Here is a 113,873-nt window from a genome sequence, read left to right as displayed (position 1 = left end):
AAACAATAATCCAGTATGAACAGAATGAAAAAAACAGTACCTCTAAACTGCTTTAAAAGGTTACAAACTTTGTTTCAGTCAGCCCCCGAGAAGACTCAGCAAAGAGCTGCTTCGTGCATAGGAGCCATTCTTGAGCTATGAGGTCATACTTCACACTATTTTCCCGAAACACTGATGCCTAAGCATATATGTTAGCTTTAAAGCCTGAAAGCTAGAGAAAAGCTAGGCGGATTGAAACAGGAAATAGGAAGCTACTCTGACTAAATGTGAACTGGCCAATTGGAGAAGTGGAAAGAAAGAAGTGGAAAGAAAGAATGCAACCTCTAACCCTTCAGTGGGTTTGGCTTGTAAACAAAAGGGGATGACAAACCGAAAGTAGGAGTCAAATTACAGTTTGCCTCTTCAGGAGAGTTTTTTCTTTTACTATAGTTTTAGATCATGTTTTAGAGCATGTACACTACTGCTCAAGCATAACACTATTACCATTCCCTTTTAATGAAGAATGTCTATTGAAACTATTGCACCACTCCTCACAGTAGCCGCTGCTGCTGACAGTAAACCACGTGTTCTGCGGTAAAAGCCAAACAACTGGGTTTAAATGTGACCTTGCACAGCAGGATTGTTTCTCATGCCGCATATTTGAATCTGGCGGGAGCCTTGTTAGTTTAAATATACTCTGCAACAATAGTCCAGGAAATGGGCTGCTATAGACACCAGCTAATCAAACATAATAAGAATAGTTTCAAATTACATCATTTAGTAAATGATTTAGATTGTCAAGTGCGTGATCTTTTGTTATTCGACTTCTGTCCCCTTGGTAAGGCCAACACAACGGATGTTTTCCCATGTATAGGTCCATCTCACTGCTTTAACAATACATAAACATACACTCACTTGACATGCAGTGCCTCTTGCCACCAGCCTGGGTTTACTGACGTTGGTGCTGTGTGACTGGAGGTGGGTCCCAGAGGGAGGAGAGGGTGGTCTGGGTAGAGAGGGCATTGGCTGGTCCCTGCGCTCATTGATGAATTTAAAAATATCTGTTGGTAAATATTTCAATTAATAGCCTATTAAAAACATCCCAAACAATAATACCATTTAACAAAGTACTTACAGTCAGAGATGCTATGATCTATGGGGACAAAAACAAACCAGTTAGTACAAGGTAAAGAGACAGTAAACAGACTAAATGTGTGCATGTGGACCTGTAAGCTGCTGGTCAGGAGGAGGAGCGGGTCTGGGCAGGGGTAATGCGTCTGCCTCCCAGGATAATTCATGTAAAGGATCTATAGAAAACAGGAGCATATTAAAAGCTAAAACTGCAAAAATTATGAGTAGACCACTCTGCCTCTCAAATGCAAATAGGTCAGCCTTTGTATTTAGTGTAAATAGGATTTTTTTTTTTCTCTCTCTCTCTTAGGCCTATTTATAATATATAGACTACAAACAGCCAGGATAAAAGATTTTGAAGAGATGTCACAATTGTGAAAAGCAGAACAACATAGACCTGTAGCCTATTTTAAGTAAAGCCAAACTTGAATGAACCTACCAGATGAACTGTTGAAAATATCCATGCCTTTCATCCCTTTTCATCTCAGACTTCGGCGATTCCGCGAAGGTTTTGAACCAAAGAGTCGATATTGTTGAGGAAAGAGGAACGACGAGGTACGACCACTGGTTTGACAGCTTTAACATGTGAACAAATGAAGAGATCGTGCTCCACTGTGACAGGCTGCGGACGGATGGAAATCCCCGCAGCGCCACGCCCCTCCCGGACTGTGAAAACCCCGCACTAACCAACCAGATAAGGTACAAAGTATTTTATACAGGTTTGTGTCTGTAATAGGCACTCAACGTGGATTCGAGCGCAGTGACCCCTGCTGTTGGCAACAAGGTAAGTTAGAATTAAACGGGCGTTTAAAGGAAATGAAAAGTGAAACTAAAATGGGCTGAACTTCAGGTAGGACCCCACGCAATCATCCAATTAAAAAGGTAACCTGAGGAACTCAAAACGACCTCACAAACACATACAAAGACACATTTAAATCACACTTATTTTAATATAAACATGGATGTTCAAAATTTAATATGGAACGACATTAAATCCTTTGGATTCCGGATTTACAGCACATAAAAACAAGACTGTGGTTCTTCAGAACAGCCCTGAACGCCTGTCATGTCCATCTTTCATAGAGCATGACAGTTTAAAAATAATCCCTCTTCAAATTGTAGGGCCTAAGACTTTCAAATTGTCTATTGCTTGTTGGACAGTTATTAGTAGCCTAATCATTGTGAAATCTTCCCAAAGTCAGGACATGTGTGACTGATAAAGTAAATGGCAATATTAATATCTGCACAGATAATAACAAGGGTGTTATTTTTGTTCAAGTTTTGAACATGAACATTTATTTAAAATAGAAGGTAGTATTCACTGTCTGATGGTGTTAGAGAACTTAGTTTGTCTTGGCTCCGGACATTTCCAGTTTCTTCCAGTGCAGCTCACCATATGTGTGTGGAATGAAAAATATTCACAATTAATCTACATAAAGAATGGTTGCCCTTTGCCTCTTTCGTCCAAATATATAAAAAAAGTGGTCTAACAGAAATCTTTGCCCTCTCGACCGCCATCCCAACACCACACCATCTCTCCTTTGAAATCATACAAACAACACTACATCACATTTTACTTCACTTGAACTGCAAAAAGAGAGGGCTGGATGAGAACAGAAATAAAAATGTATCAAGTCTACACAGATTATGATTCTCCATGAATCAACACAGAAGTCACTGGAAACAGCTGATCTGCTTTTTAATATTGGTGTCCATGACTGCTATCAGCAACTACCCTCTTTGCCTCGTATAAGTCCTCTTCACTCCCAGTACTCTTGTCACAGGAGGCAGATCAAGTTGTAGTGATGCTTTAATCATTCTTCTTCTCTCCATCTGATTTGTTGGCAATTGCTGTGGCGTCAGAGGATGTTACCTCTGCTGCGGTGTTGTTCTGGGAATGGTCCACTCCACTAGTGCCAAATTCATTTACTCTGTTGGGATCCACGCGATAGATCCAGCGCTGATACAAGTAAATGAAAAAGACAACATCTGCAGAAGGAGAAACATAAGAATCAAGATAAACAATGAAACAATGATATACAAGACAAGTAAAAAAAAAGTTTTGTTCCAGTTGTAATGTTTCAATTATGACCTTTAGTCCTTATGAATTCAAATATCAAATGAAATGAAAGGGTTTCACACCATTTAATATGAAATTGTATAATTCTGTCATAATACTGACCACTTGTGTCTCCATTGTGCTAAAACTGACAAATTAACCTCTACAAAAAGGAAAAAAAAGAAGTTGAGTATTACCGTCTCTGAGGCATCCTATCCTGTACATCATGGGCATCTTGATGACAAAGGCAAACAGGTCATCAATGAAGGTATTGAGGGCTTTGTATGTGAGCATCCTCCATGGGAGGTGTGCCACAGACTTCATTTTGTAGTTGATGAAAAGCTGTGGTGTCATGGTGATAAAACCTAGGACAACAAACTCTGTCAATAGCAGCTAGTTTCCACAGCAGGCGATACACTGGAAATATCTGAGCTGATGAGGTCTATTCATTCACAAAGCATACAGCACAGAATTTAATTTTCAAATATGGTTTAAGTATGGATCTGATTGTAAAGCAAATTATCAACAGCACTTACCAAACGTTAACAAGAATCCATAGAGCATACTGAGTACCCAGGAGTACCAGCCTTTGTGCTCTACATACAATAAACTGTAAACAGCATAGCAGCCGAACAGGGGATAAAGGAACCAGGACAAGTATTTAAACGCCATCTAGGAAAAGAGAATAAATTACTTGATTACATAGATCAAAAAGGGAGAAAGCAAAAGACTCATGAACTTACGTCATCATAGATCTTGGTCGAAGACTCCACATATGTAGACTTGTCTGTGAAGACCAATTTTGGAATCACCCCAGCGATTTTGTTTTCTCTGTCCAACTGTTTAAAAAAAATGTTTGGATGAGTTTTTAAATTTGGATGACACATGACAAATGTGCTCCATTATTTTAAAATGTCTGAAATGCCACTTACTTTGACATCCATGACCTTGGTAATTTTCCATAGGTCAATGAGAAGGCCAATAAAGACGCTCACTTGAACAACAAAGTTGGTTTCATTGTCCAGGATGTACAGCAGTACCACTAGTGACTGGAAAACGCCAAAGATAATGGACCGTACAGACAAGCCTTCCAACGACTGTCGACTGTTCCAAAACTGGATATCTGAAAGTTTAAAAAAAATATATATTAAAGAGTCCCATTGGAATAATGATGACGATGATACAACAGACCCAGAGAGCTTACCATTTTTAAAGGCTAAAAATTCAAAAATGCTGTGTACAATTGACACTACAATGGTCAGTCCAAGGAGATATGGGTTGGTCTCCAGAAGGGCCACCTTCATAAGAAGTTAAAATACATTACAAGTGATAAAATATCAAATCCTTCAATTGCACTTCTGTATTATAGAATAAAAAATAAAACCTTGACAGAGTCTTGATCTTCATCAGACTGCTCATATGTGTCCTCAGGTAGAAAGTTCCAAGGCGAACGAGCATTCTGGGCAGCATACAGCTGCCACCTCCACAGAGAGAGGGGACAGAAGGTCAGACGAAGGGGAAGCTTCGTCAGAGTTTCATTGATGGGATAGTAGTCCTTTTGGAGATTCCAGTAGTCATTAAAGTAAACTATAGGGTAATAGTCGCCACTGACAGCATCAAACTTAACATCTGAAAAGTACAAGTGTATACAAGTTAGTTATTCTGTAGACATAAATTAGACATAGTATATCTATGTATTTCAGTCCTTACGTTGATCTAGAGGAGGAGGAACAGAGCCTTTGACCCAAGCGGTGTGATCATCTACCATGTTAATAGTGAGATTGGGGTGCCAATGGGAAATTATCTCTACTGGCCCATGGCTCTCTGCCCGCTAAAAAACAACAATCTTAAATTACATTTAATACATTTTCAGGAATTTATAATACACATAACAATGATAATATCCATTGTGATTAACAAAGAAATATATACCTTAATCATCTCAGGATCTGCCTCTGTTTCCCCCGTAAGCAAGTTCTTTGTCTTTAGAAACTTTCTTCGTTTGAACTTATTTAGCACTACAGAAGTACAAGTGGGTTAGATGTGTGACAGTACATGCAATCCTGATTTATTCAGTACAGTTGAATACTGTATGCAGATGCATAATTATACATATAAATGCTTACTTCTTGATGCATGAACTGTTGCTAGTCTGCGATACTGTCCCTTGCGTTTTGGGTCTGGATTGAACCCACTTTTAGTGAAGTATACATGTATGTAGAGAGAGCCATTCAGCTGTACTTTCTGCCAAAAAGAGAAATGTCAGACAGTGCTTCTGAAAGAGTGGAAAGGGCACTAGATTCACAGGTAATGAATGATACAATAGCCTTGTTTTCAAAACATTTTCTAGAATGGTGCTTGGTATGAAAGCAAAAAACTGTCATCTGAAAAGTAGTGTGAACAAAAAATAAAGGCTATTCTCCATGCTCAGACAAAATGGCTATTGTTGAAAAAATGAATTGCGTATAATTGGCACTGGTTCAGTAAATGTGTGCAGTCCTGTAATACATATACCAGGCCTGAGTGTGGTGCTGCGACACTGCTAAAGAAAGTCACCAAAACAGAAGAGGAGATCTCTTGTGACATGTGCAGCAAAGTTGTAAATGGTAAATTTGAGTGTACAGAGCATGGATGTAAAATCTACAGAACAAATGAAGAGAGAGGACTTCTGTAATGTCATTAACCAAAAAAAAAAAAAAAAGACATGGATAGGCCTTAGTTGCAAACACACTGTAATCTTGGCACTCTCTGAAGGATTGTTTACAGATACCTGAAATGCCTGCTCTATGCAGATACATGCATTAGAGGAAATATCTCTGTACCTCTGGGATGTCCATCTCCTTATATTGCTGATAGCAGCCATCTCCATCCTCTCCTGTGGTCCAGTCTCCATAGACCAGATCCCTGTGGAACCAGAACAGGGCATCTGTGTTGTTGAAGTCAGAGAAAACCTCCTCTTGGGAAACATAAACATACATGTCCTGCAGTGAAGTGAAGAAAGAGACAGGAAAATATTAGGTTATATATTATAGTTACATTATCAGTGTACAACAAAAGTTAACATGTGAAATACCATAAGAGTGTCCTTGGCAAAGAGGTTTCTGCTGGGAACTCTGGGAGCCCCGGCTGGAGTGTTGGGATCAGGAGTTGATGGCCCTCGTCGAAACCAACTACTAATGGCCCATATTATAAAGATTCTGCAGAGATAAAGAGATTGTGTCATAAACAAGGCACAGGAGCACAACCAGCTAATTGTCTAACATTAATGGACCATTAAGAACCAACTTAATTCACTTAATACCCTGTTGGTGATTTTCTAAAGTAGACAGTCTGCATGTATAACACTAGATTTAGTAGTAGCTTCTTGCATAACCAACCAATAAAATTGTTCATGTATTTGCATGCAGTAGCAATATCTCATATTCCAAGAAATTTAGATATCTCACATATGTATTTAAATCTATTTGTTCCAAGCTCTCACAAACCCTTTGGCACAATACTCATATGCACAATATTTATAACAGCTTTTTCAGATGGAGAAGTGAAGCAGGGGTGGTGTACCTATAGGAGTGTAACATGGTGTGTCTTACCTAAAGAGGACTCCTTTTATGACCTGCCATGCGTTTGGAGCTTGCTGTGGCTGCTGTTGCTGTGGGTCTTGTGCATTTCCAGTTGCCTGCACAGTCTGGCCATCTGTTGTTGTTGCACTGCCATTGGTACTAACCTAAAAGAAAATGATAATCACAGAAATATTGTAAGATAACAAGATTGACAATATTAAATAAAGACTAAAACAGAGTTGCGCTGTTCTTTTAATTGGTTTCAATAAGTATTTGCTTAATATAAATTTTTGTTTCAACAATATGGCCATCTGCATGCCCACAAAAACAGAGCTCATTTCTATTCTGGTAACACAATGGGGAAGCACAGGCCAAGTCATGGGACTCATTCACTATCTAAACATCTAATCTCCTCTCTTGTCACCAATACAAGGGGACCATAAAGTGGGCTCAGAAACAAACACATCACAACCATGCTCCATGTTCTGTTAACGCAGTAACTGCCGAGTCATTTCACAAGTTCACAAAACCTTGTCTAATTGGTGTTGTCAAATTTAATTATGTTATATATTTGAATGGTGAAAAGTGGAGTCTTAGTAAAATGCAGACAGCGTGAAAATGATGTAGGGCCTCTACTCTTGGTTACACGTTTTCAATCAAGATAATGATTTACAGTTTTTATGAACTAAAACGAGATTAAGAATTAACTACAATTTAGTTTGTAATATTGCCCACCTGGATGTAAACAATATGTTAAGAAAGAGCGTATTCATTTGAAGATAATTAAAGACTACTCTTTGAAAAGAGAAGACTAGTCCATCTAAACAGGTTTAACCAGGCTGCTGTTATGGGTAATAAGTACACTGTCACAAGAAACAGAACAGTTTATGAATCCAACATTTCCTCAAATCACACACAGTTAAGAGTTAAACATTCTGCAAATATGTTGTAGTTGCTTGAGATGATAATTACTGTCACTAATGAATTATCAAAACGAATCAAAAGGCTGATTCACTTACTGTTGTTATAAACTCCACGAAGACGTTGTCACTTCAATAAATGAAGCGTTCAAAAGACCCAAAAGATGACAATAACTCAGTAGTACTTGTTTTAAGTAAACATAATGATATATTAGGTATGACACTGCTTGATACTGGCCTCGTTTAAGCCTAAGGCCTTGGTAGCTTACTGACAACCAGCACACATAAACCAGCTACAACCATAACACCGACCACGAACAATAGAGATGAAATAAAGTTAAGTGTATAAGGTCTTTATATACACATCTAGATGACAACTTCATTGCCTACATCCGCCGGTAGCCCCAAGTATATGTCCACATCGTTGAGGGAAGCAGCGGGTCGTGGTGAAGAAAGCCCTTAAGAATATCGACACCTCGCAAATTCCGTATTGTCTATGTACATTTCCCCTAAACAACAAGGTGCAGGTGCGAGTTATGGCTGTATAAGCGCATATAGTCACAGGATAATCATTCACATTACCTCGCCGTTGGTCACGGCAGCCTTGGTCAGCTCTGTCTCCTGCGTCGCCATCTTTCCTTGTCCCTGTCGCGCACACACTACACAGCCTTGCCAAACTGCGCGAGATTTCGCGAGAGGAATACGTAAGCATGACGTGTTTTTATTTTATAAATTTTACTTATCATTCTGTTTTAGACAAATGTTTAGACAATAAGGGTACAGACAGCCAAAACTCTGCATAGATTACACTCCCATGGAATAAAGCAAACAAATATTACCCATCTCAAGTCCCACCACTGCTCCAAGTTTCTGTATAGTCAGTGTTGTGTGGTTGTATACAGAAAATCTTAATTCTTCACTTAAAAAACAACACCAATCCCAACTTAAATACACATTTTAATATTTTACCGTTCATTCATGTATGAAGTGCATGCAGTTTAGTTCAAAAAAGAAATTGTGCCAAAAAAAAGTCTTGGAATTTATATAGACTAATGTAGTTACTTGACACACAAACTGAGTGTATACAGTTGACAATTCAGCACAGACAGTGTTACATTTCATCCAAACCATAATCTTCTTCAGGAAAGTCTCCCACAGTCACAAACAATGGCTTTACAAATGCGCCATATTTGTTTGGACATTCAAAGTAACGTTTTCCATCCACACTGAAAAAACAAACCAAAAGTAAATTAATATAATAATGAAAATGTAAGCATTGAAGATAAATCCTCCTTTACCTCCCATCATTTTTCCCCAAGGGTTCATCATACTTTACACCCACCCAATAGCCAGGCTTGAAATCTGTCAGGCCTGTAAACAAAGAATAATATAAACAGTTAATTATGTCTTACTGATATATCGACTATAGAGACAATATGAGCTGATAGAGGGCCAGTGCAGACAACACAATGTTTGAAAATTTGGATAAACATAGTAAGGAGGAATATGAAGTGGTCAGTATTTCAAACCCACATACAATCAATATCTGAAAATCCTATATTGGTCAGAATTAGTGGTGAGTACCGTGGCCCACAAGAGTATGAAATTATGAATACTTATGTCAACAGACTTAGCACATTACATTACAATGTAAAATGTTATTCATGGGTTTTGTTGTGAGTAATGTTAATTTCTTATAGCAGTTTTGTGTGTTCATGTGTTGTGCTCAGAGTAAAGTACACAGGTATCTATAAGATAAGGCTTTCATCACTCACTAGTGTGACGTCAAACACACTTACCAACAAACATTACTGAGCCAAGCTTAGTAGGCTGCCCAGGAACTTGCACCCTACACCGACTGCCAATGGTAATAGCCTCTGCTGCAGTTTTTTGTTCCTCTTCCCGAGCTGCGAGTTCAGCTTTCTTTTTGGTCATTTCTTCTTCATTGTAGCGCCCAACACGCTGTTTCTTCATAAAAGACCTTGCTGTGTCTGAAGAGAATTGAAAGTATTTTTCATGTTTTAATGCATTCAGAAACACCCCTTGACTATTAAAAGACACTGATGAATTGACACAAATATTTTTATGCATCTAGCGTACCTCCTCGTTTGTCATACTTTTCATCTGGAAGTTCGAACTTTTCTACTTTGGAAACATCACTGAACTCCCCCAGAAGTCCACCACTTCTGTCAATAACCTGTGAAAGAATCATGGTGAATGCATCCGGTTTAAATTTTGGCCATAAAATTATCCTTATCATCACAATAATGGTGTCAGTGTGACCATCATTACATTTAAAAAGTCCTATATCAAGCTAAATTTACTCTTGTGAGCTTTAAGTCAAATGGTGTTACCTCATCATCAATCATACCTGGAGTTGTATGTTGTTTCATTCACACGTTTGAGTAATCCTTTATTATTAGTCTAGCTACAGCTCCAAAGCTCAAAATGCTCTGTTCCACTTTGTGATGTTATGAAGAGGTAGCTTCCAATTCAACAGCTCCCTTTTACCTTTTGCTCAGTAGAAATTGGCAATTCCAGGGCTGAAATCATCTAAATGATTCTAGTGGAGGTGTATGGTAATTAAGAACACAGTTGAGTGTTTTTGGTTTAAGAGATAAAGTATGCAGGGTTTATGTGTTAAACATGTCTGAATGAAAACAGAACTCAGGAAATGTTTTTGATGAGAAAACATCACATATATCATTAAATAGCATAATTTGACCCTTTAATTGAAATGAGAAGTGAATTAAATCAGTGTAAATTCTCTGAGTTTTTTTAAACTAAGAAAAGGTAAAAAGATTGTCAAGTTAGGAGAACTGTAAATATAGGAGTCAGATGCTAAAGCTTACGTGTATCCTGCAGTCATCATCCACGGGAAATGAACCCAGCAATGCTTCATTATCTTCAAGTTTCTGCAAAAATTGGTCACTAACATTAAACAACTCCAACTCCATGCAAGTGGCAGAGGCACCCACAATCATTTCCAGCTTTCCCTGAAAAATACAAAAGAGCAGTCAGATAAACGAAGTAACGAATGGCAATGATTAAGAGCATGTTACCTTTAATTCAGCTATTGTTATGCCTCTGTTAAATCTTCCTTTCGACTCAAAAGTTGAAATAGTGCTTGTGAGTCGCACATTTACAATAGGGTTGGTAATTATGGTCACACCACTGTCCATCGCGAAGGTGCAAGTACAGCTTGATTTCTGAAAGTGACAAAACATGTTCAGTCAAACACGAAACCCAGTGCTTAAAGCTAATACGTGTGAATTCAAAAATATACTACTAATGCTAGACCACAACATTGTCTTTTTACCTATACAGTACACGGTTAGGTTTGAAGATGCCATAGCATGATTAAAAGAATATACCTGTCTTGTAGTTATTTAGCTTGTTATAATAAACGAACTCGCACGCTGTTGATGCTATGTAGCGCTTCACAACATGCAGTCACGTTGGGCTCATTCTACGTTTAAAGGTATACTTACTGACTTACAAATGTACGGATCTATCGATCGTTTTGCCCCTATAAAGTAACTAATGCACTTCCACCAGTCAAATGCGAATCAGGTCAATGAAAAATCCTTGGCAGCTAGTACTGAAAAATGTCGCAAACGCGCCTTGCCCAGATATCCAAAAACAAAACCTCCAATTCCTGCTACGCCCAGATCTGGAACTTTCTACCCGCCCTCTAGCGGCAAACTGCCAATCAAATGCCTACATTGGCAAAATCAACCAATAATGTGCGAGTGTTGAAGAAGATGGGCGGAAACCTTTGTGACTGACACATATGTAAACCAATCAGAATAATGTATAAACCGTAATACAACACATCTAGGATTAGAAAATCCATTATCCTTGCAGGTATTTGGCCTGACAAGGATCACTGCTAATGTGTGTGTGTTGTGTTTATTAGTCGGGATAGGTGTTTAAGTTAGATTAAAATATGTTTTTATTAATTATATGTATTCTTCTATATGTAGGATGTGAATGTTGTGGCAGCTAAATTTCCCATTGTGGGCATTTACCCATCTAAAATTACTTTGTCCACATATTAAGATTACATTGTCCGCATATTTTTTAACTTTTGAATTTCAACAGGACAAAAGTTTTTAGTAATGTCTCACCAATTGACATAATTAAGTTTCTTAGTGGAACGGAACCATAGACTCCTGAGGGATTACAAATACCGTTTTGTATAACTGCAGTTTTTTTGTTTTGTTTGTTTGTATTAACTCTAGTTGTAGTGTTTCTCTCCCACCTACAGATGATATAGTAGCTGCCACAATGACGGACTTGGGATCGATGGGCCAGTCTGATATTCGTCTTTCAGAGGTCTATTGTGGAAGTATCTGTATGCAGACGAATTGTACACTATTGCAACAAGTCAATGGAAATAAAAATCTTAAAACAGATCATGATATGATAGGGGCGTTGCAAGACTCAGCTCGAGTGCAGACTCTGCGGTTTGGTCCAGTGGCAGCCTGGGCGAGGGAGGGGAGAGAGGCGGAGGAACTACTGCAGGAAAAAAGTTAAAAGTAAAATGGCTTCCTTGTCTTTGGACTCTGAGGAACAATCACCAAAGACCAAAGACGAACATACGCCAGCACATGTCAAAGAAGAAGAAGATTTCGGCCGATCGGGTGCATCGGAAAAACAAAGTTTACAAAAGTCGGAGTTGAGCTTTTCCACTGACCAAGTATCGTGTCTGTGCGAGGCCCTTCTGCAGGCGGGTAATGTGGATCGCCTGTGGAGATTTCTCTCCACGATTCATCCTTCGTCCGAGCTGCTACGTGGCAATGAGACCCTTCTCAAGGCCCAGGCTCTGGTGGCTTTCCACCGCGAAGAGTTCAAGGAGCTTTACGCCATTCTGGAAAGCCATGACTTCCACCCGTCTAACCATGGGTTCCTGCAGGACCTGTACCTGAAAGCTCGCTATAAAGAAGCTGAGCGGTCCCGGGGCCGCAGCCTGGGTGCTGTGGATAAGTATCGTCTCAGAAAGAAGTTTCCCTTGCCTAAAACAATATGGGATGGAGAGGAGACCGTGTACCTTCTTAAAGAGAAGTCCCGCAATGCACTAAAAGAATGCTACAAAAGCAACAGGTATCCGAGTCCAGACGAGAAGAAAAACCTGGCCAAAGTTACAGGATTATCTCTCAAACAAGTGAGCAACTGGTTCAAAAACCGTAGACAGAGGGATAGGACCCCGTCTGGGACACACAGCAAAAGGTAGGATCATGCGGCATCAGATTTCCTAGATTCTAGATATCCAGTTGTAAATATAACGTGATATCGTGTCTGACGAGCACTTGCAGAACAACTCCCCTCAGAAAAAGTCGATCTAATGCGTGGAAGACAACTGTAATTTGTGTTGTCAACTGTGCCACACACAGGTCCGCTGGAGCATGTTGCTTTGTTGTGAAATGTGAGCTTCAGGGCCAGGAAACTGGTCGCAGCTCACAGCCTTTTGGCTTATAGCAGGAAATGCTATTTGAAAAATACAATTACCAGAGCAACTACATGTGGTCTTCTCCTAAAATTGGACAGCTTGAATGAAGGCTACATCAATTGTATGTCATTACCCACAACAAATAGGCCTATATGTCAAAAGTTAAGTTAGTTACGAGTCTGGTCAGAACCAATGAACAGCCCAATCCATATAAATAAAATGCATTTTTTGCAGTAAAAATATAGCTTCTGATATACAATGAATTAATTATCATGCCATTTCCTTTTAGTGAGTCTGACGGTAACCACAGCACAGAGGATGAAGCAAGTGCCATGGATGACGTCCCAGAACAGTTAGAGGAGCCTTCATCTATCATCTCTTTTTCTGCTGTTTCTGGTAACACGGGAGGACCGCTCATTCTGAATGGATCCAGTGGGTTTCTCTCTGCACCTCAGCCTATTCTACTAAATGGCAACTCCCTTATTTCTGGTGCTGGAGGTGGAGTCCTCATCAATGGCCTAAACCTTGGAGACTGTCAAACTGTAACACTAAGTCCTGTTGCAGGCAACTCTTCTTTGATATTAGATGGTTCTCAGGTAATGACAAAACCAAATGTACAGCCACAACATGCACTAACAGTAACAAAACAGGAGGATGAGCCCAATGCAGACAACAAGCCTGTCATTGTTGCCACAAATACAACACATGCCTCAAACTCGCCATCAGTTATTTCTATGCCAATCAAGACAGACAGAGACACTTTGGATTTCATCAGCATTCCTAAAGAAAGGCAGACCAAACCTAATATACTGCGTCACCATACTGACTCGTCATCTTTTTTACAATCTTCACCTTTTTCATCTACTATAAACAGTGCACCAAAGTTACTGTTGACACAAACAACCAAAAATCAGGAACTGATCACTCTTCCAGCATCTATAGCATCTGCAAGAACAGTCATTTCTTCATCTCTCTGCAGTCAGGAGGGCAACTTTGTTGTTTTTGCCACTACCAGCTCCCCAATAACTGCCTCTAGCTCAGTAGTTTCATCAACTCCTTCCACCCCTCAGGTCCTCTCTCTCCCCCAGGTAGTTCCTTCTATTCAAGGCATACCTGTCTCCCAGTTGGTCCAACACTCTTCAGCAACTCAGGGGTCCCAGTGTCCTCAGTTGGTCCCTGTGTCTCCACTTTCACCCCCAAATTCACTGTTGCAAAGCACAATAACTACAGACCACAGACTTGTACATCAGCATGAGGCTGCATCAACACTGCCTGAAGTTGGTATAACCACAGTGTCCATTTCACAACATGCTACAAATCAGCTTTCACAACAATTAACTAGTCACTTGGTGGACCAGAATGGTCCAGTTGCTACAGTTGGAAAAATACAAGTGCCACAACTCCTTTCCATTGCTTCGCCAACACAAGTGTTTCCTGCACCTAAAGGGACTCATGCACAGTTGGTTTCTGTTTCACTGCCACAGCTGGTCCCAGTTTCATCCATCCAAACGTCGAACACAATCTCATTTCCACAGGTGGTGCCTGCCACCCCATCACTGACCGTGCCTTCTGCTGGACCACCTGTACAGATTCTGGCATCTGGCCCCACTGCTTCTAACCTAGCACAAGCCCCCCTCAGGATCAACACCATCAGCCCTATTCAGACTGTAGCTTCTCCAGCAAGTGTGGGTCCCAGTGTGCAGCTGTTGAATTCTGGGATCATTCAACTCCCTGCAACTCCACCAGGTACTTTATACTTTTTGTTATATTATTAATGTAGTCACTGATGGATAATTGTACATTTCTCTTGTAGGCAACCTGCTCCTCAGTGGAAGTCCATTCTTAAGTGTCCAGCAAGGCAAGCTAATATTGACAATTCCAGCAGGAATTCAACTCACAGGTTTGTCCTCAAAACCAGAGGTTTCCCCTGTTTCCAGTAATGGGCCTTCAGCTGCTTCACAGCCTTTAAGTATGCAAAGTTTAACTAGCAGTTTTACAACATCTGCCTTTACTACAAGTCAGACACCAATCCACTCTACTATGGCATTAGAGCACCCACTTTCCTCCACCTCCCAGAGCGCCCTCACTCCAGAGAGTATGCTAACCCTTAGTCCCACATATAGTGGGTTGACATCAAATGCACAACTGTCTCATTCTGCCTGGAGTCCAGGATCAAATTTGTCTCAGCTGTTTGATGTACGTGGTAAAAGCGATCTCCATGTTGACCCGTCTTTGTTAGCAGGCCTGCCTGGAGGGGAATCCCTGCTTTTGGGGAGCCCTTCTCCTGAGCAGGGAATGGATACCAGGTCACCACTTGGTAACTCAGAGGACATTGAAGGCGAGTCCAAAATTCTTACACAGCTACAATCTGTGCCTGTTGATGATGATGATTTGGGTCTGTAGACCTTACTACATCAACAACAAAAATACCGTTAGTGCCTGTAGTGTCGACCTTTCTGGTAACAGCATTATAATGCACTACTCACTCAAAACCTCAGTGGCACTTTTAAGTTCTGAACTCAAATTGGCAACCAAAATGTAAAAATGACAGGATATTATGTACCTGTATGCATTTCTGGTGTGCATTAACCATTTTAATATCAAAATGGGGAGAGCATAAATTTTTCCCACTCCTGGATAATTATTTATGTTACTTGGGTGATCAATAGTTTGACCACCACATTGCTATTTTCTGTAAAGTCAATGCAAGATTTTGGTACTACATAGGATATAATTACTTAAATAATCTTTGATGATTAAAATCCTTTAGGAAACACAATGTTGCATTACAATTTGATGTTTGCAGTCTTGTTGCCTTAAGTGCCTTAAATTGTATTATAGGTTTTTAACCTGTAATACAATAATATAAATCTATTTTAGCCCAACATTTATAAATGTAGCTGTTTATCTTATTTGTATATTTTGCACATTGCATTTTTAGTGTTTACACTAAACTTCACATGGTTACAAAGGGCATATTTTATACTGTGTGTATGTTTTGTTTGCCAAAGCAGATTTTTTTTTTTTTTTTACCAGTCCAGAGCTGCCAATCGCAGTAGATGTTAATATTACAATTTTATTGTAAAGAACTGTATGTATGTTCAGAACTACAGACCTTTAACTTCAGTTTCTTCATGTAGTTCACATCAGTCTAAATTAGTATCAGTACAGTGCACTAATAAATTATAGATTAGTACAATAAGCAAAAATGCTATAATAAAAATGTTCACTAAACATTCAAGTTTTCAAATAACCTGGGGAGTCACAAACTGTGCTTTATAGCTTCAGCTAATAATGCTAATGAAATCTCCTTATTCAATATGACTGTGTGCTTGTTGTATCTTGGCACAGTTCATATCTGGTCAATAATGGTACAAAATTATACATTTTTAAAACTTTACAATATATTGTTTTTACAAGCTTGTTTGTATTTGTGTATTGTGTACTTGTTTTTGAAGCATATGTCAATCAATTATGGTCTTACTGTCAAATGAGAAGGTCTGCATCATGGTCAGTGTGAATTGGAAGTTTTCCTCTTCATGACACATAAAGGGAAATGTATCCTGTGAACTGTGAATGTCGTGCTAGGGTGTCGAGATGTAATGTACTGTACATTTCTTGCCAAAAAAAAGACAATGTGTTTGTAAGCACATGTTATGCACATTTTATCCAGTTTGTTCTTGCCAAAACTCCAGTTTTAACCAAAGATAATGTTTGAACTTTTTTATTTTACTTTTGATAGTTTGAAATGCATTTTTTTATATACATGTTTAATTCATTATTCAAATTATATTTTTTATATTACATATTGTAATAATAAACTACATACACCAACTACTAGTGTAGAGAATGTAAATTCGTTTTATATGTAGTCTTGATAGAAGTTCTAACGAGATCTCATATGGGCTAATGAAAAACTCATGTCGCCCTCTTGTGGTTAACCAACGACACAATTCTTCCCATTACAGGCATGTTCAACATTTCTGCTTGAGGAGTGAAGTACTTCAGATCTTTTTACACAATGATTAACATATTGAAATAATCAAACATGATCAGTCAATTACAGGTTTTTATTTTTCTTTATTGCTTAATTTAATTTTGGGGGGCTGAAGTCCATAATGCAATAAGCATAAGGGTATACCCTGAGTAATAGCTCGCTTGTCATTGGAGGAAATACATTATTTTCAAGGATGAAATTGTATAAAACATTTAGAAAAATGTAATGCCTGTAACAAGAATATTTATGCTTATGCAAAGTCACATCATTCAAACTGACAGGAGAAACGGTCTACTGTCTTTGGTTAGGTTTAGCATTTAATCATTTTACTAATACAATCCCAAGTATTCTGCCAGGAAGACGGCAAGAATCTTTGTTAAGTTTTCCACAGTGGGCCGATGCATATTCTCCTCTGTGTCATCCAGTGTATGCCAAAACTGAGGGAAAGGTGTTGCAATGACATGTAGCACAGGAACCCCTGGGTACAAAAAGATAAACTGTATACATTAGGCGCAGGAAATAATCATGTTGATAATTTGATATAAACACTATAACCAACCTCTGAGAAGAAAAGGGATGTGGTCGTCTTGAACAGGCCCCAGATACAGGTCTTTCCTGAAGTAAGCTTGTTCAGAAGAATGTGAAGCTAGCAGACCCTGTCGATGGAGTCTCTTTTCTTTAAAAGATTGTACCATTAGAATGTAAAATAGTTTCTTATTCATTCTAAAGCCTAATATTTACCTGCTGTAATAAGTCGATCAAACCAACGTGCAGTGTTATCAAAGTGATTTACAATGAGGGGATTAGGGGCTCCGAGCAGATCCAGAAGCACAAAAAGATCCTATAAGAACAGAAGTAGTTTTAACAAAAAATGGCTCCTAGATACGGTATATAACTTTTTTTATGTTAAAGATTTAGTTTATGTCAAATTCTTTAACCAGCATAGTTATATATTCTAAGTTGCATATTTTTTATCATTATGTTTTTGTTAATTTTTGGTCAGTTGTTTAGCCTAACAATTAGTCCACGGGGTCCTTACGGGTCAAAGTGGGCTAGTAGAGTTAGACCAGTAAGCACTCTGGTGGGCCTGGATTTAACAAGTTAGGCAGGAGAGGCAACTGAAATCATGTAACCTTGTTGTGTGCCAGCCAACTTGGAAATTAACTGCATTTCTGAATGGATATTGATTGTGTACTGCATAAACTGCATGCACATGGTGCCTCAAAGTGATTATTTGACTTTATTTTGCTCATACTTACACTAGTTTGTATTCTTTGGCAAATAGTCTCTACACAATATAATGAATGAATGAAGACAACTATTTTAACACAGCTGTAAATAAATGTACGTTCAGTCATTCTTTGAGTTAATTGTCAGATACATTTGGATGAAAGCAGACCATTTCCTTACCACAGCCTGAAGCATTGTGGTGTGTGCAGAGCCCCTGGGGTGAGGTGTGGTGGCCATTCGTTCAGCCATGTACCGAGAGCCATAAAGCGAATCAGTATCAGTCCATTCTTCAAATGATTCTTCACCATCAAAAAACACCAGCTGAAGGGTTAGTAGGTGTTTCTGTGGTAGGAAAATAAACTATTATTAAAACTTTTGTTCAACAATTCAACAAGAAAAATAAGCAGAGCCTGGATAATGACAAAACAACTGAAGAAAATCATATTTTGCTTTCATATTATAAAATCTGTCTCAAAAATTTGCCCACACACCTGCTGTTTAAATATTTTTAGTTGTGCATCTAGCAATGTTGCAAGCTCCAGGATCATAGCACAAGGCACTGCTGAATCGCTGGCACCCAGAAATACTCTTTTTGGATCTCGTGGGTCTAAAGGAAGGGATTTAGAGTCATAGTGGCAGGCTAAAAGTAGTCTCCGAGGTGCCGCAGGATCCAGTGTAGCCACAATGTTTGTGAAGGTCACCCGGCCATGTGGAGTTGGAGACTGGAAAGAGTCTAAATCAATGCTCCAGCCTGCCAACAGTGAAGACAGTGTAGAGGCAATATGCTGGAAAGAGATCATTGAATGAGGTTAATACAAGGAGTAACTAGTACTTCTAGAAATAAAACATAGTCAAATGTACTGTACGCCTGTACAAACCTGCTGCACTGCCAAACTGCCTGGGGTCCCAGGAAGTCTCTCTATAAGAATGGGCCTCAAATGGGTCTCCCATAAACGGTTTCCATCGACTTGAGAGGCCAAGTGCCGAATATGAGAAGTGGAGCACTTACTTGGCTTATGAGACAACTGCAGAACAGAATATGACAAAAAACAAAGGGATCACTAGGCACGCGTAAATCAATAAATCATTAATATGTGAGAAGGTTGAGAACTGAGAAGTAACAGCTGTTACAAAGCATGTGGATGTTCCCTAAAAACTGCAAGAGCTCAAAAGGAATAAAAGAAAAACATATGTGTACTTACTCTGTCATTTGTCCAGTCTGTTTCTGGAAATCGGTTCGCAAAGTTCCCATCGATGGAGTCGTTGGATAAGAATACCCCTAGCACCATGGCCAGCACCAAGACCCCGATTAGACAGAGCAAGATAACTCGGACACGGGGCATCCACACGCGGTCACAGCCGGGCAAAGAGGCACTGCTATAATCCTGCGGCGGAGGCTTGTACCGTCGGCTGTGCCGGGACATGACTTGACTTATGACAGCTTGGCTGTGTGCTAAAAGCTACGTGTCCAGTGCGTCGTGTTGTGAATAGCAGGAAGTTAACAGATAGGCCAAAAAGAAGAGCTTTACAGTCCCTCTCCAAGTCTTCACTATAACTAATAACATTTACGTTACCTGCAGAGGTCTGTTAATCATGGGAAGATTAGCTAATAAAGTCATTTTGAATCGTCCTCCTGTAGGGTGCCCTACACACCTTACTATAGTTATAAATACAGATAAAACATGTGGATAGCTAAACTCAAAAGGACCCATAAAAGCGTCAGTATTCAGCATCTAATTAGTTGAATGCACACGTTAGGAGAACCCATGGATGTAAACTTCCATGAGAACTACACGGAATCGTGCTTCTTCGCTTTTATGTTGAGCTGTTTTTGAGATTTACTGCGACCTACAGCCGCGGAGTCCAAACGACAGTCGAGATGTTACAAAATCCAGAAGTCAAGTTATCTCCGTATATTGTGTGACAGGATAAATACAATTCAGTCACGAGTAATTAAAGTCTACAAAAACAAACACCAGTGACCCACTTTTCACCATCTCACTGGATCCCGCCGTCAGGACCTCGCGATTCCCCGCCACATTTTGGTTGACGTAAAAAGCGGAAATGGACGTCATCTCTGGTCACACCTTATTGGTCCACCAAGACAAACTCCCGCATTTTCTTATCACCGATTGGTCAACGGAGACGTCAATTACCGTTTCACAACACATTCCCAGACGTACAAATAGCCTGTTAGCGGCATTTTTAGGTCCAGTCGCGCTTTATTTCAGCGGGTTGTCGAGGTCTGTGGCGGTAACGCTGCTTCTTCTGCTAATAACTTGGATTTTGTATCTTTGGTGGTGCTGCATCACACTTGGACAGCATGCATGTCATCAAAAGAGGTCTGTGTTCTTTAGCATTGAGTAGCATCTGCGTTTCCTGCTTGTACTGCAACTCTTAAGATAGTACTTATTGCCGTGCTAACATAGAAATGTGTAAATACTCACTTAAGATTCACCTAAATAGAAAGACCAGTTGTATTTCGACTCCTTTTAAAATGACTGTTGGAACCACGGAGATTTTGTTAGCACTGAAGCTAAGCTGTTGTGGCGTTTGTAATTTACACAAAGTCCTCCTTGGTCTCAGTTGGCGCCAAACGCTTTGTGGCGTTTTCCCTTTCCCGTCAGAAAACTTAAAGGATCTGACGTTTGTGACTTTGATTAATGTTATTGCTAAATACTTGTCCTAATTTATTAACAGGTTTTACTTACATTTTTGGTTAAATTTGTTTTTACGGCACCCCTGCCTATTGCCCAGTGTAGGGCTATTTATTATATTCAGATGTACTGTATGATTGTATGATTAATGTAAAATGTCTATCTATTAAAATATAATTTACGGGATTATTGTTGTAATCGCGTTGGCAATATTTTGTGTTTTTCAGATGGACGCCAGGAGCGCGTCATGTTTGATAAAATCACCTCTCGAATCCAAAAGCTCTGTTACGGGCTCAACGCGGAGTTTGTGGACCCCGCACAAATCACAATGAAGGTGATCCAAGGTCTGTACAGTGGAGTGACCACTGTGGAGTTGGACACACTCGCTGCGGAGATTGCTGCCACACTAACCACTAAGCACCCCGATTATGCCCTTCTGGCTGCACGCATTGCTGTTTCCAACCTCCATAAAGAGACCAAGAAGGTGTTCAGTGACGTCATGGAGGATCTGTTCAACTATGTCAACCCTTTAAACAAGCGCCACTCCCCCATGATCTCCCAAGAGACCCTAGATATTGTCCTTGCAAACAAAGACCGCCTCAACTCTGCTATAATCTATGATAGGGATTTTTCTTATAATTTCTTTGGCTTTAAGACCCTAGAGCGCTCCTACCTGCTGAAAATCAATGGCAAGGTGGCTGAGCGTCCACAGCACATGCTCATGAGAGTAGCTGTTGGAATCCACAAAACTGATATTGATGCAGCCATTGAGACCTACAACCTGCTGTCTGAGAAGTGGTTCACTCATGCCTCTCCCACTCTGTTCAATGCAGGCACCAACAGACCACAGCTCTCTAGTTGCTTCCTGCTGGCCATGAAGGATGACAGCATTGATGGCATTTATGATACACTCAAACAATGCGCTCTCATCTCCAAATCTGCAGGAGGGATTGGTGTAGCAGTTAGCTGCATTAGATCAACAGGAAGCTACATTGCTGGAACAAATGGTAATTCAAATGGCCTTGTGCCAATGCTGAGGGTGTACAACAACACGGCGCGCTACGTGGACCAAGGTGGCAATAAACGACCTGGTGCCTTTGCCATGTACCTTGAGCCATGGCACTTTGACGTGTTTGACTTCCTTGAGTTAAAGAAGAACACTGGTAAAGAGGAGCAGAGGGCACGAGACCTCTTCTATGCCCTATGGATCCCTGATTTGTTCATGAAGAGGGTGGAAAACAACCAGGACTGGTCTTTGATGTGCCCCAGTGAGTGCCCTGGGCTGGATGAGTGTTGGGGGGAGGAGTTTGAGAAGCTGTACACTCGCTACGAGCAGGAAGGCAGAGTGAAACGGGTGGTCAAGGCTCAGCAGGTGTGGTATGCCATCATAGAGTCTCAGACTGAAACAGGAACTCCTTACATGTTGTACAAAGATGCCTGTAACAGGAAGAGTAATCAGCAGAATTTGGGCACTATCAAATGCAGTAACTTGTGCACTGAGATTGTGGAGTATACAAGCAAAGATGAGGTAGCCGTCTGTAACTTGGCTTCTATTGCTCTTAACATGTATGTTACTCCAGAACGGACCTTTGACTTCAAAAAGCTTGCCTCTGTCACTAAAGTAATTGTAAGAAACCTCAACAAGATCATTGACATTAACTACTACCCAGTCCCTGAAGCCGAGAACTCGAACAAGCGCCACAGGCCAATCGGAATTGGAGTGCAGGGTCTCGCAGATGCCTTCATTCTCATGCGTTATCCATTTGAAAGTCCTGAAGCCCAGCTGCTGAACATCCAGATCTTTGAGACAATATACTACGCCGCCCTGGAGGCAAGCTGCGAGTTAGCAGAAAAAGACGGGCCTTATGAGACATACCCAGGTTCTCCAGTGAGTAAGGGCATTCTGCAATACGACATGTGGGAGAAGGTGCCGACTGCGCTCTGGGACTGGAAGCTGCTTAAGGAGAAGATTACTAAACATGGTGTGAGGAACAGCCTGTTGTTGGCCCCCATGCCTACTGCTTCCACAGCACAAATACTAGGCAACAATGAGTCCATCGAAGCCTACACCAGCAACATCTACACACGCAGAGTCCTCTCCGGAGAGTTTCAGATTGTAAACCCACATCTGCTCAAGGACCTGACTGAACGGGGACTGTGGAATGAGGAAATGAAGAATAAGCTCATTGCTCAAAATGGATCCATACAGGTAAGCTTTTGATAAACAATCATCATTTGTAACCATGTGTAGCTTTGAGTTTTAATGCCAACACTTTCTCCACAATAGGACATTTCTGAAATCCCAGATGATTTAAAACAGCTGTATAAAACAGTTTGGGAAATATCACAGAAGACTATACTCAAGATGGCTGCAGACCGCGGTGCCTACATTGACCAGAGCCAGTCTCTAAATATTCATATTGCAGAGCCAAACTATGGCAAATTGACCAGCATGCACTTTTATGGCTGGAAGCAGGTGAGGAAAGAATATGATGCAAAGTAAAATGAAAAAAGTTAAATGGCAGCCAAAGTAATCTATTGTGTTCCAGGGTCTAAAAACTGGGATGTATTATCTGCGAACCAAGCCAGCAGCCAACCCCATCCAGTTCACTCTCAACAAAGAGAAGCTGAAGGAAATGCAGACTGCCAAACCATCCGAGCAGGAGCTGAAGGAGCTCAACAAAGCGGCCATGGTATGTTCACTGGAGAACAAGGACGAGTGCCTCATGTGCGGGTCATAGACTTGCAGTCCACTATTCACTGTCATTTGTCATTACTGTAGCACTAAGAATAATTTTAATACTTACTAATGTACAAAATGCATCTTACCATTGAAATGAATAAATCTATTTTTAAGCTTGGGTAAAAGTTCTTTTCATCCTTCTGTTAATTGAAGTTGTATGGTAATATTCATATTAATGAATATAAATCTTGTCAAACAATGTGGGGGGGGGGAAACCGGTGAAAGAATACAAAAAGCAGTGTTCAAAAGTTAATTTTATAAAATAAAAAGCAGATTTACAGTTTAAATGTACACTTATTACAACCCAAATAAATTGTCATTGCATCTGAAAATGCAGTCAACATTTATAGAGCTCAGCAAGACAGTACCCTCTTCACAAATTTGCAACATTGGCCAACAGGTTAAAATAAATTATCAATATTTACTAGCTATTAACATCCTACTTGTACAATACCATTAACCACAATGCAATGATTGGTTTAATGAGTCATTGTGTATGCTATAAATATCTTAAAATTACAACAATGTATTTGAGCCCCTTTAAACAAATTACATGAAAAAGTAAGACTTAAGTCACAACTGAGGTGTGGGGATAAGACTGAACTACTGTTTCGGAGATGTGGAGCTGTATGTCCAGCTTTTTCTTAAAGCACTTGTTCCCTATTCAACCAAAACACAGTCACATTTGTATTATGTATTGACAGCTTATCTCAAGGAACCTGAGAGTTGGGGAAGTTTGAATAAAACAGTTCCAGTCAGACCAGGGAGTTGTGGTGCTCCACAAGTACAGGACAAGGCAAAATTCAGTACAATTATTTAGTGATATTTACGGAAGTACAGCTGTGAAATAGATTTTTGCACCAACTGCAAAAATATCCAGTCACCACCAGCAAATGGAAAAAACAAGTATTAAAAATAGATTTTATACACATTATAATTAGGCAAGCTAGGAGTATAAATAGTTCTGTTTAGGCGTACAAATTGGTATGATAAAAGCTTCAGTGTTGATGGGTTTCGTGTAAAAATGTTATACCAGTTTCAATTGATGTGTATGAAAATACAGCATTTTCTTACTCCGTACCATGGCTTGATTTCACATCATTGGACCGCTCTCATCCATGTAAACAAAAACAGAATGCCATGGGCTAATAAGAAATTTACAATAAGTTTTCATTTATTCTCATATTAACTCTTCCATGTCTCACACAGTTACACAAAAGAAAGGTGCACAATCACTTGTGCAGTAATGCTTCTGAGTATTTTAAAGTACTCTCAGTCTCACATAAACAATAAGGGACCATTTTGACAGTATTGGTTGTTTCCAGTCATTCCAGTCGTACCAGTCACATTTTATCTGCAGTATGCCGTTGTAGAGCATTGAAACCCTCTAGTGCATTATGGGATATGTGGTTTGTAGTCTCTTTTTTTGGCTGATTTGCTCCAACAGTATTAGGCCTCTCCAGGAAAAGTAATGTCTATAGTCATAATCTTATTGGTGTCCTTGTCCTTGTGGCATAGCTTTATATCACAAGAGTTGAGTCTCTTTTTATAAAATAATGCGGCTCAGACAACTGGGACATGGTCTATATGAGGGGCTTTAAGGCAGTCCAGTCAAATCTGAGGTTGTGACAACTTTGCCACCAAGTGTGCAAGAAACCATGGGGAAAAAGTGGGACAGAAACATTTTGCCATGTCCCATACATACACTTTTTCCTGTGCAGCAGTTCACTCCCTTTGTGAGTCCGTTTCATGTCCTACAGTGTGCCCTTCATGCTCACTTTCCACCTTATTGAGGTTGGTAAAAAGCAAGCTGAATTTCCGCAGTTGCTCACTGGCCGTGTGACTTTCCTCTTGCAAACGCTGGTTGTTTTCTCTCAGATTTGCCATCTCTGCTAGCAGGACAACTTTATCCTGCTTCTCCTGCAGCACAAGGTTAATGGAAAATTGTTATGATAAACTATTATTGAGAACTTTCAGTTTAAGACAAACTTACTCTTTCCAGATCATTGTTAAGTTGTTTCAACATCACTTCCAGGTGGAAGAGTCGTCCAGACAAATCATTTGGCGTCTCCTCTCTGGTGATAGAGAATTAATTTAATTAACTGAGATGTCATATTTCTGTAAACGTCATCCCTGTCGGACTCATAGCATTTGGATCAGTTCATTCTAAAAGTTGGTCCAGTTGACTTAAAGTAACCTTGTTTTGCTAGAGTAAGTAGACTTACCCACTGAAAGTTGGAGTTGTCCGTGGAGTCTGAGGAGTCTGAAATGGGACCGGACTGCTAGCCGGTCTCAAATCCGGACCAACCAAAGGTTCATTTAATGAAAAGAGAGACACGGCTCTTTGTGCTGCCACAAACAGAGAGACTTCAGTTTTATAATATTTAAATTTGAGGGATTCTCACTGGTGAGGCACAGTGAACATGTGGTATACACTTACCTTCATAGGCTTTAGCAGCATTCACCAAACTGGACCACTCTAGCCCACAGGCTGTGTCAGGCAAAGGCATCAGGCCAGGGTCTAGCCTTCTCAGAGGGGGAACCTTGTCTCTCACTTCAGTGAGTGATAGCTCTGACGCTGACAGTGGGACTGCACACAAATATTAGTAGAAATATAAGAGCCACTTTATGCACCTCAATCTCTGTACTGTAAACATACCCTTCTTGTTCTGATGTTGGCTGGAGTGGCTGTTGGAGGAGGCTTGTCTGCGTGTGGGCAGGGTACAGGTGAAGAGCATGTCAGTGGGTGCGTTCTGATTCTCGGAGTTGGCAAAAGAGGCATCTCTGCGTCCACTGCACAGTGACTCATCGGAGAAGGTACGCTGCAATGTACATCTGGGAGACTGAAAGACAGGAGACCAGTGACTTCATATGTTAATGTTTGAAATGACAGTTGGATCGTGTATTATTGTCATTCTCACCGTTTCTCTCTCTGGAGCTTCTCCAGGGTTATCCATTATAATGAGTTTCTTCAAGTCATCTTCTATTGTACTCTTATATGTTCGTCTTGGAGATCGCAAATCCCTCAATGACGCACGCAGTCGCGGCTGACCAAATACATTCTTCGAGTTTGTGTCAACTTGTCTGGAGACAGAGAAAAGTCAATGTTATGTGTTTTTACATCAGTATGTAGTACAGACAAAATATAGGTCTCAGTTTACTTCTTTTCAGAAGTGGAGTCCTCCATCTGCCAGGTTGCAGGCCTACTTTTCCCATATGAAGACTTTGGAGCAGAGGTAGACAAAGGGGTGGAACTGTATTGAGCTGAAGTCGGTGTTGTGGTAGCAGCTCGCACAGGACGAGTTTTCTCTGCTGCTGGAGTCTTGTAGCCCTGAGGAGTGTAGGCCCTGTGTGGAAAACCAAATTTTTCATATTAACTTCACCAACAGCATATTGACAAGAACATCTGCTTGATGCTGATACAGAGATCCTATTACAAATAAATGTATGTATTTATTTATTTTTTTAATTTAACCTTTATTTAACCAGGAAAAAATCTCATTGAGATTAAGAATCCCTTTTTCAAGAGCGTCCTGGCCAAAAGGCCACAAAACTACAGTTTCAAAACATATAAAAACATACATAAAATACATTCAGTATAACAGAACAATTAACACAAATTCAAAGATAGTTAAAACAATTACACCCTGAGGATTCCAGATCTCTGTTTTTTAAAATCTGTTTAAAAGATTCTAAGGAGACCAGCTCCTTTAACTTCAAATAATTTTGTAAAAAGTTCCATGCCGAAGGAGCATAAAACTGAAAAGCTTTCTTGCCAAACTCAGACTTCACTCTGGGAACTGACAACAAAAACACCTCCTGTGAGTGCAGGCTGTAAGCCCCAGAACGTTTCTGAACTACATGCTTTTGCAGATAAGACGGGAGCAGACCAAGAAAACATTTATAGACCATCAGATACAAGTGTTTGAGCCTCAGTGTGGCTAGGGAAGTCCAGCCCACACGTGCATAAAGTACACAATGGTGTGTGAGCGCTCTGAGACCAGTGATAAACCTCAGGGCTCCATGGTAAGCTATGTCCAGAGCTCGTAGACTCTGAGCAGAAGCATTCAGATAAGCCACATCACCATAGTCCAACGCCGACATAAATGAGGCTTCTACAAGCCTCTTCCTAGCCTCAAAAGAAAGACAGGGCCTAATCCTAAAAAAGAAGCCTAATTTCACTCAGTTTTTGAGTTAATTGCTGTAAGTGAAATGCGAATGAAAGTGAGCTGTCAATCCAAAGACTTAGATACTTGTACCTTTCCACTTTCTCAATTTGAGCACCTTGTGAAGTAGAGATTCGAGGAAGATCTGAGAGGAGTGTTTTGACATTTGAAAATAGCATTGATTTTGTTTTGTCAGCATTTAAGGTAAGCTTTAAGTCTTGGAGTTTCCTTTGAAATATGTCAAAAGCAATCTGTAACTGCTGAAGGGCATCAAGTGGAGTAGATTCCACACTGTACATTACGGTATCGTCATCATAAAAATGAAAGTAACAATTTGGAATGTTTTGACTGATATTATTTATGTACAAAATGAAAAGTAAGGGACCCAAAACTGACCCCTGCGGTACACCCGGTGGATACTGAGAGTGTCTGATGAGGAGCCATCTACCTGAACAGTTGTATGGCAGAATTAATCTAAGACTTTGGGCATACGAAAATTTAAGTAATTCATAGTCATGTTTATTATGGATTGTGAGATGATTCTCGTAAGGGACAAAACTTGTAAATGTAGAGTAAAGTATTTAGGTGCAGCAGCAGAGGATCTATTTGGATCATCAGTAGTAGGATTAAGTGATTTTAATCTATAATGTATCCGATGTCAGTACATAAGGATTATACATTATGTGACTGATGTGTTTTTGATTTCTTTTTTCTGGGCTGGATATAGCCGTAATTACAGTGTCATAAATTCTGAATTATGAGTTTACCTTGGTTTATATATGTCCCTTTTCTCAGTGCTCGAGCCTGGAGGTGGAAAGGTCCTTGTGCGATAGCCTTTGGGTGATGACTCCCTCCTCTTGCTCTCCCCCATGCCACTGCCCCGTCCCACTGAAAGCTCTTGGGCGGCATTGTAGGTGGCTGAGCTGTGCATAGCTTTATGTGGATGGCTGTTGGGCATGCTCCCGTGTAGACTGTTATTGTAGTGTGTGGAGGCGTCGATGCCGCTGTCATTGGAGCCACCCTTGTTTAAGTCTGGGTCAGTCTCAGACGGGTCACCTCCTCTCTCTCCAGCTCCATCAAACCAGCGCTCATCACTGTGATTACTGGAGGCGTTACTTGACAGTGTGTTACTGCTGGAGTGGCTGGAGTATTGAATCTCTCCCTGCAAAGATGACACAATTTAAGCAAACTCATCTTTAAACATCTATTTAACATGGATATGGCGAGAAGAAGAGAAGGCTATACTGACCTTAGAGTGTCTGTTTGGAGAGTCTTTCACAGCAGCATCCTGCCTCAGTCTTCTCTGCCCCGCACCAGGCTGACCACGGGACGAAGAGGAGGGGACGTGCCAAAGAGGCTCTATACACAAAACACAGACACACAGGATTAACGCAAATTACACCAAACCTCCACAGTTGGCAAAGAGGATTAAATACTTATGGCACATTTTAACTCTGGCGTCCCCCACCAACAAACACACAATTACACTCAACTATCTCTACATGTAATCACTCAGAGCAAAATCCATGAACTGAACCTGTTTTGCAGCGCTCCATGGTGCTGTCCTGGCTAGTGAAGCCAGATTCACTAGAGTTGATGTCCACACTAAAATGGGGCTCAAAAGGCAGAGCACGAGGTACTGTTCCAAATCTGATAAGAAAAAATGCTCACATAAGTCACACAAACTATATAAAGTACAAATATGATGAGAATATGTCTTGATGAATAAAACATTTTCTGCAGGTGGAACTAAATCATATTGGCTGCCAGATTGTCAGGAAGAGCCACCCACACAACAGATCTTATTCCAGAGCTGACAGTCTTTCAAAATCAAAATCTTTAGACCAAGGAAAGATTTAAAATATTTAAATTTTGCCCTGGCAACATCTTCCTCCAAAATGCCATACTGCAATATTCAACTTCTTAAAATGTACATTATGCTTGTATGTGTTACAGGCAAAAAGAAAGACAAAATGAATATGTAAAGTAAAAGTTCAAGTAAATGGTGTTTATAATGTGAATGGCTAGCGGTAGTAATGCACACCCACCTGTCAGGAGAAGGTTTGTAGCGTACAAATGGTCCAGGTGTGATTCCTGGGTGTGCCAGAGAGGAGAGGCCAGAAGAGGGCGAAGAAAAACTGGCTGAAGGATTTCTGTAGGGTAGCATCCGGTCGCCTCCAACAGGTGACAGGCAGTAGTGGTTTTCTGGATAGCTTACTGGCCTTGAGAGGCAAAACCAGACCAAGATTTGCCAGATTTACCACATTTATACATATTTGAAAGGTGAGTATGGTACATTAAGACTATAAAAATGCCAGTGTATTTCCAGTTAGTAAATAAATTATAGCTCAGTATACTTAATTACCTCTTAAGATTGGTGTGCTGAGGCTCCCTATATGGGATGGGTATCGCCTTGTGTTGTCGTGGTAACGGTGGAGGTGGGGGGCCCATGGGCATCCAGCGCTGTGGATTGGGTGTGCTTTGGAAACCTGTGGGAATGGGTGGGCTGTCCCACCGCCACATGGGCCGAGGGGAGGGTCGGTACCCAGCTGCCAGGGGCTCAGGTTCTGGTTTTTGTTCCATGGTCTTTATCTCATACTCTTCAGTGCAGCCCCTGACAAAACAAGCAGTTCATTATAAATTAAAGAATGATGTTTTTACGATATTATTCTTTTGAACTTCAGTTTCAGACAAATATCTATGACATTTATACATTGTATGCTTAAATGCATCAAATGTATTATGCTCTCATAATGTACATTTTATTTTATATTTCACAGCTCACAAACTGATATATCCACACGTTCTTCTCCTAAACCTTATTCATCTATAGTATATTCATTATGTTCAATAACAAATATAGTAGACACAGATCAACTGAACATGTTGGAGCTCAAAGGGGAAAAAGTAAAAAAAAGAAACATTTACAACAGTATTTCCCCTTTGTATTCTATGACGTAATTATATCATATATTCATTCTCATCAATTATGAAGTGCAAACAGCAGATACAGCTCATAATCTTATCAAATGTAAGATGGGGATACAGACTGTAATATGAGAATAAAAGAATTGTGCTGCACATTGTGGCACAAGGCAAACAAACTGAAGTGGGCAAAAGAGACAAACCAGATGGCTGACAGGAACAGTTGCTGCCCAGGCAGACAAAAACGGGAAATGCAATGTTAATAAGAAAGATTGTAGAAATTTTCCATCAACCATAGCAACAAATAATTTCTGAATAAAATGCTGTTTGCAAAAAAGCTAAATAAAATAGCTTGATAGTACACAAGACATGCATAGTTAACTACAATACCATTTTGCAAATAAAAATCTATAGATTCTGCTACTTGCACCTGACAAGTGGAAAACACAAGCAGAGATGTCCAGCCTGAAGTCGGTATTTAAAATGGACAAAATGACAGACAAGATGAATCCCATATTCTCTGGTGCAGTATTATCCATTGCAATTGCCCACAACTGAAGCAGCATGCATAGGAAACACACTAACAACTCTTTCACTCTTCCACCCACATCTTTCAGTCTTGTGGTGCTGAGACACATCCTCCTCACAGAGCACTCCTCTTCCTAACTATATGCTCCAACCTTCCTCTCCATCTTATTCCTCATTTTTACAATTTTTCTGTGTATTTTTGTGTAAAGCAATATTCCGATGCAATGTGCTTGCCTATCACACAAAGCCAAATAAGTCAAGGAGAGAATGTAGAGAACAACAGCATTCATGTTAGTTCCCAATATTTTTGATTATTGTCTCTGTCAAAATGTTTCAAAATGTGGCGGCATTACTAAACACAAAACATTATTGTTGGCTGTTGAATGGACTTTGAGTTTTATTTGGCAAGTTTGTAAACCTAATCCCTAACAAATAATGATAAGGTATAACATTTAAAAATTTTCTGTTTGGATCATTCCTTCAAAAACAGTTGTAGTTATTAGGCTTCGCCTCCATCTGAATTATGTCCTCATTAAATTCTTGAATATGATAAGGCTAAACTGACATCATTGTTTGAAAAATGCTCCTCAGCAATTCGACTGAGAGGCACTGAGCGGCAGAACTATGAGCAGCACAAAATAAACAAAATGTTTTAGTTTTTTTTTTGTCCATAGAGGAGATTTTTTTTTTTCAACTGACACTGATGTTATTTAAGGAGAGAAAGGTTCAGTTCAACTGAGCCTGATCCCAAAGTCTGTTTCAGTGAGAAATGTGCATGTAGTCTGCAGTGTCACTGTTGTTTAGTTAATTACTGACTGGTTTTCTTTGCCTAGAAATCCAAAATGAAATCTTCCCTCACCTCAAATTAAGATCTCACCTTTATTAATTAGCTTCACTAACTGATTCTTCTGAAATCCTTGATCAGTCTCTGGTGATAATTTTTTTTTTTTTTTTTTCCAATAATCACATGATGTCAATCAACTGAGAGATTCATAAGTGACCAGACTCACATCTTAGTAAAATACTGGGGAAGTGTGCATTTTGGATCCCAGGCAATGGTTTTCTATTACTGTTACTACTTAGATGTCGGGCACAAAGTAAATATTTAGCAGTTTAGAGTTGTAGACTTACATTTGTTATCAGACTGTAGCAGCTCTTTCACATTTTAGATGTGTTTCGAAATTTCACAGAAGAAAATGTCATTACTCATTTGCATTTGCCATTCACTAATAAGTTTCCAAAGGTTATATAACATTTGCACAGCCTCTGTATAAGAATTACAAGTAGCTTCTCTACTGTAACCCCATGGTGTAGTCTGCATTTGATAATCAAAAGCATTTTGCAATTATCAAACTATTGTTATATTAAAGTAACAAAAGAACTTAACTCACCTGCGAGGCTTTCCTTCTTCATAAGGTGGGATAATGACCACTTTGACAGTGACCGAAGTCCTGAGGAGGTCAATCATCTGCTCATGGGATAGTGTCACAGCTGCAACTTTGCAAATCTCCACTAAGCGACTGCCTTGCCTCAGTCCTGCCTGCCAGGCAAAGCCATATTCCTCCACCTGTGTACCAAACAGAGTGCTCCTTTACACTGTAATTTATGAATTGAATCAAATGATATAATCATGATAGACCATACCTCAGCTACTGTCCCATCCAGACGCACATGGAAGCCCAGCTGGCCTAATCCATTTCTTCTCAATGTCATGTCAACAGTTTCACATCCCACAGTAAGAGACTACTCAAAAACAGGCAAAGGAATTTAGATTAGGTTTAAAAATGCATAATTATTTTAATATATTCTAAGCAAATTCAGGTTATATTATTTTATTTTTTTGATTTGACAATTGATGATAGGACCCAACCTTTAAGCGTTGCACAATTTCCCTGATATCCTGCGTGCATCCTTCTGGGACTCGCACAGAGATGTGGTCTCCTCTGCCATAGAAAATCTTCAGAGAAAGTCTCTCTGGTGTCCAGCCAATTACATCGGCACAGAAACAGTTGAAAACCACTTCTTTAGTGGAGCAGTCGATTAGAAGCACATATTCTGCGGATACACCCAAGGCACAAGGCAGCTCTGCCCCCCCTCCACTAAAGTCCTGAGCCTGGACCCTCCAAGCCACTGCTCCAGCAGCCCCCAGCTCAGCACCCTCTCGGGCTTTCGAGCGCTCACGTTTTTTAGATGCCAGAGAAATAAGGTTATTCAGCTTTCCCACCGAGTCCAGTGGTGTGCTGCTGACATAGTTTTCTGCTAGGTCACGAAGGTATTCCTGGCGTGTTCGTTGCCATAGTGTGAAACTTCTCCGATTTATGGGCAGCATTCTCTGCATTGATAACTTTGGCTAATAAGAAGTTGCGAAAGGTTTCTGGATCACGAAACATAATGCCACTTGGAACAGGTGGCCCAAAAGGAGGCACATCCTTCATTCTTGTCACAGCAACACTGAAAGAATAAAAGTAGACCTCAATGAGAAATGTTCAAAATAATAGCTAATACACATTATCTGTCATTAGGGACTACCTGTAGCAGGTGTTTTCAGAGCAGGGATTATGCACTCGGACGATGACAAAGACATGTTGGAAATGAGAGCGTATGTTCTGAGGGGTGAATGGCAAAGCTCCGGGTTCTTGGAAGATTATAGTTACTATGTCATTGCCTATGTGTCTTTTTCTCAGGAGCTGAAATAAGAGAAAACACAAAATAATTAGGACTCATTATATAATTAAGGGTGTCTTCAAAGCTCGATGACAGATCTTGTGACTGAAAAGTCTGTCAAGTAAAAGATCCAGACATTCGCTACGAGACTGTTATTTTAACAACAGCTCTGAGTGGGCTCCTGTGCTCAGGCTGTATGATGTGAGGCCTGCCAATGCTCTTCATCTGCAGCGGGAAGTGTGAAAAAAACAGTTATGTAATCTGCTCCACTGTGGACTGACACAAACCTACTGCAAATAGTTGAAAACTTTTTCTTCCACATCAGAGCTGATGTAAAATTTTGAGTTCTTAAAATATTAGATTTTCAAGTTATTTAGGATTTTGCACACTAGAAAAAGACAGGCGAACAAACTATTCACATAACAATGCTGCCACCTAGAGGCTATAGTTACTACTACTTGTGGGTGTTACAACATCTTTAAAACGTGTACTGTTATTTGATAAATTATTGCTACGTTATGCAGATACATATGCCTAGGTTTTGCCTCAAATGAGACATTCACTAAAATGCAGTTTTCGTAAACATACAAACTGTAACTGTAACATAAGTCATGCTGACAGGATGTGTTGTCTAATATGAACAATTGAATACAACATGAAAAGCTGATTTATACCTGCTGTGGGTTGTTGGGCATGTATGGTAGCATTGTAGAAACGTGAAACATGATCTCATAGCCTTGATAGGAAGTGTACAGGGAGTGAGTACCGGTGGAGTCAGCTAGAAAGATGACATAAATATATTATTACCTAATTTCACACAGGTTGTAAATAGTTTGTGTACTAGTTACTCATACTTTTTGTGTCAAGCTGTGCAGCATATTTGGTAAATCCTTTGAGTAGCACCTGCTCCCCCAGCAGCTCCAGGAATACAGCAAAGGCAGGAGATGCCTCCTCATTGTTGTACATCTCCTCTTCTGTGCTCTGGCCAGCACGGCACAACAGCACACCAACCTTGTGTTTTTGACTCAACTAAAAATATTAGAAACATAATGTACAACATATTATCAACACCATATATATAGTATAGTACATACATATACAATAGTGCTTGTACTTTTAAAATGGTCTGCTGCTGTTGTTGTTGTTATTGTTGTTGTGATTATTGTTATTACTATTGTTATTATTTTATACAAACCATCACTACCTAATGCAACCCAGTGTGTCAAATATGGGTGAATAACTCACCCCTTGTTCGTCGAGTTTAAGGAGCTGCTCCGTGGCTTTGGGTGTGCCCAGGGAAAGTCTTAAACAGGACACACTGAGCTCTGGGACCACCTGCTCCAGGACCTCCTTCAGGGGCAGACCCCTCACAGTGCCATGTCGTGAAGTTGATGCGACTGCATCTTCTAAAATAGACCCTCGTAAAGTGACCAACTGTAGAAGAGTATACAACAACATTACTCGCTTTTCTTTAAACTTAAAACAATAAAAAATAATCATAATAATGAGATACATGATCACATGAATCCTGATCAAATGAAAACATGATGGTAGTCCAGCTGTTGTTAGATCTGACAGTTCACTAAATACCACAGTCAGGGTGCTTGTCAAAATTGTGAAAAAGCTCTTGACATAGTCAAACAAATTTCATTGTCTGTGTTCTCACACTACACGGCACAGGCATTGGCTTCAGTAAAAATGACATGGTGCTGATGGCAAAGGCCATAGAAAAGCTCAGTTGATAGAGCATTCGCCCACTGATCTGAAGGTTGGTGGTTCGAATCCACCTCTCGACATAAAAAAAAAAACATCACAGGTTGAGCGGTCAGATCCACTGACCCACAGGTTGGCTGGTGTGATTCCAGCTCCCACAGACGAATGCTGCTGTTGTGTCCTTGGGCAAGACACTTAACCCACCTTGCCCACAGTGTCTGCGTAAAGCGCTTTGAGTGCCTTGAAGGTGGAAAAGCGCTATAGAAAAATGTGACCATTTACCAAAAGAGTGTGCCACAAAGGAGCCAAACCTGAGTGATACAAGAGAAGCTTTTCTGCACACTTCAGTCAAGAACAGCACACTCAGCTGGGTGTGCTTGCGTAACAGAACTGAGGCCGTCCACCTTGCTGTGTCAGCACTGTTGCACACAATTAAATGACTTATGGTAGATATTTGAGAGACAACTTCAAATGGAAGGGAATAAAATCCTAGCTCAATGTGGGAATAGTAGGCCCTGTGTGTGCTATCTGAGCTCTGTGTACTTAGACAGTGGAGAGGCTCCATTGTTGAACTAAAGCTAAGTTGATGAGGCTAGGCAGCTATGTAATCTACCTTAAATAACCTGGCACCAGTCACAGAATAGCCTATCACACAACAATAAAAGCAACGTTTTTCTTTCCAATCATATGCTTCACAACAATAAAAACAACTTTTATTTAACCATATGCTTCGTTATATGTTTAGTATATATTGCACCGAAGGTAATCCAAATTGATGATGCCTCTTTGCTTATAATTAGAGCTGGGTGAGATGGCAATAAAAACTAAATCTAAAGTGATTTCTGTGGCAATATGCTTTTTTGGTAGTGTCATAATTCACAAAATTCCTGTTCCTGCTCAAATACAGACATTTTCCCACTCACACTTCCTATTGGTCACCATCTGTAAGGCTCTGAGTAAGTGATGGCTGGATTTAAACAATTACTATTACTAATGCATTTTGAAGATACAGGTGACTTAATTTACCTCTTCATGTAAAGGTACTAGGTGTACATTAATCTTAATAAAATAAAACGTTATCTGGGTCCCAGAAAATGTATATAATACAGTATACTATACTGTATATACTATATCACCCACCCTTAGTTAAAATCATGTAAAAAGCAGATAGAAATTAGATTTTTGTTTTAAATCACCTTGAATATTCAGTGCTCTTGGCCAGAAAAATTGTAAGATGATACTTAACGTGCACAAATGCAGAAATTATCATTATATTTATGCATATTTTTATAATGTATACAAATACCTCACTAGTCCTGATGATTAAGCGGTACTGATACTGGTCTTTGAGATCTTTGGTGTCGTCCAGTTTCTCTCGGCGGATGCTCACCGCCACAGGGCCCAACTTATCATCAGTACCAAAATAGTTGGAATGCTCTGGGGAAAAGCAAAAATACATGTCATTATATAGTGTGTATGTTCAATTGTACATTCTTGAGTTTTTTATGATTTCTGGATGATGAATGATCAGTGACAGTGGTATATTAAATGAAAAAGGTGACAAAGTTGTCAGAAGCACTGATGTTGTGCATTTCCTTGCTGTTGTCCTTGCTGCTGTCTTAGGAAGAGGAATCTGGACAGACAAGTATTCCCCCACAGTTAACTAAAGATCAAACCAGTCTATGCTTATGAAGTTACAAAGCACTCTGTAGCATCTTTTAATGTCCTTAGACAAAATATGTCAGCCAAATGTCTGCGGACAAAGCAAAGAAACTTTTGGAATGATAACCTTTATCACAGTGGCTCCAGGCCTCTTTCATGCATACTCTCAGACTGCCACTGCTTCTGGCACCATTCACCATGAAATAATCAAAACCAAAATGGTTTTATGTACATTTTTTAAGAGTGTGGGCAGCTAATGCACACTACACCGTTTTTCACCTTTTGATGTCATGCAACGTCATGCTAGCTTTATGCAGTGAATGAGGAGAAAATAGCCTGTAAACTGTGAACTTACCTTTTCCATGGAAATAGTCTCTGTAGTACCGGGCCCCCAAGTCTACATGTTCAATGCAGTACTGTTTCAGTGTTTCAAGTCTAGTTACTTGCTGTTCAATAGGCACTTCCAGCACTGAGACACTGGCATTACTCCTCCTAAGCCAGCCTCTCGTGGCCTCTCCACTGGCTTCTCCTCCTCGGTCGGAAGAGGAGCTCAGAAAGCTGATGTTACGCTCCCAGTAGTCCCCTGTCTCATTAAGAAAATGGGGACAGGACAATAGCATTTGGCTTGGGCTGTGTGCTCCAGTGGGCCCATCCACAGGATCCAGCCCCAAAGATGATCCATATGTTCCAGGGTCAACACTTAGTGGAAGATCCTCAATGCTAGAATAAATGGGCTCATTGTTAACAGGGGCTGATGATTTAGGGACAGACAAGGATGCTGATGCAGCAGAGGCTCCTGTTGCGGTGTTCCTTCTCTGTGCCACATAGCCACGTTGAGCTGCGACCTCATGAAGGTCAAACAAAATGCTCTGGGCGTCAAAGTGAACGAGACTCTTTGGACAAACCCATGGCCTGTAGGAGGAGTCCAAAGCAACTCGTCCATCATCTGTCTCTCCTCTTCCACCGTCAAGCTCTCCTCGGCTTGAGCTCCGAAGTTTACGAAACAGTGACGAGGTTCCAAGTGATGACTCTGTTCCACCACTTTTCTTCCTAACTCTTTCTGCCCCATCCTTCCTTCCTGTCACTCGGTCATCCACACTCGGGACAGGTGAGGAGGAGGGGGGTAGGGGTGCACTAGGTGGAGAGTCTGGGGCACTCAGGAGCTCTCGGAGGTGAACGGGGGCAGAGCTGCGCTGGTCAGGCCTCTCCTGGTGAAACTGGTTGAGCATGTCAAAGAAACTCTGCTCAGGAATGCCTTGGATATCGATGGAAGAAGTGCTGCCATATTCTCTGAACAGGGCCCCCATGCTACCTCGCCCTTCCACCTGAAACAAACCAGTGGAGAGGGTGATTTATAAATTGCACAAATACATTCTCTATAGCCACACTCTGTTTAATGCTCTAATGTAATTTTGCTGTTACTTATAACAATGAAAATAAGTTTTTGAATCTTGACTTACCTCATTCTCATCTTGTTCACTGAGTGTGATCTCACTGTTGGAGCGCTGTCTCAGAGGGGGAAAAACACGCAGGCTTAGTGGGGAACCCCTATCCATGGCAAACCCTCCACTTCTGAACTCCACGTCTTTTGAGCGTCGCCTTGGTAACCGGGCAACTCCTCCCCGCACAAGTCCAACCTCTGATGAAAGAACTGACGACGTAACAGAAGTGGAGCTGTCGTCTCCATGGTGGTCGACTCCACTTTGACCATTTTCCAGCAGTGACTCCCTAGACTGAGCACGTCGGGGTGGCCATTCAGCAATACGGGCACGCACTCCCATTTTCGGCACAGAGACGCGTGGCTGGAGGGAGGGGTCAGTGGCGTTAAGAGCAGAGTGGCCATTGGGCGTGTGACGAAAGGGAGTGTGCGCCCCTCCGCCTCCATCCAGAAGGTCCGAGGAGGTGCACGTGACTCCTCTGTCTCTGTAGCTGTTCATAGCACGCCAGGAGAGCTCAGGGCAGGACAAGCACTGCGTCCAAAGGGGGCCAGCAGCCCATATTAGATGGGCTTCTGGGAGAGAAGACGAGCAGGGGCCCCAGATGCACGCCGCGGATGTAACAACAGTCCTTGGCTTGTAGAATCATGCCTTCACGTGACAGGGACTTCAGGGGTCCATCAAAGACCAGTAGAACAGTCAGCCCTTTTCTTCTTATTCAAACTATATGACTACAGAACTGAAAGCACAGGAGAGAAATGGCTATTAGTTTTCTGAACACATTTCCTTCCTCCAACAGTCTAAATGTGTTAAATCATGATAAAAGCAAGTGAAGTGAAAGAGTGGTGATGGAGGAGATAAGGAGAGGTGAAATGATGTGACAGGGGATTTCTTCAGTTGAAGATAATCTCCTGTGCGCTGACGAGCCTAATATGACACACTGTAATGCAGCACACAGTGAAAATACACAGAGCTCTGAACACTTGCAATCAAAATCAGGAATAAAAATGTGATAATCCATTTCCACCAGTAACAGTCCCAGGGACCACCAGGGGGCACTTATCCAAGATTCATAGAATTATATACATAAGACAAATTGCACTGGTTTAAAAATTAGCATGATTTCACAACTAACCCACTCAAATCAGAAAACTATACAGTAAATAAAAACCCACGTACATGTATTAAAGTAGATGTATCATGCCTTTGTTTTGTAGGCCCACATGCACAACCAGACCAAAGACTTCAGTTCTGACAAAGTCCTTCCTCATCCGGAACACTGTCCTGTGATCCACTCTCAGGACCAATCCCAGATGATCCGGACCCAGCTGCGGAGGCTGCAGAAAGGATGCATTGTGAGTCTGAGGTGCTGATGAGAGAGCCAATGGAGCGCGCTTCAAAGTCACTGCATAGTGCTGCTTAGTAGTACAGCCCTGAGCCCCTGTCAAACTATACATGACAGAAAGAAGGCAAAGCTAAAATAAACTTTTTGTTTAGTTTTTTCTAATTCATCAAAAAAAAAAAAAAAAACATTTTTGAAGAGACACTTCACACCCCATCTGAGTGTACTTTCAAATGGATGTGAACATGTAAGTTGGTATAACAGGATGACAGCAATGAATTGGAAAACGTTTTATTAAATGTAGCCAAGTAGTAATCACAGTGACTTAAGTGACGCATTCTGTATAGACACACATCACAAGGTAAAATTATGAGCCGTGCCTTTTAATTACTCAGAGGGAATCTTATCTGGGGGTGTACCACCTCTCGTTTTCCTCATTCAAGCTTTTCTTCCCGCGCTCGCTACGACTTGCAACACAGCATAATGCCAGCCCTTCCCAATCACCACAAACACACAGCAAACTGCCTAATTACACCAGGACAGAGCTGGTAATGACAGAGTCAGGAGAGGATAAGACTTCCCGAGGAATGACTGTACTTGTCAAAATGGAGCTTATGGGTCACACCAGCACAGGAAACGGGACCAGCATGCTGCAAGGAGTCTCAGCAATAATCACTACATATTCATTGATTAGTTAAATAAAGTCATACCTTGATTGAGGTTTAGCTGCACCTGAGATGGTCTAGCACAGGCCAAAGGTCTAGACTCTCTGTTTCACACTGTGGAAGAAGTGCATAAAATGCAAATTCTGAAGTGCAGATATTTCATAGACACTTTCTAGAACTGATCAGCAGCTCCATCACTGAACTGTGAAGGCTGCCATTACTATTCTACTGCTGCTGGTTGCTTGTACGTTATTCACAGAACCATAAAAGGAAGATTCCTCATAGTTTTAAAAACTCTTTAGTATTCATTCATTATCAGTTGTGACAACGACATAAAGACCTGCAGTAGTAAACAAGGGCGTGTGCAGAGCAGATGTTATAGGCTTCACGCACACTGGGTCAGCGGTACAGACGTGTCTATTGTTGTGGAGCTGGAGCAAAGACGCCCTAGGGCAGTCAGTGGCCTGAGCAAACACACCCTGCATTAACACTCTATGCCTTACATGAGAAACAGGGGTCTGCCCACAGGAGGCGTAGGGGCAACTCAAGAATATCCGCACGAGCAAAAATATGCCAGGAGAGAATGTGAACCAGAGTGTGCGTGTGTGCATTCTGGTGGATTATTGACAGATATTGAAAGGTGAACTGGGGGCTGTCTTTAGGACAAGGCTGATTACAGTCTAACAAATACAATTTTAATCAATACGATGATTAGACATCCGCGTATTCTTCCACTGACCACACTGTGTCCAGGTCTCTGACCTGAGGGGATCAATGAGGATTTGAGCGTTTTCCATTAAAGTGACCATCTGCTGTATCAGCTAGATTTGAGGCAGGAGTTTTATTCTGCTGTGCTGGGAATTTAATTAGATTGCAAGTGAAAACTTTGCAACTTTTGCAGCAGTACAGGCTCTGCTTAAGAGATTACTGTAAACTGTGTCCCTACAGCTAGTCAGAGCGCCTGTATTGTGTTAACAGAATTTAGAAGAGGATCCATCCCAACACAAGTTACTGGGAGAAAAAAATAACTATATGTATCAAAGCAAAAGTATGAAGTAATTAAAACAGAAAATGCCAGATTTCTCAAAAAGGTATCCACTGAAGCAGTGTGTAAAGTAAATAGACACAACAATGATTGCACAGGTAAAATTGATTAAGGACTGACTCCTCAAACACATTTGCGAGAAAAGGGTTATATTAAGCATGACACTGTGAGAGTTTTAGTAGCATATGACTCCTGAATTATGATACAATATCATAAAGAGCTCTTTGGAGGAGTGAACCCCCTGCACAGGGGTGGGCTGCCCCCTTCACTCACACAGACTGCCAAACTTGATTTCTTTCAGATCCATCTCTCCATATACACACCCATTCACTGTAAATGGCAGCTCCTCTGAATGAAATGATTCAACAAAAACTCACATTTGTGTGGATGCAAATGTTTGCGATTACACTAAAATAAACACAAGTACTGCATTTAAATGGTAAGCAAATTTAAGACGTTTAATCTTCCCATCTTAAATCCTCAGAATAATGCATCGTTTGAAAACTGAGCAAAATGAAATTATGTAGAAAATTGCACCACCACATATGGTTAATAGACCAAAGCTCTTAGAAATGCTCCTGAGCTGTGGATGGCTATGCTGCTGCAGGTTCCCATAGAAACGGGAAAGTGCGCCAACAAAAGACACAGAATGTAGGCGGTGGGCCACAGTCAATCAGGACCCAGCACCTGAGAGCAGCGCTGTAAATAATACCAAACAAGGCACATCGCAGCAGCATCCTCTTATTGTGCAAACACACTGCAGCACAGTGCACAGACTCTCTCCTCTTAAACGGCATTATACTGGAATATCCTGTACAGCTGTTAATTCTATAATTATATTTAGTCTTTGCCTTCTTTCTATCATATGAGAAACTTATACAGTTAATAGCCGTCCAACAAAAGATGAACTGGGGTTATCTGGAATCAGGTGACTGTATACAAAAGATGTGTCATACACTTTCACTTGTTATGACAGTTTATTATCAGATTAAATATCTGCAAAGTCCTCCCTGTGTCGGCACCTTCTCATAAGAGTATTTTTATTTGGTCTTGATGAGCCCAAGTCTTTGCGGTGACAGGTGGCTCATTTAGTCCCTCACTAATCATCAAGTCCTTGAATGAAAGGTCCAGCTAATGGAGCAATGCTAATGTATTTATCTTATTGGTTTTAACTTTAAAACTAATCCTGGTTTATCATTATTGTACTGTTTCATTATTCTTTCAAAGTTTTACACTTTTTTGTGAATGTTAAATGAGATTAAATGCAAACTGAGGGGACACGTATGAAGTAAAATTGGATAGTAATGTCTGGTTGGCACATAAAGACAGGTTAACTTTATTAATTATTAGCCATATTGAGGTGTGCATTTAATAAAATATAATTCAACTAATCAAATCTGATTTGCTTTGGGGACTTTAACAAACAGGTCTACAAACACATTTGGAGCAGATTTCAGACTTGAGGGGAAAAAATGGTGCTGGATTGGAATGCACTCATATTTTGTGATCATATTATAACTTAAAACTATTTGTCATAATATTAATAAATATCTAACTGAAAAAAAAACATTATAATTATTGTCATTGTTGTTATTACAAATAGTTTTGCCCTTTAGCCTGGCCCCATCCATAGCATACATAAGGGTTAGTAAATTGACACAGTAAGGAAAGACATTGGCATCTACGCAAGCCAGAGCTTCCTGTAACTTTATCTGGACAATGACAGACTAACAAGTCTAAATGATGAGGTCTTAAGTGAGCGGCTGCAGCAGGAGAGGAGCACCAAAGAGTTGGAGACAGGCCATGGCTCTGTTCAACACATTACAGGCAACTATAAATAGAACAGGAAGGATTAGCCCAAGACTTTATTGATCCAGTGCTATAAGGAAAGCCCTGTCTAAACAATGGTAATGATCGGTAACAAAAATATACAGTTTGACACTAAAGGCCAAGTTAAATACAAATGTTCATTCTGTTCAGACTCCCCTCAGAAGTGATCAGCTTTAACAAGTACAAAACGGTCAAGTACATTTATCAGTGCATGTTACTGCAATTATTTAAACATATAAAACATTCAAATGAGGCAAAGCAAATAGGATAAATATTACAGATAAAGTTGGGATCTGTCATCATTTGAGGATACAATCTTTTAGAATGTATGGTGTGCTGTTCAATTGTTAATTAAAAAATGTTATAATATATGTAATGTAAAATAAAATAATGTAATATAATAAAAAAATATAATTTTTTTTCTGTATTGGCAGCCTTAAAAATATAATATAAAATGTTATTGCCTGGTCCAACACTGGGGGGCAGGTCCTTCGCTGGTGCTTGGAGACATTACATCTTTAAAAGCAGATGATAGATAGTAGTCTGCGTGAACTTTGTTTTGAACTTGTCCCATAAATGTGAAGTGACATCTCTCTATCTCTCCTCTGAACACTACACAGTACTCTCACAATGCCTCTGGAGCAATGGGGTCAACACACAAAGAGGGGCCTCAGCTCTTACCAAACCCATCTCACATGCACTTGGTCTTATACATTTTTTTTTCCACTTTTCATGTTTCAATAGTGCTATTGAAAACCAACTCCCAGAGGATTGGTTTTGTTTTCCATGACAAACTTTGCAATGAACTCCAAACTGACATCCGATGAGCCATGGATAGTGTCGTAAACTCAAGATTTCAAATAAAGAGGAATAAAGTTATGGTGGTTCTTGTCTGATGTTGGGCAGCTGCCTGGGCCTAGCATGTGGTGTTTGGCTCAGATCAGACAGATACTGAGATACAGCAGTCAAATCAAAACAGAAGCTTTCCGGGCGGCGCCTCTAATGTTGGTGAAATCCTGAAATCTCCTGGGGATTTTTTTCAGGCCAGTTGCATCAAGTCACTAAACAAAAACATGTTCCTACTAAAAGAGGAACACTGAAAAGATAAAGCGAATCATTTGTGACTTTCAGTATAAAATGTATTGATGAAAGACCTTTATGTGCCCTGCAAGATCTTAGACAATTAAATGTGTTCTCCAATACAAAGAAAAACTAACAAGTGAGACTAAGCAAGCAAAGGCTGTGCAATTAATTACATTTTAAATTGTGATTTAAATTATTCTATTCAAGTACAAACATTTTGTAAAATGTTTGCTCCAAAGTGTCACAAAAAAATTACTTTAACAACTACAATCAACAGGTTCACTGAAAGTATAAATGTAATCATTTCACTTAATTGTGATTGAAATAATGAGCCATTATAATTGTGATTCATGAATCATGAGTATAATTTTTGCCACAATCAAGCAGCTCTACACAGGCCTTACTTGAGGCCAGGTAGAAATGTAGCATGTGCTGTCACAAGCTCTTAGGTTCAAAGTGTAGTTGGAAGATGCCCTCAGCATGAGGGAGGGTAGAGGGGTGTGGAGGGGTGTGGAGGGGTGTGGAGGGCGGTGTACGCCGCTCACTCCTGTCACATGTTCATCACAGAGCCACAAGAGTCAGGACTTGAGCCTGAGGCAAGAACTGAAGGCAGCAACAGAAATAAAGAGCAAGTTCAAAATGGTACATAAATCAGGCACAATATCACAAGACTATGTATTGCTTTGTCAGACATTTTATTACTGTGTAGTATGTAATTTAATATTATTTATTAAATAAACATCACAAGGTCATTGTTTTGACTCATTGTGAGTCCTTTTGCCTCACTGCCCATGTATAGAAGGTATATCTATCATATATTTGTATTTGCTTAGTCCTGGCACAACTAATTAAATACAATACATTTTAGCAACCGAGTCAGTGACACGCAAAGACAAGTTCCAAGTAAATTTCAGAAATGTAGAAAAAATAAAATAACATTTTTAATGACAGCAATCTCCAGGGTTATCCAGGGCTTATGCCACTTCCATCCACCACTGGGACGACAGAGAAGCTGGAGATTCGGAGGAAATTAGAAACACATCCACCACTCCCTGGTTCCTCCCTCAGTCACGGCTCAGCCAACCACTACTCCGAGCTTGTAAAGTCTGAGCTACCCACATCGTATATTTAGACTTACCAGCCCAGAGCTGGTAGAAAAGCACTGGACCAGACTCAAAGTGAAGAAAAAGTGCACAGTGAATGTATGTCAACATCACATTTTCAAATCCTGGTCTTGGTCAGGTGAAGGGAGATACAGTATAAGATTCACTTTGAGCCTGACAAAATGAGGTGTGAACTACTCAGAAGAGAGAAAGACTAAAGTAGAGGCACGTGAAGTATGAGACGCTTTGGGAAACCTTAAAATATTAACTCCAGTATTTCCACAGCAGTTTGCTGACTGTCTGCTTTGCCTTGCTCCACCTTGGCCTAAAGTATTTTATATATACGATAAGATGATAACAATAACAGTGGACCGAAGTAAACAACAAGAGTAAGTGGCCTTAGACATCAGAGAAAGCCAATGTAATCACACTGGTTTTCATTTTAATCTCAGCAAAACCAGACTGTTAATCTTTAAATTTGACTCATGGCTCAGTGTGTAAAACTACATATATCATCATTCAAAGTACGTACAGGCATACTCCAAAAAAATAAGGCCCAGCAATTTCACTCACATTAATAGATCCAAATAGTTCAACACCACAAAGTCCAAATAAAGGTGCATGAAGTTGAAAACTTGGCAAACAGGAAATACTACTTCATGCAGAAGCCTGTACAATAGTAATGACTGTGCACGCAGGCCATTAGTTTCACTGAGTCACACACCTGCAGCAGACAGAGCACGCTCACAGTGTGGGTCACACAACACAACAGAGAACATGGGGTCTGAGAACCTCATTGCTGTTTACAATAAACATACACCCAACAAGAAATAATGGTTATATAAAATAATGAGCATCAAGATATTGGGCAGCAAAAAGGCAATCACCAGAATATGGCGACCAGATCTAGTACTTAAGGTACTACCTAGTTGAATGTTGAATGGGTAGAAGAATGTTATGTTTTGAATAATATGGAGAAAGTGACTGTATCTGTTAGGCTGGAAGGGGATAAACTCAGTATGATCTGTAAATGATAAGTACAATACATTAGACAATATAGATCAAACTATAGATAATTTTTTTGCAAATTTTTCTTTTCTTTGCTTTGTTGGGAGTGCTGTGAATGTAAGTGCAAAGTAATAATATATAAACATATATAATGTATAATAATATATAAAAAAAAAAAAAAATACTATAAACACCCTGGTGAGACATCAGTGGATGATGATGCCACAATGCTTGTTTTTTTACTTTATGTTATAATACGTTGTATGGATACAACTGTTGTATTGAAGATAGACATTTTGGAATCAATGGTGTTACAATAAATGTTATTCTGTAAAAGTGTGTCATTTAAAATTTGAATTACAAATAAAAGGTTATTTATTCAATAAACATACACCATCTTTAGTTGGCTGGTTTCAGTTCATCACGTTAGTGTGTGTGCTTGCGTGTGCTTGTGCGTGCGTGTGCGTGTACACAATGTGATGTGGTGGAGCTTAAGTGAAACGATAGTGTTTTTTAGATTAGAGCCCGACCGATATATCGGTTGGCCGATATTATCGGCTGATATGGGCAACTTTAGGCATTTCAGCTATCGGCCGATATGCTTGCTGATAGGGGCCGATATTTCACGTGGGCATGTTATACCTCGTTATAAAGCTTAGACTCTCTACATTCTGTTCATTTAATCCAATTTACAGACAGATAAATGTCCTAATATGTGGCTCCACATCAGTATTTATCTACGGAGTCATTTGTCTGTGTGTGTCCGTACTGTCCCTGAACACACCACAGAGTCAGGTCACTCACGTGTGTTTGTTTACACCTGCAGACACAGATCCAAACACTGAGATTATATTCTTTTTACGGACAATCGGTTTGAGTCTGGATTAAAAGGACATTTATTAGTGCAGATTTGTGATGTGAGGAGGAGCCTGTATGAGCGGTGAGTGTTGGAAATATGTCGACTCTGAAGCTAGTTTTTGTCATTTGTTATGTGTTAGCTGCTGTAGCTCCCGCACATAAACAGACTGTTTTCTATTGGTCTGTTCTAAAGTGACTATATTGGCCGTATATTTGCTACTGGACCTGCACTGATATGTAAATGAGCTGTGAATAGACGTGTGAATTATGACATTTGCGCATATAATTAATTACCGCGGCGCGCACGTATTTACGGCTAAAGGCTAATAGCGCTACTTTCTTTACTAGTTATGGGTCCGTCGCGAACGAAATGACTCTTAGAACCGGCTCTTTGAAGCGAACGACGGGAGCCTGATCCTTATTGGGAGCCGTGTTTTCTCTTTCTCTCACTTTTTTTATCTTCACGCAGCGTGCAGATTCGTGGTTTGACAGCGGCAGCGGCTAAAAACGAAACTTTGAGAAATTTGCGTGTACGTAGGATTAAAAAAAAAAAAAAAAAAAAAAACGAGCATATTTGACTGTAGTTTAGCATAAAATAAATCCCGGTTTAGTCCTTTTTCAGTCCTGGTTTAGACCTGGTTCAGTCCTGATTCAGTCCTGCTTTAGACGTGCTTTAGTCCTGCTTGCAACAAAACAATCTGAAGAGCCACTTGGGAGCCAAAAGAACCAGCAGCTTTTAGTGAGCCGAGCCAAAAGAGCCGGTTCTCTAAAAAGAACTGGAATACCCATCACTAGTGTCTAGAATGTGATGCAAAAATGCCATTAAGTCAACCTACTGTCTGTAAATATGATGTAAAGAGGCAGAATAACAATAAATGTTGCCTAAATAAACCCAATTTAAAATCCACCAGAGCCAAACCTAAGTTTTTTAAACAATTCAACATTTACAGTGAATTTTTACATCACTAAATATATCGGTGATTATATCGGCTATCGGCAGCTCCAACTTCCATTATATTGGTTTCATATCGGCCACAGCAAAATCCATATCGGTCGGGCTCTACTTTAGATCTGAAGTTGAGGTGTTTCTTATGCTCCAGGAGGAGTAAAACAGGTGCAGATGAACAATGTAAGAACACCAATGGGCAGCTGCATGCAAAAAATCTGCTCTCAACTTCCATGTTATAAATCTTTACACATTTATCAGCCATCATTTTTCACACGCACAGACAACACATAAACACTTAATAGCGAGAGCGCATATGCACACACTCACACAACACAAACAGACAAGGTTGTAATTGCCATTGCATGTCACACCACTTGAGTTTACAGAAGTCACTCATGTTTGTTCCTATGAAACTGCCATTTGATTTGCAGCAGATGGAAAAGGTCACAGAAGGCAGTTGTTGACTGGTTTACACACGCTCACTTTCAAACAGGCTGCAGCAACCTGCACCTTAAGTGACTGATACAGGATTACAAGCGGTAATCACGGACCAGGCAGCTGTGCATATAACCACCAACTACAGTGCGTACCCTTTTACAGAGCTATAGCAGTGTAGCATTTAGCACAGAGGCAATATAGACAAAAATGGTCATTGAATAAAGCACAGAAATGTGTATTGAGCACCAATTTGCTGTTAAATACCCATTTCTGCAGCTCATAAGAAGATCTCATTAGATTGAACAGTAGTGTCCCATTGTGTGTGCCCATGTTTAGCAGGCAGCTATGTGGCATGGACATTAGAAGTGTCTGCGTCACTCACAGCGCAGATGGTTCAAAGTGCAGAGGACTGCGGAGCCATCTGTTTACCTGGCCTGGCCCTGCCTCGTGTCCCTGTAGCTCTGCTCATGGACAGGGCTCACATTTAAATAAGTTTGCATTCACCAGCATCACTGAGGACCAAAGCATGCACCTGCAGATTAAAAAGATATTGTGTATTTGGGGGAAAAAATTATAAATCAATGACCAATAAAACAGCTCCCTATTAAAAAAAAAATGTATAGAGCAAGAACAAAAACAAGAAAAAATGCTGGCCAGATCCATTTGTGTATAGGGAGAAACAAAAAAATGCTACAAGTACATAATGACAGACAACAATTTAGTGTGGACTATTTTTTTGCAGGCAGGTAAAGTGCTCGACACACACACTGCTTTACATTATGGTGTTTGGAAAATCAAGATTATTGCGATTATATCACAATAATTATGAAAGTTGGAGACAGTTTAAAATGTTATGGATATGAATAATGATCATTTGAATATTATGAATAGGTTCCATATTTAAACACCTGTTAATTAGTGTAAGTGAAAACGACACTGAGTTCGAAGAAAACATCTTGAATAAGCATCCTTTATTTCTGCAAATTCTGGTCATTTATATTGATTACTTTTTTCGCTGATTATCACAATTATATAAAATGTCCTATGAACGATTATTGTCTACCATTGTTAATAAACAATATTGTTGTTTATTGTCCCATCCCTAGTTCAAATAATAAGTCACTAAGTAATTGTGAGTAATCAGTATTATAAAGAATACAAGCTGCCTGCCAGGAGATTCCACTGTTGTTTGCAAAAATAAACACATACAGGCTGCACAAGTTGATACCTGGTGAGCAGTTTAAGAGTCGCCATCATAGGTGATTTTACCAGCTCTACACCGGAGACCTTGACTTGATCTCATCTCAGACAGTTCTATCATTCACTGTAGAAATCAACCATTGTTAATAAACCTCATTGTCTGTTCTCCTCTTAATGGGTGGTGGGGGTGGGGACTTCCCACAGCCAACGTTTGTGAAGACAAACAATGTCAGGAGATACAGAGGCTGAATAAAACCAGTTTGCTGAACGACAAGGTCAAACAAGATAGTCCTGATAAGAGTAAAACAGAAAAGAGGTGTGATTCATTTGGTCAAAGGAGCTTTAAAATGCAGAAATAACACTGACCCCAATTGTAAAATGACTATACACTGCTCAGGGGAAGAGGGGGAGCAGACGTAAAGCTAGAGAGACAGCACCACTACCAACAATACACCCCCACCTCTGAGTCAGCCATGCCCTATTTGCCCCTACATTACATCAACAAGCTACAGTCAAACTGTGGGAAGCATACAAGAATTGTTGGTGAAGTAAAAGGCTTGCAAATGTAACAAAAACATTATTATAGTCACCCACCAAAAATGACTGCAAAAGTGTGGTCTAGAAACATTAAAACGACTGCATAGTGAGAGCTTTGTTCTTTTGCTAGTGGTGTTAATGGTCTATCCAAGTTAGCCATGCATGTGAGGAGGGCCCGCACATGAAGAATGCGAGGAACGTAGCACCAGGAGCCTGTTTTATTAAGAGACAGAGTGTTTGGGACTGACTGCTGATGCCGCCTATAAGCTAAAGACGACAGAGGAGCTCAAAGTGGAGGCAAGCTGGACCCCTGGGGCAGAGGCCAGATATCCACAGCATAGGAGCAGTCTGAGAGGGGTGGATAAACAGGCCTGCAGGCGCTCCAGGCTGCAGCCTACCAGGGAGCCCACTGCAGACATAAGCTGGGCTACTCCTCATAGCTCTGATCAGGAAACTCCCACAAATTAAACAGAAATATCAACAAAAACAAAGAAATCTGGAGAATAAGACAGCTGCGTAGAACCATCAGACTGAACTACTGGGGGATTAAAAACATTAAGCTCACTGTTTTGGCAAAGACTCAGGATGGTGTGGTAAGTGGGTTAAGACGCACCCCATCTCTAATCGTTCCCCCGCTCCCCTCTTCTGCCTTCAGCTGCCAAACCCAGCTGAGGAATGGGATTTCCACGACAGAAAGTTCAATAGAAAAGAGCAGAAAAGACATCAGAGCACATCAGAATCGTTAGGACAACACAATGTATCGCAAATAGATCAAAGTTTAAATTTGGACTGTAATCTAAAGGCTGCAATTATTTATGTAATAGAATGAGCTGAGCAAAACTTCATGAGTTGTATTCTGACTTCCTACATTGTACTTCAATGCTCAAAAAACTCTGTTAAAAAATGTCACAATGCGATTTTTAAACAATAAAAAATTCTTCCATATTGAACAGTCAATGGACATTTGTTGTTTTAGACAATTACTGCCGTTTACAATGAGCAAAACATAAAACAATAATCTATGTAAGTAATAGTTTAATACTACATACCAGAAAAAGCACACTATGTCTTCTTTAAGGAAAAGTAAAGCCTGTAGTTAAAACCTCTTGGAACATGTAATTGCAATGTAAGCCTATGTGATTAGAGCCCGACCGATATGGATTTTGCTGTGGCCGATATGAAACCAATATAATGGGAGTTGGCGCTGCCGATAGCCGACATAATCGCCGATATATTTAGTGATGTAAAAATTCACTGTAAATGTTGAATTGTTTAAAAACTAAGGTTTGGCTTTGGTGGATTTTAAATTGGGTTTAATTAGGCAACATTTATTGTTATTCTGCCTCTTTACATCATATTTACAGACAGTAGGTTGGCTTAATGGCATTTTTGCATCACATTCTAGACACTAGTGATGGGTATTCCAGTTCTTTTTAGAGAACCGGCTCTTTTGGCTTGGCTCACTAAAAGCTGCTGGTTCTTTTGACTCCCAAGCGGCTCTTCAGGACTGAATCAGGACTGAACCAGGTCTAAACCATGACTAAAACAGATCTAGACCACGTGTAAAACAGGACTAAACCAAAACTGAACCAGGAGTGTCGGGACTCGGTCTGTATCTCGTGCCCAAGAATAGTCCTGGTTTATTTATTTTATGCTAAACTACAGCCGAATATGCACGTTTTTTTTTATCCTATGCACACGCAAATTTCTCAAAGTTTCGTTTGTAGCCGCTGCCGCTGTCAAACTACCACGAGTCTGCACGTAGCATAAAGAGAAAAAAAGTGAGAGAAAGAGAAAACACGACTCCCAATAAGGATCAGGCTCCCGTCGTTCGCTTCAAAGAGCCGGCTCTAAGAGCCATTTTGTTCGTGACCGACCCATCACTAGTAAAGAAACTAGCGCTATTAGCCTTTAGCCGTAAATGCTGCGCGCCGCATACGTGCAAATTTCATCATTCACACGTCTATTCACAGCTCATTTACATATCAGTGCAGGTCCAGTAGCAAATATAAGGCCAATGTAGTCAATTTACAATAGGCCAATAGAAAACAGACTGTTTATGTGCGGGAGCTACAGCAGCTAACCCATAACAAATGACCAAAACTAGTTTCAAAGTCGACATATTTCCAACACTCACCGCTCACACAGGCTCCTCCCACATCACAAGTCTGCACTAATAAATGTGCTTTTAATCCAGACTCAAACCGATTGTCCGTAAAAAGAATATAATCTCAGTGTTTGGATGTATGCCTGCGCGTGTAAACAAACACACGTGAGTGACTGACTCTGGGGGTGTGTTCAGGGACAGTACGCACACACACAGACAAATGACTCCGCAGATAAATACTGATGTGGAGCCACATATCAGGACATTTATTTGTCTGTAAATTGGATTAAATGAACAGAATGTAGAGAGTCTAAGATTTTTAACGACGTATCACATGCCCACGTGAAATATCGGCCCCTATCAGCAAGCATATCGGCCGATATGCCACCAGGCGCCAATATCGGCCTATAATATCGATCAACCGATATATCGGCTCTATATGTGATAGCTGTGTATTTCAGTCCTAGCTCACAGACGCGTTTAAAATTGAACTGTATCCTGGTTTGAAAAGGTAAACAGCTAATCTAATGAAAATATCACGATCATTATTAAAGTTTCTGACTAAATGTTTATGGATATTAATAATTATAATTTAAACATTTTCATAAATAAGTAAGTTTTTTTTAAACAACGGTTATAATAATGTACTTTGTTATAACTGAAAACAACAATGGTCCAGCAGAGAACTTTATGTTTAAGGTTGGTCTGGACATCCATGCCAATTAACTCGACTATATAAAATGTCCCACAAACGATTGTCGACCCTTTTTATAAGGATTAACGATATTATTGTTTATTGTCCCATCCTCTCTCTCCCTGGTTCTTTTGTACAGTCTTTGCATGTACGGACACCAATGCACCAGGCCCTCACCCACTTCTAACACAATGTCACAGGCCAATAGTGCTGTAACATGAGGCGCGATGAAACTGTAGCAGTGAGTGGAGCAGACCCTGGAGAGAGCAGCCACTGAGCAGGGAGAGCAAACACAGTACAGTAGGTCCATTGAGACTCCAATAAAACAGAGCAGCAAAAGCACTATACAAACCGACTATGTGAGAAAGAAGGAAGAATGCTCGTTGAGTGAGGGGAACAGGGCCAGAGCAAATAACACCAGTTGCACAGTCGTTTTCAAAAGGCCACTGCCAACTTAGCGCTCTGTACCCGAATGCACCAAGATCATGTGGAGTTCAGTCAAGGCTTGCACTATTTTGAGGTTTGCCTTTAATTCTTCAAAATCAAGATTCAGTTTACAGTCTGTGTCCAAACACGTCCAGGAGGATTAACGGTGTAATAACATATTGACAGATGAAAACTGCAAAATGAATTCAAGAATTAAATCTTTTTTCAGTGTGTTTGTAGAGCTCTAAACTACGGGTTGTTTTATACAAAGGACAATTTATTATCAAAATAAACATACTTTGCTAATAGCAGTTTCAATTCAATTTCAGTCCATTTTGCAGCCTCTGCTAACTGAGACATTTTATAACTATCAAAGGTTTGGCTACTATCTTGAGGAGTTGTTGGTAAGAAGTCAAGGCATTTGAGTGGCACTGCAATTTTGTCCGATACAGCAGCAGCAGTTCAGTGACAGTGAACTCTACAAAGGACAAACCTGAGCCACATGAGGGCAGCTGGTGAGCACAGGTGAACAGCCTATTCACCAGACGTTATAAAGAGGGGTTTGTCTTCACTCAAAGAGGATTACAGGAGCAAGGTGTGGTTGCTTTAGCCAATAGATGCATTGTACCCCATGAGAAGAGCCATTTAGAATGTTCAATAGAGACACAGGATCTGACTGGCAGTGACCTTTATGTCCAGGGGTCAAATTCACACAGTTTTTCTTTCTGGAAATAGAATATGGGTCACATTTTACATGCACTTGTTGATTTACAGGTCACATGATCAGTGACACAGTGCTTTACTCGTGTAGTAATATCGGCCTCTCAAAACTATCTCAAGCATGTGGCTTGACACCGGCAAGCATTCTGTGGAGGAATTTGGCCCGTAAAAACAACTGAAGAGGTGTGTCTGTTGGAGTCAAATTCAGCTTCACAGGGACTGAAACAATACAATCATGTCACTTCACCTCTATGTTGTTTTTTTTAATTACACAGTGCTTTCACAATAAGCTGCACTTGGGACACATTTAGTCTCACTTCCTTTTGACTCATCAGCCAATATGTTTCCAAACTAAAATATTTGATTAATAAGTAAAGAGGAATTAGACACCACAGAAAAAAAAAAAGTTTCAGTGTTACTTCAGAGGCTGAGCTCAATGTCTCTAAAAACATTTTTCTCTTTCAGAATTCAAAAGCAGTTTCTCTCTGTTGTGAATAATTTTGACCAAATTCATCAGAGTGTTAACTCCTATTTCGTTAGGACAATCGTTTCCACACTGTGATATGCCATCTATATTTAATTATTTGGTTTGCCAGGTGGTGTTGCACAATTTTGGGGAAAAAAATCTGTGTTTTTTGTGATGCATTAGATGTTTGATGTATGTTTAGAAAGTAGGATTCTGTTCACATTGTCAATGACTCCAGGAGCATAAACAGAAGACTGAAATATGAACTGACAACACTAATACAAGAATCTGACAATTAATAGCATAGTTGTAGAAGTCTAAATAACAAGATATTTTCTATAAGACTGGATTTTTTTGTTCTTTGTGGAGACATTATATCATCTACATAATTGCAGGCTTTGTGTACATTTGTGTATACATTGCGTCTTTTTTCTCCTTTTTTTTGCACTACTGGGAAATGTATTTTTGGTAAAGTTTTTGCAATATGATGAATTTAAGCTGTAAAAAGGCTGAATTCATACCTTCTATGGCTCATTACAGATGTAAACTAAGTACTAAGGTGTTTCATGCTACTATTTATCAATTGCAGCTCAAGTACTACTTGACACAATGACATAATGTCCTCCTGTCTTGTGGTGAAACTAAGCAAAAATGTTGCTTGTCTCAGGTGGAAAGTATGTCCACAAACTGGGTCAAGTGAGTGTCCTTCACAGCGCACACCTGGAGCAGCAGGTAAACAAATGTCCACTGTGTTCAGCTGCTGGGGGACCCACTTTTCCTGTTTTATCCACTAGCTTCACTGAAACAGCCATTACTTTTATCATGGGTTTATTTACATTTACATTGTCAGGTAAATCTGCTCTAGATAAACTTGCTCAAACTCCTAATCATTCACCAAAGCTCGTTGAGAAAGTGCTGAGCAACAAGGGAGGATGAATCAGTAAAGAGGAGAGGAAATGAGAGGAGGAAGAGGAGTCCAAACATGAGGCGGTTTCTTGTAACAGAGCTCTCCCTCCCGGCACTGTTCTAACTGCTCCTCTCTCCAACTTATCAGGTTATCCCTCCAACCCTCTCCCACGATGATAAGAGGCGCGACTGTTGTGCTAAGAAACACCCAAACTTCAGCTGTCTCCCCCAGCAGACATCTCTAGAGACAGTTCACAGGACTGTCCATGCTGTAAATAAATAAATACATTTTTCAACACTCTACGAGGACGACAAACACATATACTGTACTACTGTACAACTGGAAGTGTCTCGCTCCCCCAGGGTTGTAAATAAAAAAAAGTGTTGAAACTAGATACTAATTTTGAATGTGTTAATACAAAAAAAGAGAATATTCAAAAGGTGATACAGCAGAGTTTAAACATCTTAAAAATGTGAAAAACTAGTTCATTCTGAATTGTTTGCAGCAGTCCAGAGTTATTTCCCACTGTCCTTATGCATTCCAAGCATCCTAGTTATTCCCCACTATTGATTTATTTTAAGTCCTTTTTACAACATTAAGATGACATAGCAGGGTTTTTACATCATGGTATTGCTGACAGCAACTAGCATGCTAACAGCATACCAACATTACTTCCTGGTTCACAAATGTTAAAAATGCAGACAGGGTTCTCATTTTTTACCCTAAGAGTCACTTTCAGAATCCGTAATGGGGCAAATCAAACCTATTTATCTCAAGTAAAAATAGTTATAAATTTTTCTTCTGAATGATGAAAATTTTCACAAGGATGTCTTCTGCATTTCAGAGACTCATGCTACAAATCAGCAAGCTGTGGTTGGAGGGTCACAGTTTTTTCACACTCTATAGGCCGATTCCACACTGTTCTGGATATACCTGGATGCAGAAGTAACAAGCCAGTAAGACAACAAAAATCAAGTATTGATATCAAGTTTGAAATGTCAATATCGTGACAACACTACTTTTCCATTACAAAAGTGAAATAGCGGCGTTTTATTATGTGGTATCAGAGAGGAGCGGTTTTATTACTCAATTAGGACATTTATTCGCCGGCATATTGAGTGCAGAGATAACAAGGCTGGCTTAGGTTGATAAGAGTGAGGAATTAGATTTAACTTATGACTGCACTAAATATAGACATTTATATTAAACTTAAATTTGAGGGAGGAGATCATATAGTCCAATGGAAATTATACTCTGAAAGTGAAAGAAACCATGGTACTTTATATAACTAACTGCCAATGGGTTCAAAAGGGTAGGATTATCAGTTATAAGCGAGCAAATTCAGCTTCCACCAATGCACCAACCGTGTTCAAAAATGATTAAAACACTGCACAGCTCACAGTTTTTATGTCAGGTCATATCCAATCCTAAATCACAATAAACATTAACCTGCATTTACAAGAGATTACATTTTACCATGAAGTCATAAAGCACCCTCTTATCAGGGTTGTATGTTAGTAAACATTTTTAAATTGAATTTGTGCATTTTTTCAGATTCAGATATGTAATAAAATTCTTGATATGCCTGCTGTGTGATTCATAGTGCCTCAACTCATGGCCACCACCACACATATCCTCCACAGCTCAGCCACTTCCTGTTCCTCACCTCCAACATCAGACGGGAATGCTCCAAATAAAACACAGATGGACTTTCACGAGCTGACGGAACAACAAGGAAGCTTTTATTGCTCGAGGAAGACACAATGAAGTGCCTATACACACATTACTCAAATCTCATTGGTGGGTTTGACATAGAGGGGAAGATGAAGATAAAAGCTTTTGTACAAGAGTGAATCAGTGCCATGACTCAGAAACAAGCCTTGAATACTTTCTCATTTACACAGAACAGTTTAAGCAGTGCCGCCTCTTAGTCAGTTTAAGATCCCACTGGAAAGTAATTTACACCATCTGATGTGGGCACTGGCAGGTGGAGGAAACAGGCCTACAGTTTCTTCAGACAATCATTACACAAGTAACGTCAAAAATGCCAAAAGTAGCACTATTGTTAACTTGTCACAATATTAACATTTCGATCTTAATTTTACTAAGAAACAGATTTATAATTTGGACTGCTTGATTATAGGAAAGAAAATCTGAATCACAAATATTTCAGTCAAAAAAGTTACAATACTTCACTAATGATTGTCATAAGAACTGAAATCACAATTAAGTATCCAATTATTACGCACTTTATCCTCAGCAAATGAGGAAGTGTGCTGTTAACATGCTAGTTGTTGTTAGGATTACTGTGATGCTCTGGCCAAAAGTTCTGAAGTGCATCTATAAACTCATTGCAGTAAATTATTAGGATGCTGAGAATGCATTAGGAAACTGAGGAATAACTTTAAACTAGTTCTGTTTTTCATATTATTAAAAGACAGTAAAAATAAGGCACAGCACTTTTCACAGCATACACTAAACACATGCAGTATTGTGAATACACCAATGATGAGGCTTAGACAGTTAACATGAACCTATGACCTAACAGGTGTGTAATAGCTGGCCTTCAGTACAAGTGAGACAGCCAAGGTCAATGGACTTCTCTCTGCTCCATAAAAACAGATGGAGACAGAATCAGCTGTTTGTCCAAGGCTTCCGTGCAGGATTTCCTCTTTCCAGGACATTTCGGTCATGCAGCCGCACACAACAGGCCTCACTGTGCATGGACATAGCACCTGCCGGCAGAGGCTAGTGAACTTGTACTCAAGAGACAACACTTAGATGAAGATATATGACAGAGGCAAACACAAGATCATGAACGTCAGCGTGCAAAGAAAGGAAGGAATACGTCAAAATAAAAAAAGAAAATTAAGTTCACCGTTATCTGGGAGCTTGGTATAGGTAGCATTTTTCTATAATACAATAGTATGACAATACATAATTTTGTTCTTTTGTGTGTACTTTTGAATTTGATAACAGACAGACATAAAGTATCCTTTTAAGCTGTTAAATAACAAAATGTGCATAGCAACTGTACATTTCAGGCACACATTAGCGGGGGCATTACAAAGCAGGAGTGATAAGCGCTCTTACTGTTATGGAGATGAGTTCATTCGGTAGTGTGGGCTCTCTCCACCACCGCAGTGCAGGCTGCAGTCACCATCCCAAAGCACTACTTTGGGTTTTCTGCTTCTATGTCTGTTGTACTTTGTTTTACTTTTTCCTTGCATTTTATTCTTTTCACTTTTAAGCAAACTATCATTTTAAATTAATAGTTATACACTGAACTGAATGTCAAAATCTTATACCAAAGGTCTGGTAAGTGCATTGTGGTCAAGAGCTCTCCTCCTCAAGACGAGCGCTGACCAGGCCAAATTGTGGCAAGAAAGGGCTCCTCCACATCTGTGTTTATCCTCTGCTCAAAGCAGCAGGCTATATTTACCCTGGTCAAACAGCAGCACACAGGTCCAGAGCAAAAGGATGTGGCTTCAGGACAGGGCCCCTGCTGAGCCTCCAGGAACTGCCCTGTAATATATTTAGCCTCAGAAGTCCATCTTCGATCACATCAATAAATGCACAGCTGTTTGCTTAAGGAAGCGCATTTCAATCATGTTAGGCCCGCACTGCCAGTCTCTGATTCATCTTTTTTCACAGATTGGTAAACAACACCTTGAGGGAATCTGACCTCTGGGGGAGGATGAGGAGGTGGCCTTCATAGATCAACTGCCCACTGAGTGGATGTGTTACAGCCACACAAAGCTGGTAAAGCATGGGCTCATTTCAGAAGCCTGCTGCTTCACTCCGTCCCTGTAAATCTCCGACCTTCTCATGCTCACAAGCACAGACTTATGGGTAGGACCCTCAAGGGATGTAAATACATCACGAAGACCAGATTCAGGGGGTGCAACATCACCTGTGTGCCATCTATAATGATACTACTCTCACCTCATCAGCTATTTTGCTATTCAATTGTGAGTATCAATTTTCAGCATTAGCCATAAGTAAAATCGAACTGATTTCCAAAGGGTTATTGTCTGACATGAAAATTAGTAATGTGGGCCATAAGACAGCCAGTGCTGCTAGTGTTTACTACAGAGCAGGTTCAAGGCAACATTCCAGCTTACTTTGTGCAACCTTCATAAAACTGCCGATTGTAAGGAATCAGTCAGTTGAGTCACCAAAAAATAGGAAACTGATCTGATTAAATGTTATAATTAACATAGACCAATCAGGTAGCAGAACTGACATGTGTAGCGGTAGTAAAAAAAAGAGAGAGAAAATCATCACAGACATGTAGAAATGTGTTACTGCACACACTGTAAACATACAACAACATAAATTCATGGTTGTTCTACTGAAAATTAAAACATTTATTGCAATATTAATACAATTTAAACGTGTACTGCGCAACTTTTTGGGTTGAGGATCTGCCACCTGCTTGACTCGATAGACATTTTATTGCTTTGCCTGGAATGTATGTATCGTATGACTTTAAACATGTCCATCCATCATTTTGGGTGTTTCTATTGCTCAAAAATTTTAAAAATTCCATAATTGTCTCTGTGAAGAGGGGCAACTCTCCTCAGATCTGAATTGTAAGGTAGTGTAGTGCTGTGTGTCTCTCTTGTGATAGGTAGATTTAATCTATACTGTGGAACATTCTAGACAAAGCAATAACATTTCCATGGAGACATCATCCTAGAAATGCTAAACAGTGCACCTTTAAACTTTACAACAAATGGAAAATATGGCAGAGCATACTTAAACATAATTTGGCTGATACTGTCAATGCATCATGAAAAGGGCTGCGAAATGAAATTTCCATGCTAACACAAAAACAAGACCAAATGCTGGTTATCTCGACTTGCCCAGAGGTAAACATAAATGCCTATGGTTCCACAGATCTCCACAAACAACACAGAGTCCCCTAACAGCTTTCTATCATGGATCATTTTCATCGAAAATAATTATTCCATGGGTTCTAGTTGCAGTCCATCCAGAGTAAATGATGCCCTGGAAATGTGCAGAGGTGCAGAGCTCTGCAGAGCTGGGCTGCTTGTGCACATCCGTCATGCTGATAGCCGCGTGTCATTTCCTGATGTCTGGGGAATACAACACAAACCCAGGGGTCTCCACCAAAAGAAGCGACAGGTACAGCCATAATCACCCCTCAGTCAGCATTAGCACCGCCGCCTGCTGTAGGAAGCTTTATAAAACGCGTATACAGCATCTGGGGACCTCTATAATCACAACTATCTCTATATGACACAACGTGTTGCATACCAGACCTTTATTATGGGCACCTATCGAGCCATGGACCCGAAACAAAAGCAAACATTGGTGTAGGCTATTTGAGACAAATCATTTACCAAGACAACTTCCGGTTGCACCACAACTACTCGAAATTCAAAGCTCGTACAGGCTAAATAGCTGGCTGTTTAACCCCCAAACAAAGCACCTATTGTCTGGAACTTGTAGTTTTACAGGTTACTCTCGGTCCCCACAACAGTGATTAACTTATGTACAGAATATTACAAATCCTAAACCTATCGAACACAAAGAGAAGCGCACCGCAACCACGGTGTTAGGAGATTTTGGATTATTTTGTGGGCTTCCTTATTATTTTGATCATAGAGCGGAAGCTTTCATACAAATCGGTGTTATAGACAGCTAATAGTCACGTAAGCACCGAGAGGAGCAGGCCAGGGATCAAATCGGAAGAAAAACTCACAGAGAGTCGAATGGTAGAGGTGAAGCTACTCAATCCATAGACTGAAGTTGCTCAGGTCGGGTGTTTGTCTTGGAGGCGAGGGTTTACTTCAGTCACCAGCTACTTTCAGACGCTTTTGAAAAACCTGCGTTGTTCGAGTGATACTGAAGGAGGAATGAAAAGGAAAGCACCATACCTTACGATGCAACGCTGTTTTAACTCCACTCGTAATCCGTTAAAATAAAGCAGATGACATTGTGGAAACAGTCGTTGGCCGTCGGTCCGCCGCCTGCTCAACGAGCACTAAAACCACGGCTGCGCCCGCGCCCTCTGCGCATGTGCAGACTCATCAGCGCCGCCAGCCCACTGTAGTAAGAGATCCACACCAGAGACAGTCTATGCTCCACACCATATAGTCTATGCTCCACACCAGAGACAGTCTATGCTCCACACCATATAGTCTATGCTCCACACCAGAGACAGTCTATGCTCCACACCATATAGTCTATGCTCCACACCAGAGACAGTCTATGCTCCACACGGGCTAAACAGGACACACACACCGCACACACACTCAGGGGTCATATATGTGTGTTATGGAGGAAATAACGGAGAGATTTTCTGTTACAAACTTTACTCTGAATGATCCTGCATCAACAATAGCTCTTCTCGCGCACGTGGCTAACATTGAATTAAACGGAACGTGGCTTTGGGGATGCTTTTCAAATGAACAAACAGCGTCATCTTCTGGCTGAAATGAGCAATTCCTTTTATTCCACCCGTCATTCATATCCGACAATACCCTATTCCCGTATTCCTGGTAACAATACAATTTTGTAGGCCTAGGCCAGGGTGCTCAAGAGATCGTCTCCCATCTTAAACTCAGCCTAAAATCAGTTAAATCAGTGGAGAATTTAACTTTAAGTTTTAAGATTGCATAGGCCTACAACTTAGTGTTTACTTTGTGTTTTCTTATTTGTGTAGTTTTCTGAGAAAGCGCTGGTGTCTAAAGTTGGTGACTACTTAATTTTGAAATGCAATTTCTAAATAAATAGAAACACCAAGAAGGACTTGAGAGTTCGTCCTTTCTCATTCTACGATACCGTATCTGATGTATTTCCATTGAATAGACAGCAGGTGACACTGCGGTGAAAGTAATGGGGCATTAATTTAGGTCGCAATCCCAATTAACTTATTCTACGTTACTGTCATAAAATGTAGAAAATTGTGGAAAATGGGGAATTGAAATAACAGGCTCTGTTTACAGAAGAATCGAATAGCCCAGCCATGATCGTAGGCCTATGTTTGTAAAATACAATGTTGAAATATAAATTATGGTCTTATTTGTTTTCACGTTTTAAGGTCAGAGACCTATTTTAATATAAGGTATAATCCTATGTAGGCTACTGTGTGAACTGTACTTTAAGACAACGTTATGTGCGCTGCTAAAGACACGATGATGTAGGTCAGTGACCATTAATTTAGAAACAACATAACCCACAATGCACCTCGGCTCTCTACCTCCCGCACAGTCCGTGTCGCATGTACAGATCTGTATGTAATGTGGATGGGTAGAGTGTGTTCATTTTACTCATCCACGTAGTTTGTAGGTTAGTGACACGCCAGGCACTTGTTCCCACGTCTGTGAACGACGCCCCGGTGTGTTTGGATGCAAAGTCAACCAACAGACTGACAGCTCGATGCCTGAAATGTCATGTCTTGGGGATCCATATTTGACCACCAGTGGACGTTATGGTTTGAAGTACTAAGTCAAAGAAGAAACAAGGCTTATTCTTCGCTACAGTGGGTTACCGACTATCGTCTCTTATTGGATGCAAACCTCACGCCCATGCGACGATGATAGTTGGATCGTTGCAGCGCTCCGTCTTCAGGTTGGGTTACAGTGAGCGCTGTGTTTACGGATACAGCTGATCGTCAAGATGCGCTGAACTGCGCGCTGTGTTTATTGCGGCATTTCACAATTAGACTATTAGGCCTATGATAATATTATTACGCGTTTACATGTCACTTCTATCTAAGGGCAAAATGGGTTTTAAACGTTTTAAATCAATCCTAAATACCCATTTTCATCTTAGGCTACCCCACACGGACTGCAGCAATGGCTTTATGCATTAGCCTTCAATGACAGCCTCTCCAGCTCTCTCCAGTCTCTACAGCCTATACAGGCATTTAAGGCAATAAGATAATGGTAAAAAGTGGACAACGCTTTCTCTTTCCACCGAAGAACTGTGTTTTTTCTCAACCAGGAGCAACTGCCGTCACAAATGTTACCCAGTGGAGGCGAGCGAACCAGGCCGCTACCCAGAGACTGAAGCGCGTTTGTTGTGCACATAGTCGGCATGATGCGGAATACGGTGCCTCGTTGCAGCTTTGCGTCTACCTGCTCCACTGTTGTTGTCATCTCTCTGTAATTCCCCTGATGTCTTAAAATGGGCGAGCGCTTTTACTAAGGGCTATTCAGGGACGTGAAACCGCTCACGAGTGTCCATGCATGTTGGATTTAGCCTTGGCCGGCTTGTCTGGATGTAGAGCGAAAATCCGGGATATTTCCACACACTGTACAGCGACAGCAGCCCACGTTCATGGAGATGGCCGGCGGGGGAGGTGCACCAGCTCTGGGATTGATGAGGAATAATGAAGACCCCTGTCCCGAGGATGTTGCTCAGTTTATTCAGAGATTCCACTGTTATAGTGAGCACTAACTGTAGACTATAGATACACATGCTGTACACAACTGAAATCAACCTGGCTTCCCTAATGTAAGTCTTCATTTCATCCAGTTTAATTCTTGTTTCAGGCTTCTATCCCACAAGATACAGCATCAAAAGCAATTCATTATTTATTAGGAGCACAGTGTATATGTAACAGTAAGCCAAACTGCACTGTGCTGAGTTCATTAGGCACCTGTTCACACCACATATATTAAAGAGCCTGTTGTTTCAGTGTTTCGATCAGTGTGTCAATGGGACAGTGTCATTAGTGCATTTTAAGTGTCATTCTTTGACCTACCACACGTGTCCCTGGATGAACTTGCCTTTGACAGTACATGTTACTTACACACTGCATAGTAATAGCACAGCAGCTAGTGACTGGATTTGGCACTATTTCAACAGCCAGATGTACTGATGGGGGAATCCCTCCCTTTTTTTGATCCTCTGATTTCCCATCCTCCCCTTGTGGTCCCCTGTCTCAGTCAATGGGCCCTCTATGGATTTTGTTCCTGAGTTGACACTTGTGTCAAACAGCAGTTGAGCTGCTATGAATCCATATGGTGGAGTGAGAAGTACTGCTCCCCTGTCCTGCAGCAGCTGTGGGGGCTGCTGCTCCCCACCACCACCAAGCCTCATCCCCCCTGGCCCCCCATCATCTAATACATCTGCGCCCTTCAACGTAACCCCTCCGCCACCCATGTTTCCTGCACCTGTTGTCCAAATAGAGAATGGCAGCACCTGGATCTCTTTGTCCCCAGATTCTGGTCACCACTGTGGGACAGGCAATCCATACTGGACTGCAGTTTTTGACTATGAGGCCACAGCAGATGAGGAATTAACATTACGGCGTGGGGATCTACTGGAGGTTCTATCAAAAGACTCCAAAGTATCTGGGGATGAGGGCTGGTGGACAGGGAAGATCCAGGATAAAGTGGGTATTTTCCCCAGTAACTATGTGACAAGAGGAGATGCTGCCAGCTACCAGCTCACTGCAGGAGGCCTGGTGCCCAGCGGAGTGGGCGAGTGCCCCTTGGAGATAGACTTCTCCGAACTGCTACTGGAGGAAGTGATTGGAGCTGGAGGCTTTGGGAAAGTTTACAAAGGAATGTGGCGAGGAGAGGTCGTGGCTGTAAAGGCCGCCAGACAGGATCCAGATGAGGACATCAGTGCGACAGCTGAAAGTGTACGGCAGGAAGCCAGGCTGTTTTGGATGCTGAGACATCCTAACATCATTGCACTTAAAGGTGTCTGCTTGAGAGAACCCAACCTGTGTTTGGTGATGGAGTATGCTAGAGGAGGGGCTTTGAATCGGGCTCTTGCAGGGAAAAAAGTACCACCAAGAGTTTTGGTAAACTGGGCTGTCCAGATTGCCACTGGGATGGACTATCTGCACAATCAGGCATTTGTACCCATCATCCACAGAGACCTCAAGTCCAGCAACAGTAAGTGTCCCAATTCTACTACTATGCTATTACATAATGATGTGGAATGTCAATAAAATTTTATAGATTTATTTCATAGGCATGATATTTTGTTATTCTGTGTCATTTTTTCTGTTATTATTTTCTTCCCTGCTCCTCCTGCTCCTCTTCTTCTGTTCTGCTCTGCAACTCACTGAGCTATTTTTGGTCCATTGTGCCACTTGCCGTTTAAAGATGCAGTTGCAGTTGTTGGTACTTTAAAAGTTACAAAATAGGAAATGATATAGTTCATAGCCCACGGATGAATCGTTAGGATGTTGTCCTAAGATGTTAGAGATCAGAACCAGCAGAGGTTTGGTAGCATTGGTATTCACCCTACTGTCTGATTAATCTCCCACAGATTTTGTATGTTCTGAACTTCAGAGTCATGGCCACAGAACCATAGCTCTATGGAGATGCAATTAATACAATTTTAATTCAGTTCATCAGTGATCATCTTGTGAGTTAGTAAAGCAGAGTTTGGACTGTAGAGGAAAATATTTCACACTTATTTATGTTAAATGGCACTGATTTCAAGTCTGTCTTGTCAATGTTGAAATAAGAATCGTTATTAATGATTAATTTCTTTGCCAGAGCCCAGCCCTATATAGCATTGTCTGGGTATGGGCTTTGCTTCTGTGCCAGTGAGTCATAGAGCTGCTCGCCTCTGTCAGTTGCTGAAAATGTCAGTCCACCAAATTAGAGCATTGCGCCTGATAATAGCAACGAGTAAATGCGGGGATGTATTTTATGTAGACTGAGACTGAAAAGTGTGTGACTGTATGATAAAGCTCACCACCATCCACACCAAGAGAAGATCTATTAGAAAGGTTTTGAGCATCAAGGTGTTGGTATAAGAGGCTATAAACAAGAGCTGGAGGTTGTGGGGGATAAACAGCTTCGGTTAGGGTTACACTTCAGCTCATTGTCCAGGTGCAAGAGTTTCAGGTGACTTCTCCAAACCACAGACCACTCAGCATCAGAGCTATAGAGCTGCACTGGCCCCAAGCTTCTACGCTGTCACATTGCCTCTGTCAGTAAAGTGTCTTTCTCCCACATTCTCTCACATCGTTCAGAAAAAATATGAAGTGCAAAACGTACAAGCACCATTTCTATTTTATGCAAGACTTTCTAAATTTAGACTAACAATCTTTCATCAGTGTGAGTTTTTGAGTGTTGCTGTTGACAGGTATAGCAGTAAGTGTGACTTTGATCATCTCATTACTCTTCTGTTCTTAGTGATGTGTGTTTTTGGGTTGATAGGTCTTTGCCTCCTCGGTCATGTCATGTCATCGGTGCCTGAGGACTGCAGTCAAAAAAGTTACTTTTTATTCTGTTGATGTCACATTACCTTTACTAAAGTCATCATTCAAAAATATATACATGTATATTATGCTGGTCAGGTACTAGAAGAATGGTCACATTAGACAATAAGAATGACAATGAGAAGATTTCTCTTTGTGTGGCCATGGTGTCAATAACTGTGAATAATTATTACATTTACGCTTATTCTTACAATAATAATAATAACACAAACATTTTATGTCCCCAAATATTAAATATTATATAATTAAAAATTTACAAAAGTAATAGTTTCACGTTGCTATTTTGATCATTTGAAAATACTAATTGAAAATGTATGATTTGATTTTAACACTTTAAGTCTACACAACCATTGTTCCTGTTAGATAAGACAATTTGATGAGTCATTGTTAATTACTAAAGTACCTGTGTTATTTGCCAAAGACAGTCACTGATACCATTGTGCAGGGCTCTATAGAGTATTAAAGCTGCTGAATGTAAGGCAATATGTCTGAACCTCACCTGTTGCTAACAACACAGATGCTGCCCAGCCATCAGGAGTTTTATAGTAAACATTCTATGGTGGCTCTTTTGTATTATGGAAAACACCATCACTTCTATCCCACAAAACACTGAGCTGCCTTTATATACAGGTTTAGATGCAGTACTTTAAATTGAAAGTCATGTTTACATAGTCAACAAACATCAGAATTTCAGGAGCCAAATTTTCAAGTCTGTTGACATTTTACTCCTATTTCAATTATCAAGAGAGGCTTCACAAATTATGGTAAATGATCACCACAAAAAATAATGGATCAAATAGATTACATATGTGAGTTTCTTTACTATTGTTTGTTGAATGGATTATTTAGTGTTGTGTTTATTCAGTCCCAGACTGGGCAGGTTAGTCCAGATTCTTGTATTATGTCATAAAATGTCTGGTGCATGGTCAATACACACTTGACATTGTCAATACCATGAATATACTAATAGTCATGTCATTATTGCAATATACATGATGCAGATTGTCTGAACCCAGTTTACATTTGATAACTATTGGCACCATGTGTTGTGAATGCTAATAGTATAATTATTTAGTCACAATGTCCATAACATTACATTTGTCATGATAATTAGTAGAGCCCGACCGATATATCGGTTGGCCGATATTATCGGCTGATATGGGCAACTTTAGGCATATCAGCTATTGGCCGATATGCTTGCTGATAGGGGCCGATATTTCACGTGGGCATGTTATACCTCGTTATAAAGCTTAGACTCTCTACATTCTGTTCATTTAATCCAATTTACAGACAGATAAATGTCCTAATATGTGGCTCCACATCAGTATTTATCTACGGAGTCATTTGTCTGTGTGTGTCCATACTGTCCCTGAACACACCACAGAGTCGCGTCACTCACGTGTGTTTGTTTACACCTGCAGACACAGATCCAAACACTGAGATTATATTCTTTTTACGGAGAATCGGTTTGAGTCTGGATTAAAAGGACATTTATTAGTGCAGATTTGTGATGTGAGGAGGAGCCTGTATGAGCGGTGAGTGTTGGAAATATGTCGACTCTGAAGCTAGTTTTTGTCATTTGTTATGGCTTAGCTGCTGTAGCTCCCGCACATAAACAGACTGTTTTCTATTGGTCTGTTCTAAAGTGACTATATTGGCCGTATATTTGCTACTGGACCTGCACTGATATGTAAATGAGCTGTGAATAGACGTGTGAATTATGACATTTGCGCATATAATTAATTACCGCGGCGCGCACGTATTTACGGCTAAAGGCTAATAGCGCTACTTTCTTTACTAGTTATGGGTCCGTCGCGAACGAAATGACTCTTAGAACCGGCTCTTTGAAGGGAACGACGGGAGCCTGATCCTTATTGGGAGCCGTGTTTTCTCTTTCTCTCACTTTTTTTTATCTTCACGCAGCGTGCAGATTCGTGGTTTGACAGCGGCAGCGGCTAAAAACGAAACTTTGAGAAATTTGCGTGTACGTAGGATTAAAAAAAAAAAAAAAAAAAAAAAAAAAACGAGCATATTTGACTGTAGTTTAGCATAAAATAAATCCCGGTTTAGTCCTTTTTCAGTCCTGGTTTAGACCTGGTTCAGTCCTGATTCAGTCCTGCTTTAGACGTGCTTTAGTCCTGCTTGCAACAAAACAATCTGAAGAGCCACTTGGGAGCCAAAAGAACCAGCAGCTTTTAGTGAGCCGAGCCAAAAGAGCCGGTTCTCTAAAAAGAACTGGAATACCCATCACTAGTGTCTAGAATGTGATGCAAAAATGCCATTAAGTCAACCTACTGTCTGTAAATATGATGTAAAGAGGCAGAATAACAATAAATGTTGCCTAAATAAACCCAATTTAAAATCCACCAGAGCCAAACCTAAGTTTTTTAAACAATTCAACATTTACAGTGAATTTTTACATCACTAAATATATCGGTGATTATATCGGCTATCGGCAGCTCCAACCTCCATTATATTGGTTTCATATCGGCCACAGCAAAATCCATATCGGTCGGGCTCTAATAATTAGCTCTATTTTGATGAGCCAGGACAGGTGCAGGGGGCACTTCTTCACCCACTTATGTTCACTGCATTTAAACATGATAATAGAGCAAAGATTCACCCTGTCTGGTGAACTGACTGAATTATTTGAAAATAATGACTTTACCATAGCATGGTAAAGTGCAAAAGAGTGTGACTTTATTTTGTATTACCCAGGTTTATAGTTGAAGGACTTTGTTGTATAGTTATTGGCCATGCATGTGCACTGCTTGTGGCTGTAGGTTGTCCAGTAGGGAGGGCAACAATGACCCCATTCTCACAGAGCAGTGTAGACCGGGCGCAGCAGCTCTCACAATGGCAGGAGTCACTGCAGGGGAGTGGGAGCACGTGCAAGAGGCAGACACTACAGGCCTCACATGAGTGAATAGAGGAGATAAACCATGATATGTTAGTATTTCAGCTGTAATACATTTTAACACTAACTGGGCAAAGTACTATATTTTAAGCAAACTGAACAATAATTTGTCTGCATTATCTGAATAAATATCTGTCTATATTGATCTGGGTTTAAATGTGTAAATATGTACTTTCAAATTGACATAATGTTCAAGTTACACTGTGACCCTTCAACAAACATGAATGATCTTGCAGTCAGATAGATGGCAGTGCGGGTGGGTAGAGGAGCTGAGGAGGAATGCTGTGGATGTGGAGGAAGCCTTGCAGCCTTCAGGGGAAAAGAAACACAGAGATGGATGGGGGAGGGAGGACTGTGTATTGGTTTAACGTTGGTAGAAGGCCAGTTTATGAAGAGGCTAAACTAATGTTTGTATAAAGCACTATTGACATTGAATATTGATGGTGATTAATGTAATTATTATTGCTTATTGATTATAAATGTGTTGCATTATTCATTCATTCCTCAGTCACTCCATGTAAAGCTTCTGTAGAAGCAGCAGCCCTGTGATAGACTGACAGAAATGTGACTGCCAATTACACCACAGTCACATGTACACACACACACGATGGTTGAATTGTCTTGACCAAATAATTGTCAAAATGCACTGGTCAGAGTAGGGCTAGCTTTATTTTTTGTTAAGATTATAGACAATTTTCTAATTTGTAAAAATAATAGCACACAACATGTGTAATCATTGGTGTTCCCATCATATACTCTCTCTCATACACATGCACTTTATTTAATAGCTGCATCATTGTGAAAGAGAGGCAGCCTGGTCACACGAATCTGCCGGCTGCATTTGTTCACAGACAAAGTGAATGGCTGCAGGGTGAAACTGTGCCACTGCGCGGCTCAGGATTAGAGCCACAATGGCCTGTAGTGGTACGAAGAGAGCCAAGACTGGGTATCAGTGACATAGAAGTCAATGCAGCTATATCTACATTTGTACACTGATAAAGTATTGTTTAAAGATACAGCACTGTGCAAAACAATAAAACAACAACAACAAAGTTTAACAATGGTAAAGCATAACAGTGTAGTGCCAAAGCTGGACTTTGTAGTTAAGGGGTAAATTATATATTTTACCCCTCAAATTTAACAAAATGTTCTAAAAAAATACCAAAATGGTTGTTCTTTTAGTGAATGATGCAGGTGTCTTGAAACATTACAAAAGCTGATTGAGTATTAAAACTGTGGTGGGAAAATAATGATTTTGCCTTTGCTGCAAAAATAACACAAATTAAAACATAATTATAGATTACAATTGCAGATTTTGTTACCATAAACCTCCACCATTCTTAAATAACAATAAAAAGCCATAATTCCTTTAGACTGAATTCTTACTTCAACAAAATCTAAAATATTGTGAGGGGCAAAACATGAGAGTGTATTGCGACACAAAGCCTTGTGGTATGCGCTGCTAGTACAATAGCAAAAAATCTCCCTGCAGTCATTTCTCTCTACCCCTGTTTTTTCATCCAGTCATTATTGGCCGCTTCCTCACTGCTCTCTCTCTACTCCTTTCCTCCAGCTGCCTCTTAAACCAGCTCATCATTCCTCATTCCTGGCCTGGATTCTGCTCCCTTATTTTTTCTGTATGCCTTGTCATTTTTGCATCCCTCCTCCTTCACTGCTCTCCTCTACAAGACTTTCCTCTGCCAACTTATCTTCATCAGATTATATTACACATACAATTTTGCTCCTACTTCATGTTTTTGCTCTGACCAGCTTGTCCTTTTGTGTAAATGTGAGTGACACTTAGCACTGATCATTTAGCACATATGTAAAAAACAAGTCATATCCAAAATCAGTGGTGGCGCAAGTACTAAATTTTGTTACTTAAAGCTGCATTGTGTAACTTTTATGGTGGGGGGTCGGTCAAATGCTTTTCTCCATGGAGATGTAATTGCTGTGTCTGGAATTTTTCACAGTATGGCATTAAACCCTTCTGTCTTCATGGAGACCAAACCAGACCAAGTTACAGGTCAGATCTGTGGAGATGCAACCACCCTCATAGTGAGAATGTCTGTCTTTCTATTTTTGAGCAGTAAAACTACTTGTAATTAAATAAATGCTGGATAGAGCTGTAATGTCATAGTGTGGAACATTCCTGGCAGAGCAATGGCATGTCGATAGAAGCAAGCAGGTGATGGACCCAAATCAAAAAGTTACACAGTGCACCTTTAATAAAAAGTACAGGTACTGGAGCAAATGATTACTCAAGTGAAAGTAAAAGTATCACATAAAAAAAAAATCTAAAAAAAAAAAAAGTACCTGTTTAAAAAATTACTTAAAGAGTAAAAAGTATTTTTCAGAGAGTTTTAGAACAATTAAAGGATTAAATGTAATAACTTTGATAATGCAGATGTTAGGTGATTCAATTGATTTGTACATTTTTCTAGCTGTTTTGTGTTTTTGTGTGTTTAGTTTATTCAAAGTTGGTATGCTAACTCAAATTAAATGTGCAAAAAATAAGTCTCAGCCTTTTCAGCAGGTCTCAAACCATAAAGAAAAGTACATCTTACTTTTCAGTCCAGATCTAAAATGTGGCAGTTTAGAAAGTACAGATACATGCTCTCAAATGTAGTGAAGGAAAAGTAAAAAGTACCTACTATAAAATGTACAGATACCTTAAAATTTTACTTAAGTATTGTACTTTTACTTTTGTACTTTGTTACCTTCCACCACTATCCAAGATCTCTATGTCTAAAGCAATATGAACATTCATAATTATTGCAAATGTGTTATTCTAAAATTTGCCAATTGGCATCCTGTAAAATAATCATCTGTATTGGTCTTTTTTTATTTCTATTTTGGTTGAACTGTAACTAATCTTAGACATTTGGCTACAAGATGTAATGGTTTTGTTACTCAATCAATGACTTAGCACTTAGGCCTGTTTTTTAGTCAATCAGCTCATTTGAATGTAATGAATCTAAAGTAATGCCATAACAATGAGAACACAAAATCTATGTTGGACTGCTGTAGTCTTTTAAACAAGAGAAGCTCTTTACACTTTCATTCTGATCCTGTCATTTTTAAAACAATGTAAACTGTCTTTAATATGGAGATAGATATGCAATATATTTTTGCATTAGAATAATTTTTACAAGGCCAGTTGTTTAATTTCATAATAGCTCTGCTCTGTGAATAAAAAAGTCAGAAGTAAACCTGTTTCATAAAATTGAGTATTATTAAAAACTGGAATTACTTGATTATTTTGTTAATCAATTAGTTTTGTGTTATTCAGTTAGTAGTTTCAGCCCTATAGTATGAATAAGGAAACTGTTCTCAGTATAAAGAGCCTTGGGGATGAATTGTGAGATACTAAAGAAATACAATATTATACTCCTGATTGTATACTGAACTGTTAGATGAGGTGTGCAATCTTGTCAAATGTTGTGGAGATGTTAAAATCGTATAGCTATATTCAGAGCAGTCTGCAAGCATCATGGCTGCCTCTGGTCCCGGCTGTGACCTCTGTCCTGTTGCCATAACAACGGTTAATGACACAGCACAGTAGATTGATCCTTGGGCAGAAAAACACTTGTGGCATGGGCAAACTGTGTGCCATTGTGTCCACATCAGCCCTGAACGCCTCCTTACTCTGAAATATGGGCTTGAATACTGAAGAGTCTTTTAAGGAACTTGTCTTAGTGAGAATCTTAAGATACAGAACCTGCATCGAGCATAGAAATAGACCAGTTTTAACCCCATTTTATTTTGTCCAGAAAAACAGAAAGAACAACGAAATAATGAAAACAACAATATTAAACTAACATTACACTACACTAACTACATGATGACTAACAACATAAAACACCTGTTATTTAGTAGACCCCAGGTTTTGTATACTGCCTGGGTGTCTTTAAGCAAGACACTGCAGCTAGTTGTTAATGAGCTATAGAGATTGACAGAAGTTGCAGCTACAGCTATATAGAGAATTAATGTTAAACTAATGGAGATTTAAAGACCAAAATACTAGTAACACAGAGTGATAAATGTACAGTATTTACTAGTAGTTACTCAACAGTTTATAGGGTTTTTTCAAGACTATTTTTTATTACTTTCTGTATTGTTTTTAATATATCTCTATGGACATTTGGCATGTCTGACCAGTTACTCAAAGTTTTTTGAGCTCTGAGGTTTTGATAGCTAACTTAAAGGTGCATTGTGTAACTTTTCTTGTGGAGGGCCTGTTAAATGCTTTTCTCCATGGAGATGTTATTGCTTTGTCTGGAATGTTTCACAGTACAAATTAACCCTTTTTATCTTCATGGAGACCAAACCAGACCAAGTTACAGATCAAATCTGTGGAGAGGCAACCCTCAGAATCCCTGTTTTTCTAGGTATTTTTGTTACCTGTACCCCACCTGTAATTGAATAAACGTAAGGTAGAGCAGTTTAATGTCTTACTGCAGAGCAATGACATACTTATAGAAACACGCAGGTGATGGACACCCAACCAAAAAGTTATACAGTGCACCTTTAAAACTAACTGAGACTAAATGAAAATGTCTATGGTCAATTGCTTGTATCATCAAACAGCTGATAGTAACTCATTTGCCAAAATGCCACACCCTCCATGTCTCTTTAGTTTGTTTATTAAGGGAGTGCTCTCTGTAACACTTGGTAACTTATTTGAAGCAGGAGCAGGTGCATTCCTGTAGACTTTGTACTTTTTGTTCTGGTATGTCAAGTTTGTAGGCTAATGTGTCACCTGTGTTTGATGCACTAACTTATCCTTATCAGTGTTTAAACTGTGTCTGGGGGTATTTCTCTACACTCAGCACAGGGCAGGGTCCAAGGACAGATCCCACAAATCATCAAAAGTTAGGCAGACATTTTGAACACAGTAAAAAAAAAAAAGCAGAAAGTCTTTGAGTGAAAGCGGAGTAATATCAAAGTGAGGTTTTAACAGCTGGACAAACATGGTAATCTAATGTTGATGTAACTTTTTAGCCCTTGGATCATACTTTAATATGAATGGATACTTTATATGACAATGATATTATCCAAAATTTCTGCTTTCTTTTAAAAAAAAAATCTGACTTGACTTTACCCTCTCCAGGCAGGCATTGCAGATTTGCAACAGCTAAATTCCAAGTACCTACTTACTCCACATCCATATTATGAGCTTTTTTTACTCAGGAGCCTTTTTTCCCATCCATGCTGATAAACGTGGGCGATGCAGACTGTGCAAGAATGGCTACACGCAAACGGCCTGCCAGAAGTGCTTTTTTTGTTTACAAAGGATAAAAAAGTCAGAATTGTATATTACTACCCCATATTATAATTTTCCCCAAATATCAGATTTTTCCTGATACTAAAAATTAATTTGAGCCTGAGAGGGTTAAGCTTTGGCCACCAGTAAATCTATTTGTTTGTACTTTTTACCAGCAGCTCTTGTGTGCCAAATCCATTTATCTTTGAGGGCAATTTTACCTTTTGAGAGCTTGACACCCTCATGGTGATCTGAGTCTGTTCTTCAGGTTTCTGTTGTGAGTTAAAAACAAACATGTTTATCTCTGTATAGGAAGAGTAAATGCGGGTCATAGTGGATAGCTGCGATAGTTTGAAGGTAAAACTGTGAGAAGACGCTGCTTAAAAATGGAAACTGACTTAATATTACACCAAGATTGTTGCTGAGATCATTGTCAGAACAAGTACACCAATACACTATTAATTTCCTTGTCTCTTAATCTTCTTTATACTTTATATTTCTTTGTAGTCTCATATACAATAAGCATAATGCACTGTCACGCACACTAGACAAATGTGGAGAGAGAGGACACACCCAACTAAACATGCAAACACGTCAATTTCTCCCTGACCCAGACTGGCTCCAGCTCTGACTCCTCAGGCAGCAGACAGCTGTCCTTCAACAAACTGCAGCTCTCTGAAGATGACATGAGGATAGTAAAGAGGAGTCAGTGAATATTATACCACAGCAAACAAAGACTAGTCATATGAAAGTAGTGTAGTGTTTACCTTGACTTTGGTGTAATATTAGAAGTCTTTACGCTCTAACACAGTTTGATAACAAATGTATGTACTCTAGGTGATTGTATATGTAGGCCTATGTAAGGTGGGGGTGATGGGTGATTGGTTGTGGCCAGAGAAGCTGATGGTGCAGTTTGGCAGCCTCACTTTTGTCAGTCTATTCCAGGGCAGCTGTGACAACAAAAATATTAGCAAAATTAAATCTTACTGTAATAAAATAATGACTGGTGCTTTCTAAAGTGCATTAAAAATATAGGCATGAGTAGCATTATTAGCATTACTAACATTATTAATATAATGTTTTGACATAACAATAGATACAAATTAACAAAAATAAAAAATAAATAAATAAATTGTCTTTTGATGATTGCTTTGAGCTATTATTGAAACTGCTGTGGAGTTAAAGACACACCTTTTGTGATTGCGTGCGTGTATGTGTGTGTGTGTGTGTGCATGTGTGTGTGTGTGTGTGTGTGTGTGTGTCGTGCGTGCGTGAGTGTGTAAACAAAGACAGTGCTGTGTAGAGCCCTGCCCTGAGCCTTTTGCATACGGCTGTAGATAAATGACAGAGAGCTCCACCTGCTCCTGATGCTCTGAACTGTGTACACTCCAAACATTTCCATAGGCAGCACTAACGCGGAAACTAACAAGGAAGTGCCACCTGCAGGGAAGGAAAGACTGTTTAAACCCATGATGTAAAGAGACAACTTTTGTCTGTTCATTGGAAAATTACACATAAATGATGTAATGTAATGATTCTGATGTAGATTGCTGCACCAAAAGAAACAGCAGCAACATATTTTACAGTATATTTGACTACAGCTGTTCTGTCTGTATGCTTTTTAGCACATTACTTCTTAAATACAAGATCTTAAGAGTTTAATATGTTCATACTTATATATTATTATTTATTAATTGGTTTATTATTCTAATTACTTAGTGCTGTGTTTTTTCCTCCCTTTTCCCAGTACTAATCCTGGAGCCAGTGACATGGGATGACTTGAGTGGTAAAACTCTGAAGATCACAGACTTTGGCCTGGCCCGAGAGTGGCATCAGACCACCAAAATGAGTGCTGCTGGGACCTATGCCTGGATGGCCCCGGAGGTCATCAAACACTCCCTATTCTCCAAGAGCAGTGATGTGTGGAGGTAAATACTGCAGAACCTGAGAGAAACTAGGGCTTGTGCCATTTCTAAATTGACATATGTTTTTTATTCTTTTGGTTTTCCACAGTTTTGGTGTGTTACTCTGGGAGCTGCTGACTGGAGAGGTCCCATACAGAGAGATTGATGCTCTTGCAGTTGCATATGGAGTTGCAATGAACAAACTTACACTTCCTATTCCTTCTACTTGCCCTGAGCCTTTTGCTCAACTCCTGACAGGTAAGAATTGAAAATGATTTCACATTGTAAGCATATTCGATTGCATTTTTGACCAATAGTTCTGACCAGGCCTGCCTCGAAATCTGGAGATGGGTCCCTGTGCATGGTACTGGGCTTCCCACTGTTCCTGACAGGTTGCCCCAGTGGTATTAAAGGATGAGTCAAATGCAGAGGACAAATTTCGCTTCTCAGACAATAAATACTGTCAATAAAGTGTATCAGTGTATAGCTTACCTGGTAGAGCTAAAGATTCCTTTTAAAGACCTTTAGGCCTTGTTTGACATTAGAAGGTGGTCCAAGGTCATCACTTGTGAACTTATGTCTTATGTTTTCCAGAGTGCTGGAGCCCCACCCCCCACAGCAGACCCCCGTTCAGCAGCATCCTGCGGCGCCTGCTGGCCATCGAGCAGTCGGCCATGTTTCAAATGCCCCTGGAGTCGTTTCACTCTCTCCAGGAAGACTGGAGACTAGAGATCCAGCAAATGTTTGATGAGCTCAGGGCCAAAGAAAAGGTGATTATTGTCAAAAATATTGTCAACCAAAACAAAATATGTCTGCCTAGTTGCATTTATGTTCACAGCATTGGCTTAAATAAGCAAATGTAATAGTGTAAAAAGCACAGTTTTAATTATTACTTAGTTTTAAATTCTTAAGATGTAGATGCTTGTGTTTTTTCCTCATTCTGTTGTATTTTTAGAGAAAATCACGATACACAGAGGTTGTAGCACTTATTAACACCTTGTCAATGCATGTTGGAGGTGTCTTTTTCACTTTGCGTTACCTTAACATTGAGAGTCTCATCAGAAGAGGTATGAGGAGGGCTGGTGCTCTGCTAACCGTCTGTCTGACTGTGTTTCCGCTCCAGGAGCTGAGGTCCTGGGAGGAGGCCCTGGCCCGTGCTGCAGAGGAGCAGAGGGAGCAAGAGGAGCAGCTCAAGAGGAGAGAGCAGGAGCTGGCTGAGAGGGAGATCGATATTGTAGAGCGTGAACTCAACATAATCATTCATCAGATGTATCAGGAGAAGCCCAGTGTCAAGAAAAGAAAAGGCAATTTCAAAAAGAGCAGGCTAATAAAACTAGGCCGAGACAGCAACTGCATCAGTCTGCCCTCTGGTGGGTAATCATGCAAACTGCGTGTATTTTGTCATGTACCTGCAGTTTGTAACAGTTGATTTAATTTAATTTTAAAGGTTTTATATTCAGCCAATAATAATGATGTAATGACTTAGTTGCAAATTGTTGCATTATGTTATGTGTTAGGCTTCACTCATCTACGAATGATACTAATAGAACTAAACTGTATGAATGTAAATATTGTCCACAGTGGTTGTATGTAGATATTATGTTATTATATAACAGAATTTTAAAACCCTTTTAAATAAATTTAAAGTGAATTAAAAAGGTAATAATATTAATAATTTAAAGGTATACTTATATCAAAACAATATATTTCTGTTTCAGGTTTTGAGCACAAAATTACAGTGCAGGCCTCTCCTAGTGTGGACAAGAGGAAACCACAGGGCAGTGAGAGCACCACACCACCAGCTAGTCCTGGAGTCATTCCTCGTCTCAGAGCTATTCGATGTGTGTGACCACTACATTCAAACTACACACACACACTGCAAGGTAGGAGAGTGTCTTAATTATTGTCTGTTTCTTGACAGTAACCCCCAGTGATGGCAGTAAGACATGGGGCCGCAGCGCTGTGTGTAAGAAAGAGGACATGTCCTCAAACAAGAAGAAGCTACGCACCTGGGGCCCAAGCTCTACACAACCAAAGGAGAGGGTTGGCGGGGAAGAAAAGTATGTGGTCCTTTCTTACTTTACACTTTACACTGCTGGTAGTTCACAAAAGATGCAGAAGAACAAAAAGATGCTTTGAGTTTTAAGGGGAATAGGTTATAATAATACAACTGTTTTTTTCCTGTGTTTTCTCTTTATGTACAGATTGAAGTCTCTAGGAGAAGGTTCTAAAGTTTGGTCATCCAGTGCCCCAAACCTGGGCAAGTCACCCAAACATGCCCCTATGACTGCAGGGTTCTCCAGCCTCAATGAGATGGGTGAGTTCTACAGTGTTTTAAGAGAGAAAAGCACAAGACATATTTCTCATGTGTGTACTTTTGAGATGGGTGAGTTCCACAGTGTTTTAAGAGAGAAAAGCACAAGACATATTTCTCATGTGTGTACTTTCACAGAGGAGGGCTCTGAGCTGGAGGAGTCGCCCTGCTCACTCATGCCTTCAGACAGCAGCAGTAATGGGGCAGTGGATGACTCTGGGTCCATGTGGAGCTCACTGGGCTCTGGCTGTGTGCACGCTCCTGGGATGTCCGGTGTGGGGGTCTGCCAGGGGGACACACTACGGCGCTGCAGCCAAAGGAAGAAGAGTGACCTGCTGTTGCTGGGCTGTGCCTCTCTGCTGGCCTCTGTTGGCCTGGGACAAGACCTGTACCAGATGGGAAAACTACAGGTATTTGACACTGTTCTTGTCTTCTGTTGCTGTCCTTTGTCTGTTGTCTAATCTGATAGTCTTTGTCACTCAGGTGCTTCAGGACGAACAAGACGTCAGAGAGAAGAAGAAAGAGGGCCTGTTCCAGCGGACGGGGCGTTTCCGCCGCAGCACATCTCCACCAAGTCGCAACCTGTCCTTGTCGCTGTCCCGGCACCAGGACTCCAGTCTGCCCTGCCTGGACCCCTCCCCTTCTGTCACCCTCCTCTCTCTGTCCTCTCTGTCGGACTGCAACTCAACAAAGTCCCTGCTCCCCTCTGACCCAGATGAATATCCAATGACCCCGGTGACAGGCAAAACACCAGCGGGCTCTGCTTCTGCTCTCAACCCACTTCTGGACCTGCGAGCGGAGAGCTTCAAGAAGGAGCCAAACCAGTCTCTCACTCCCACACATGTGTCGGCTGCCATGGCTATGAACCGAGGACACAGGCGTACGCCATCAGACAGCGCCATCCGGCCACGCGCCCAGACGCTGGGACACCGCCGGTCCCCGTCGGACGGCAGCATGCCCATGCCGCCTCCGCCAGGAGCTCAGATTTCCTGCACAAGCAGAGGCAAGATACAAATATGTCAATACATGTTAGCTATTGTATACCAGTCCTTTCTGCAATTAAATGCTCAAAATTATTATCAAAATGTTTATTTAATCATTTGCATTTTTTATTTTTTTTTAACAGGTGGGACATCGTTAGACATTCCTCGCCTCCCTGACCCTTTCCTTGTTCATCCAGCTCCGCAAAGACGTAAAGCTCCTGCTCCTCCTCCTCCTTTGTCTGTACCAGATCCAGATCCTCTCATCAGTCCCTTGGAAAGACCTAAAACACTGGAGTTTGCCCCACGGCCAAGGCCCACACCGGCCCGGAAAGCAGACCCTTGGAAGTTGAGCTCCCTGTCACGGACTTTGAGCTCATCTCCCGGCAGTGGCTGCGACAGCCCCCTGGGGTCTGGGGACAGTAGTGCGAGTACAGTCAAGCCCAACCTGATGGACATGGACATGGAGGGTCAGAGTCTGGACAATACTGTTCCTCTGTGCGGACAGCTACAACCAGCAGCTCTTTGTGGACAACAGTACCTATAGTAGCACACTTTAGGTTCAAGTGCACTATCTACTCCCAACATCTTACAGCCATGTTCTTACAGTCAGAATAAAATGCCTACTGATATCTGAGCCGAGTTATCCCACTCACCAGTGTTGGTGAAAAAGAAATATACATTAGACACTTACTGGAGCGTGCCCTTGGTCTATGAATAAGGTGTGAAACTCTTAAATAAGACTTTCCTTTTTATTGCACATGACCTGGATATCACTAGGGCCATAGACACCTCTTCAGCCTTTTAGTGCTCACCATTCTACCTTACTGACACTCCCACCCTGAACGCCATTGCTCTGCTCCTACACCTCTAACCAAGCTGCACCTTCTACAAGTCTTATAAAAAATAAAGCCATTGAGACACTTAACAAGACTATTTGACTTTGCTGAAATCTACTTGCCATCTACTGCTTGTATCTTTGCCTTTTTTCCATTGCTTGCATCTTTCCACTCCTTGTGCTTCAAATGTAGAGATGTTTTTATTCTCATGTTTAATCTAAGCATTTTGTGTTTTAAGCCCAACTTCAAAATATTAAGGGATTTCATTTTTAGGCAATATCACGCTGTTTATCATGCAGATTTAAGTAATTTTTCAGATGTGGTACCACAATGGGCCCCATTTAAGCTAATTTTGATGTGCATGAGTAGAAACAGTTTTACTTGGGGATTTTCTAAAACAAAAATGATTTTACGAGGGATTGCTTTTCAGTGCTTTTCAGTGCATGTCATTTTTGTAAGAATGTTGGATAGATAAGTACACCCACTAATTTAGCATTGATCAATTCCTCGGCAGTTAGTAGCATTTGAACCGATCCATTTCACTGGACCAAATTTCTGTATTTCTCCAAATCCTGGACAGTAACACCTGACAACTTTGACCTCATGTGGATGTCCCTCACCTGCTGTATCCAACATCAGTGGCACTTTAGGAGCTGTGCTGTGCTCTGGTCATGTCTGACAAATCAGCTTTTGTGTCTGGAGACGATTTTTGGACAGTGTACTCTGCAAAGTCCCTCTCGGTTGCAGATGGTATTTACTTGAGTGTGTATGAATGTGTATGAGGCTATTATTATTATTTCAATGGGATCCCATTTTCAAGTGAGTCCAGACTCTCTCTCTCTCTCTTTGTGTGTTTATCAACACTGAGTATTTATTATAAATTTATTGTTATTACTGAAACATAATAATTATAATATTGGGGGTATGTGTATATATTTGTAATTGAACCAAGGAAGTAGGCGACTTCTTAAAACGTCCATATATTGTCTCATATTTCTGATCTGTGTCATGTCTGGTGAAAAGAGTGAAATGTGATGAATGATCGAGAGTTGAATAAAAACAAAGACATTTTTTGTTTGTCCATGTTTCTTTGGATAGACAAAGAGCACTGTAGTAGCAGTAAAAGTCCTCTAGATGGCAGCCCCTTGAGCGATGATGTCATTTTTTCCCCGGTGTTTTTTTTTTTTTTTTTTCTCCCTCTGTACCATAGTCTATGCCCAATACATTCCTGTAGACCAGGGTCTAGGTCTGACTCTGCAATTTGTGCCTAAGAAAGACTCACAAAATCAAGAACTGTGCTCTAAGAATGAAGCAAATGTGGTGAGAAATTAGTGTAACCTATCAATCTTCTTTACTTACGTTTTTTAGAACAAAAGTATGGAGGGTTTGTTAGCTAGGTTAGCTTAAAAGAAAGAACACGTTGCATTTTAGCTTAAAAAATGTACAAGAGGGACGAGTTAGTGGGACTTGGAGAGACGGACTGCAACCGCAAATGCGTCATATTATAAGTTCAATGTTTTACCACTCGTAACGCACACAAAAAATGGATTAGCAGGAGTGCCAACCACAGACTATATACTGTATATAAACAGCATCTTTATACAGTCAACCACACAAATTCTTGATTCCATTGCATTCCCCTTTTATGTATATATATATATATATATATATATATATATATATATATATATATATATATATATATATATATATATGAAGTGCATGTGGAATCAATGGAAAAAGTGGGACATTCTCTAAATAAATGGGGCAAGGGAAAGCTAGGGGACTGAAAGGAGGGACAGGTTGTCACCCCAGGTTAATTAGGCTTAACAGTAATGATCCTTGTTTCTTCATTCTAATATGTGGGTAGGTTTAAACATATGGTGGCGATATTGGTGACAAAAAACACGCTGTGCCCCTCACGTGTCTGTGGGACCGCCAATCAAACACCTTCTAGACGCCAGCCAGTTCCCTAGCAACCCCTCCTCACTTCTGCAGCGATGCTATTAAAAGCCTCAACAAAGAAAGGGGATCAAAACAATGATAATGTGCCTGAAAACGGAGTGAGGAGCGGGTAGAAGAGTTAAATGAGCTGTCGTGGGGCTAACATACACCTTTGTCGAGGATGCAGCTGTTCTTGGGCTGGTTTCTAGCTATCATGATTAAGCTATAGGTTTACTGTCATTTTTGTCGTTTACCCAACCCCTGGACTGACTAAGGACCTCATGTGACCTATTTCCTAAAGTCTTCATCCTTCTATTTGAATACATAAATAACATTGTACTATACATGTTTTATCTTTTCAGTTCTTAGCCAGACACTGTAAGGCTAGTGTTTGCTAAATGTTAAGATATGACAAAATCTTTGAAATGTGGTTGTTAATTTGTTTTTAGTATGCCTTCTTCTTTGGCAGACAATTCAACATGGGTTACAGAATGTTGAAAATTGGACTGTTGCCATAGCAATTAATTTAAAACTAAATATATCTTTTGAAAGGCAAAAATACCTTAAATGTCACATATAACAAGAAGATGAAACCCATGAATAGCCGTAATCTCTCAAGCAAATTTTAATTTAACACACTAGGTTCATATTGATCAGAGTGGTGTGTATTAAAAGCAAAATTCTCATTTTTTATGTCAAACTTTATTCAGCATTGATATTTACCAATCAACAGTGCATTCCCAGGCTAGCGGTTCATAAGGACCAGTGAGGGAGGCCTCTGATGTTGTGACTGGAAGAAGGCCTCGGCGAGAAATATTCAGTTCAGTAATCCATTCACACGCTGGATTGTTCAAGTTCAGGTCCCTCCTCACATCTTTTTTTGCAAAGTTCCTCAGAAAAGTTCTTCAGAATGTTTTGCCCCTTTTAGTCATCAGTCGCATCAAAGGGCATTGCACAAATTTTGAGCTGGCTTGATATCCCATTTTACCAAAGAGATACCAACAAAAATATCAACACGTACAGACACAGTCACAACAGCTCTGCAGTGTGGAGCCTTTGAATTCTCTTTTGTATCCATTGCTTTTCTATTCAGTTGATAAACTAAGTTCTGTAAAGTAAAGCTTTACAACCATAAACAATACAACCATAAACCTTTCCGTTTTTATCATTATTTTGTATATTTGTATTATATAGTCACAAAAACTACTTTTGACATTTGACAAACATTTACCTCAAATGACATCAACATAAAGAGCCAAAAGTATCACAACAGTAGTATGACTCCATCTCATGTTGTGCTTCTCTCAGAGCTACACAGATGCACATGTCCAGTAGTGTGTTGTCAGTTCACTATTACAGCCTCTGAGTCAGTTTTGTATTTACAGGGAGAACCGATCTGTCCTCCCTCTAGACCTTCATTGCACACTGGACTGACTTAGCACAGCAAGACATAAACAAGATGGCCACTGGTGCCATGGAGAGAGGGGCATGATGGGAGGAGACCGATCCCTGAGAGGCCTGTTGGTGAGTGAGCAACCATGGAGACAAGTGCTGCTGTCCCAAAGTGATTGCACGTCCTCCTGTGGGACAGACACAAGAACAGGGCAGCAGGCTTCATCCTGATATTCACTCAATATGTGCGCCTATGCCATATTCGCTGGCAATAACAATATTGATAATGTGCTAAAAGGTGTGTGCCAATAACCACTGTCCTTAATAGTTTGAAAACCATCCAATTTTGTTGGTTACGTTTGTGCATTTGTGTGTCTTTACATGTTTCTCCACAGAACCTCTCTGAATCATGCCAGTCTCCTCAACATATGACTCCATCTCTCCAGAGTCCCACTGATACACATAAGTCCCTCTGTACCTCCTACCATTTCATTAAAACGGTAAGAGAAATCTTTTAGAAAACTCATTGATTTCTATGGATTGAATTAGGTATTATCTTAAGCCTTGGCAAAGGCACATGGAGACTTAATTTCAGCACTGACTTTTTGTAGATATGTACTCGATTGTTTGTTACACTAGATACCACCTGCTGTGTCTCTATGGGCGGAAAAGTTATGAAAGGATTAATGAGAAAAATGTTGAGTGGCAGCATGCCATGAGAGAAAGCAATACACAGTTCTATGGCCCATACAATGAAACTTTCCACAGCCACTCTTGTACATGCAGAAGGTGGGCTCGCAGGAAACTTCAGTGCAATATAGTCGCTCAGCTCATGCGCTACAACTTGACATTACAACCTTGTTTTCAGCAAGGTGGGCAAATCTATGCCTGTAAAGGTATCCTATAGATGCTATTGATGAGTAAAATTGTATAAGAGACGCAATAGTCAATATTTAGAAAGCCACAGTATAAACAGCAGATGTGGTAGATAGTTGTGTTATTGTCAAAGGAAATTGTTAATATTTGTCAATAATTAGGACTAACAAATCTCACTTGGTAGACTGATTAAAGTACTCCAAGGTTGTGTGTCAGACTCACAGGTTTACAGAACTACCACACTATGTAGTATTTGGACTGTGAATTCCACATTTGAAATCTTGTCTTCCTCCTATCGATATGTAAGTATAGAGATAGGTGGATAGGTCACTCTCCAAGTAGCTTGGAGAGTTATATTGAGATGCAACATACCACTAAAACATTTTTCAAACATTTTCAGAGTCCAAATACTAGACTAGGTTTCTCTAATTGCTTCTTTGAGAATCCCATCATACACATTTCTACCACAGTTGCAAGGAAAGTTCACAATCCTAAGAGTGGATTTGGGACCATTATTAGAAAACTGGTTTCACTCCAGTTCACTTACAACCAAGACTTGTACATCAAATGCAAATTAAAAAACACCATAATTACAAACAATAGATTTAGCCCTTGAATAAAAAAAAAGTCCATTAATCGAGACACAAGTCATCCAATAGAAGCAGAGACGCAATAGTATCAAAGAAATGCAGGCTTTTCGACTCATTAAAATATGCAAAGATTTCCTGTGCCAGTTCTCCATTCTGTATTACAAGTGGGATCCATGGACAATCAAATGTATTGATGGTTTTGTGGTTTGAAAATCCCTCACTAGGATGTCTTAATCCAATCCTAAATTTTCATTTCCATCAGAAGGCAGAAAAAAACATTGAGCTAAGGCATGTAATTGAAATCACGCCTGTTTTTCTATATCAAAGCTCCTCATCCAACTGGTTACTACTATTATTATACAGAATTCTTGTCTCAAAAGGGAAGAAGACCGACCCACTGCACCTGAGGGAGAAAACGAGGAAAAATGGAGAAATTTGATTGATCTCCTGTGCGTCCATTGGCGGCGTCGGCTTGTGTCTGTGATCAGAAGGTATGTGCAAGGAGAGGAGGGAGGGTCAAAAGTCAAAGGAGGTCATCGGGGTTAAAAAAATCAAGGGTTAGCCGGGGTCTCTTTGCCACTCTCTGTCCGTATTTGCTCATCTTCATCTCTGTAAGCTGGATGTACCGGAGCACGTTGGTGTCTGGAGAAATGATATAAAATGAGCCATGTTGAAAGTATAAAAAACACATTGAGAGCAACATGTGTATGTGTCAGTTAGGTAAAATGAGTAGGGCTGTAGTCCTTCAGTCTTTTTGTTGAATAATTGGTTGATGGTGTCTTGGTCGAGCAAAATTAAAAGACCTTATTAGGATCACAGCAGAAACGAGAATGCATGGAGTGAATTAGCTGGAGTTGTGTGTTACTGGACTGTTTAGTCAGATTTTTCACTGTTAAAGATGCTGTTTACTAGTGCTAGTCCTGTTTTAGTTGACAAATTGATGCACAAGATATGTCTTTAGTTGACCAAGAATCAAATACAGTCCTAGAAATGGGAGATGAACCATGTGATGAATGAATGGAAGAAAGAGTGTACTGGTGTGATGATTTATTTGACATGGTTTAGAGACAGGAGCAGAACTTGACATCACATGCAGTACAGATGAAAGAAGGAAGCACTTTGTTACCTGTTGGCTCCCGGTTCTTGGCCTCACGCAGGTAGCGCAGGGCACATTCGTAGTCTCCCAGGTGGTAGAAGGCGATGCCAGCTCGATACATGGCCTTAAAGTGGTCCCTCTGATGACTCAGCACCTTCAGACAGTATTCCTTTACTCTCTCATAGTTCACCAGCTCCGACTGCAACAGGCATGCTGCAAGACCATATCAACCAGACTGTTAAGTGAGAAGAAAATAACACTGTACCTGTGCAGAAAACTGGACTGCAAAGATCTGATGATATTTGCACTGGGTGTAGTGGTCTTAGCTCTGCTCCAGACATGTTAGCTGACTAAAATAAATGACACAATTCTTACAGCTACCAAGGGCAGACCCTGTTTTGACCCTCAAGGCTATTCACTGCATAATAAGTATGCTGTAAGTAGTACATAATATAAGTTGTATAATATACTAAGTGCTGAGCTGTTCAGTGTTTATTTTCTGATTGAATTTTTAATAAGGAATACACATGTGTTAATTGTTAAAGAGTTATCAAAAATCTGAGAATATTTTAACAGTAAAGCTACATGTTTTTTCAATTATGTATGTTTTTAAGATTATTTACTTTAGCAAATTACAATCTATAAAATGTATGTAATTGTGTATGTTGAAACCTCATCTCATGATCATGATGAGGTCTTTTTTGTTTTGTGTCCAGTCAACATCTGCTTATACAACTGTCCTCTGCCTCTCTCCTCTGTCCTTGACACCTCAGTGAGCAGCATGAGTCAGAGACTATTAGCCATGAAGTTAGTGATGGAGGTGATGGGGGTGAGAGAAATATGTGGCACCTATGGGACAGGAAACGCTAGAGATTTGAAAGTGCTCTGCGTGGCCACTACAAAAAAAGACCTGTTTTTAGAGGACATAAAGGAGATAAAGACTGAGGCATCTAACCCCGTGTCTGCAAATAACCTTTAACGGTATAATTACAATTTTACATTTTATTGATTGGTCTTAATTTACTTCCTGTTTATGGTCTTATAGAATGCTCCTAGTTATGCTCTTAGTATATTACATATTACATACATGTACAAAATGACAAGTTTTAAAGATCTTGGCTCAATAGAGGTTACAAACCCACACAATGCAGACAGATGTTGTGTGCTCGAGCAGTACACCTCACCCACTTGACCTATATTAATTGTTGAGAGTGATTGTATAATTACAGTTCTTTCGAGAAGTCATGTGGGCCTAATTGCAACCACAGTAGTATCACTTATTGTTACTACCAAGTTATTACATATTGCAACAAATGATAATATACAGCATGACTGTGTTGTCTGCATTGTGCATTTATTATTATAATCGTACATTTATTAAACTGCAATTGCTTACTATAAAAATAAAAAACAAGTGTGTGAAATTAATTCTTTTACCCATGCCAGCAAACCTGAATACGGGTGACTAAGTAAAATCTTTCATTTCTCCTGACCCCGCCTCTCAACAGTTTACATGCATTTCACATAAACACTTGCATAATATGATCAGCTGCATGTTTTCATTAATAATAGCACTGCGGTTGTGTTTGGCCTATAACATACATTCCTTCATCGTATTGACTCATGCGTTTAGAGCTCCAGGAAGAACAGCAGCAGCACTATCATCTTGTCATTAAGATTCACCATGACTCAGCCGAGTGGAGTCGGCAGGTTGGTTGGGAGTATGTCCTTAGATGACCCTTTATATGCTTCTCTATGCCACAGATAGACACTTTTTGTTTTTACCACTCATCCATACCCTCCTCCTCTGCCTGCAGTAGTGGTCAACATGCTTTCAGAGGATTGTGTTACAGCGCATAATGCTCTGATGAGTTTAGCCATTGTAGGGATCAGTAGCATACTTGACACACACAGAACATGCCCAACCCATTTTGGATCAATTGGGTAGTTTCTGATTTGTAGTTAGATTTCTGCTGATATATACTGTTGTGTCCTTATGCAATACACTTTACACATCATGCTTTGAATGTGTTAGGGTGATTATTTTTTAAGGTTGTTGATGGTTTGCAGAGTGAGCTGATGTCTTGATGTCAGAAAAAGTGAATAATGCATCAAACTGTAAAGCAAGGGAGAGTCAAGAAAGCTTTATGTACTTTATAAGATATGCTTAGTAGTTATTAGTTTATTTGAGGCATTGCAGCATAGGAGTGCATTAATAAAACATGTAAGGTGGGGACTGTCTGGCCGCGCCCTACTGGTCCATTAGGCAGATGGATATCAGAAGGGGGAAATGTGGAGTGTGGTGAGATGCATTAAGGGTGTAATAATGACAGAATCATCAGAGGGGCCAGGATCAGATTAAAGGGCTAATAAAACAGGGGAGTGGTCTAAGTCAAAGTGTCCCGACTCAAAGACACAGACATAGACATTGACTCTTGAAGTTCTCTTGGTGCTCTTTGACACAAAACCAAATTGCTCACCACAAGCACCAAGTCTTAAAAGCACAGACCTTCATTTGTCTGACAGTGAGAGGCCAGCAACAGATAAATATGAATGAAACACAGGACACAAAAAGGACAACAACCATAACAATGTAACAGGCAACCTTACAGCATAGTGCCTGTGTAGACTGATAAGTTTAAAGCCTTACCATGGAACATTCCTGGCAAAGCAATAACATATCCTTGGAGACAAGCAAGTCTTGGGCCTTCCACCAGAAAAGATACATGTTGCACCTATTATAACTAAACAAACCAACATGGCAAACATGCATGACACAAAAGATGTTCTGAGCCCTGTGTGGTCTCAGCATCTGCTGTGCTGTATCCTCGTTATGTTTTGCCTCACACTTTTGAGACAAGACTGTCACTCTCACAATATGCCAGATGCTAGTTGGCGCTCATATAAAACACAGATATGATGCAAGTGAGTCATTCAGTCTAACACAATAAGAGCATTTCCACTCATTACATTCAATGCACTGGATACAAATACTGCAGATGATGGATGTTATGGGATTGAATCCCACAAAGTATCCACCACCTCCTAATTGTCTGTTGGTTCCAATACAACACACATGCAAGCTAGAACATGCTAATGCTCAGCTCATTGCACATGTTAGTACATAATTTAACATAATTTGCATATTTTTATAGCCATTATTTACTTTTATATGTACGGGGTTGGGTCATTTTAACTTTTGAGTGCATAATAAAAAATGATTCAGATTTTAAAAGTTGTAGAAAAGTATTTTTAGACCTCAATTTGTATTGCATGTAAAAGACACTTCTCCTTGCGCTATCAATTTACACCTTCCTGTTATGTTCCTCTGCCCAAATTAGTTGCTGACTCAAGATAAATGTTCAGCTCTTTAAATATTTATACAGTTAGATAGATATCCTCCTCGTGGACTCTTAAATCATGTTTTCTAAAGTTTCAGGGAGCGTCAGTGGCTTAGTGGTTAGAGTGCTCATACACCAACTCAAATGTTTTCACCCCACTTTGCCTGTGTAATTGGTAAATAATGCAGATTGAAAGCCTTGCTTTTGTCAGTCTCCCCTAGGGTAGCTGTGGCTACAGAAATATTAAACATTAAACATTAAACCCCTGTAAAAGTGCTGCTTAAGCCTAATACATTACTATAACTATTATTATTATTATTATTATTTGGATTCAGCACAATTAGTACTCACCTCGATCCAAAATGAGAGAATAATACATTATCCATTACTGTTCTGGGAACAGGCTTGGATTCAAATAGGAGATAAATGCAGTTTAATAAAGCACAGATGGGACATTTATTGGGTAATATATCTATAGTTGAGCCTGGCACAGATGTAATTTAGTTGTGGGCCAAAGCCAGCCTATAATATGATTGGTATCGTTTAAGACACTGTGCAGCTGCTTGCCTTTAGCACTGCAGATCTCTGCTTCGGTTTATTACTATAAGGAAACACTCCACCCAAAATTTTTAAAATACATACACGTTTGCTTATTGAAGTTATTTTTGTCTCCTCTCCTTGACAAAATAACTTGATCCAGTGAGCCAAATTCTTTGGCACTGGGTGTATGAGAGTCAGCCAGCAATAACAGTGGGCATACATTTAAAATTGAGGCAGGTTTTCACTTTTGTCATATTTTCTTGTTCTACCACACAAATAAAGAGCACACCAGTTACTGCCCAGCCAAAAGTAAACTCATTTTCACCAGTGACTTGAGAAAGGTTGTAAAAGTTGCCATGAGGTTGAGAGGCTAATTCACAACCTTTGACCAGTTCACAATAAATAAGACAGAAAAGTCAGACGGTTTTGTGAGTGAAGGGCTGTAATAATAAACAAATGTGTCATTGCTTTTACGTGTGTTACTGGAGTGAAGGTCACTGGGCAAAGGCACAATAACCCCAGTGCCATCAAAAGTACCATGTCGCAAGGACACACTTTCAATGTCAAGGCCCAGCCCACAGAGATGATGAGAGCTGTCAGGATCAGCTCAGACAGGACGCTGTCAGTGTAGAGCAGAGTGCCGTGCAGCACTGACTGTTATGAGCCAAGAGCATGAGCTGATCTGTCATTAAAAATATCAGTGGACTACAGGGAATCTTAATTAAAATAAACAGAATTCTTACACAATTTCACAAGATAAACAAGATTTATAGCATTATATAAAGCAATGAGAACTATCTTTTAGCCATAATCTTGTAAGATTACTATATCTGTGCGTTTCTACATTCAGAGCAAAAACATCTTTGAGCAACTGGCCTTTTCTAGAAGAGAATATGCCTACTTTTTAGCTAACTTGTCAACATACCAAGAAAAAAATAAACAATACAAAAATAATCAAGTAAATTAACGAGAAAACAAACATTAACAAACATAAATAGTTTTCACTTTTATCATAATATTTTACCTCAAGCACAATGGCCTTGGATTAGACTTGTCTTTGATCGTAAATCTGTGAGGTCTGACTGATCACATCTATTTTGAGAGTTTGCCTGTCCTGTGTGTGCCTTTGCTTATGACAGATGACCCTCCTGACAGGAGTCATCTGGGCCTGCCGGGACTGCTGTATAAATTAGTTTGATCTGCTGGTGGTATTTTACCTCTGTGAAATAAGACATAGCACAGATCATAGCTCCGCTTATACCTAATCACTTGCACAAAGCCCAAGCATTGCTCTGCTGCTCGTCAATAGCTGATATAGCAAAGACTTCAGTGAGTGGTGAAGTACAGAGAGTGCTCAATGCGGTGCCATCTGCAGCTCTGGCACACCACTTCCTACAACCCTCCCCCTCTCACCCTGTCAGAGCCTAGCCCACATCTTCCCTCACAGGCATTTGTTACATTGTTTTCTACTTATGTTATCAATTCAGTCAAAATTCCCCCGGTGAAGTAAGGGAGTGTCAAGTTTCCTTTGAGATTAGAACCCACTGGGGGCTGATTTAAAGGTTAGAAAGTTGAGTTGAAGGATTGTGCTGTCCGTGGTACTAAACATACATGCCAGATCCATGTACTTATAGGGCTGGGATTATGGCTTGACCAAAAAAAGTAGTATTCCATTAAAGAAGATACTGCAAATGAACTATGTTGTCTTTTTGGCACACAGTACAATTGATGACTACCACTGTTAGCATGTCTACTGAAAACATGCAAGCTATAATTAGTAGAATATTGATCATCTGCCAGTCACATGCATTCTGTGGTTTAGTCAGGTCAAGATTTCAGTTCAACCTTGTTTCTTGCAAAAAATTGTCATTTCTTACATTCTTTTCTGCCACAAAGACTATTTTCTGAAAAAAGCTGCTGCAGAGAAGAGATCAGTGCCTCCTCGCCTTTGAACAAAGCAACCCAGTTAGATTAGCTCGAAAGGAACATGATCTTGAGGTGTGCTGCTATTAAGGTCAACAAACAGGAAATTCATCATCCATTGCTCTCTGTTTGACACAATCAGGTAATATTTCTGTTGGTGCTCATAGTTATTTGTGAAACATCTTTAAACATATTACCTTTGAGTTCCCTAGTGGAGCATTGATATTCCTATAGTGAAGCCATGTTAGTTTCATCATAATTCATCATAACTGAATAATGCTGAATCACATAAACACATGCATCCTGAACAATAGCAGAGCATGCAATCTATGTGAATGTGATTATAAAGGGTGATAGTGGGTGAGGAAGTTGGAGGAGAATGACAGCACTCAGTACTTTTCAAATTTTAAACATTGTGATAAGTTTTCTATGGATATTATCTGGAAAAGCTCGTGCCACCACCCCTTAAATTATGCCCTAAGACATATGAGAATATATAGGTGAACTCACGCTTACACTGTCCTGTTTGAAGCAGTGCTGGGAAAGGCCCACTGATGTTGCCATGGTGATTTAGGCCCCCTGTCGCGTGGCGCCAATTCTCTTGCCCCTTTTGCTCTTTCACTTGGTTTACACCATCACGCTCTCGCTTCTATTTCCATAAATGATCTCAACTCCCTTCTGCTGACACCACATTCACCTTTTTATTTTCCGACTGCAATTCTTCTGTTTCTGCTTTTTATGTCCCCCACCCCCACCCGTTCCTTCATGCCACGCTGGCCTCCCCAATGTCCCCAATGGCTACAGACAGGCACAGTGAATGGGGCGACCTTCACTGCATGTTATGGTGAACTGGCATAGAGTCAGGTTACAGAGTTATTACCCACACAACCAGTGCTCACAGGAACAATGGGCAGCGATGAATTTGGGGTAATTATGTACTGCTATTTGCAGTCTGTGAGTCATTTTAATACACTGAATATTAAGGATATTGAAGTCCATTTTTAAATCCTGAAATGGGTAAGATAAGATCTGATCTCATTTGACCTTCCATAAGCAGGCTTTGTTGAATTGAACAATTTGTACCATGAGATGATCAGGGAGAAAAACTGTGGAAGTATTGAACAATGGTATTAAATCAACCAATAAGTGAACAAGTACATTTGTTTCTGTGGTAATGACTTGGTTTTGCCTGTATTTCTTTTTGTAATTATATATTGCAATGCAAAAATACTGAGTCTATCCTTTTTGTAATCAGACAGGCTATAGGTTACATTTGAGTTGTGAAGATCAGAAGGTTGTGCTTTTTATCACCTACATTGATTACACTGATTGTCAGTCTTGCAGACTCATAAAGCTGCACCTGCTTTGTCACTTCCTGTTTTCAAACTGTGCCATGGCCTCAGCCTTTAATCACAACTATTGAAATTCTAGCTTTTCAAAACTCTTTTATTTATATAGCGTATCTTCTTATGTATCCCCATATAGCATTACTTTTAGCTAAAAAAAAATTACTAGACTTCTTGTAAAACGTGAAAGTCCTCACAAAATGTATTTTATAGTTTGAACCCAATGAAGCTGGAACAGAGACAGCAGTAACTAACATATTTCGCACGTGTCTCACCCGTGAGGCTGTCGTAACACTCAATCTCCGTGCTCTCCACGGCATTGCGCTGCTCCTCGGTCAGCTTGGCCGCCGCTTGGTTCAGCAGGTTCACCTCGGAGCCCGTGGTGTTGTCGACCACATGCACACCTTTGAGCTGTAGCAGTGCGCGGTGGTATTTCCCTATCGCTTCTCGAAATTTCTTTTCTTTATAACAACGATGACCCTCTAATTTAAAGTCGATAGCTTTCTGAATCTTTGCCTCCATATCCATTTCCGCCGAGCCGCCTCGGTACCCGCCGCCGTCCCCTCCCCCGGCAGCTGCTGCCAGGCTCCGACCGCCGGTCTCCGGATAGCTCTTCAGGCTTTTGATCTGGTGCTGTTTGGCCTCCATATCTCTCAGTGACAGCGATTGGAGCGGGCCATGCTGATCGGACACATACGCGTGTTTTGGGGATGACCTGAGCAGCGTGCTGTGCATAAAGGATAACTGGACACAACCTCAGAAACCGTCCAAAAATAACAAAAAAGAATATGATTTAAAGGCGTTTGAACTAAACCCGGCAGCGCGTTGATTTTAAATAATGAAAGACTGTATCGAGAGACAATCCCAGAGAGTACACCGTGACGAGAAAAACAGTATTCGGGAATGTGCTTTCGCGAGATGCTCGAGGTACGCGCAGCTTCAGCACCACGGACAGCGCACACAGCACAACCCCTGCCGCAAAGCACTGTGGGAAAAACGAAAGTCGTGAGGGGATGCTGCAGTCGAGCTTTTACAACGAAGCAAAGACGGGAGCATATGATCTTAAAAAAAAAAAAAAAAAAAAAAAAAAAAGACCAGTTTTCTTTAACTATGCAAAAGGCCGAATGGCAAAACGCGTGGTGAATCACCACTGTTTTCTATAACTGAATGTCGTACACTGACTAAAGCTGATTTATGCTCCAACCATTTCACTATAATAACTTAATTTTGGCTAATTATGACTAACCATTAAAAGAGCTCGTGCAGTACGTTAGAGCATGACGTCACTTCATTGTAGTTTCGACATAATCTGTATGAGCTGTAGACTGTATAAGCCATAGTCTGTATGAGAACATCGTAAAACTGCTTGAATTTAGTTTTCATCTCATAAACGTACCATGACATTGGATTACGGTCAAAAATGAAATCTGAAAATTTTATCTGATAAGGTTTTCAAGAAAAGGGCATCAGCAGGAGGTGGCAGCGAAGGGCAGAAAGAAAAAGGAAGCAGTGAGATCAAGCGGACAAAGGGTTGCTTTATAATACGTTGAACGCTTAACATTTATTTAGTGGTTTGTAGTGGTGGTCAGATTAAATTGTAGTACCTGTAGTACCGTAATAGAGATATACATAAGAAGGAGGATAAGTCATGAATTATTTTTTCAAATACAGTTTATTTGTTTTGCTTTTTATCTATCTTTTTTCAAACTCATGTTTTTTTCCATTTAAAAAAAATGCTGCACAGTAAAACATGGGATGTGTTCTCAAATAAATTTTAAATGTTTAGGATAAATCATACACAGGTGTCACTTACAGGAGGGTGTTACATTAACACCCGCATAGGAAAAAAATAAAACAATTTTTTCTGGGTAGTCTGCAAGCATATGACAAATTCACCCAATACAAGGTCTATGCAAAGTTAGGAGGCCTATGGTACATTTCTTAACATGAATAAAAATAAACTATTCATACAGAGGTAACAATAATTTACAAGTTAATCTGTAAAAGTCCTGTTTTTCTTCCCCAGTTAATCACATACATACATCTTGTCCTGTTTAGGACAATGTTTTATATTTTATCCTAAGAATGGGATGCTGAAGCATAACAAAACGCAGGTAAGAATGGCTTAGGTCAAGGGTGTCCAACCTTCTCCTCAAGGGAAACACAGATGAGAGCCATAGATTGGTGGTCAAATACAGTGAAGAATAAAAACAGGAGCACACTGGTTAGACTGAACCACCAGACATTTACTTAGGCTTAGAGCCTCAATGGGAAACATTGCATGTTTGATATAGGGTTTATAAAAGTTAGATATTTAAAACTTTTGGGCCAATTCATGAGGAAACCTGAGGGCCAATAAAAATTGGTCTCAAAGCTGCATTTGGCCCCTGAGCCATAGTTTGGACATGCCTGGCCACATAGGTAACATTAGCCAACCTCATGCATACAAATATTTTTTTAGCATTAACCAAGGTGACGAAATTTCTAAATAAAAATCAAATCCAACAAATACAGTCTTGTTCAAGGTTAAAGTGGATATTTTTTCAATGGCAATATAAATAAAAAAAAATATCTAAAAGTGTAAAATGTGAGTAACCATGAGCTAAGGCAGAATTATTACTGTCCCTTTCACTCATTGAAATTCAGTCAATGGCACTCTGTCATACACTCCAGTCATCAAGTATCAACATCTTTGTGATGCCAGGAAAAGAGGTGACCAGATCAAGTTCCGGATGTATCTTCAGAAAGACACATAAAATAATGTGTTAGGTGTTTTTGTTGCCAAGTCTCTTGAAGACGCTGACAGCTCTTGCATCCATTTGAGCGCCGTGCCCGTCCCCTGCAGTTCCAGCGCCAGTGCTGCTGCTCACTTTGGAGCTGGCGATGATCAGTCTCTTTTGGGCTCTGGGCTTGGTGCTTGTAACCCGGTTGTCCTGTTCATCATTAGGAGGGGAGGCAGCGCACGGAGGTGTGCCCAGTCTCTGGAGAACACTCATTTTTGCTGGGGGAAGGCCGTTTATGGTGGAAGAGGTAGGTGTGTCAGATGGTGGCAGTTTGAATTTGCCTCCCAGTCGTCGCAGGGTTGTGGGCTTTGAGACGGTGGGCTCCTTCTTCGGAGCAGGAACAGATTTTTTGAGGACTCCAGCATACTGAAGTACAGATCCCTCTCCATCGCTGTCTTCCCCCTCGATCATGCTGTATGCTGGCTTTGTCTGGTCCTCTTCACGGGTTAAATCCAGTCTGCTAAATACTCCAGTGGGCTGAAACAATAATAGCACATTGAGCATCAAACTAGCACTTTAAAAGAACACTAAAAGCAAAACAATCTCACCTTAACACTGGCTGTAGTTGTGTCTGACTTTGATTCAGCTCCAAGTCTTGCAAAAACAGATGTACGCTTCAGACCTGTAAATAAAAGTAACAAATTACAAAATAAATAAAACTAAATAAAAGCAGTGACTCAAAACTAGTTTTGCTGTATTTGTCCCTAAACCAAGTGAACAGGTGAAACTAATCTTTGATGCCATTTCATTAGTTTTTATTAATAAAATGTCACAGACACTAAGCCATATCCTGCACTTTTTTTCAGTTAGGACAGCATGCATTTACTCATAGGAATAAATGCAATAGAAAAAGATTGTTTTTAATCAGCAGACCTCTGTAGGCTTGCAGTGTTAGTAGTGATTATTGGAAGTGAGCATCAGCACTAACACTTAACTGCAAGGCGCTCACTTCTTCACAGGTCGGTCCTACCTTTCTTGGCCTGCTGAGCCAGGATGCGGCGTGTGCGTGCCGTAGTGCCTTTGGGCATGTTGACGATGTACTTGCCTTCCATCTCAGCTGTCACACGTCGACGTTTCATGGCAGGCACACTCTTCCCCTCATCTGCTGGCTGACTTACAACTACCAAATGCACAGCATTTATTAAATAGATGTGAGGTGTGTATGCATTAAAATATATGATGAAATGGGGATAATACAAACCTGCTTTGTTCTTTTTGTTTCCCGGCACATTGGATACCGTGACAGAAAGACGGTTGTCACCTCGTCGCACTGGAGTTGCTGGTGGAGAGTCATGGCTTAGAGCATTGGCAATCATGCGAGTGGCAGCTAAAAAAAAAAAAAATTTACATTGTTAGCCTTAGGCAAATTACCCAAACAAAAGCTATTAAAATTTTTGAGCCTTACGAGTATTGGCAGTCCTTCGCAGTTCAGCCTGCACACTGGTCTGTCCTGAGGAGATTGCTTCTGTGGCCATTTTGCACATGTCCTATCAAGTGAGGCAGGATTTTAATGCAGAATTATACAGAATTAAGAGAAAAGGGTGAATCTAATGCTCAACTTTATTACCTGTCGGTAGACTTGTTTGGCATGTTTCAGAATGGCAATTATGTCACCAACAACTGTGATTCCTAGGTCCATCATTATGTCTTTACTGAGGTCCATTAGCATATTCTTTTGAATTCTGTATTAAAAAACAAATTACAGACTAAACAAATATTCAAGCAATATTCATCTACAATATTGTTTTTAAATATTCACCTGTTGTCTACAAAGGAAACTGCGTATGTGACTGCAAGGCCAGCAGGAATGCCAGCATCCTTGAAAAACTGAATCCACTCTGACGTAGCTAGAAAGTACAAGGGGGACACATGAATTACTAAATCTATTGCAGAAAACCGCAAACTACATTACCTGTACTTTAAAAAAAAAAAAAAAAAAGGCTGGTGCATACAATAAAGCATCTCGTTAAAAAAAAAACCCAACAGTCCGTTTAAACACGATGGTGAAACTACCAGTGGAAGATGAAAGTGATTGAGAAGAGGAACAGCTGTTTAACACTAGGCATTACCAAACAGAGACTGAGGAATGTGAGGGGGCAACATGTGAGCTTCTAACGCATACGACATCAGTGACTCACATCCACATTTAGAACAAGTTACGAAATTACACCGAATTAAGATCTGAAAATTAAACGCATGTTTGATCTATAATATTTATTTATTATTTACATTTTATCTTTTTATTGGATCCGGATCGTGGTTTAAGGTTGGTGTGGTACTCCAAGTTAAACTATTTCAGTGATTAGGAGCGATATAAGGAATAGACTATATGTGTGCAAGCCTAAACATTTTTAACAATATAGGCCTATCGCATGCATCATAAGAACAACACACTAGCAATAGCCACATTAGCGTCCTGTGCAAAGTCTACGCCTTCTGTCCTTTTACATAACCCATTTTTAACAAAGCCAGCACTGAATCCTACTTTTATACAATACAAACACAATATAATATAACGTTTGCTTAATTTAGAGAGTTTGGAGCCCTACACCATAGGTTTTCTGTTCGGTTACCTGTGCTCTCGGACTCCATGGTGGATGAACAAATGGGCACAGACGTCACAGACTGGACATGCGCACTTCTCTGCGCCTTACGTAACTTCCGTTCTTTAAAAGCAGTTAAACGCATGAGACGGCAGGGGGCGACAAAGACCGTACTCTCAGAATTGGATCGCTTCTTGGGTCACAGTCATCGATCTGTTTCTTGGATCTATTTATAAAAAACTGTCTTGTGTTAAACTGTGCGTCTTTCTTGAAATTACACGCTTTTTTCCAGAACATATTTATAATGTCAAGACACTAAGGCATACACAGTTGAAATAAAGTGCCCATCATGTTTATTATGAGGCTGGCCTTTCAGTACATTTTGATAATGTACTGCCAAAAGCAATTGAATAGACAATAAACTGTCCTAAAATACTGTCGAATGAAATAAGATCACCAAATTCTGTTTATATTTCTGTGAATATCCTGACAGCTGCATCATTGTATATTCAACGAACAAAATAAAGGTCAGAAACGTTCTTAAGATCACTAAAATAAATAAGTAATAGATATTTTGTTCCTAGTACATTAATATTGTGAGATTCTAATTTCAAGAGATAAAAAAGCCTACAAACAAAGAAAGGTCAGTAACAATTTTTATTCAGTAGGCCTAAAAGAGGTTTATTAAATTTATTGGCTTCTTTTCAGTTGCTATTTGTTTTGAGTTGGGCCTAAAGAGGCTAGGTTTACTGTTGGTTACATGGAACTAATGTTTTTTTGTTCCAACTTGGACACAAACAAAACCTGGAACTAAACCAGGACTAAAACAGGATCAGATGTCTACATTTGGATTAAATCAGGCTCAAACAAGGACATGGGCAATTCTGCTGTGCCTTAATGACCACATAACTACTATCACATAAGTAGCATATTTCCATCAGAAATTTTGACTCTCATATAACATGTTTGCATAACATTATTTCTTTTCTTTTAACAAAGAAAGAAAAAAGCAATATAACATAGTAGCAGACAGATTGGCTTTAAGTTCTTTGCTACATTGTTAACCCAAAGAGGGTGGTATTGCATTTATAAAAGGAAACAAACAAAACAAAAAAAGCAAATGGTTACACACAGTAATATGCTCTATTTATAGTATAGAAAAATAATTATTTTCAGCAATAAATCAAGTAAGTTACAATACAGTACAAGTAAATGCAAACAGTTCCACTATTGTAAAAGTGTCTTCATATACTTCTTACATGTTTTCTACTTATAAATGTATACGTACACAGGAAAACAACAGAATAAAATTCATATTGTGATAACCTCAGGAACTGACCTGAAGTGCATTTCCAGAACTGAGGCTCGTAAATGTCTGCATCATGTAGAAGCCTTACCTGAAATCTGTTTTTACAAATAAATAGTCTACTGTGGGCCTTCAAACCTTGGTAACTTGTTGCTTCAAAATTGTTGCCATATTTAATGTGAACCTGGAGCCTCAGAAATCAGGTAAATGTGCATATAAATGGTGAAACTCTCTTTTCATTGTTATAGTACATTTATGAAGTAGCACCAACATAATATATGAGAACTTTTCAATGTGTTGTGTACTTTTTTCTGTTGCCAAAAAAAATAATCACATCTACATTTGATTTGGAGTCAAAAGCATCTCCAGCATCAGAACAACACATGTCCTGTTCAAAAAACTCCAAGGTCTGCCCCATTTCTGACAACCGTGTGCCACATTTAAAGTCAAACATTTGTTTCCACCAATATAAAAACATATTTATTTATTTATTGAAAATAAAATATTTTATCATTCAAATACAGTTACATTTTCTGTTTAACACATTTGCTTTAGCACATGTACATTGGAGCAACATTGCACAGCACAGGTCATTCAGCTATGTTATTAAATGATATGTTTATACCAGCAGTAATGCATATTAAATATGATAACTTATTTTAACATTAACATTTGTAATTATATGTAATAAGACAATCATTTGCTCTAGGTTTACTTTTTGTGCAGCTGCTATATTAAGTGGCATTAAGGTGTCAGTAGCTCTGGGACAGACCTCACAGAGAAAAACCAGACAAACAAAAGCACCTTTAACATCGTCGTTAAACCTGTCTTGAATTATGTTTGATGCTGTACAAGACAAACGCAGAGATGGAGGCACTGACGTTGTGCTTCACGTTAGGGGACAGGGCACTATGCAAACTTTTCTTTTATATAGAAAATATTCTTTTCAAAACTAAATCTTTGTAATGTAGACATTCAAACAATACAATCATGGCACAAATATGTACATGATACATGTCTATATGATGATATAGACAGATAATTTCATTTTGTTACGGTTAAAACAATTTAGTGCGCAACATGCCAAATTATGATACAAGAAAAACAATCAATATGCTATAATAATGGTAACAGTTTGTAGAGACCTCTCCTTTTAAAATTAACAGCAACAGTACAAGTGAGAACAGAAGTCATTGTAAAACTATAAAACACAAACAAACACTCAAATATATTCATTTCAGACATACAGGAAAAGAAAGTTAAATTCACAGGTAAAGACCATATACTTGCTTTACAAGATTAGCTGTTTTTTGTGGTCTTTTTGTTTTAGACCTTTGATTACAACAACCTCTATAAAGAAAGAAATAAATAGGCCTGGTGTCTCTGAGTGGAGGCACTCAGCAATAATTCACCCCTGCCTCATCCTGATGAAGGAAAGGACACCACTGGGCCCAATATTTAGAGGTTGTTTCCATAAAATGTCTTCTTGAAAGGCATTCGTTCACATCTGAATGGTAAGCAGTAAGGCTGGAAAAAGAGCTGGTGTGCAACATCAACAAAGTTGCCATCCTCAAATAATGGAAAGATACTTTTGTTAATATGCACCTAGGCTCTGTGGCGTGAGGTCTTTTCAGTGAGGTTTCCCTCTCAACATGTTTTGCTAAAGCAAACACTATTTCACTATTTGGCTCTTGGTGTTCTCATTTGGTTTCAAAAGTCAGATGAAGGGTATCCTCCTTTAAAGGCATCTCCATTTTGCTGCGAAGCAGCGCTCTTTTTTTCTTCATCCAGCACTTCATTAAGTGAACATTGAATATTGGCTCAGCTGTAGACAGCAGCTGCCATCTTAGATTTTGTGTCTTTATGCAGAGTAGAGGTCCTCTTTTGATATAGGATGCATCTACTGCAGCGTAGTTCACCAAACAGGACTCAGCTCTTTAGGTGGTTGCATCCCAGTCCTTTTGTGAGAAGTTGGAAAAAGGCGAGTTAGTTGGCTCTGCATTCACTCAAGCTCCCAAGGGCTGGAAGGAGTCTCCGGGCTCTCGGGGGTCGAAGACTTTGAAGACAGGAAGAAACAAAGACAGAAGAGGAAAAACAAAGATGGGTAGAGATGGGTCGCATGGCAGGTAGACAGACGGACGGAGTTGAATATAATAGCAGAAAGTACTAGTTTAAGTGCAGACTGATCAAATCCCAGGTCCAAGCAAATGAAAAAGCAGGGGGGAAGTTGAGCAGATGCAGAGTGCAGTAAATGAGTAGGAATCAGATCCCTTAACTGGACTAAGTGTCCTATGACCCTATTTGCTATTTGCACTAATATAACCAGCAAAAGCAAAAGGAGAATAAGAAGATGAGAAAGATGAAAGCCAATGCACTGGAAAGAGGCAGTCAACAGAGGGAACAAGATTGGGGCACTGGTGCTCAATAATTAGATCTTTTAGTGTACACTCACACTGAGTTTGTGTGTGTGCACTGGTACACAAGATGATCAAGTTCATCAGTAACGGAATATGGCTATTATTCAATTTTCTGTTCAATATTTCTTCACTTCAGAAATGTGTGTGGGGTGTGTTGAGGGTTTTGAAGTTTTACTACTTTTTCAGCAAACTTCACCCCAATGACAGTTAAAGAAATACTTTTCATTGGAACGGTGAGGACTAAGTACTTTGTACTTGCCTCACTTTGTTAATGCATCTTGTTAGTATGTGTGTGCGTGTCATCAGTCAAAGCGCAAGCAGCGAGGGTGAGTTCAGGGAATCAGACGACTGCTCGCTACTGCTGTTCCGCTGGTTGGCACTGACCCCGCAGGCTCCCTCTGGGTAGGTGAACACAAATGAAGATGTGTATGAGGTGTTGTAGCCAATGGCCGCACCGTCATGGTTACCACCACCACTGTCACTGGCCATAAGGCAAGGCCCACCAGGTGCTGGCTCACTTGAGCCATAGAAAGAACTAGAAAACTCTACCTCCTGCATTAGTCCGGGCTGAGGAGCTTGCTGCACTTGCTGCTGCTGGACTGCAGGCTGGGAGTGTGCGGACGCTGGGTGGGTGGGGTAGGCGGGGGGCAGGTAGAATGAGTCTTCCTTCATGGTCAAACCCACAATGGACACTGGGCCCTGTAAGGTTGGACCTGGCAGTTGTGTTGAGCTTTGTGATGGCTGCTCCTGGTACACCAACTTACAGTTGGGCTGATGGGCCACCAGCACAAACTCCAGACGCTCCTTCTCTTTCTGCAGCTCAGAGATCTCTGCCTCCAACTCTGCCTTCTCCTCCTCCAAAATGTCTGTCTCCTGTGAACATGTACAGAGAAAAATAGAAAGGGGATGAGGGAAAGAACAAGAGCTGTGTTAAAGGTGCACTATGCATGTTTTATGGTGAAGGGTCCGTCACCTGATTATTTCATGAAAATGTTAAAAAAGGAAAAAAGAAAAGTGATTTGGGAGAGTTATATACTTGTATCTATGGAGATTGCACAGCTGTATGTATTGTAAGAACTGAATAAAATGGGTTTAATCAGATACAGTTGGGGATATTGATTTTTTTTTTTTTTTTTTTTTTGTTCCATTAAAACAGAAAAATCTGTTTTATTCCTCCAAAATCTAAAGTGATTAAAGTGACATAGTGACATTTGATTGTTCTTGCGGTCATCTTGCATGGAAATTTTCCTACTGCTTGGAGGTGTATTATTATTGATAATAATTAAGCTGATATCAGAGAATGACTCACCGACTGAAGTCTGTCTGTCAGTTCTCTTCGGCGATTTCTGCATTTGGCTGCAGCTAACTTGTTTCTCTCTCTCCGTACACGTCTCTTCTCTTCTTCCTCTGGTGTTAACTGTAGTAAAATATAGTGAAAAAAATTATTATTAGTATTGCATTTTAGTGTTAATCTCATTTATACTTCCAAGATTGTATATAATATGTATGATTAAATATGTCTGGTAATGTAAATTTGTCATATAAAATTACTTAATGATAAAATAAATGCTATATAATAATTACACTGACTAGCGGGCTTTAAAACACAAAACAAGTCAAGCACACACTTACTAACACACCAACATCTCCATCTTCACTCACAGACACGTCTCGAGTGCGGCGGCTGCGGGCTCTAGACTGGCGTACTGGGCCTGGCCCTGCAGTGTCTGAACCCATGGGGGTCATTCCAGTGCCAGTGGAGTAACTAGTGCCGGGCAGGTCATAGGGGTCAACCAGCGACACTGGCTGGGTCATAGTAGAAGTGGCGGTGGACGCACTCTGTCCAGAGGCCTGAGAGGAGATGAGGGTTGGTTGTACCATCCACTGCAGGTCCTGACTGGTGGTAATGGCTGTCACAGTGGGCACAAATGAACCTGGCATCTCACCTCCAACACTTGACCCGGGCCCGGTGCTCACAATGTTCAAGCCAGCTCCTGCTGACACACACTCCTGAGAAAAAGAAATCAAGAAATATGCCAAAAGAGAAAGAGATTGAGATTGATTGAAAATGATGTGTTGGGCCCAATAAATAAATTAGGATTTTTGAGATAAGCCTACGTATAATGTTTTATAATAGTATTTATAGGCGCATATGTAAGCTGTAGTTGAGGTAGGACAGAGACTCTAAAATCAGCAGCGGCAGCCACCACGACCAATCATCTTTCTTTTTCAGTCTTCTGCTCCTTCTTCCTCCCCCGTCACGCCTCCGGTGTTCCCCTTGGCAACGCGACGTAGCGCTCCAAAATAGAAAGCGCATTTACGTCACGCCCGGGCCTGTGAGAGGAGCGCGCACGGAGGGCGGGACCACGACACTGACGTCGGAGATTTCCAGGACTGTGTTCATCCGTTTGCGGCGTGTTGTAAACCCAAACCACGCTCTCATCTCAGCATGCTCTGTGCCGGGTGCTTTCAGGCAACGGGTCTTATAATATACCCCCTAATTATAACGACTAGCCAGAGGCCGATGATGTACTATAACAAGGTTAAGAAATGCTTCTTACATAATGGCAAAGTTCTGCTATTTAGGCTTCTAATTGTATGGGGGGACACTGTAGCATATATAAACCTACCTGTGGAGCACTGGTGGTTGGCGGGCTCCCGAAAGAGTCCACCGAGGAGAGGTATTGGGACTCTATAGACGGTGATGAGCTCCCACGGGATCCGCTGTCAGGGTCGCCGGGGAAGCCTTGGTACATCTCCCAAGGGGGACCTGTAGCGACCGTACAGAGCGAGGTGTCACCTGCACGTCAGGGTAGCGGCACACACAAGAAGTTACTAAAGAAGGCGTACTGTGGGAGAGACGGGGTTTTGTTAGCCTAATGTATCCCAGTGGTGCAATCTAAGATCTCTCCAATGTAACTCCCTAAATATAGAGATTACATACGAATAGCCAAAGTTTACTCTATCTATAAAAGTTCTAACATGACCTTTTAATTTAACGTACCGGTTAATTTTTTGTTATATCCCGGGGAGATGCTCCTGGTTTCTTTCCAAAAAAGTTGCATGAAGAAGCTTAATCCAGTTTCCTTCGTTTAGGGAAAATGAAAGCCCGTTTAAAATATTCGCTTTAAAGAAGATCTCAGATCAAAATGTGCTATAGTAGATCCATGTAAAGGGAGTCCACAGTCCGTCGGTATTACGGTCTTGTAGCCGATCTTGTCTTATGAATGAACCGTGCTCTTACAACGAAGAAGTCTACATTGGGTCCCGCCTTCGGAGTTCCGCTATGCTGACGTACATGCCCATATTTGTCCTTATGTGTTGTGTTTGGTATCCTTGGTGACGTTGAGGGAATCCCTCTCCCACTGAAATGGACCAGAAGTATCTCGCCGACGGATAATAATAGTTTTTTTTTTTTTTACTATCACAGGCACAAGATATTTCTAACCACCTAACTATTTATGGATGGAAAATTTAGGGTTCATTCAATGTCATATATCGACTATATTTGTAAATTATATTTTAAATAGTCTACTTGTAGCCTACGTTTCGCGGATCGTGTGTTAGAACTGCAGAGACGAGGCTATAGGATATAGGCTTATTCTGTCGATATTAAATTCAACGATTAGCCCCGTCCCTGTTGTGTGCAAATGTTTATACACAGCCCATAATAACATATACCCAGCCATGCGCCTTTATTAAAGTGTCTGACAGAGCTTACAAGGCAAAATCATGTCGTCTTCATTACGAGACGGGATTCCATCAGGTAGACCTATGCGAAGAGGGAAATCCTGCTGGAAAGTTTCTCAGGACACGCCCTCGGGATTGCCCTGATCTGGGAGATTAACGACTCTGTTTACAGTTGACACACCTTTGAGCTATAGTGAAGTGTACACATGCCCATGGTAGCCTACAGAAAGCAAACTAACATAGTTACAATTTGAGTTACTGTAGGCCTATAATGAAATCTGGAATGTAGACTAAACAGTGTGTCAACTGGGCAGTGGTGACAGTTATCGCAAAGCACTCACCATTACCGGTGGCTAGTGTGATTCATTGGGGTAAAGAGTCTGGCGGGTAGGAGGCTGGCTTTGGTGTAGGGCTGCACTGAAGGCTCTGTGAATCTTCAATGAAGGCTACAAGGCAGGCATTTAGCTGTGATGTCAAACAATGTCACGGGGCGGACATGCTGCGGTGTTTGGGATACAGCCTCACTCCATGTGTGAAAAGGCGTGAGCAAGAAGGAAGAGTAGGGGATAACAAGTGTTAGTCAGCGCTACAACAACGTCAGAGACGGATCGGCGGAGGACGTTGTGTCCCATTCGATTTGCCGTGTTGTGCTACTAAACGGGATGACTAACCTTACCCTGTCGATGTAAGTTTCACAGGAATTATGAATGCATGCTGTCGAAATAATTATAACAAAACCCTTTTTTCCTAAATATCATAGTTTATTTTTAAAAATGTGGCTCCAACTGCCCTAGCCACGATGATTTGTAGAGAACAGGCTAATAGCTAATAATTCAATAAGAAAATAGATGAGCTTACTTATTCTGAATATTAGGGATAGTTTAAGCAGCGCTGTCTTATTTACAGATAACCTGGGATGTACTGATCAATACGGTACAGCTTTACAATACAGTCGCCATGGACACGGAAGAACGTATAAACTTGTTGTGCAGCCTAGCAACCGGTTTCCTTGGTTACTGGTTTCTCCAGTTACACACAATATGGCTTCCGGGTTGTTGTCGGAAAAGTTCTGCTAACAAGAATGCAGCGATTGTCGTTGTAAAAGCACAAATGTCCAACCTCCAGGCAAAACGGTTTGCCTTTTTAACTCAAGGACTACTAAACTTTGAGTCTATGTCCGACTTGTTTTAACTTCTTACTACATTTTTACTAAGGTTACCAAATCCAGGACAACCTGTATCGTTAGGACTTCGTTTTTCACTAAGGAGGGAAGTTTCTAGCGTTTACAGGGAATGTAACTGGCCCTTACGTTGTATTTTTTTCTGCATAAAACGTAGCGCAATTGCTATTCTTCTAAGGTAGTCTTACCTTATTTATTTTTTCCAACTCTGTTTCCATCTTTTCAGACTGAGCGAGAGTCGAAAGAAAGCGTGCAAAGTCACTGACAAACTCGCTCGCTTGTAAAATTAATTTCAGACAACGAAATTGTAGCATCAACTTCTGAGGGTTCCAACCATATGAGTTACAACTCGCAGTTATAGGGACAAAATTGCATGGTTTGTAGTACCCTACCAAAATAGGCTTACTCTTTTTATACAGAGGCTAACAGTGAAATGGAGAAAATTTTCCTTGATGCTACTCTAATTGTTGTTGAGTTGTTATTAAACTTGTGGTGGTCTGCAGATGAGAGGTAAAAATACCCCTGTTGTAAATATATTGTAAATATCGTATGTGCTTTGTTTTGATTGCCTCCTGTCTCTTAGCATATTTTCGGGAAGCCACCAACTTCTTTGAGCTCCATAGGCCAGCCCCTCTTTCCCTTTGGAAGGCGGGCCATGTTTGCCTGTTCTCCTGCCCAAAATATTGTTACTAGGCAACTGTTAGCCTGGCCCACTTCAGACTGGTGTTGTTTACACAGCTTCTGGCTTCATATCATAACAACATTACATAAGTTTTGGGCTGTTCCGCTTTACTATTTAAAAAAAAAAAAAAATTAGTGGACTTGAGCAGCAAAAAGCTAATATTCAGACAACAAATTTAGATTATTCAACGTCAAGCTTGTACTGTTGGCAAATAATAGCAATATGTCTGAATTTTTTTATAATCTTGTAACATTTATTTTATTTATTTTGTTTAGGCTATTTAATGTGGACAGTGGACATTAATAAACTATTTTGTAAATGTGCAAGAGTTATCTAGAGAGGCAGATAGTCATCTGTAGTCCCTGGGCAGTGGTCACAGTAAAACACACCAATGACACAACAAGCAATTAAAATGCAGTCAAGATACAGAACAGATATAAATGACCATTAAGTACAATATATTTTATGGCCATACCTGCTCTATTGAGCAACATTTATTTTTTTTTGACATTCCCTTGAAACCCACTTTCTGTGCCTCTTGTTGTAATTGCAGGATATTGTGTCAAATAAAACAGCACAAGCGTCAGGATGGATGTGTTGTGTCATGGGCTGCTGCATGGGAGTCAGATGCCTGAAGTCTGATGCTGTCAGTGGGCTCAGTATTGCAGAGCTCTGTGTGACTCAAGCAGCGTCACTCTTAACCCACTTTAAGCATTTAGAGAGAGAGGCTCAGTGCCAAAATTGCTGGACAGGCAGGCTAAAAGTCCCACGAAGGTCAAAGAAAAGGTCAGAGTAGGAACTGCACATGAAGAGTTTTTTTTAAATGAAGGGGCTCTGGGGACTCTATAGACTCAGTTTCCATTTTACAATTGGTTGCATGATTGTTCTAATGTACAATTATTTGATGATGGCATAAGGTCCTATTTTAACCCATGGGGAAGTCACTATAGTCTTCAGACAGAAAAGTGTTGCACCTGATTTCATTTTGTTAGGGGTAAACCAGGACTAAACTAAGACCAAACCAGGATTACATCAGGTCTAAACCAGGACTAAAACAGGACTATCACAATTTTTGACTAATCAGATCCTAGCTAACAGTAAAGAGGAGCATAAATTATAATTTGTTTAGCCAAAATACAGAAAATGACAATAATGTGGAAAATGCAGTGTCAGAAGTCCCTCAGGTTATGTTGCACACTCTTTTCACAATTTTATTTATACCAACCATCCCAACTGGGGTGTGTCCTAGTTTTGAATTTTGAAAATCATGATGATTAGCTCTTTGGCTTTTTTTTTTGTAAAGGTAGCTCGCTGGACAAAAAAAGTTGGAGACCCCTGATCTAAAGGCTTAAAGTCCTTTGAACTGGCAGTAATCACTCCTGTGATTTAATGCCCTCACATTTTTATGCTATAGTAAAAAAACATTGGACCTTAGTTATGTGCTGACAGCAGAGAATAATTTTGAGTTAGCTTGTTAGTTTATAAATTTACAACAAAGCAGGACAAAATGTTGTATTGACTCAAAAACTATTGCTGAGATTTAAACTATAATACTCCAGTTCAATCCTGTTTCCCATCTCCCCAACCCCCCATCCCCCATCCCTCTCCACTCCCTCTCCTCCTCCCTCTCCATTCCTTACATAAGGGCTGCCCTATTTTTCTGGGACTCTAAGATGTGGGAATACATTGTGTGGGAGCAGACCTGGCAGGCAGACGCCAGTGTCTTGAATGGAGATGGAGGTAGGTCTGGGGGGTAGGACGTCAACAACACGTGTCCCTTTCTCCCCCTTACCTTGTGCCCACACATTGCACCAACTCCACAATTACTCACCACTCCCAGTGCCCCCACCGCCTGATGAACCATCTTGGCTGTATCATCTTCCCCCAAACAGGATTGTTAGACCCTTGGACTTCCTGTTAGGCTATTAATCATGTTTGGAGGAGCTTGTGAGATTTAATTAAACAACTTAATAATAAATAATATTCAAATTTTACATAAATTATCTAGATAAATTGTGTACCACTGGAAGACAACCCATTGACCTTTCTTTTAAAACCAAGACCAGGGTTTTAAAAGAAGGGTCAGTGGATTGTCTTCCAACAGTACACAATTTAGAAGAATATTAAAATGTGTAGATGACCGCCACCAATCACACTGTATGTCCAAGGAGCATTATAACATTATAGAATTCTTCTTTTTATTCCTGTATTGTATTGGTAGTGGTATGATAATAAGTTATTAAAATTGCCTAAAAGGGCTTTAAGATGAATAATGAGTTTTTTGTTAATAGCAATGCAGTCCAAAATGCAGTTGACCTTTTTCAATTATTAAGGAGAATTTCTACCTATTTAGCGATGAACAGTTTAGCTAAATTTGATCACACAATGACAAATTACAATGACTTCGTGCAAAACAAACATTTGAGAAGCCAGCAGGGCCTGGGGAACTTAACTTTACTTAAGGTCATTATAACTAAAGCCACAGTACAAACTCATCCAACAGAAATTCAGCATTAGTCTAGAGAGCTTAACGTTATAGCTTATATATTACTTGTATTACTTGTCAAGTCAATTGTGCAAATCCAAACAACTTTGTATGAAAAATACAAACAAAACATTCAGGTCATGTGGATGTAAAACCTGTTTTCACTTCAGAGCCTTGGATTACACAGGTATGAACCACTGACGTAGCATAGTACTGTTTAACTTTCCTGTTTTCTTCAGGTAACAGGGAAAGTTATCCTTGTTGCTAAGGGTTTCTATCAACAGATTTGTGCAAATGTATTTAAATATTTTGTCAGCTTAGCTCATTTTGTTTACATAAAATTAGTTGTGCTCATATATTTCATGTATCAAGTAATTTATGATTTGACAGTCACTGACTGGTAATATATGGTTTTGGCTATTTCCTGTAAAAAAAAAAAAGACTTGTCATAATAAATAGAAACATGGTAAGGAATAATTCTTGTGGAGGGGATGTGTTGCACTATAGATGTAAATGTTGCTCTTTGCGTCTGAATTTATCGCTCCGTTCCACATCCTGTAAATAAACACGTACCATAAATATGTGCTATGCCAACACATCTCTAAATACCCCAGCTCTGACGACTGTGATAGTACTGCTCATCAAATTTATGCGTGAGCAAGCCCTGGATAAATCTGTAGCTACTGCTTCTACTTACGCAATCCTCGGCTCTGCTTGTCTATACGATTGTTTGAATCTCCCAGCCCTCCCCAGATTTCCACCCCCACACTAGACACTACAACTCTGCCTCTATTCCTGTAGCGGCCCCCGCCACAGAGACACTGAAATACCAGCACCTCCAAGAACAGACGCCAAGCCTGTCAAAGCATCATCACATCCCACCAGACAGCTGGAGGGTGAGGAGGGGAGGATTGATTAGGAGATGAGCATGGGAGCAGGTGGAGCTTTGGACATAGTGGTTAACTATAGATACTTGAGTTGAGTTTCAGTTGTGCAGTTTGTTTGACTGGTCTATGTACAGTTTTGGCATAAGGTGATTGAGAATTGAAATCTGGGTCAAGTGCTGGTCTACTGCAAAAGCCCCTTGTGCACTCTTAATGTAAACCAACACTACTAATCACATTATCAGATTCGGCACAAAGATTTGGAGATTGAGCAGTGATCAGTATCACATAAAGCCTTTGAAACTTTGAGATAAGAGGACTGCAGTGATTATATGTATATTAAATAAATGTTTTACTTGTGAAATATCAAGAGATAAGTGGGCCTGCAAGTAACAATTATTTTAGTAGTTGACTAGTATTATTTCTGTTGTACATTAAGATATATGTTTTAACCAAATAGAGGTAGAAATGTGGTGAAAGTGTTGTGCATTTTTTTTCTTTTTATTACATTCTGATTTAATTATGTCACAGTCTTTGTTAGAAAAGGTCTTTTGGCATCTCTCTGTAGTCCACTTAACAATTACAATGATTCTTTTAATAGTCTACTAGTCACAATTATTTTTGATTAATTGTTACAGCCCTACTGGCAAGTAGATAGTTTCATTACCCTGCTAAAGTAATGTAATTTCACAAGGTAAAGACTTTGTGAAATTGCACTGCATTCTGGAAATCCAGGTGATGTAAAGCTTATTTTGTTGATAGATTCATAACAAACCATCAGCCAATATAGTGAATGTTCAGGACAATCAAATAAATCAGATACTTGGGGTGATGGAGAGGCCATGCTACGAGTGGAGTCGGAAACACACCCAACCTGTCCCTGTGTCTGCCTCTCTCTCCTGCTCTCTCATCTCTCCTGCTCTCTCTCTCCTGCTCTCTCATCTCTCCTGCTCTCTCTCTCCTGCTCTCTCTCTCTCTCTCTGTGCCACAGTGTAGATGGACTGTTGCTGAGGGCAACCTGTGTGTACTCACCTGACGATGAACAGGAAGTGTGTGTGTGTGTGAGGGAAGGATCTATTAATAGCTGCATTGGCAGAAAAGGCCATTTGCTCACTTGTAGATGAATGTGTGAGCACCTTTGTATAGAACAGGAGGATGGTGATTATGAGATTCAGTTATTTGATGGAGTGGGAGAGTGCATGTGTGGT

At 40.2% G+C, this 113,873-nt stretch overlaps 10 protein-coding genes across 16 annotated transcripts; 3 read left to right on the top strand and 7 right to left on the bottom strand.

The window, feature by feature from the left end:
* Positions 1 to 2,040: 2,040 nt before the first annotated feature.
* On the bottom strand, positions 2,041 to 8,354 carry clptm1 (CLPTM1 regulator of GABA type A receptor forward trafficking). Its single transcript, XM_020928457.2, has 14 exons — positions 8,232 to 8,354; positions 6,760 to 6,893; positions 6,243 to 6,366; positions 5,992 to 6,150; positions 5,296 to 5,413; positions 5,102 to 5,187; positions 4,880 to 5,000; positions 4,554 to 4,798; positions 4,374 to 4,467; positions 4,102 to 4,292; positions 3,913 to 4,008; positions 3,706 to 3,841; positions 3,367 to 3,534; positions 2,041 to 3,099 (listed from the first exon to the last, which is right to left on the bottom strand). The coding sequence occupies exons 1-14, from the start codon at positions 8,280 to 8,282 to the stop codon at positions 2,921 to 2,923; spliced, it is 1,902 nt and encodes a 633-aa protein (XP_020784116.1). The 5' UTR covers positions 8,283 to 8,354; the 3' UTR covers positions 2,041 to 2,920.
* Positions 8,355 to 8,588: 234 nt separating this feature from the next.
* On the bottom strand, positions 8,589 to 11,303 carry tbcb (tubulin folding cofactor B). 3 transcript variants are annotated; one of them, XM_055166953.1, is made up of 7 exons: positions 11,024 to 11,303; positions 10,712 to 10,858; positions 10,502 to 10,645; positions 9,750 to 9,846; positions 9,449 to 9,640; positions 8,948 to 9,020; positions 8,589 to 8,875 (listed from the first exon to the last, which is right to left on the bottom strand). In XM_055166953.1, the coding sequence occupies exons 2-7, from the start codon at positions 10,829 to 10,831 to the stop codon at positions 8,761 to 8,763; spliced, it is 741 nt and encodes a 246-aa protein (XP_055022928.1). In that variant the 5' UTR covers positions 10,832 to 10,858; positions 11,024 to 11,303; the 3' UTR covers positions 8,589 to 8,760. The 3 variants fall into 3 exon arrangements, with proteins under 3 accessions (XP_055022928.1, XP_020784117.1, XP_020784118.1); XM_020928458.2 differs by having other exon boundaries at positions 11,141 to 11,302; XM_020928459.2 differs by having other exon boundaries at positions 11,149 to 11,302.
* Positions 11,304 to 11,914: 611 nt separating this feature from the next.
* On the top strand, positions 11,915 to 16,951 carry six5 (SIX homeobox 5). Its single transcript, XM_055166952.1, has 3 exons — positions 11,915 to 12,881; positions 13,391 to 14,847; positions 14,915 to 16,951. Exons 1-3 carry the CDS (start codon positions 12,196 to 12,198, stop codon positions 15,502 to 15,504), a joined length of 2,733 nt encoding a protein of 910 aa, XP_055022927.1. The 5' UTR covers positions 11,915 to 12,195; the 3' UTR covers positions 15,505 to 16,951.
* A 206-nt stretch (positions 16,952 to 17,157) lies between these two features.
* On the bottom strand, positions 17,158 to 20,394 carry qpctla (glutaminyl-peptide cyclotransferase-like a). The gene is made up of 7 exons (XM_020928622.2): positions 19,531 to 20,394; positions 19,207 to 19,353; positions 18,820 to 19,113; positions 18,509 to 18,670; positions 17,840 to 17,939; positions 17,658 to 17,774; positions 17,158 to 17,576 (listed from the first exon to the last, which is right to left on the bottom strand). Exons 1-7 carry the CDS (start codon positions 19,750 to 19,752, stop codon positions 17,428 to 17,430), a joined length of 1,191 nt encoding a protein of 396 aa, XP_020784281.1. The 5' UTR covers positions 19,753 to 20,394; the 3' UTR covers positions 17,158 to 17,427.
* Positions 20,395 to 20,491: 97 nt separating this feature from the next.
* LOC110163552 (ribonucleoside-diphosphate reductase large subunit) lies at positions 20,492 to 23,853 on the top strand. Its single transcript, XM_020928525.2, has 4 exons — positions 20,492 to 20,670; positions 21,213 to 23,194; positions 23,273 to 23,461; positions 23,535 to 23,853. The coding sequence occupies exons 1-4, from the start codon at positions 20,652 to 20,654 to the stop codon at positions 23,724 to 23,726; spliced, it is 2,382 nt and encodes a 793-aa protein (XP_020784184.1). The 5' UTR covers positions 20,492 to 20,651; the 3' UTR covers positions 23,727 to 23,853.
* Positions 23,854 to 23,964: 111 nt separating this feature from the next.
* On the bottom strand, positions 23,965 to 62,250 carry sipa1l3 (signal-induced proliferation-associated 1 like 3). Its single transcript, XM_055166951.1, is given in 25 exon segments — positions 23,965 to 25,648; positions 25,722 to 25,803; positions 25,954 to 26,077; positions 26,169 to 26,318; positions 26,388 to 26,571; positions 26,650 to 26,812; positions 26,890 to 27,075; positions 28,662 to 29,056; positions 29,144 to 29,253; positions 29,432 to 29,544; positions 29,943 to 30,116; positions 30,260 to 30,508; positions 32,739 to 32,914; positions 32,992 to 33,090; positions 33,218 to 33,638; positions 33,640 to 33,798; positions 33,877 to 34,034; positions 34,686 to 34,789; positions 34,866 to 35,040; positions 35,257 to 35,445; positions 37,031 to 37,161; positions 37,742 to 38,711; positions 38,847 to 39,561; positions 40,002 to 40,159; positions 62,107 to 62,250. Coding segments are annotated over 23 exon segments (5,184 nt in total). The 5' UTR covers positions 39,324 to 39,561; positions 40,002 to 40,159; positions 62,107 to 62,250; the 3' UTR covers positions 23,965 to 25,453.
* Positions 62,251 to 63,477: 1,227 nt separating this feature from the next.
* map3k10 (mitogen-activated protein kinase kinase kinase 10) lies at positions 63,478 to 82,640 on the top strand. The gene is made up of 11 exons (XM_020928559.2): positions 63,478 to 66,084; positions 77,358 to 77,538; positions 77,624 to 77,772; positions 78,109 to 78,284; positions 78,638 to 78,884; positions 79,233 to 79,355; positions 79,436 to 79,574; positions 79,719 to 79,831; positions 79,967 to 80,238; positions 80,312 to 80,831; positions 80,955 to 82,640. Exons 1-11 carry the CDS (start codon positions 65,190 to 65,192, stop codon positions 81,353 to 81,355), a joined length of 3,216 nt encoding a protein of 1,071 aa, XP_020784218.2. The 5' UTR covers positions 63,478 to 65,189; the 3' UTR covers positions 81,356 to 82,640.
* Positions 82,641 to 86,972: 4,332 nt separating this feature from the next.
* On the bottom strand, positions 86,973 to 95,430 carry ttc9b (tetratricopeptide repeat domain 9B). Its single transcript, XM_055166677.1, has 3 exons — positions 94,971 to 95,430; positions 87,576 to 87,758; positions 86,973 to 87,091 (listed from the first exon to the last, which is right to left on the bottom strand). Exons 1-3 carry the CDS (start codon positions 95,428 to 95,430, stop codon positions 86,973 to 86,975), a joined length of 762 nt encoding a protein of 253 aa, XP_055022652.1.
* Positions 95,431 to 96,348: 918 nt separating this feature from the next.
* Positions 96,349 to 100,151, bottom strand: cunh19orf47 (chromosome unknown C19orf47 homolog). Of its 2 annotated transcripts, none has more exons than XM_020928608.2 (8): positions 100,052 to 100,151; positions 99,238 to 99,325; positions 99,046 to 99,160; positions 98,884 to 98,965; positions 98,680 to 98,805; positions 98,449 to 98,598; positions 98,027 to 98,100; positions 96,349 to 97,955 (listed from the first exon to the last, which is right to left on the bottom strand). In XM_020928608.2, the coding sequence occupies exons 1-8, from the start codon at positions 100,068 to 100,070 to the stop codon at positions 97,461 to 97,463; spliced, it is 1,149 nt and encodes a 382-aa protein (XP_020784267.2). In that variant the 5' UTR covers positions 100,071 to 100,151; the 3' UTR covers positions 96,349 to 97,460. The 2 variants fall into 2 exon arrangements, with proteins under 2 accessions (XP_020784267.2, XP_055003990.1); XM_055148015.1 differs by having other exon boundaries at positions 98,524 to 98,598; positions 100,052 to 100,150.
* A 1,643-nt stretch (positions 100,152 to 101,794) lies between these two features.
* On the bottom strand, positions 101,795 to 106,953 carry fosb (FBJ murine osteosarcoma viral oncogene homolog B). 4 transcript variants are annotated; one of them, XM_055147972.1, is made up of 6 exons: positions 106,749 to 106,953; positions 106,375 to 106,544; positions 105,377 to 105,754; positions 105,054 to 105,161; positions 104,294 to 104,617; positions 101,795 to 104,142 (listed from the first exon to the last, which is right to left on the bottom strand). In XM_055147972.1, exons 1-6 carry the CDS (start codon positions 106,807 to 106,809, stop codon positions 104,077 to 104,079), a joined length of 1,107 nt encoding a protein of 368 aa, XP_055003947.1. In that variant the 5' UTR covers positions 106,810 to 106,953; the 3' UTR covers positions 101,795 to 104,076. The 4 variants fall into 4 exon arrangements, with proteins under 4 accessions (XP_055003947.1, XP_020784235.1, XP_020784236.1 ...); XM_020928576.2 differs by having other exon boundaries at positions 101,795 to 104,617; XM_020928577.2 differs by having other exon boundaries at positions 101,795 to 104,617; positions 106,375 to 106,514.
* Between the last annotated feature and the right edge of the window lie 6,920 nt (positions 106,954 to 113,873).

This window comes from Boleophthalmus pectinirostris, unplaced genomic scaffold, assembly GCF_026225935.1.
Source record: "Boleophthalmus pectinirostris isolate CB_2022bp ecotype Guang Dong unplaced genomic scaffold, ASM2622593v1 HiC_scaffold_9, whole genome shotgun sequence".
NCBI classification, from domain to species: domain Eukaryota; kingdom Metazoa; phylum Chordata; class Actinopteri; order Gobiiformes; family Gobiidae; genus Boleophthalmus; species Boleophthalmus pectinirostris.
This window is presented reverse-complemented; position numbering and strand designations above follow the sequence as displayed.

What these genes read in the sequence shown, in the direction of transcription:
- map3k10 (XM_020928559.2), top strand. Translation starts at nt 65,190, where the DNA reads ATGAATCCATATGGTGGAGTGAGAAGTACTGCTCCCCTGTCCTGCAGC. An exon ending in CTGCATCAGTCTGCCCTCTG is followed by an intron (nt 78,885 to 79,232) that starts GTGGGTAATCAT and finishes TTTCTGTTTCAG; the next exon opens with GTTTTGAGCACAAAATTACA. An exon ending in AGGGTTGGCGGGGAAGAAAA is followed by an intron (nt 79,575 to 79,718) that starts GTATGTGGTCCT and finishes CTTTATGTACAG; the next exon opens with ATTGAAGTCTCTAGGAGAAG.
- LOC110163552 (XM_020928525.2), top strand. An exon ending in CTCAAAATGGATCCATACAG is followed by an intron (nt 23,195 to 23,272) that starts GTAAGCTTTTGA and finishes TCTCCACAATAG; the next exon opens with GACATTTCTGAAATCCCAGA. An exon ending in ACTTTTATGGCTGGAAGCAG is followed by an intron (nt 23,462 to 23,534) that starts GTGAGGAAAGAA and finishes ATTGTGTTCCAG; the next exon opens with GGTCTAAAAACTGGGATGTA.
- tbcb (XM_055166953.1), bottom strand. Translation starts at nt 10,831, where the DNA reads ATGGACAGTGGTGTGACCATAATTACCAACCCTATTGTAAATGTGCGA. An exon ending in ATGATGACTGCAGGATACAC is followed by an intron (nt 9,847 to 10,501) that starts GTAAGCTTTAGC and finishes ATTCTTTCACAG; the next exon opens with GTTATTGACAGAAGTGGTGG. An exon ending in TTGGGGAAAAATGATGGGAG is followed by an intron (nt 8,876 to 8,947) that starts GTAAAGGAGGAT and finishes TTGTTTTTTCAG; the next exon opens with TGTGGATGGAAAACGTTACT.
- cunh19orf47 (XM_020928608.2), bottom strand. An exon ending in AAACAAAAAGAACAAAGCAG is followed by an intron (nt 98,599 to 98,679) that starts GTTTGTATTATC and finishes TGCATTTGGTAG; the next exon opens with TTGTAAGTCAGCCAGCAGAT. An exon ending in CAACTACAGCCAGTGTTAAG is followed by an intron (nt 97,956 to 98,026) that starts GTGAGATTGTTT and finishes TTATTGTTTCAG; the next exon opens with CCCACTGGAGTATTTAGCAG.
- clptm1 (XM_020928457.2), bottom strand. Translation starts at nt 8,282, where the DNA reads ATGGCGACGCAGGAGACAGAGCTGACCAAGGCTGCCGTGACCAACGGC. An exon ending in AGGAGATGGACATCCCAGAG is followed by an intron (nt 5,414 to 5,991) that starts GTACAGAGATAT and finishes TCTTTTTGGCAG; the next exon opens with AAAGTACAGCTGAATGGCTC. An exon ending in CAGATCCTGAGATGATTAAG is followed by an intron (nt 5,001 to 5,101) that starts GTATATATTTCT and finishes GTTGTTTTTTAG; the next exon opens with CGGGCAGAGAGCCATGGGCC.
- ttc9b (XM_055166677.1), bottom strand. Translation starts at nt 95,430, where the DNA reads ATGCACAGCACGCTGCTCAGGTCATCCCCAAAACACGCGTATGTGTCC. An exon ending in GTGTTACGACAGCCTCACGG is followed by an intron (nt 87,759 to 94,970) that starts GTGAGACACGTG and finishes ATGGTCTTGCAG; the next exon opens with CATGCCTGTTGCAGTCGGAG. An exon ending in CAAGAACCGGGAGCCAACAG is followed by an intron (nt 87,092 to 87,575) that starts GTAACAAAGTGC and finishes TCATTTCTCCAG; the next exon opens with ACACCAACGTGCTCCGGTAC.
- six5 (XM_055166952.1), top strand. Translation starts at nt 12,196, where the DNA reads ATGGCTTCCTTGTCTTTGGACTCTGAGGAACAATCACCAAAGACCAAA. An exon ending in TCTGGGACACACAGCAAAAG is followed by an intron (nt 12,882 to 13,390) that starts GTAGGATCATGC and finishes ATTTCCTTTTAG; the next exon opens with TGAGTCTGACGGTAACCACA. An exon ending in ACTCCCTGCAACTCCACCAG is followed by an intron (nt 14,848 to 14,914) that starts GTACTTTATACT and finishes TTTCTCTTGTAG; the next exon opens with GCAACCTGCTCCTCAGTGGA.
- fosb (XM_020928576.2), bottom strand. Translation starts at nt 106,809, where the DNA reads ATGCAACTTTTTTGGAAAGAAACCAGGAGCATCTCCCCGGGATATAAC. An exon ending in ATGGAGATGTTGGTGTGTTA is followed by an intron (nt 105,162 to 105,376) that starts GTAAGTGTGTGC and finishes ATTTTACTACAG; the next exon opens with TTAACACCAGAGGAAGAAGA. An exon ending in TGACAGACAGACTTCAGTCG is followed by an intron (nt 104,618 to 105,053) that starts GTGAGTCATTCT and finishes ACATGTTCACAG; the next exon opens with GAGACAGACATTTTGGAGGA.
- qpctla (XM_020928622.2), bottom strand. Translation starts at nt 19,752, where the DNA reads ATGTCCCGGCACAGCCGACGGTACAAGCCTCCGCCGCAGGATTATAGC. An exon ending in TAAAAATATTTAAACAGCAG is followed by an intron (nt 18,671 to 18,819) that starts GTGTGTGGGCAA and finishes TTCCTACCACAG; the next exon opens with AAACACCTACTAACCCTTCA. An exon ending in CATCCCTTTTCTTCTCAGAG is followed by an intron (nt 17,577 to 17,657) that starts GTTGGTTATAGT and finishes TTTTGTACCCAG; the next exon opens with GGGTTCCTGTGCTACATGTC.